This window comes from Delphinapterus leucas, chromosome 13, assembly GCF_059928025.1.
Source record: "Delphinapterus leucas isolate spDelLeu-1000000601 "Yukka" chromosome 13, BTC_Dleu_Yukka2, whole genome shotgun sequence".
Lineage (NCBI taxonomy): Eukaryota > Metazoa > Chordata > Mammalia > Artiodactyla > Monodontidae > Delphinapterus > Delphinapterus leucas.
Genome location: NC_143141.1, coordinates 12,911,280 through 13,052,660, shown reverse-complemented (window position 1 = coordinate 13,052,660; position 141,381 = coordinate 12,911,280). Strand labels below are relative to the sequence as shown.

The following is a 141,381-nucleotide window of genomic DNA, read 5'->3' as shown; positions in this document are numbered from 1 at the left end:
GCACTGTGCCCTCTGCACCCCAATTCAAGTTCAATCCCAGTAAGAAACCCAGTCATCATGGGGATGTTTGAGCCATTCAGTGCAACATCACCGAAATGTCTGACTATATAGGTTGGTTTGTCTTTCACTGAATTGCCTAAATTTTAGAAAGTTATAGGATTTTGAGAAAGCATTTGGTATCAAATCAACATATCCATAAAGCATTTTAAACTTTTCTTACACTCTCGAGAAATTAGGCATCTTGTTCAATTTCATTAAGCCGGGCTCTAAGCAACTCCATCCTGCCTAGAAAGCAGGAAGCCCCCTCGCAAGGCATGGAACCAGAGCGCCATTTAGTCAGTAATTGCTGCTACATGATGATGGTGCCCTTGTGGCCTCCAGAATTTACTGCAGCTTTCAGAAGTGCCTGGCACACAACCAGAAACCGCTACGGCTCCTCGGAGAGCCCAGCTCGATGGGAATCATTGAAAGCGATTGCCTTTAGAGGAGCCGTTATGTAACCACGGAGCCAGCCTTGATTTCAGTTCTGCACACTAGTTCACATACTGCATTTGTGACGTGCGTGATCCACGTACGGGGAGCAGGTGTGTGCTGTCTCGTGCCCTGGTGGGAGGGAGTCATGGTGAGGGGTGATGTACCCTTGCCTTTAATTGAACAAGTTCTTCTTGGAGGCCACCTTACGAGATGGTCTGCTCATGTTAGGGGAGGCCGAGTGAAATCTAAACTGAGGTCAGAACTAAGAAAATCCCCAGGTACCTGATAAAGAATTTTTTTAAAAAAATTAACCCCTATAATCTTCAAGCTGAGTGTGCACATTTATATTTGCTTGGATATGGGGCGGGGGGACGGAAATCCACCTATTCTGCTGGGGTATCGGGTGTGTCATTTTATTGAAGGAGAAAATGCCTGGGTCAGGAACTGCTGTCCTCGATTTAGTCTCTGTCTCATACGCACCTGGGACGTTTACCTCTCTGGGCTTCAGGCTCTCGGCATATAAAACAGACAGAATATTGCTCACCCGTGTCACAGGGCTGCTGGGGGCAACGGATCAGGATAACACAGGCAAAATCTATTGTCCGCTCTTTGCAAGTGTAAGAAGTGGTCATGATGTTATCCACTGCAGAGCAGCGGTTGAGAGCATGGGCCCTGGAGCCAGACCCCTGGGGTTTAAATCCTGGCTCTGCCCCCTATGAGAGTGTGGCAAGTTTCTCGACCTCTCTGTGCCTGCATTTTTGGAGGATCTGGAGAAGAATAACTTAATGAATGGAGCAAAGCAACCTGAACGGTCTCATGTGCCAACTGCCCCAGCCCTGCATCCTGTTCTCTGTGGGCCCAGACAGGGTGAGGAGACCAGGAAGGAGCCCAGGGTCCAGGCAGGGCGTGGTCCTTGGAAGGAGCTGCTCTGTTCTGTGCCTGGCCTGTGCACGACCAGCCGGCATTGAATTCCGGGGCTGCAGAAGGGAAGGTCCTGAGCCTGGGACTGGGAGAAAAACAGAAGGGCTGTGAGTCAGAGAACAAGGGCCAATTAAGCCGGCTAGGTGGAGTCGAGATTGAGCGGGAAGAGGGGACAGAGGAAGGGAGTGTTTCCTGGGGAGACTGGGCTGCGGGGTTTCTAGGTGGGCCTGCGACCCACGGCCTCTGTGCACTGACTGCTTTTTGCTCACCAGGGCCTCTACCCGCTGCCGTTGCTCAACAGCGCCCTCGACGACGGGAAGGCCACCCTGACCCCTTCCAATACACCCTTGGGGCGCAACCTCTCGACTCATCAGACCTACCCCGTGGTGGCAGGTACGATGCCCGGAATCTCCTGGGCCATGTGGCCCCAGCTGCCAGGATGGGCTGGAGGGCAGAGCTGGCGGATGGAGAGAAGGAAGGTGTTACGGCCCCGGGCCTGGAGAGGAGAGGGGGGCTGTGCTGGCTGGGCCTCCAGGTGGGTCGAGAGGGTCTCGCCTTCTATCCTCGGCCCCGGTCCTCCGCCTGCCCCCCAGCGCGAGGCACACGCAGCCGCGTCTACATTCACAGAGGCACAGCTGGGAGGTAGAGCTGCCCCTCCCCTCCTCCCGCGGCCTGAGGGGCACCGCGTAGCCCCGCCCACCTCCCCCCTCCACGCCCAGCCTCAGGGAGGAGCCCGCCCACCGGCCCCGCGCCGCCGCACCCATCCCGCACCTCATGGCTTGGTTTGTGCATGTTCCCACCCCATCATCTCACACCCCTCTCTCCTTGTTGTCTCCCTCCCTCCGGCAGATCCTCATTCACCCTTCGCCATAAAGCAGGAAACCCCCGAGGTGTCCAGTTCTAGCTCCACCCCTTCCTCTTTATCTAGCTCCGCCTTTTTGGATCTGCAGCAAGTCGGCTCCGGGGTCCCAGCAGGTGCCTCGGTCCCGCCCTTCAATGCCTTTCCCCATGCTGCCTCCGTGTACGGGCAGTTCACGGGCCAGGCCCTCCTCTCAGGTACGACAGGGAGGTCCCGGGCTGTGCAGCCGTCGTGGGGGGAGGGAGGGGGGTCCTCAGGGCCGGACGCCGGTCCCCTGCTGTGGGTCCAACCCCCTCTCTGGCCCCCAGTCCTCTCCACCATCACCCCACTTCCTGATTCCTCCAGCAACTTTTGGAGGTGCCAAGATGTGTCCCCTCCGAGCCTGCAGAGTCAGGCCGTCGGGGTGGCAGGTACTCTGGGGGTGCCCGGCAGATTTCCAGAACCTCCACCCATGGCCCCATGGAAGAGCAGGGACCCTAAGGCCAGGAGCCAGGCTCCGTAAAGCCCTGAACACTTGGTCTGGGTAAAAAACACAAAAGAAGGAAAAATGAAAACTTTGGAGGGAGAAAGGCATTGGCTTTGGGAGCCAAATTCTGGATCAAATTTCTAAAGACAGAGGGTAAGCCCCAGTTGGGTCTCCATAGTGGAACTCTCCTTGTGCCCTGCTTAAGAGTGTCACCCTTGGAGGACACTCAAGCGGAATGACTCACCAACCCAAGGGAGGTGGGGAGCAGGGACCTCCCATCAGGAACCTCATCCAACTCAAAACATTTAAAACTGGAAGCATCTTAGGGGCATTTAGAGCAAATCTCTCCTTACACTGATGGGCGACAGGCCCAGAGAGAAGGGCCTGGCCGAGACCCCTGAATAGGACCATGGTGAGGGCTCCGCCTGCATGCAGCATGTGGGGGGTCTCCCTGGCAGAAGGACATCAGCCCGTCTAGCCAGGGTCTGAGCAGTGGCTGAAAAAGTCAGAGGTGTTTGGCTTGGGCAGGGAGAAGGCCTGAGGTGGAGTGAGGGGTAGGGATGGGGGGCAGAGACCCATAACAGTCTTCAGATATCTGAAGGGCTGCCACAGAGATGAGACAGTTTCAGATGTGGGTCCAAGGCATTGAACCAGGACCCATGGGGGAAGCCAGGAGTGGGCCAGCCCCTTTTGGGCCAGTGGTTTTCAAACTTGCTGGACCTCGCAGCACTCTCATGAAATGAAACGTTTGACAGAAACCAGGTATCCAAACCAGACAAACGAAGAGCTGCTCTGTCTGAAGTAGGGGCTCTGCCTGCGGAAAGCCCTTGGTCTTGAAAACCACTGCAGCAAAAGAACCAGACCTCTGCCCGCCCAGAGGGACCGCACGGTCCTCTTATTCAAGTTCATTGACCCTTTCTTGTAACTGTCTGTATGTTTTATGTCTGTCTGGCACCTAGGATTTTTTTTTTTCCTCTGTGCATCCCTGCGTCTAATGAGGGAGGTCCTCTTAGAAGCGGTGGGCACAGAGGCAAAGGATTCATAAAGGAAGCCCAGTGTGTGGGCAGAGAGGCAATGTTTAAGGGTCTGAAGCAAGGAGGAAAGTGTTGACTCAGTGCAGAATTTCAAAAGAGGGTGAAGTCAGCGGAGATGGGTCATTTGTTTTGACCAAAGTGATTAAAGAAGCAAACTGTGAGCTGAGTGAAGTGATGTCAGCCAGAGAAAATGGGATGGGGAGGGAGGGAGGGGGGAATAGAAGAGACTCACATCCACTGTGGGGTGGACCGGCCTAGTCACCGGGCAAGACTGCCTGCCTTGTGTGCATGGTGGGCCGGGGCCAGGAGGGCTGGGATGAGGCAGGTAAGGGATGAGGGTGTGGGTGAAGCATGCGGTCACGGGGAGAAGTTCTTCACTTACTGTGGGAGCTGTGGAGAGGCTTGGCAGGACCAGCCAGAGAGGAGCGGGAAGGACAGAGGGCAGCGGGGAGCAGATATATCAGAGCACAGACCTGGGTGGTGGTGTGAAGTGTGGTTGCGACAGCTCAGTGCAAAGTCCCTGCCCCAAAGCTCCCACGCTTTCTCCCCTCCCTGCCACCCTTTTAGGGCTTCAAGCATCCCCAGCCACCATGCAATCACAGGCAGGGGCTCTGAGAAGAGCAAGCAGTGGCCAGGCTTGGGGGGGCTGGGTCCAGGAGGTTGCCGAGAGCAGGAGGCAAGTTAAGGCCTCAGTTCACAGGGCTAGGCCCGCCCTGTGGATCAGGCACAAGGCCTAGGATGGCAGTATCCACGCTGAGCCCACGTGTGGGCCTGGAGCTCCTGAAAAAGCGTCCCCCCTGCCGCCTCTGCTCAAGATTGGACCTAAATACTTCCCACGTGGCTGAGCCACAGTGAGCGGACTGGGGGGAGACGGCAGAGAGCAAGCAGCTTGGGAGGGGAATGATCTGGGAGTTCCCTGGAAGTCCAGTGGTTAGGACTTAGCTCTTTCACTGCTGTGGGCCCGAGTTCAATCCCTAGTTGGGGAACTAAGATCCCGCAAGCCATGAAGCGCAGTCAAAAAAAAAAAAAAAAATGGAGGGGAATGATTTCAAGAGTCTGGGGGCTGGAAACCTATTCAAAGGAGGAAGAGATGAGCTTGAAAACAATGGAAGGAAGTCAAGACCAAATTAATCCGAGGTAATGATGCTGCAGACAGAGGAGACAAAGGAGGACCAGGTACATTTTCATTCCATAATGAAATGTCACCTACAGGAACCCTCCCAGCTCTCTCCTCTGAGTAGCTCCTATGGACCTTGCCTGCCACCTCCCGCCAAGTCTTTGCCTGCATCCCCGGGGTCAAGTCCCCTCCCAGCCCAGCGGCTCTGCTAGTGCGATGTCTGGGGTGGTATTTTCTGGGTCTCAACTTCTCCCTAATCAGCCAAGAAAGAAGAAACCTCAGGGTTTGGAGAACAGGAAGATTTCTCCTAACTCTACTCGCAGTTCCCGTCAGATGCCCCAGTATGAGGTCCCAGCACACTGGCCGAGAGCAGTATTGAGGCTGTCCTTGTCCTGGCTGTACCAGGGCTGAGTCCCGCTCAGCTGACGAGAAAGCCCTGACTTCGGTTTTATCATCAAAGAGCCCGTTACCCGCCTCCATCCTTTTGTGCAAAATTATATTTAATCCTGCCAAAGAGAGTTCTGGATTGCCATAAATTCTCCTTGCTATCAGGGCAAGATAAGGAGTTGAAAAGAGGTCACAGAGAGGGCAGACATCAAAGGGAGCGGATGAAATGGTCTGAAATCACCTCTACCCTCAGAATTCCTGCGAGTCCTGGCTCTGATCCTGGCCTCTACCGATATTCAGAACATTTACCAGTATCTCTGAGGTGCTAGCGCTCTCTTCTAAAACCCCATTTCCCAGCCAGTCAACGTCGACTGTGTCTGTGTCAGCTTCTTAAACATAGGACTGTATTGGAAGTATATTTGAGTACAGAGGAGATGGAATTACAAACCAAACATAAACTTGTGGTGAAGAGCCTTAAAAATCAATTAAGTCCATAAAATAGGCCGTGAAAGCGTGCCTCCACCTTATGGCTTCTGTGGTTTCATTTCTAAGAAGGTTGCAAAGTTCTTGGCTTTGGGAGAAAACAACATATTTAAGGAATTGAAGCAGAGTCTTGCGAGACTGGTGGGAAAGTTGATGGTACGGAGTCCGGGCGAAGGCCGTCCTGAAGACTGTCTCAGCAGGCTTTTCAAGGGGGCCAAGCTTCAGGGGAGGAAGCCTTCAGGAGTTTGCTCCAACATCTGATTCAGAAACCTCCGTCCCACTGGGAGAAATTTAGGTGACTAAGGGGAGACGAAGATTAAAAATCTCAGAATACAGGGGAGTGAGGCTGGTGAATTCAGTTTCCCAAAGAGCAGTTCGGGAGCTAGTTCTCGTGGGACGGGACTCATGGGGGCAGCTGTGACTAAATTAAATTGTGGCTTAAGGGGAGCTTCTACCCTGGTGCTCTGCCCACTGAGCTGCAAAGCTCAAGAAGCAGCAGGACCAGGTGATGGAAAGGGACAGGATAAGAGTAGAATGAAGGGGAATGTGGGACCACAGGGCTGCAGGGCCGGAAAGAGCTCTGTAGAACACCTAGGCCAGCCCTAGCCAATAGGTGGCCTGAGAGCCAAGATATACCACCAACCCCAATCACGGCAGATACAGATGCAGCCTCAGAATCCTTCTCAACACAATGCACCAGGAAGCCCCCTACCAATCAGTCAAATGTTAATTAAGGTGAGCCCAGTTTATAATGTGTCATCTAGCCTAGCTCCTCATGAGACAGACGGGAAGATGCGGGTCAGGAAAATTAAGTACTTCGCTCCTCAGCCACAATCTGGACCTAGATGTCTGTCTGTCTGTCTGTCTCCCTCTCGGAAGTAGGGAGGGAAGAGGAAAGGGAAAAGGTATCAGGCCCGAATTAGCCACCACCCTATTCCATCACCCTCCTACTCATGTCACGTACACCATGTGTCCTCATCCTGCCCACACAGGCTTCATGTCACTCCTTGCCTCTCATGGGCTCTGGTACCTGACCAGGGGCTTCATCCAAGGGTCCAAGGGGCTGAGTCTGAGAGCTGATCGTATTGCAGTCTTTTTCGAAGAAGGATCAGATTTTCCCTTAGTATATCTTCTGCCTACTTCTTCCTCTCCTTCTAAATATACTGAAATTTCCCTTTCCTCACCTGTTTGGCCAAGCCCTCATTTGTTCAGGCCTGTGTCAAGTGAACTGAACCCATCTGTCGAATTCCAGTGGGTTCCTTTCTGTTTGGTCCAGCACCGACCACTGCTGGACATTATACTCAAACAAATTAGGAAATTAGGGGGTGTTGTTCATTCTTACCAAAACATTCACACAGTTTTAAATAATGAACCGATGGCTCCTTTCCAATAGGATTTATTCTATAAGGTTTCCCTTGACATGTAACAATTTATAGAATGTGTCCATGGCACGAATCAGTATTCACCTGTGGCATGACACCTTAGCTCTGAGTTATGCTGATAACATTCTGGTAATAGTAATAAGGTGTGTAAGGCTACTCTTATTTTTTATCCCATTTTGCATGTGAAGAAACTGAGGCTTGGGGTACGTAGGTGGCTGGTCTAGGGCACTTGGAAAATTAGTTGTAGAAGCAGAATGAGGACCAAAGTCCTCTGGTTCCTAGACCCTTCCCTTCAGGGGAAGGGCAGAAGTCCAGTAGGCCTGGTCTTGTTTGTTGACCCCCCCAGACTTGGACTTGGCTCCAATGCCCATCCCAGTCTATCCCCACCATGACTTAGCGCCTAGCCTTGCTAATTTAGCATTCTTGCTTACTGCTGTATCCCCAAGTGCTGTGAAAAGTGCCTAGGGTATCAGAGTTACTCAATCAGTATTTGTCAAATGAATGAACTGTCTTCAGGGAACCTCTAGAAATAGAGGTAAGGAGGGAGTTACTGCTGTATTGACAACTTACAGGGTTCCATGCGAGGGACCTTCCCTCCCGTTGTTACTAGGCACCCCCTGAAGGTCCCGACATATGGAGGACCTCTGGGGGATGGATGGGAGGAAAGTTGGACAAACAGTGCCATGGAGGGGGTGGACTTGGTAAGCTGGCTGACAGAGGCTCACAGCGAGCCTATGTAAGTCCTAGGAGAGAAGGTAGCCCCCAGTGTGGAAAAGGTAAAAGCATTCTGGTAATGGTGATCATCTAACACACAGGTTCTCATTCAGAGGTGATTTTGCCCCCCGGGGACATATGACAATATCTGGAGACATTTTGGGTTGTCACACTGAGTGGGAACTGCTCCTGGCGTCTAGTGCGTAGACCCAACATCCTACAATGCGCAAGACAGTCCCTCACAGAGAATTATCTCTTCCCAAGTGTCGATAGGTCTGAGGTTCAGAAACCTTGTAAACGTCACCAAGAGCTAGGACGACCCAATAATTTCATCATTCAAACTGGGGCATTTTGAGAGTGGAATGGACTTATTCCTAAATATGTTGGGACGGGGTTCATGACCTGGGCAGGACAGGATGCCTTGTCACCTGGCCAAGAGTCCTTGGATGAGGCAGAATCTCATGGGCCTGCAGGACATGGGGCAATGGAAGAAGGGACACGGGTGAAGCATTGTGGTTGTTGGCACGTGGTGTAGATGGAGAGAAACTCAGCAGGTCAGGTGGGGGTCTCCAGAATGGGAAGGTTTGGCTACCTGATGTCGAGGAGAGGCAAAGCCAGGGAAATCAGGGCTTCACAGAGCAGCCTCTGTGTCACCAAGGCCAGAGTATTACCCACAAATTATAGATAAACAAAGAGAGAGATGGTTCTTTTCAGGACTGGCATGGACAGATGTCAGTGGCTCATGGGCATGCGTAAACACTGTCAGCCCACATCTCCTTTCCGGGTCAGGAAAAGGCAATACGTTTCACGTCTCTTGCAGCCCTGATAGGTTGTATCCACCCGAAAGGCCAGGTCCAGTGGCAGGAACCTCCCTCTGGCTCAGAAAAGAGTGCAGTGATTGATGAGCGATATCTGCCACAGGTTTGAAAGAGGAGAGAGATGGGCCCGCAGGCCACGCCTTTGCCGTGCCTTCATAGGGCCTTGTTCCCGGCTCTCCTTGGAGCTGGAGATGTGAGCTTTGAGTCCAGTGGCCTCTAACGTATTTATTTAGGTCAAGCTGTGTTGGCTGCTATGCGGGTGCCATGGGGGACCACAAAGACCCAGAAGACATAGCCCTCAGCCTCCCTCCAATACCACGACATCTTTATGGATGAATAAGATTTGTGTCAATAAAATCATTGGAGAACAGGGAACAATAGAGGACTGCAGTAACCAGGACACCCTGCATGGTGGAGCCTGTGGCCTGGTCAAGGCCAGCCAAGGAGAGAGGAGCCTGGGCTCAGAGGAGGAGGGCGGGGGAGGAAGTGGGTCTGGAGAAGGACTCGGGAGAGAGCGGGAATGGCAGAGGGAAGGCTTGCTGAGCCCCAGGGGAGCAAGACAGTAAGTACAGGAGCCCACAGTGGCCCACCTGATGACACTTTGCTGTATTTTTGCAGGGCGAGAGATGGTGGGGCCCACGCTGCCTGGATACCCACCCCACATCCCCACCAGTGGACAGGGCAGCTATGCCTCTTCTGCCATCGCAGGCATGGTGGCAGGTAAGGGGAGGGGCTGGGCAGGAGGGGAAGCATTGCAAAGAGGAAGTGGTGGCCCCAGGCCGAGCAAGAGAGGACGAGAGGTGAGCTGTGCCCCTCGCATAGGCTTCCCGAAGGGCAAGGAAGCGTGGACCGAGAGGTGTATCTTCTTATAAATGCCTGGAGAAGAGACATCAGTGCAGTCCTGGCTCCATAACTCTCTCCAGCTCAGCCCCCTTCTTCCCAGATGCTCCTGTATTACCCACCATGATGAAAAGGGAGGGGCTGAGACAGCCCGGTGTTCAAATCGGAGCTCTGCCCTTTCTTCCAGTGATTGATCCAGAGATTGATGGAGAGGCCGCTGGGGGCCAGCGGAACACTGTGAGCTAAACCTAAGCCTAGCCTACAAGCAACCCGTGGTCTCCCAGTTATTTCCCTCTGGTGAATCCCATTTACCCTTCCTGTAAAATCTGAGTTTGCGTGGCGTTGGTGATGATGGCGATGAAGATGGTTGAAATACAACCTTCTTCACACCTCGCACTCACTCAACCCTGCACGGGCAGGACCCGTGGCCGGAGAGCTCCAAAGGTACCATAAAGTGCGAGACGAGCTGGGAGCACTTCTCCGTCATCACCTAACTGTCCTGGAATCCTCCCTGCCAGTCACTGGGGTCTCTTTAGCCACCAGTGTGGTCATCACCCAGCAGTGACCCGGGGTATCAAGGTTTGGGCAAGCAAAGACAATGAGAGTTTCTTTGGGCGAGTCTCACTCTTTTAGGAAACATACAGGAAGGACCCCAGGATGGATAGGGTCGAAGAGAGCCATGTGCACCGCCCAGAGAGGCCTGAGGGCCTGGAGCTTCTGGAAGGGGCTCTGAATCAATCAGGGCATCTGTGACCTTCCTGCCAGCCCTGGACCAGCCTCTCTGGCTTTGACTCCAGAGACTCAAGGCATTCACCCAGGCCTGTTTCCCTCCCCCACTGGCAGGGGTTATTCTTTACCAGCCACCCACTCGGGTGCCCTGTGCGAGGCAGGTGGGCTGGGCTCTCCCGGGCAGAGGGAGGGGAGGAGGAGGGCGGGAGGGAAGGAGGCCCTGCGCTCCCTGGGAACCCGCTGAGCGGGCCTTGTCGCTGCCCGGTTACCGTGGCGATGTGCTTAATGCAGCGTTGAAAATACAGAATACTGACTCCTCTCTCCCTCCTGGCCCCAGACTCCCTCCCTCCCTCCCTTCCTCTTCTGGAGCGTGAAATGAGATTGGTCCAGATAAAAAAGGAAAAGATTTGGTTATTTTTTTAAGAGTGTGGATAATGGGGCCTCTCAATCAAAATCCCAGGCTCCAGTCGGCTCCCCCCATTCCCCTTCCAACCTCTCCACCTTTCCCTGCCGCCTGCTTAGAAGGGGAGGAGGAGATGTAAAGCACAGGGCTTTTCTCTTAATTATGGATCATTCCCGGGGGCAGGCCCAGGGCAAGGGGTGGTTCCTGGGGCCCAGAGTCTGACCTGTGAGGTAGCTGGAAGGCTTGGGCCTCTCATCAAAGGCCCCCAGGTTGTTTCCATAAAGACCTCACCCTGAGTGGGTGTTGTGGAAAAAAAATAAATAACACAAGTACAGCCTGGACTGCAAAGTGAATTCCAAGAGGGGGCTTGCTTGGCAAGGTGGATGGGCTCCCAGTAAGTTACATGCAAATCAGTTTTCAGAAAGTACAATGTCATTTAAATGCATCCCTGGTTCCCAGTAACTCCATGGTGCAAATGAATTCTTAAGGAATTTTTTTATAGAAAAAGTATTCGTGTCCATCTCTTACCAGTGGTTACAATCTCCAAGTTGACTGAAGCGAGATTCCTTCCATTAAAATCAAACCTTCATTGAGCACCTACTGTGTGCTAGGTACAGACAAAGTGCTCAAAGCAAGGCATACCAATGACATTCTTCAATCAATTGTGGAAGGAAGGAAGAGATCATTTGTCAGGCACTTTCTGTGTGCCTGGCCATTCATAGGTATACATTTATTTCTCATTTAATCCTCACCGTAAGACTGGGAAGCTGGTATGATCTTAGTTTTATGTAGATAAGGAAACAAGCGTAGAAAAGCGAAGTAGTGCGCTCGGGCTCATAACCATACTAAGTGGCTGGGTCGTTTTTGATTTCAAATCTAGCATTCTTTCAAACCTAGCGTACTACACACCACGCTTCTTCCCACCGTACCGGAAATAATGACATGTGTTATAGGAGAGCGACGTAGGAACCAGACCAGGGCACAGATTTCTCTTACCCATTCATCTTCTCTTGTGCCTTCTAATCGTTGTTGCTGTTGTTCCTGTCTCATTGATACAGTTAATGACCCTCTAACCAGTTCTGGAGCTGTACCGAGAGCTCCGATAGATGGATCCATCCATCCATCTCTCCATCTTTCCATCCATTCATCTTTACACACAGTTTTACATACATCCGTGTATCTTGTCATCTATCCTTCCATCCTTCTATCATTCATCCTTCTATTCATCCTTCCTTCCACCCATCCATCTACCCATCCTTCTATCCATCCATCCCTTCTTCTATCCTTCCATCATCCATCCATCTATCCATCCACCTTTCCATTCATCCATCCGTCCTTCTATCCATCCTTCCATACATCTTTTCACGTATCCATTCTTTCATCTATCCATTATCCACCCTCTCAACCATCCTTGCATCCTACCATCCATTCGCCACTTTTCACTTAACAAATAGTGGTTGAGGATCTATGGTATGGGATGCTGGGGATATAGCAGTGAACAAGACAGGTCCCTCTATTTATGGAGCTTACAGCCTAATAGTGGAGAAAAGAAGTGTAGTAAAGAAGTCAGTGAATGAATAAACAAGATAATTTCAGAGAGTGATAAGCACTTGGAAGACAATAAAATGGGATGATGTAATACAGAGCCACAGGGAGAGAAGATTACTTTAGATTGGGTGATCCAGAGAGGCCTCTCTGAGAAGGTGTTCAAAGTGGTCAACCAAGTGATAAACTGGGGCAGACCGACCCCAGCCCAAAAGAACAGCAAGTGCAAAGGCCCCAAGGCAGGAACTAGTTTAGCATGATCACACAAAGAAAGAGGGTGAAATATCCAAGAACAGTGAGTGGGTGGCAAAAGCACTGCAGAGTGAGGAGATGTTGTTTGTGGATGGGTCGAATTTGTAAACTACCCAGGCCACTGGGAAAACAAATTGCAGACAGTCAAAAGAGGAAGCACAGAGACCAACTGACCAATTGAAGGACCATTGCAGTAGTTCATACAGGACATAACAGTGGTTTGGGCCATGGAGGTAGCAGGGAAGGAGGAGAACAGAGACACTGAGGATGGATTTTGGTGGTAGAGCCAACAGCACTTACTAGTGAACTGGCTGTAGGGGTTCAATGACAGGGGAAACAAGGATGAGTCCCTGGTTTGGGGCTTGGGAAACAGCATGGATGGTGGTGACAAGTATATATGTGGGAAGTTAGAGGAGGAAGAGGTAGAGTATTTGGCATGTGGAAGTCAAGAGTTCTATTGGACCGCATGAGGATTGAGACACCACCTAGATAACCGGTTTAATACATCAGTAGACACATGATGTGTGTCTGAAGTCAGGAAAGAATCCTGACTAGGGCATAAATTTCAGCCATTGTACAAAGCTGTTATTTAATGCCAAGGGATTACACAAGATCACTAGAAAGAGATTGTGAATGGAAAATCACAGGAGGCTCACAAACCCAGCCCTGGGATTCTTCAGCATTCAGAGACATAGCAGAGAAGGAACGAGCAAGTCCAGTGAGTCAGAAAGGCCCTTGGGTTAGGAGGCCAACCAGGGGAACTGGCATCGTGAAACCCAAAGGCATGGAGGGAGTGATGAACTGAATCAAAGTCGGCTAAGAGGTTGAGGGGGGGTGATGGACACGGAAGTGACCACTGGAGTGATCTGGGTAGAGGTTGCGGAGATCTGAAGAGATCAGCGTTGGCCTGATTGGAGGGGAATGAGGAGGTGAGGGCAGAGACCATGGAGCAGAGAAGGGCTGGTAGCTGGAGAGGAATGTGGGGTAAGAAGAGGATTTTTAAAAGAGAAGATGGCAGAGCATGTATGCTGGCTAAGGCAGTGATGAATTGGAAAGGGAGACGTTGATGAAGAGTAAAGAGAAGGGATAAACTGTAGGGACCAAATCCTCAGAAAGGGGAGTGAGGCAGGATGCAGAGCAAAGAGGATGGGTTGACCTTTCATGGGTGCAGGGACATTTCATCTGCTTTGGCTGCAAGGGGCTTGACAGATCTGATGGTGGGAGGATGCTGCACCCAGGGGGTGTACCACCTCCTGAGTCTCGTACCCTACTCCAACTTCTAAGTGACCGAAGCAGATAGGTACTCTGTAAGTGTGCGTTGGATAAGTGAATAAGTGAGCAAGTGAGTGAGTGAATGCATGAAGAAGTAACACAGGGAGAGGGCAAACACATTGGACTTTCCACCTCTCTTCCTGTCCTTTGGAGCCGCTGAGGTTGGCATTGGGTGAGGTGGGGTCAAAGCCCGAGGGCGTTGCTGGGCAACCAATGTAGAATCGGCTTCTTCCAGGGTGCGCTGAACCCAGCAGTAAGCAGGACAGGCTGCATTGTGAATGCAAGAGAAAGTACTGGGGGCTAGGGTCCTAGCAGGCCCTAAGGGAGCATGTGGCCTTGGGCAAATGTCCCTCTCTGGGGAGCAGTTTCTTCATTTGTGAAATGAATGGTTGGATGAGATCATTTCTTTTCCCTTTTACTATATTTAATTTAAAAAAATTCTCTTTGATGTGACCATTTTTAAAGTCTTTATTGAATTTGTTACAATATAGCTTCTGTTTTATGTTTTGGGTTTTTTGCCACGGGGCATGTGGGATGCTAGCTCCCCGACCAGGGATCAAACCCATACTCCCTGCATTGGAAGGCGAAGACTTAACCACTGGACTGCCAGGGAAATCCCTGGATGAGATCATTTCTTAGTTTCTGTCTTTCTATATTCATCCCTTTGGTTTTCTTCTCCCTCCCTTCTTATACATGTATTTCTTGGGCTCCTGACCTGTGTTAGACTTAGTCCCCGCCCCTAAGGCACTTCCTGTTACTACTGCCTATGCTGACTCCCCGGACAAGGACCCAGTAACCTTCCTCTGCTTCAGGCTCTTCCTCCTTGCTTCCATTCCTGCTGTGCAATTGCCTTCTTCTCTGGCAGGGAAGAAGCCCCTACTGACCCCAGCTCAGGCTTTAACACTGGTTGGATGACTGGTGTGAAGCTCTACTGAGCTTTATTTCAGCACCTACCTAATGGGAAAATCATAAAAGCTAGCATTTCTTGACTGCTTCTTATATTCCAAGCATGGTGCTCATAAGCATTTGACGTGTGTTATCAGATTGAATCCTCAGCAAAACCCCATGAGATAGGGACAATAATCTGCCCCATTTTACAGATGAGGAAACCAAGGCTCAGAGGGGTTCGGTGACTTGTCCAAGGTTGCACAGCTAGGAAGTGGAGCATGGAGATTTGGCTCCAGACAGGCCAGCCCCAGAGCCAGGCAGCTTCGAGCCTCTCTTCTAGACTCTGGGAAGGAGATCAGGAAGGAACCACAGAAAGCACGAGGCTCACAACAGCAGATCGGATTCTGGAAGGCAGTGTGGATTCACCGGAGCTCAGGGTTGGCGGAAACCTGGCTTTGTGGATGAAATTGTCTCCTAAGTACATAAATGGATGATCTGGAATTTCAAGTTAAGAGCCCTCAGGTCAACTTCTGCTCTGCCATCTCCTAACTGTGTGATTTGAGGCACCCTGCTCACTCGTGCTATACTCCGATTGCCTCTTCTCTAAATTGGCGCTACTGATGAGCACTTTGTCGGAAGGTTATGAGAATAAAGGGGCTTACTGTGTGGGAAAGTGTTTTGCCGACTTTGCGCTCCGTCCCGAGCCCCAGCAGTACTTGCGGTGGTCTGCTTCGTTATTTAAAGGAATTCTTAAGTAATTTTTTTGGTGAGTAATTCCTTTGGTGAAGCCAAGAATCCACTCACAGAAAGAGGGGATATGATTTGCTTTGTGTAAATCGTGCACTGAATTTGCTTGCAGTGGCAGATTTGAAATGAGGCAAACATCTCTATGGAGCCAGTCCCAGGACACAGATGCCCTCCCCTCTCCTTCCCTTCACCCTCAGCAACCCCACCACCACCAAACACACGCCCCTCCCTAACAAACCATATTTAGGGAGGCTACAAAGCTTATCCTTACTGAGTCCTTCCATGACCCCTAACTCCTCTCACTCCCATTGGCCCTTCCTGGAAAGACCTTTTTACAGAAGGTCCAGGCAGCCGCAGAAGTGGTTAGAACCTGGGCCCTGGTCACAGCACAGCTTCCAAATTCCACCAAACCCTCCATGTGTGTGAGCTTCTGCAGATCCCCAAGCCTCTGTTTCCTCATCTGGAAAATGGGCACAATACTAACATCTGCGTCCTGGGGTTCCTGTGAGGGCTGATCTTGATGGAGCAGTACCTCCAGTCCCTGATGGAAAAGGCACTGCCCCACATGATGCAGACTGAGGGGCCCCCGAAGGACTGATGGAGGAGGACTTGCTCGATGCCTGCCCTGCAGACCCTGGTCCCCCATCCCCAGCCTTCCATTGGTGCCTCCACCTCATGGGTCTCTCACATTCTCTTCCCACAGGAAGCGAATACTCTGGCAACGCCTATGGCCACACCCCCTACTCCTCCTACAGCGAGGCCTGGCGCTTCCCCAACTCCAGCTTGCTGAGTAAGTTGCCTCTGGGGCCTCCCAGGCCCTCTGCTCTGCGGGGAGGGGTGTGCAAGGCTGAGCCAAAAGTTGCCTGAGACCTGGGAGGCCCCAGTTTGATGGAGGGCCCAGGAAGACAGGTGTTTTCCGTAATCCGAGCAGATAGAGGGAAGGCAGGGTACCGGGTTGCCTGGGAGAAGAGGCAGAAGGAAGAGAGACTTGCGTGCATCACTGTCTCTCTTCTCCATCCTGAGGCCACGTCTATTAAATCTTTTGTTTTGTGTAAGATTCAGGGCTCAGGCTTTGGGAGGGCAGTGGTGGGTGGACTCCAGAAAAGTCTTGGAGGGGGACTGCCTGCCTTCAGGGACTTGGAGTCCCACAGCTGCAGACGCTGTCACAGGGGCGCCCTGCAGGAGTGCCAGCTGCCCCTCTGCTGGGGAGCACCCTGATTGCAAACAGTGCCATCCTGTTGCCCACATTAACCATCTAAGTGACTCAAAAATACTCACGATTCAGCAGCAGAGCCCTTACACAGAAATCCTCTGTTCCACCACATTCCTGCTGTTTGGCTTGAGACATGGACAGCCTTCAGGAGGAACAGAGAGTGAGCTGTAGAGCTGCTCCTCAGCCCCTGTCTCCCCCTGGGCCTGGGCTGGGTAGAAAAGCTTTTCAGGAAACCAGGCCCCTTAATGGAGAACGTGAGGGATCCCACTGGAGTCTCCGTGAGGGATGGCCTTAAGGGTCTTGGAGCAAACCTGAACCAGACAGAAGCTGCAGTGCAGTACGGCCAACCGCAAGGGAGCCGTCGCAGGCCTGGCAGGACCGTCCATTCCCAAGACGCCTCCTCTCCTCCTGTTACCTCCTGATGTTCCAGAAATGACTAGGAGGCTGGCTGAGCTGGGTTCTGTTTGCCAGATAAGTTCAAGCCACCCTTCTGTTCAATGTAGCCGGAAAGGCTGACGGCATTGAGACATGCCCTTCCCATGGAACTTTCCTGGGCTGCCCATCCTGCAGGTGTGCAGAGCTGCCTGGTGCAGGCCCTCAAATGTGCATCCCCCTCGACCAGTCAGGATCCAATCCCCCTGCTTCCCAAGAAGAAGATCCTCTGACCTCGCACCTTTTGGGCAAGGCTGGGGAAAGCCCCAGTGATCTCCCCGCGTGAACTTGGTTCTTCAGGGTTCCAAATGTAGCCGCTCTCTCTTGCCCTCTCCCTGATACAAGGGTGTTGAAGGTCAAAGGAGTCATGGCGGGAGGGGCAAGAAGCCACTGTTCTCCTTCTGGCCAGAAACTCAAAGGTGAGGCCAGAGAAGGAGGAAATAGGGCCAGAGAGGAGTTAATCTTTGATGATCAGATAGGCCTGGGGGATCAATGATTAACTTGTGCTGTCTTAAAGGTTGGCAGAGGCAGGGAGAGGCTGTGGTGCAGTTTCCCCTTCTGACCAGCAGTGTTGTTGTTCTTTTTTCGAACGTGTCCAGGTTCCCCGTATTATTACAGTTCCACAACAAGGCCAAGCGCGCCACCTACCACTGCCGCGGCCTTTGACCATCTGTAGTTGCCATGGGGACAGTGGGAGCGACTGAGCAACAGAAGGACTCGGCCTGGGACGGGCCCCAGAGAGTCACACAAAGGAATCTTTATTTATTACATGAAAAATAACCACAAATCCAGCATCACGGCTCCCTCCCTGTGTGGTTGATTTAATGAACCATGAGAGACCGGACAACGTTGGAGAAGGCCACGCTGTCCTCCAGGACTCCTTAATGAGGGGCAGGAGTCCCAGGGGGACAGAACCGTCCCGTTCCAAAGAGACAAAATTGGAAGAGAAGTGGGGAGAGAAGAGGGGACAGCCAGAGGCTTGAGAGGGATGGCACATGGGGCCCACGACGGGGTCAGGGGCACACAGAGTCACCTCTGTGGCTCCATCACCGACACGCTCTAGCAGCCGCGGGCTGTAAGCGCTTCGGTCCAGCCCACGAGCCACAGCGGGCTCTGCCGCACCGCCGCCTGGAGAGGCACCACCTTCTCTGGGCAGCTTGCTTGGCGCTTTCCACTCCTCTCCCTCTTGGCCCACAGGCTGAACACTGGGTCCAGCCAACCAGGAGCTCCGCCCGGTGGTCAAGGTGGTCATCCGCCTTCCTTTTACCTGCTGCGGTGAATGTAGGCGCTCCATCCGTGAGCGTATTGCAGCTTGAGACAGACATTCCGAAGCCCCCGGGCTCCTGGGGGTGGGGTGCAGCCCTGCCCAGGGCGGAGCCAGGCACAATGGCTGGGGACCCGCCTCCCCTCCCAACAGCCCTGCCAAGCCCACAGCTACCCGAGAGACCCTAAGACAACCCCCCAAAGCCAGCCATGGTGGTTTCCTCTCTGGCTCCCACCATTCCTGCCCTCCGCTCCCCAGGCCTGACTGTAAATACTGTAAATGAGGCTCTGCTTGAGTCCAGCTGCCCTCTTCCTCTCAGTGAACTGTCTCCCTGCCATGTCGGGCTTCTCCCCGTGACGCTTTTTTTTTTTTTTTTAAAGACAACCCACCACTGCCACAAGACTCAATAAACCATTACTCTTGGTCTCCAGCTTTGGGGTTGGCTGGGGAAGGAGGCACCCCAGGACTGGGTTTTTTCTCCAGAGAACCTCAGAGCCCAGTGGCCAGCGAACTCACTTTGGGGCCGGGCATTGAGAGGACCACGAATGCCCAAGGGAGAGAGCCCCTGACTTAGCATTCGCCCTCTGCCCCAGAGACATGTTCAGCACCGGGCAAATCACGTATCCCAAGCTTTGATTGTGCCAACTCTGAGTAAATGCGAGCGTAAAATAAGCACGTGGCCCAGTGCCCGGCCAATCACAGACTCCCCACAGGTAGTTGCTGTTGTTAATAACAGGAAGCCAGAGAACCCGCCGGGAAGGTTGGAGGCAGATCCGGGAACAGCTCTACACTGGAGCCCACATAAACAGCTCTTAGGATCCCTGAGGTGTGAGAGGAGGGAAGGGAGAAGACAGTTCTGGGCTCTGCTGGATGGGGCCTCACATAAATTAAGCCGCCATTTGCCCTATTTTACATATGGAGAAACTGAGGCTCAGAAAAAAATGAAATAACTTGCCCAAGGCAGGAAGTAGTAGATTCAATCAAATCCTCTTACCTTAAGTCCAGCACTTTCACCCAACAGCGCAGGGCTCTCATCGGGGATGCCAGGGGGGTTCTAGACCCAAGGGAGGTTCTGAGACTGCCACCGAGAGTTTAATTTTTGGGGGTTTGTTTCCTAAGTATTTGGCAAGACTGTGCAATCAAGAAGCTGAGGCCAGGAAGGGGTGAGGGAGCTACTATAAGGACTTAGGACAACCCCCTTCTGTGAAATTTTAGAGGACAAGTCACAATGGTGACTGCCAGGTCTCTGCCCCCAAGAGGGTGCCTGGCCCACCAGCGGCCGCCTGGTGTCTGCGTGGACCCTCTCCGTGAGGGACCCAGCTGGAGCCGGGGGCAGGATGCCCAGATTAATGCCGACAGCTAGGCAGATAACAGCTGAGGTTGAGTCAGGTGGAGGAGGGGCTTCCTCATCCCCCACTAGCACCGCAACCAGGGGCTCCCAGGCTGGGAGGACAGCGGCTGAGAGACAGGCCTCTGACCTCCCTGGTCCTCCCAAAGGAGAGGCGAGGAATGCTCGCTGCGGATGGCATAGACAGAGTGGGCCCCCCACAAAGACCAGTCCCCATGACTTCTGAGCGGATCTGAGATGAGGCTCAGTTTTCAACAACAGGATTTTCCTCCAGCCACGAGCAATGGCGGCAGGACTGCATCCCATTATATCTGGGTTCCTGAGAGCCCTAAGACAGTCCCCACCCAGGAATCACCTTGAGGTGGATGGTGCCCCACCAGAGCCTGCAGAGCGATCCTTCCTATTCCCAGCCAAACCCTTTCTGGGGACCCTGGTGCGCTGGCAGCCTCTCCAAGCCCTGAATGACAAAGGGACCTGGGCTGTGCTTTTGCAGGCTGACCGTGGTTCAGCGCTCCCCTTCCTTCCGGAGGTGAGCTGAGCCCCCCGGGACACTCTGCTCAGAGCAGGTGTCGGCGAGTGTGCGGCAGGTCCTGGCCAGTAGCGCTCCAGACACTCCGTCCACAGTCAAACCACGGGTCCCCCTTCGGGGCTTGGAAAATACAGCCGTCTGTGTGCTTGCGGGGAGAGATGATCTCAGGTGCCCTGACATCAGGGGTGGTGTTGGGACAAGTTGGCGAGGTACATGACGGGGTCGTGGTGAAGAAAGAGTATGAGGGGAAGGGCAGGGAGGACAGGTGTTGGGAGGCACAGATGAACAGGGAGCGGCTTTCCTGCTGGGGAGTGTGGGAAGTATCCGTGGGTAGCTGCGTGGGAAGTGGCGGAGAGGTAGTTTACTCTGTAGCAGGGTCGAGGCCCTGGGTTTTCTGAAGGTATATGGGAGCAGTGCGTGTGTCGGTGGGAGAACTGGGGACGAAGCCTGGGCCCGAGACGTTCCCAGGGCAGCGAGGGCCCTGCCTCACCGCCCGCCCCATGCCCCATCCCCATTGCCCCCTGGAACCATCCCTCTCACTGCCTGTGTGGAGAGTCTTCCTCAGCTTTCCAGGCCCTACTCCCCGGTCTGTCATCCTACCCTTCCTCCTCCAGTGGCCCTTGCCCTCCTGGCATTGGCCAGGAGAGCCCAGGGTGCCTGGAGCTCAGCGGTCTGTGTGCGCCAGGCAGCCCCTGCATGGCGGTGCGTTTCCTGCTGGGAGACAGAGCAGCTAGAACCCTACCTGGGCCCACCAGGTGGGGCAGAACACACCTTTCTAAGGTGGACTGGAGCTGCTGTGACCCTCTGGCCCCTACCCCATGGCCTGCGGCAGGGGGAGGCAGGGGCAGCTAGGAGTCCTGCCCCAAGGCCAGCCCCTCCTGTCTCTTCGCCAATATTCTTGGCATTTGTTGTTACTAAAAAACATGTACCTTCTGCCTGTCGTGTGCCAGACACACAATCAACCCTCACAACAACCTCAGGTGAGAGGAGAGCATGGCCACAGTCTACAGATGGGGAAGTAGGAGGCCAGAGAAGGTGAGGGGCTTGCGAAGGTTTCCCCTCTCCCCCTGTCCTCACCATCCTCCTGGCCCCCTCCCCAAATACTCACAACTTTTCCCACCAGAGTCTTTCTAAGGCTCGTCCTTTGGGGGTGGGCACAGGACAAGGGGGCTGGAGACCTCGGGGTCCCGAGTCAGTGCCCTGAGCTTCAGGGGGAATTGGAGCTCCCTCCCTGGCCCTCCCTGAACTCCCCCATCCTCAGAAGATAGAATAACCCTTCCCCCATAGGCTTAGTCTCTGTCTGTTTACAAAACTCATTCCCATCCACTTGTGTCTCCAGTTCTTAACATCGGCCCCGTTTTGCCCTTGGGGAAACTGAGAGCAAGAGATGACTGGATCTTTCAAGGTCATTCAGAGGAGCTGGGGCCACAGCCTGACCCCTAATCTAAGGCCAACTCTGCATCCCAATCTAGGTCCTTGAGTAGCTGGATGTGGCCAGGCTTCTGCAGAGACCTCAGGCTCCCATCACTTTGTAGGGAGGGACAGAGTTATGTGGCCGCCTCCTTGACCCTTAATGTCCCCCCAGGCCGCCCCTTCTCCAACTTTTAGGGTCATAAAGCATTTCCACCGCAGGCAGGGGTCTGATTGTTCCTCTGCCTCAGTTTGTGAGACACCCGCAGACAGGGAGTGACCCAGCCTGCTACCTGCAGCTGCCGCTGTGACTGTGATGAAAGCATCCCGGCCCACAAAGGCCGCCTCCTCTCTTTCCCTCGCACCTTTCTCTTTCCTTTTCCCGCCTCTTTTAATCTCAGCAGTCCCTCTTCTGCTGAGTCCGAAACAATTATTCCTTTGAGAGACCTTTGTGTCTGCAGTGAATGGTCGGGAGGGCTTAGAGTTTCCCCGTGTCTGCTCAGGAGAGGCTGGAAGCATTTCTCCCTCCTTCCATCCCTTCCGCTTGCTTTCTTAACCCCTCTCATTACTTTATTCTCCTCCTCTGGCTCTTGGGGGCTCTCGGGACACGGATGCTGGAGGTCCTTATCTCCTGATGGCAGATCCCGATTCCCTACTGCTCCCTGTTCGAGCGCATGCACCCACACACACCACCAGCAACCCCATCGCCACATCTCTAAGCCCCTCAAACCAAACCCGGTGCCTGGCTTCCTGGACAAAGCTGGAGGAAGCAAGCAAGGCCGGTCCCCGCCCCGGCAGCATCCTCCCCTGGACGTCCCCCTATCTCCTTCTCTCGCTGAGCTGAGCGGCAAAGGCTAAGCCCCAGCTGCTGAGAGGCTGCCCTGAGATTTGGGGCGAGGGCTGGGGGAAGTGGGGCTTTGTTTGGGGGGAGAAGGGAGGTCAGGGCCCAGCTCCTCTGCATCTGTACCCGGTGGCAGCCGGCCAGGCTGGGGAGTGAAGCGCTGCCTCCGGCTCTCCCAGGGAAATGTGATTTCCCCTTGAGTGAAGCAGACTGTGCAGTGTGGAAATTGGCTCTTTTCTGAGCGAGTGGCGTCTGTTCTGGAGTCGGGGGCGGGCTGGGGCCCACGGGAGGCCGCGCTGGCCCCCGGAGTGAGCCCGGAGCAGCCATGTGCTGAGAACTCATTAGGGATAAATCAAACTAGTACCAGCATGAAGCCAACTCCCTTCCCCCCACCGCGCCTCCCGGTCGCCCCCTCCTCTGAGACGCCCCACTTCCCCTCCCCCTCCTCTCCAGCCAAGGCATCCTCCCCCGTGTAACGGGAGCCCAAGCCCACACGTGCGTGCGCACAATCGCACACGCAGCCCTGCCTGCCGCCCCAACTCCCGGGGCCAGCCTTGAATGAGAACCGCTTTCATTTACAAATAAATCTTTTTGTTTGTTTTAGATGTGTTTGCTTTTTACAGGGAGGAGGGCGTTAGTTAGCTTCACTAACAGCCCAGGCCTGGGAACTCACATTCCCCTCCAGCCGGCCCTTCCACTGCCATCAGGCCCCGGTTTTCACGTCCTGCTCGTGCCTCCTGGGGGCCCTGAGTGGAGGCCCCCAGCTGTGGGCAACGTTGGTTCCCCCCATACACCCCCTGGGGAGAGGAGTGCACCCCCGTGGGCCGGGCCAGGAGAGCATCCCCCAGCCCACCCACACGCCTCCCCAGGGGACCTTGCTGCGGCAAAGACATTGTTCACCAATACGGGTGAGCTCGGTCCGAACGGAAACTTACTTCTCCACCAAAGGGAAGAAGTAAGAGAAAGAGAAGAGGGTAAGAAAGAAGGAAGCAGGGGCAAGGCCCCTTGGCCGCGGTGAGGACTGAGGTTTTACTTGTAGGAAGTACAGCCACGCCCTCCCCAGAGCCGCCCTCTATGCTGACGATGGCGATCAGGGAAAGGACCTGCTGGCCAGACATTCTAGGGGCTGAGGTTGTGGTGTCACTGGAGCTGTTAGTTATGGCAATCGTAACACCTCTGTTTACCCCCCTGGGGGACAACGTTGCTCCAGAGCTCAGGCCTGGGTGTGGGGCTGTGTCCCCGCCCTGGTTGCCTCCCCGGTTGGCAACCCCAGGGAAATCCTCAGCTTCGTAAAATGCGTGGCTCGGGCCAGAACGATGTCCAGCCGTCACACCGTGATTCAGTAGTCACCTGGGCAGTGAAAGGCATTACGGGACTCATCTGACTGGTTCAGGTATGAAGCCCTCTTTCTACCAAATTCCCCTGGTAATTTTCCATCAGGCAAACACCGTATTTCCATATGCGGAATCCGGTCTCTGTTGGGGGTGGGGTGGGGGGTGGTTGGCTTCTGGTGGCCCACCCACCCCAGGGCCCTGGGGTCCTGCCTCAGCTGGCTGGGCTAAAGCCAGGCTTCCAGAGGATTCCAGGCTGGGACAGAAATCAGAAACCTGAGCGAAGTGAATTAGCCACAGTTAATACAGTCTGGGGCCTGAGAAGGCCTAGTTCTCACATTCGCTGATCCATCTGTTCATTGAGAAATAGCTCATAAAGCACCTGTTCTGTACCACACCCTGTGATAGGCACCTAGAAGGAAACAAGATGAACTGGACGGGGTTATACCACCGCCATCACCCAAAATAAAAACAAGAAACTTCAGAGCTTTTATTTAAAAAATGAGACTTTTATAAAAGTCAGTATAGGGCAAGACGGGAAAGGGATAAAAGCCAAAAGAGAGGGGATATAAAGTGCTGTCCGGTTTCAGGTAAGATTTGCAAAATCCCTCACGCCCCTCCCAGGCCTTTCTTGAGCATCCATAGCGTCTCCAAGAAGCAGCCTCTAAGAACAGCGACTGCAAACCCTCAACCTCGGGCCTGAAAAAGGGCTGTCGTCCTGAGCTTCTGTGTCCCACCGAGGGCTAAGGAGGGCGCTAGGCAAGAAGACTCAACGTCGAGGAGACTCACAACGTAAGCGCCCTTTCCCAAACACCCTCTCACCCCACTGCAGCCACTGTGGGCCTGCCTGCCCCCCGCACCCCGTGACTAACTAGAACCTGATGGCCCGGGTCTTTCTCTGAGCTGCATCTTTGTTGCTACAGTGGGAGCAGGGTCGGGGTGGGGGTGGGGCGTGAGGGGATGCTCAGGGCCTCTAAAAGCTCACTTCCCTGCAGTCCTGGCTGGTCCCCCTCCTTCCCATCTCAGTAACCCCCTGCACCCTGACCACAGGTCCAAGAACTGGAGGGAAGGGAGGATGAAGAAGGTCCTGGGTAGAGAGGGTCGGGAAGAGGCCCGGGAGAGGAGGCGGGTGGATGGCACGTGGCGGGGAGACACCACCTGGCTGTGAGGTCGACATCTCCATCTCCTGGGTCCTTCCCGGCTATAAGCTCCGGCTCGGGGTGGTTACGGGGACCGGGGCCGTGGGGACACGCCTCACCTCTGTGACCCCTTCCCCCATGCACATTTGCACCAAGCTCTCCCTGGAGGATGGAGGGAGGGGCATTTGGGGGCTGAAACACAACGATGGCGAGAGGAGAGGGCGTCATCGGAAAGGGACCAGGTGCCTTCTCCCCGCAGCAAGCCGGGCGGGGGTGGGCGGAGACCCAGGCCAAGGCTCGGGGCCCATCTGAGCATGTCGCCTGCTAAAGGAGGAGCGGGGGTGGGGGAGGGGAGGAAGGGGAGGTGAATAAATAATGGGAAATAAAACTTCATGAAGCAGAAAATAAAAAGCAGATTATACAGATGTGGCAATTTGAAGGATCATTGCCTCTGTCCTCTTTCTAACTGCTGCATCTGGAGGTTCGAAGCACCTTATCCCCTCCCCTCCCTCTGCCAGGTCCCCGCCTGGCTGGAGGTCCCTCCGCGTGCCTTGGCACCTGAAACACTCAGCCGGTGGCATCTCCTAGCACCACACGCTCCTGCCCAGCCTGGGCCTGCGGGGCTGGGGCACGGGGTGAATGGGTAGAAGGGTGGGCCGGGCGTTTTGGGGTGAAGACTCGAGTGAGGGGTGACTGGGGAAAAAGGGGAGCATCTGTGAGAGCGGAGTGTGGGTGAGGACGGGGTTGGTTATGGGGAGTCTGGACGGGCAGCGGTGACGGAAAGGAGGCTGGATGGGCGGGAACAGGGGGAGGATTTGGCTGGGGCCTGAGGAAGGTTACCCCTTGCGAAAAGGGGGTTTGGATGAGGTTTGGCCTGAGGGTGAGATCCAAACTTCTGTATCTTCGTGCCGGCAGCTTCTTTCTCGTCTTCATCAAAATTCATTTGTTAAGCCTCAATTTGACACCATGCCAGGTGCTATATAAACAGACATGGTCCCTGCCCTTAAGGAATTTCCAGCCTAAGACACACACACAAGCTGACATTTTGTTTATTTTATTTTAAATATTAATGTATTCCCACCTTGTTCCAGAGAGGATTTGAGACAGCTCACAGGAAATGCATGCAATAAATTAGTGAAATACAAATAAGAAATAAAGCATCAGGAGCACAGAAAATATAGAACGGGTGGAAGAGTGGGTGCTGAGTGGCTGCACCCGAGCTGCAAATCGGCCTGGAGTCTCTTGGCGGCCAGGTGAAAGGGTTGTCACGGTCACTTACCAGGCCTCATTCGCTCAGTGAGGGAGTCAGCGCCTCTCTGTGCATGTACTTCCTCCCCACCCTGTCAGTGTCACACCAGATGGGGACAAAGAGATCCAGAAAATCAGAAGCTTCTACCTGACACCCAAGGTGAAGCAAAGGCCCATCTGGCTCAAATCTCCTCATCATCCTGGTATGTTGTCTCTCAAAGCAATGGACGACCTGTCACAGAATCATTCATAGAAAAGGGGAGTCAGCCGGGGACAGGTTTAGGGGAGATGATCCTAAGTTCACTCTCCCGTGTAATGAGTAACATCTGTACAGAAAGTTACCATTTCCAGGAGGATTGGTTGAGGGACCACGTCCTGCAGACAGAACTCCAGGTCTGAAACTCAGAGCAAAGATCAGGACTGAAACCTTAGATTTGGAGGCTCTTCCCAGAAGCTAAAGCGACAGCCCTGTAGTCAGCCAGGTGAGATCTCTGAGAATCCCCCTTGCGAAAAGGCTGAGTTCAGGCTGGGCCGCGGGGAGGTTACAAGCGGAGAAAAGACAGAAAAGAACATGCAAGAAAGTAGAAGACGAACCAGGAGAACGTGGAGTACCGGAAGCCCAGGGAGGATAAAGTTTTGAGATTTACCTTTTTCAACACCAGGAGTCAGGCCCTGGGATACGATGGAAAACAACCAGCCCTGTTCCCGCCCTTGGGAGGTTTATGTTCTACTGGGAGCAAAGAGACAGGAAAGACAGGAGGGGAGGGCAGGGGAGGGGTGTAGAAAGTTAGGCTTTGATGTGATAGGGAATAACGGGGGGAGAAAGAGTCAAGGAAGGCTTCACGGGGGAGGTGTCATGTGGACGGCAAGGGATTTTGCCTCTTCCCAGTCCTAGCACTCCGAATTTCTCAGCAGATGTTCCCCCCTCCATCCTTTGGGTGGCATGGCCTCCACACCCCACCCCCATCTCGGAAGCAGGCCTCAGATTACCTTAGGCCCCTAGTGATTGGCTCAGAGGTGGGCACGTGGCCCAATGTATGTTGCTCAAAGAGACCCTACCCTGGGGCTTCCCTGGTGGCACCGTGGTTGAGAGTCCGCCTGCCGATGCAGGCGACGTGGGTTCGTGCCCCGGTCCGGGAGGATCCCACGTGCCGTGGAGCGGCTGGGCCCGTGAGCCATGGCGCTGAGCCTGCGCGTCCGAAGCCTGTGCTCCACGACGGGAGAGGCCACGACAATGAGAGGCCCGTGTACCGCAAAAAAAAAAAAAAAAAAAAAAAAGACGAGACCCTACCCTGGACTTGAGTTTGAAATTTCCAACGAGCAGATATTCTCTGCGCGCTAGATTTGTACCAAGAAGAGGGAGTCTTGAGCTCTTGGGGCCACCTCGGTACCGTGAGGGTTGCCCCTGTCCTCCTAGGCCTGGGAGAAGAACAAGAGAGAAACAGGTTCCTGGCTCAGTGTGGAGCCCGACCTGGACACAGACTGTCCAGTTACTGGAGCTGAACAATGTCCTATTCTGCTAAAGCCCACGTGAGTTTACATCTGTCACTTGCAAAGTCCAGGCAGAGGGAGAGCTGAGTGCAGAGGCCCAGCCTCGGAGCAGGACCCCACATTTGAGGGCAGAATGTGAACCGGAGTCCAGAGGCGGGAGGGTGCCTGAGGAAGGCCAGTGAGGCCGGTACTAATAGCTAACAGGCTTTCCTTCTGTGCCAGGCATTGTTCCGAGCTGTTTACGTGCATAATTTCACTTAATCTTCACAAGGACTCTGTGAGGTAAGTAGTGCTATTATCCCCATTTTATAGAGAAGCAAATGGAAGCACAAGAAGTTAACAAACTGGCCAGATCACACTGGGCCTTGTGCGGGTTCCACAGATCAGGGGGCACATGGGGCCAAAGGTCACTGAGAGGTGAGGAAGCTTGATGACTGAGGGTCGTAAGTGGGAAGCAGTGGCTGGAGGCCAACGTGCCAGGTGTGAACGGGACCAGGGGAGGGAGGGAAAGGGCTGGCAAAGACCACACATCCGTGGATCTCGGCTACAGGCAGCAGACGGGTCAAGTGCAGGCTCTTCTTTTTCCTCACGATGGCGATACTTCAAGTTGTTTGCGAGGCAAGATAATGAAGGGGTAGAGCATAGGCCGAAAACCCAGATGGGACCCCTGAGGGCGAGGTCAGGGTAGGCAGGACATGGGGAGGGGGAGGGGTGTGGGCACGAGGGAGGGGGAGGGTCAGTTCCAGGAATGCACGGAGCATCGCTTCCTCAGAAGGCAGGGAACAGGTAGAGATGGGGGCCAGTTAGATGCAGGATAGCTGAAGGCAAAGGTGTTGGCAGAGGGGACAGTGGGAAGGGGCCCTTACGCAGAGTGTGGCATTCAGGACACCCCCTAAGTATGGGCAGCAAGCAAGTTGGGGGGTCGGCGGAAGGGAGAGGGATGTGGCCAGATGTGGATGGCCAGGTTGTCCCAAGGTTCCAGGGCATTCTCTTCCCCCCACCCCCTTTTTATTTTAGACTTACAGAAAATTTGCATGCATAGTATAAAACATCTCCAGGCCATAATCTACCCTATTCTAGGCTCACTTACTCAAGTCATTCCATCTTCTTAAAGCCAAACTCCCAGACTATCTCCCAAGCCATGAGCCCGTCACTCTTCTGCTCGAAACCCACCCTCCTGGGCTGCACACCAGGTCCTTTACGATCCAGCTTCGGCCCACCCTGACCACCGTGTGTCTCTCACTCTATCCCACCTCAACCCTCCAGCCCAGCTCCTGCCGAGCAGGACACGCCCCACTTGTTTCCATCTGACTCGGAGCCCCCAGAGGAAAGGACCGAGGCCCCGGGCCCTAGTGATCTTAACTCCTCCCTGGTGCCTGGCAAACAACAAACAAATGAATGTCTTCAGCAGAAAGCCAGATGGAGCAGAGATGCTGAGGGACCAGGAAGAGGTTACATCTGGGGTATCTCCTGGTTAGCTGAGCTCCCTAGGTGGGAAAGGAGGAACCGAGGGCAAACTTCAACCAGCCTTATGGCGTCTGAGCTGTTCACCAAGAACCTGTGCCCATCCCCTTCTCCTGCAAAGATATGGACCAACCCAGTGCTGAGTAGGAAAGAAGGGTAGGGTGGACACTACACTACTCTAGATGAGTCTAGGCCCGCGGGGTTTGATCCGTTCCAAACCCAGGACCGGGACTCGGTGCTCATTTGGTTTCCATTTTTGTAGGTTCCTTGGGACAGTTCTGTAGGGAGTTCTAGGCTGTCCCCATAAGGTTCCAGAAACTTCTTCCTCTCCATCTGCAGGAAGATGTCAAAGTCCCAACCCTTTGCTTGGATCAGACCTCCCCAGATGGTGGGAGGCCTGGCTGGGCCACTATGGGTTTGGGGAAGTGGAAGGGCCTGGTTCTGGTGAGAGGGCGGGGCAGGGGGGAAGGCCTGGGGGCGGCCTAACTTCCTGTTTTTCCAGGAGCACAGCTGTGGCTGGACAACTGGGCCACCCAGGCTTGGAAGATGCAAGCCCGCCCCCTGGTGGTCACATGTCATAACCACAGCCCAACAACCCACCTCCACTTCCCCGGGCCTCCAGGCCAACGGGGGCCAGGACAGCACTGGCCAGAGGGGGACCCGGCAGCCACGGTCACCTGGCTCTGAAGGCCTCACATGCCCGGGGGGAAAGGGAGATGCCAGTTCTACAAGAGCAAAGAAGCATGGAAATGTGACACGCATGCACACCTGCAAGCCAAGCTCTGCCTTTTATTCGGGCTTTAGAAATAAGCATACGGGTCAGTGAGGTCAAATAACCCACTCACGGCCATTCAGCCTGTAAGCATCACTCCTGGGCCAAGTCACGTCCACCTGGCGCTAGGCTCCCGCCTCAATCAAATGAGGCGACCGGACTGCACCGTGGCTGTTAACTACCACTGCACATCAGAGCTGCCCAGGGAGTCTTAAAAGTACCTGTTGGTGTCCCTGACCCAGATCTACTGTATCTGAATCCCTGGGTGTAGGATGGGAATGTCTCCAGCGTGTCTCTACACTGCCAACTGGAAACCAGAGAGCAGGACAGTCATCTCCTGGAGGCCAGGGATGCGCTTAATCCGTGTCTGAATCCCATAGTACTGGCCCATAAAAGGTAGTTAATATTACTTGTGAAATGAAAGAATGAACACATGAGTGGATAACTAAATGATTCTGAGGTCCCCTCCAGCTGTGACAGCCTACATATGTGACTCCTGCACCTGCTCAGTGTGCTACATACACGCCCACAGACATGCACACGCACACAGACATGCACGCACACATGGCAAGGGGGATGCGGCCTGCCACCCTGCGGGTGGCCCCAGCTGCCCGGAACTGGCTGACCCTCCCCTGCCCCTACACTCGAACACACCTCCTTCTTTGTTGGCATTTATTGTGCACGCTTTGGGTGTGTGGCCCAGCCCTGGGCCCTGGCCAGACACCCGTCGTGGCCCCCAAGTGCCAGCCCCACCTGGTGGAGTTCCAGGCTGCTTGCAAGCATGAAGGGGAGGACAGGGCCGGCAGGAAGGCCGGAGGCGCCGTGCGTCAGCCAGCAGGCGGGCAGTGGAGAGGCCCCTCTTGGCGGGCCGCCTGCTCACACACTTGGCTGAACAGAGACAATGGTGGCTGCCCCTGCAGCCCAGCCTCCTTCCCACAGGCAGAGCCTCAGGTCCGCGAGTGCCCGGAACCTCCCCCAGAGAACAGCCCAGCTGGGAGCCAGCCCGATGGAGCACAAGGGGACTTCCCAGGCAGAGTGGCAAAGGCCCCTGGGAGCAGGCTGGTACAGGGGAGGGGACTGGGAGGGTCCTGGAGCCCCTCGGGCATGTAGCTTTCAGGGAAGGGAGCCAGGCCTCCGCCCCCGCCCCCCAACTCTCCAGAGCCCCCAGCGGATGCAGACGTGTCACCACTTCTTACCCTCAGCCTCCCTAGGGTCTGAACCCGGAGAGAACTCCTTCCCTGCTCTGGGGAGGCAAAGGCCCCTCGTGCCAGGGCTCTCCACCGAGCTCTGGAGGCCGCCACCCCTTCCGGCCCTCACTGACCGCCATCGGCTCTGCTCTGATGATCAGCAATTGGCCGTGCAAGGCAGGGCCTCTCTCGTTTGCCCACTGCAAGTGGGTGATGTGTGGGAGAGGAGACAAAGGCAGGGGCCCCAGGGTCAGCCTCACTGAGCCCCTGAACTCGCCGCATCCCTGCCCCTACCCAGAAGGCTGTCCCCCCAGTGGGCGGGGCCTGGCTGGGGTCTCCCAGGGCCTCTCCCAGCAGGCCACCTGATTCCCAGAACAAGACCACCCTCAGGGCTGTGGCTCCCCTAGCTTGTCTGCCCAGAGGGATCTGCTGCCCCGGCCTCTGTCCCAGAGGCCGGGGGTCCCCGAGCACTGTGACTCTCAAATAAGCACCAAGCTGCCCGCAGGCCTGGGAAAGGTGTCCGCTGTGGCTTCTGAAGGGATGGAGGGTGACATGGGATGAGCTGCGGGAGCGGAGCCAAATTCCTGACCTCCTATCGCCCTCGGGAGCAGCCAGGGGCGGGGGCAGCAGTATTGGGAAAACTCCTGTGTACGAGGGACCACAGGGGAGCAAGGCTATCCTTCAGCGGGGGAGGGGCAGGGCCTCATCACCATCATGCACCCGCTGAGACAAGGCTCTTCCTCGGGGCTTCATCCCACATCCACCCCGGGCCGTGGGGGCAGAGTCGGTGAGGGGGCACCCGATTCACAGCGGATTGCGGTTCCGCTTGGGGATGATCTTCCGGTAGGTTCTGCGCTCTGAGATGTTGCGCTTGACCTTGGCCGTGGTGGGGGCCTCATCCACATGCAGGGACGGGCTGGAGTGGGACTTCTTCAGGCTGGGCTTGGACTCCTGTGGGCCTGCAGCCTCCTTCCCCAGCTGTTCCTCCCACAGGTCCAGGTCATCCGACGGGCAGTGCAGACGGGCCACCAGCAGCTGCAGGTAGGTCTCGTAACGGGTTTTCTGCAACACACGGGCCCTGCCGCCTTAGCACCACCCTGGCTCCAGGTCGGGAGGGGGCTGGGATCGTGAGGGACAGACAGCTCACATGTGAATGACGCTATGGCAATAAAGACTCCTGCAGAAAGAGCGCCGGGCCAAAGGCTAGCATCTCCTTGAGCAACCGTATCTGCAGATCCTGCCGTTCCCTGGGTGTTTTATAGTTACACCCGTAAGTCCAGCCCTGGTCTAACAGCCAACACCGTGTAGTGCTGTGACTGGCATCTCTGGAGCACGTTACATCGCTGAGACACTAAAAGATCCGTAACCCACTAGGCCCGAGATCTGTGCAGCACTGCACACAAACAGTGCACATCTGTACTCAACCCTAAGTGAGTCTGCATGGCGTTTTAACAATTGGCATCTGGAGAGTATGACGCTAACTACCCTCATCTGTTTAACACTCCTTGGGCCCCTGTAACTAGCATCCTTCAGATACAGTTCCCAGTTTACCTAGTGCTTTCCCACCCTCCAGCCCGCTGGATCCCCATCCCAGCCCTGGGAGGTCGGGTGGGAGTCACTGCTCTGCTTTGTAAAGAGGGAAGTGAGGCCTAGGGAGGGGTGGGCCTTGCTAAAGGTCCCAGCTGGTCAGAAAGCGGTAGGGAGAGGCTGGAATGCCGCGTGCAGAGCTGGGTCCTATCGGCCACACGCCGGGGCCTCTGGGAAGTGGCGTGCTCACAGCGATGGATGCAGCCAGCGCGCCAAATGGATAAACCAGAAAGAAAGGGAGAGGGCAGAGCGAGGGCCGGTGGGCACAGCCAGGAGGTGACACTGACGCTCCCTTCTCCCCTCTTTGCCCCTGGGTGGCCTCTGACCCCCTCTGTTCCCACACTGCCCCTCGCCTACCCTCCTCCTGAATTTGGGTGCAGGGTGCGTGCTGGGTGGGAAAAAATATTTCAGCATCGATCACAGAGCTAATAAAGGTCATTCCTTAGTTACGACCATACACGAGGCACGGATGTAACTGGAGTCTCTTGAAAATGTATCAGGTTTGGACAAGTCGCTTAATCTCTCTGTGCCTCAGTTTCCTCATCTGTAAAATGAGGATTACCGCCCCTACCCCCAGAGTAGTTAGATAATAAGATAATCCATGCAATGCGAGCTTCAGAAATACTGCCTATTATTATTATTAGGTAGGTATTAGGAGAAATAATTCTCTTACAATATAGATTTCCCTTCAGTGTAGGAAAAGCCAAATATACTCTTGGGAGCAAAGACATGTATGAAAGTAACATTCCCTAAGAGTGTTTCCAGACAAGCAGCTGCTATGTGCCCCCAGGACAAGAGGAGAAGCGGCCCGAGTGCACACGGACACACACAACTTGCGCACGCGTGTGCACACACTCGTGTGCAGACAGCGCACACAGCACCCCGTGTTCTCACAGGAGCACCTCCCCCTGCCCTGAGCCAAGGCTGCAGGGACAGCCACGGCCACGAGAGGGCGGCAGAGGGTCCAGGCGGAAGGTGAGGCGCGGGCACCTTACCTCGTACTCCAGGTACTCCTTCCGCAAGCGGTAGTCCTCCAGCTCTCGGCTGCGGCCCCGCCGCTCCGGTAAGTTTCTCTGCAGGTCCAGCAGGTCGTCGGAGGCAGCATCCAGGCAGCTCTCGTGGGATCGATGCTGCTCCTCCTGGGAGCGGGAGACAGTGGGGGAAGCTGCTCGGAGCCCTCCCACTCCGTTCCAGGCCCAGGTGGGCAGCCCAAGAATCTCCCCCACACCCCCGCCCCACGCCTCCGTTCCTGGGCTCAGGTGTACACCTCGATCCCGGGCCTAGGTGTCCAGCCCATCCCTCCCCTCCCCCCCCAACTTTTCCTAGGCCAGCTGCACAGCCTCTCATCTCCTTCCTAGTCCTCCGGGGTGCTCCCCCCTCCCGCGCGGCATCCCGCCCCTCCCCCGGGCCGTACCAGAGAGCTCTGGGCGGGGCCCACGGGCAGGATGGGCCGGACGAATTTGCGCTGGGAGCCCACCGCTGCGGGGAAGGGCGGCGCCGAGTGCGTGGCGGCGGCCAGGTTGATGCGTGCCATCCAGGAAGTCATCTCCTGGGCAGTGCTGCAGGGAGAGGTGGCCGTCTGTCCCCAGGACCACAGAGGCCGGTGCTATCACCTATCCCCGCCCTCAGCCTCCCGTGGTTTGCACAGCAGCCCGGCAGCTCAGGACTCAGAGCCGACAAAAGCCAGAGAAGTCCTGCCACTGGCCGAGGTGGTTGACCCCCGCTTGTGGTTTTTCTCAGCAGACAAAGAGGCAAATCTGGGAAGGCAATAGAGTTTATATCAAATGCCAAAAAATGATCGAGTGTTCGTGACTTCCTGGAATCCTCTGTTTGGAACTGAGAGGCTCAGTCGGACTTTCGGGGAAGAGGTGGTGCAGTGGCGAAGTGGGCCAAGGGCAGGGGACGGAAGCAGGAAGCCCCGGCTTCCAGCTGTAGCCGGACCCCGGCCAGCAGCCCATCTCAGGTGGACTGGTCAGGATGGCACCTCCCCCCCAGGGTGGGGCCGGTAGCCGTCAGAGGATGAGAGGGGGTCAGGGAGGAAAGCTGGGGCCTTGCCGCTTGCCTGTTCCCCCCCGAAACTCACGGTGCCTGGAAGAGGTAGAGGCGCCAGTCGGCCGTGCGCAGCTGGAAGACGTGCGGCTTCTTGGTGTAGTGGGTGGCGGGAGTGGCCAGCGAGTGGTGCACCCCTACCGGTTCGTCCACCATCTGCCCCAGCAAGCTCTCCCCCTCAAGGCCGTGGTCCTCTCCCTGCCACAGGGCACACGGGCTCAGAAAAGAGGTCTGCATCAGCTGCTCATCGTCCGTGCTGCCCATCGCGGGTGCAGACGCCCCTCCTACCTTCAGGAAGTAGAGGACCATCCCTCGCAAGACCGTGTGGAGCATCTTCCAGCCGCGCTTGCCCCACGGCGCTGCCCCAGGAGCAGAACACAAAGGTGGGTGTGGTGGCCGCCCCTCTGGACCCTCAGACACACACTGTCCCCCCGCTTCCCCTCCACCAACTCCAGTCCCTCCCCAGGGTGTAGAGCGACATGCCCGAGCACAACAAAACACAACCGATCACACAAACAGGCAGTACCGTGTCTCACACGTGGGCAATCACTCGCAGACACCAAAACAGAGCTATTTACAAACAACCACAAAAGCCGACGCTCATACAGACCATCCTGACTCCAAACGCGCCCCCGCCCCGCCCACAAGCACAGCTCTTCTCAGACATCATTCTGGTCCCATCCAGAGAGGCCCAGGGGCTCAGATGCTAGGGCAGAAGGCCGGCCTCCTCACGGTCACTTCCTGCCCTTGCTCATGTGGCTTCTCACAGCCAAATGCCAGTTCCCTGGCGGGTCACCGTACCCCAGCCCATCTGGGATCCCATTCCCGCTCTGGTCACGTGGCTGCCCGGCTCCAGAGCCGTCAACGGTCTGCAGGATGAGGCCCAATGCACCTCACGCCATCCTCTTTCACACGCCCCGTGCTCTTTTCTTGGTGGGGATCCCTCTGCCCAACTACAAAGAATCAGACCCTCTTTTCCTCCAAGGTTCAGCTCAGAGACCATTGTGTCCCAGAAGCCTTAACTATCCTGTCCCCCACGTTCCACCCCAAAACAAAACCAGAAACCTTGCCCTCCTGCACACGCCATACTCGATGGAGGCCTCCCTACACCACGCAGCTCTTTCTTCCTTTTATACCAGACACTGGTGTGCTTGTTTAATTCCCACCATAGCACAGGGGTTCGGGGGTGGGGGGTCCCTAGGTCTATCTTGTCTCTGCACCCCTCCCCCACCCCCAGCACATGACACAGACCCCGGTTCACGGTCAGCACTGAGGAAGGAACATGGGCTGCCTGTCCTCCGCCCGTGCCGTCTCTCTGTACGGTGTCCCTGAGCACAGCACTTGCACACACACCCCGTTCACGGGCAGACAGATGCCCCCGCGTGGCAGCAGGCAGACACTCACTCTTCTTGCCGTCCGCATCCTGATGCATCTTCCGAGCCAGGATGCCCTGCTTGTAGGTGGGCGCCGTGGGGTCCTGGACCAGCTGGAGGAAGGGGTTGCTCATCTTGCCAGCCATGGGAGACGGCTGGGCCTTCTCGGGCCTGGCTGCGTCTTCTTCATCCCTGGACATCAGAGAATCAGGCTGGGGATGCTGACTGGCCAGAGGCCATCAGGAGGTGCCCACCACCACCTCAGGACCCCCATCCTCTCTCTCCTGCTGGGAAGCCACACCTCAGGACCCCCCCCCCCCCGCCACCGGAGAAGTCCTCCTCCAAAGGCAACCCATCACTCCCTACCATCCCCATACCCTCGCCACCTCTGGCTCCTCAGGTGTTCTCTGGCCCACTGCCCCGCCTCTGGCTCCACCCACATAGAGGGGAGCCCTGTCCAGGGGCCCAAGTTCTCCAACTCGGGTGGGTGGGTGGAGGGAGGGCAGGGGAGAGGGAGGGGAAGCAAGGTGAGTCTCACTTACACGGCCCACTCGAGCTTCTCACTTCGGATAGACCAGTAGAGGGCCTGGAACAGAAACATACAGGTGGGCCCGGGAGCCTCGGGCCGTGGGGTGCACATTCTGTCTGGCAGAGGTAGGACAGGCATGCTGCAGCCTGCTGCCTCCACCCCGATGTAGCTGCCCTTCTGCCCCGAGCAGGAAGCAGCCCATGCATCCGCGCATCCATGCACACATGCAGCAATGTACGGGGCATGTGCCGAGCACTGTGCTGGGAGCTAGAGACACAAGGATGATCAAAGCGATCCTCGTCCTTACTTGAGCTTAGCGAGGCCTGAACCAGTTCCCTTGAAGGGGAAACGAATCACCCACATACCATCCTGCCCAGAGGGATCTGACACAATAGGAACAGCTGACGACCGGGGCAGTCAGTGTACGGCGAGTGAATGAATAAACGAGGTGCTGTGACTTTGAAATGATATGACCAAGAGTCCTCATATCAATGTGGCTGGCTGGCTTCTGTAGCCCTGGCCACGCCTAGTGGGGCACCGGGTACCTAGTAAGTGTTCAATTAATGTTCACTGACTAGACAAGAGAATAAATGCTCTAACTGCTTAGGAAGGCCAAGGAGTGAACTGAATCCAAACCCTGGAACCTCTGGCCCCCGAATCCTAGCTCTAGACTTTTACTACTTGAAGCTCTGCCCTGAGAACCAAAACCCCAGGCCTTCCCAGGCCTAAGGATCACCCAGAAGCATGACAGAACATTGTAGGGGCCCAGCCTGAGATTCTGATTCAGTAGGTCCAGGGCGGGGGGGGGGGGCCTGTGAATTCACACAAGCTAATAAGTTCCAAGGTGACGCTGATACGGCTGGCCCGGGACCCACACTTTTCGTTCCCTTCAGTAAGGAAGGCCTGTCCTCTCCAGGATGTTTCGGCAAAGCCAGGCGTGAGCTCACGTTGCCCTTGGGACAGAGAGCTAAGGCTCCGGGCCCCTGAGCAGCCCCCGTGCCGTACCTTGAGCAGTTCCTTGGGGAAGTTCCCGCCGTCCCGCAGGCCGTTCAAGTTGGTGATGAATTCCTGGCAGCTCATGCTCTTCCCAATGTTCTGTGGCCACGTGGACAGGGGCGTCGCTGGCACACATGCCCGACCCCAACAGAAAGACCCCCGGCCGGCTACTCCGAACCTTCCCCAGGTCCCCAGGGCCCTCCCTGACCCCATCCCAGGCCTCGGTTCCCCTTTTCCAGGAACCCCAGGCTCTCACCTGTCCGTGCAGGTCCGTGTTAAGCAGCATGACGGCACAGGTCAAGGTGTGCACGCAGTCTGCCCCCCAGAGAGAAAGCTCGTTGGAACCGGGACTCCTGCATTTCCTCTGCCCACCCTGGGCAGGGTGACCCCCAAATGCTTCTGGGCCCCCAGAGCCCCCCAAACACACTCCCACCAGCCACCACCCAGTGAACCCCCAAGCAGACTGGGGACACTTCCCTGCCATCCTTCTGCCCGGTCCCCCCAAAGGGCCGGCGTCTCCCTACCTACTGAGGAGAAGAGCCCAGGGTTGCAGTGATAGAAGCGCTTGGAGAACTGGTAGAGGATCCGCTCTCGTTCCTGGGTCTCCCCACTGAGCACCAGGGCGTGGAGGAAGCCCCTGGAAGGAGGGCCAGAGTCCAGGCAGAGCCCAGCAGCCCCAGAGCTCAGGGCCAATCAGATTCCAGCCCTGCCGGTGGTGCCACTGTCCCCCACCAGCCCTCCCTCCTCCCCAGAGAAGGCCCCCAGCTCTTACCGGAGCGCACGGTCCAGGCTCTGGCCTCCAAACTGGAAGAAGGACAGGTACTTCTCAGCCACCGTCCTGCTGAAGTCGTTGCTGTGGAGGGAAAGTGGGGATGAAGCCTGCTTTGGGGTTCTGGACTGGGGGCCTGCACATATCCTGGGGCCTGATGGGGACTGGGGGGGGGTGAGATCAAGGGAAAGGCACAGCCAGGCTGGACCCTAGTTCCCAAGAGGGCACTGGCACCCATCCGACGCTGAGTGGGAGGGACATGGGTTTGGGGTGGGGGAGGCAAGTCGCCGGGTCCGGCGGCTCTAAGCAGGGGTCGAGGGCGACACGAATGTGACTAAGAGGAAGAGGCAGGCATGGCAAGGGTCTGGGGGGCAAAGGGGTGAGGGGTGCAGTGGACGGGACAGGAATGAAGGCTTGAGAGGTCAGCGGTCGGGCTGGGGCCGACACGGGAGGGCAGGGAGCCCACTGGCTGCTTCCCTTCCTGACTCGACCTCGGCCTTGCTCAGGTTCAAAGCCCCTTACTTCTTCTGCAGGTAAGCGGCCACTTCGGACTTCCGGAAGCCCTCCAGGCGATAGAGGCGGGAGGCCAAGTTCCAGGCCACCTTGTCGGTCCTGACGCCATTCTCCACCTTGCCTCCAGCTGGCGGCCTTTGGCCTTCCTCTGGGGGCTGCGCGTGGGGCATGGGGCTCTCAGGAAGCCTGCGAAAGTCCATCAGTGACCTCAGACTCCCACTTGGGATGGACACAGAGGGGCTCGGGGTCAAGCATCCTTGAGGTCAGTCATAGGGGCGGGTGTGCTCAGAAGTCCACGCCCAGAGCTCAGGGCAGGAGCTGGAGCTCCAGGGCCTCGTGTGGCCGGGGAAGAGCCGGACCAGGGCCTCCCCCAGGGAAGAGGCAGGGTCACAGCCTGCCTGGCCTGACCTGGGCGCCCGGAGGGCCCAGAGAGGGCAGTATTCACACGAAGCTAGCAAGGGCTGGAGCGGAGCTCGGTACCAGCACTTCCTAAGGTAAACCACAGGGATGTCCTGAGCCGAGTTCACCTCAGGTGGCAGGTGCAGCCCTTTGAAGACCCCAGTGGTGTTTAGTCCGTCCCAAGGAGGGGTGGGAATACCTCCCCGAAGGTCAGCAGCCACTTGTGTCCCTCACCTGTCCCGTCCACCCCATCATGCCTCCTTGCCGCCCTTCCCCTCCCCCAGCTCCAGCCTCCAGCCTCCACCCCTAGATCTGGAGCCAAAGAAGGTGCAAGGATGAAGCAAGAACGGAAGGCGAGACCACCTTTAGGGACGGTGACAGCTGGGGTTGCCACAGGTGGTTTCCATCCCCTGCCTTCCTGTAACGGCAGCCCTGTGGTACAGGAGGGGGCCTTCCAGCAGGGGCTTTGGATGGTGCCCTGCAGAGGTTGCACAGGCCCCAGTAAGCCTCACGGTAGACTCGGAGAGCACTCAGAATCCCAGAAGCCACCCAGCACCATCTCTATCTGACTCCTGCGTTTTCCCTGCAACATTGCAACCAGGTATTGGGGTTTCCTCATTAGTGGACTAGCCGTCATCCAGGTTACTGCAGTTAGGGAGTCATACAGATACGAAAACGTATCACGGTATGAAAATGTTCACCGACCGACTGCCCACTTATAAAATGCAGCTGCACTTGACGGCCCTTTCCCCTTAACACAAATGTACGTCTCTGCCCCCAACTGGGTCAGCGTCTTTGCTGGTAACTTCTCACTGCTTCCTGAGGCTCATCCACATCCAACAAGGCAGGGCAAACATAATGGAAACCAACTGAAAAGTGAAATTACAAATCTTGCCAGAAAGGATTTTGTGAAGGCCGTGAAAGTGATGCTGGAAGATTCCAGGGATCACCTGGGAAGCCACTGACAAGTGAGGAACGGGAAGAGTTAGTTCAGTGAACAACCGAAGAGGAGAAAATAACAATAATGACGCACTTGTCACATCTAAAGAGAGCTACTTAGATTATCAGCTGACAAAGCCCTCAAATACTTCTACAAAAATGACCTAGTCAGGGCTTCCCTGGTGGCGCAGTGGTTGAGAATCTGCCTGCTAATGCAGGGGACACGGGTTCGAGCCCTGGTCTGGGAAGATCCCACATGCCACGGAGCAACTAAGCCCGTGCGCCACAACTACTGAGCCTGCGCATCTGGAGCCCGTGCTCCGCAACAAGAGAGGCCGCGATAGTGAGAGGCCCGCGTACCGTGATGAAGAGTGGCCCCCACTTGCCACAGCTGGAGAAAGCCCTCGCACAGAAACGAAGCCCCAACACAGCAAAAATAAATAAATTAATTAATTAACTCCTACCCCCAACATCTAAAAAAAAAAAAAAAAATGACCTAGTCAGGGAGTGTTGTTACTAAAATAATACCTAGATGGGAAGGCACTTTGAGGAAAAAAACCCCACAGGGCAAATATAAATTGGTATGGAATTGTATACTTTAAATGGATGGATTGTATAGTATGTGAATTATATCTTAATAAAGCTGATATAAAAAAATAAAATAAAATAGGACTTCCCTGGTGGTCCAGTGGTTAAGACTCCACACTTCCACTGCAGGTAGCATAGGTTCGATCCCTGGTTGGGGAAGTTCCGCATGCCACCTCAGTGCGGCCGACAATAAAACAATAAAATAAAATGATAAATTAAATAGACCCTTATGACCTCACTGTGAAAGTTAAGGATGAATGGAAGACATCTCATTGGGCCACCCAATTAGGCCAGGAGAATTAATCTCCTACAATGTATTAACTATAAGATTAAATAAATTTACTTATGTGATATTTAGTGCCATTTACCAAGAAAAGCATCAATTAAACCTTTTTGCATTATTTACTATGAAAGTATGGTTCTCATTTTCGGTGGATTTACTTTTATTTGGGGTTGAATTAACTTTAATTTTGGGTATCAGGAAGCCTCTCTTTTTAGACACCGAGAGACTCTTCTGATGAGCTGGAACTTCTTCAGGGACAGTGTAGCTTTCCAGCTGCAGAAGAGGCTTCTTTGGTTTCTTTGGTTTCTGGCACTGCCTGGGCTTCACCATCACCCGATGACTTCGAGATGGGAGTGGAGTTAATCTTCCAGTTAGTCCAACACTAGGTCCACGACCTGAACCATCACTAGTGTCCCCTGGTCTCTTTCATATGACCCCTATTTGGCCAACAAAACCCCTTCCCCACGTAGAGATCCTAGGGGCTGACAGCCTTCATGCAGCATCCTTGGGGCAGGTGGACATCTAGGATGGTTTCCAGTTGGACTATTCCTACCCCTGGTCACAGTTCTAGGGTTACTTAGTCCTGCTATGGACCCCAAGATCCACCATTCCTTTGGTCCCAGTCAAACCTCTCCTTGCTGCTCCAGCTTCCCCTGAGATCCGAGTCAGCGCCCTGGGCCTCCCAGACACATCCTCAAATTCAAAGCGGCATGTAATCCCCACATCACAAGCTCTGACATTCCCTCTCCCCAGACCTGCCTAGCATGGCCCCCATTTTTCTGGGCACATGGCCTTGGTCAGGTCAGGTTCGCTGCACACACCCCTGGTCCTCTCCCGGTGTCCAGCCGTGGACACGTCTCCCTGGCTCTGCCTCGACACATTCAAGTCCTGCCCCACGTGGATGACTGTCTGCTCTTTGGTTTCTTGTGCTACCAGACCCTCCAGTCACATAATCCTGGCTTAACAGATATTAGTATGTTAAGTCCCAATGTGCTTTTCTCACGTCACCTGACTCCAGTCAGAATGACCATCAACCAAAAGTGTACATATAGTAAATGCTGGAGAGGGTGTGGAGAAAAAGGAGCCCTCCTACACACTGTAGTGGGAATGTGAATTGGTGCAGCCACTATGGAGAACAGTATGGAGGGTCCTTAAAACACTAGAGTTACCATATGATCCAGCAATACCACTCCTGGGCATAGACCCAGAGAAAACTATAATTTGAAAAGACACGTGCGCCCCAATGTTCACTGCAGCACTATTTACAATAGCCAAGACATGAAAACAACGTAAATGTCCATCAACAGGTGAGTAGATAAAGAAGATGTGGTATGTATGTGTACACACACACACACACACACACACACACACACACACTGGAATATTACTCAGCCATAAAAAAGAATGAAATAATGCCATGTACAGCAATACGGATGGACCTAGAGATTATCGTACTAAGTGAAGTAAGCCAGACAGAGAAAGACAGATATCATATGACATCACTTATATGTGGAATCTTAAAAAAAAAAGGATACAAATGAATTTATTTACAAAACAGAAATAGACCCACAGACATAGAAAACAAACTTATGGTTACCAAAGGGGAAAGGGTTGGGGGGGCAGGGAGAGATAAATTAGGAGTTTGGGATGAACAGATACACACTACTATATATAAAATAGATAAACAAGGACCTACTGTATAGCACAGGGAACTCTACTCAATATTTTGTAAGGACCTATATGGGAAGAGAATCATACCGGGTATTCTTAAATGCCTGCATCATTAGAGGCAGAGGGTGGCTAGAACGACACTCACCCTTCTGTAGAGGTCAAGAGAACGTCGGGCTGCCTGGCTCCAGCCTCGGCAGTCCCGGCTGGGCCTTCACTCTTTACTTCCTTCCCTGGGCTTGGGGCCTCTCCTGCCTTCTCTTTCTCCAGGGAAGTTGGCTCTGCCCCATCCGTCTCCAGGAATGAAGGGCTTGAAGTATCTAGCATCCACGTGGGAAGAACGCTGCCCGGGTGGTGGCTCCAGAGCTGCGGGCTGCCTTCCTGGGAGGACAGGGGGCTGGGCCGGGGGCTGGGGCCTCTGGCCTCAGACTCAGGGCTGCTCGGCTCCGACGAAGAGGCTGGGCTCCCCCGGGGGCCAGGGGACACGGCGCAGGGAGCAGACTCCTGGGCACACTCTACATGCCTGTCACCTGAGGAAGAGTGTAGAGGGAAGCTGGCACGGGACGAGGGGTAGGCTGAGGGCCAAGGGGCAGAGCCAGGGAACAGCCTGGGCTGCCACCCCCAGCAGCTCCCCCGTCCCAGGGCTCCTCCCTGGAGCGGCACATTCTGTCCCCTGTCGGGCAGTGACACACCACACATAGGGGCAGCGGGCAGACGACTCCCAGAACTTCAGCCCCAAGGCAACCGGGGTTTCAGGGCTTGCTAAACCACTGAGACCCAGGCATCCAAACGGCTGGGACTTTTGTACATTTCTTCATTTACTCTATGAGATGAGTATTTTAAAACCCATCGTACTGATGGAGCCACAGAGGCAGAAGCAGGATTTAAGCCCAAGTCTGTCTGGCTCCAACACAAAACAAGGGGACTCCTTAATGACACCCCTGGGGAAGGCCCTCTGTCCCCACTCCAGATTCCAAAGCCTCCAACCACCCAATTTCCCAGACCCCATATTGGATCTCACCTCTGTCCTGGGGGCAAAGAGGCCCCTGGGGCCAGGAAGGAACCTCCTTGGTCTGCCAGCCCTCGTGACTTGGCAGAGCCTGTTGAGAGAGACACAGACGCATCTGTGAGCCCCGGAGGCACTGAGAGGTGAAGGGGGCAGTGAAGGCATGGGGGAGGAGAGGGAGGGAAGAGGGACCATGAGTATACAGGGCCCTCCCCCCTCCCTGCTGTCCTCCCACCCAGACCTCACACCCTGGTCTGGGCCTCAGTTCAGAAGTGGCACCCCAGATGGGACCCACATCCTAGGGGTGCTGGTGCTGGGCCCTGGAAATCACTGGCTTCATGTTCCTTCTTTACAGATGGAAAAGTTGAGGCCCAGAGAGGGGAAGTGACTTGCCCAAGGTTGCACAGGATACGTGGCAGGGCTGGCATCAGATCCCACACGTTCTGTTTCCCAGGTCAATGCTTTGTCCACACAGGATGCTGCAGACGGGGCAGGGGCAAGACTGTCTCCCAGAGGGGTCTAGGGAAGCAAAGGAGAAGAGAGAGGTTTGCCCAAGGGAAACTGCTCCCAGGGCCTTCCCGACACCCTTCCAGCCTTGGGGCCTCATCTGACTTCTAGTCTTCTCTGCTCTGTCTGCTCAGATGGCCCTGTCTCATGTAGCATCTGCCCAAGGAGGGGCTGTGCTGTAGAGAGCGGGACAGCCCCCAGGCACTGGGCTGGGCCCTGTCATCCCAGATGAGCGCAAACGGCCGGCTCCCAGGACAGGGCTCCCAGGCCTCCCTCTGAGGACTCCAGGGGCCCTAGAGCAACCAGGCCCCAGAATGCACATCACAGGACACAGGCACAGCTGCCCTGCACAGGGACCCCAGCCTGTGGGTGCAGGGGCCTGGGCAGTGTCAGCAGCTCCTCTGATCTCGGGGTCAGCTGAGAGCTGCTCTGGTTATGAGCTCTTCCCCGTTGCTCTCTGGGACCACAGATTAGAAAGTTACAGCCCTGCTCTGCCATGTTGAGTTTCCTTATCTCTTAAGCAGAGGCCTCCCTGGGAAAAATGTGCTCACATAACTTGTCCCTACAACTTGTGCCAGTTGATACCAAGACCTCTGCCATCGTCACGTGGGCCTGATCGGGTGACACTGGATGCACTGACTCACGTGAGCTAAAAGTAACAAAATGCTGAAATCTCTCCCCAGAAGAGAGGACTCTTAAAGCAGACATCTCCCCACCAGGGGCAGAGGCCACCCCAGCAGGCTGACCGCTGCCCTGTTACAGTCGGGAATGTCTTCAAGGTGGGAGGGGGAGAGCCCGAGGTTGGCCTGGAACACGTGGCAACCGGAGGAGCTGTTTGTTCTCCAAATGTGCCCACATGCAGCCCCTTGGAGCTGGCGAGATGGGAGACATCTGTGCCTTAACGTTAATTGCCATCATGTTCAGTTGACAGGATGGCGCCCGTAAAATTCCCTCTAATGCTGAAGGCCACACTGGGCCTGCCTTTCTGCGCTATTGCTCCGGGATCCCCAAAGGCCCCAGCACCTGGGAAGAGAGTTCTGGGCCTGGTGACCACAGAGGAAGGCCCTTCCTTCCGTGTCCCCATGCACAGCCTGGGGTTGGTTCCCAGGGCTCTGCTCACCTCGCTCTCCTCCTGGCCGGGAGGTGCTGCCCCCTCGGTGGTGCCCACCACAGCCCAGGAGGAGGAGTGCAGCCTGCAGGTGGGCACAGGGAATGGCGGTGTGGTGTGCCCGCTGGGATCCACTGCGCTGTCCCCCAGATCCGGCTCCCTGCCCAGCTCCCACGGCACACTGCCTCCTGGGGATGAGGGCTCCAGGGTCTGCGGGCTCTGGGGCCCAGTCCTCACATCTGCACAGGGATCAGAGAACCCCCAGGAAAAGCGCGCTTCAGACACACTGGGGGCCGAGGAAGGGCTCTCCAGGAAGAGGGGGTTGTCAAAGAATATGCTCTCCTCCTCGGGACCCCACTCCGGGGATGAGTCTGGCGCACCCTCCCTTGGCCATGCCAGCTTCCGGTTCTCCCCTTCAGGCCCGTTGCTATCTTCCCCCGAGGCCCCGTGCACGTCCACGGGTGGGCTGGGGTGGAGGCCTGAGTCCCGGGGTCCCACCGGGCTGGAGGGGAAAGCGGGGAGGTCGGGAGACGCCGTGGGGAGGCAGCATCTCAGCTCAGCTCTGATCCCTTCCGTCTTCTCTAGCTCCTCCTGAAGGTCCAGGACGCACATCTGGGCTTGCAGGATGCCTGCCCAGAACACCACCTGGGTGGACGTGCTCTGGCTCTGCCTTGGGCTCCCCAGAGGATGGCTGTCCCGGGGTGACCCGGGGGATGCTGCTTTCTGCCCTGCCCCCTCCTGGGAAGAGCCGCTCCCCGGGTGCGCGGGCTCTGGGCTGGAGCCCCTGGGATGAACATCTCGCCTCGTGGAATCAGGAGGGTCAGAGGCCCAGGTCTGCTCCCCGCAAGGTCTGAGAGGGCCAGGGAGGCCGCGTGTCTGCCTCAGGTGTGCTCCTGGGTGGAGCTGCATGTGGTCCCCCAAACAGACGTCGAGAAATTCCATGGGTTTGGGGTGTTCACAGAGTCCGTCGTCACCCATCCTCCACAGAGTACAAGCTGCACAGGAGTCCCCAGAAGCATCCGCCTTCACAAGCCCATTGTGTTGATTAGAGGGATCGCCGGCCAGGGGGGTGACTGGGACCCCACATCTACCCTGGAAGTACCCAAAGCAGAGGCAGGTTAGCGCTGGGCTCTCAGCCCCTGGAAGCACACGTCCAGTGAGTTACACGTGGTTTCGAGCGCCTGCCACATCCATAGTCCAGGCCAAGGGCCGCTGCCCTCCGCAGCCCTGCGGGGGTGAGAAGTGTGCCATACACGCTGTCTGACCCACAACTGCAACTGCTCGCACCTGCCCCAAAGACACTCGTCTGGGGGCTGAGGGTGGCCCGAGTGGCTGAGCTGAAAGAGATGAACTGGGCAAGCCAGACCCTTCTTTGGGGAACCTGGATTGGAGAATGTCAAGGCTAAGATGGTTGGTAGCAGGAGCAGAAGGTGGAAATGTCTCAAAATAGTGGGAAAGGGGGGAGGGGGAGGGGGGAGGGGAAGTAAAAATAAAAGAAAAAAAATAGCAGGAAAGTAGCAGCAAACCAAAAAAAGGACGGGGAAACCAATGTACGTGGGAGCCAAACAGACCTGGACTAGAGGTGAGGGGAATGGGACAGACACGAGGGAGAAGCAGGGAGCCAGGAATGAAGGGCCACAGCTGGTCTTGTTTCCACCTCCCACGGCTCCTGTCTTTGGGGGCCTGCATCCTTACCACGCTCACTGGCCGGTTCTCAGTTACAGCCATGCAGCCTGGCTCAGGAGGAAGCTCAGCCTGGGCGGCTGCAGGAGGATGTTTCAGCCCACGGGGCAGACCTGCCGCACAGGGAGGAGCCTGCTGCCTTCTGGGGAGCGGGAAGCTGGGGCTGCCCCACACCTGCTCAGAGCTGCCCGGTGCATCGGCCACACTGGCAGTCTGCACCGGGCCTAATCGGATGCGGCCAAGGAGTCTCATGGGGCATTTTCTAGAAGCGTGCATCTCCATCCCCTGCAGGTGGTGCCCAGGTTACAGGGCTTTCGGGGTGGCCCTGCTTCTTCAGAACAACTGGCTTGTGGACACTGTGAAACTCATAACTCGACCTGTTTTCCCTCGGTACTGGCCCTCAGGAAGTGTAGGTTAAGTCCGCAGGCCCTGTGCACGCATTTCCTGCATTAAGTGCACCCCAGACCATATCACAGCTTTTATTTTCCCTTTGCCTCACTTTCCTCACTCACGTATCTCTATTTTGAGGACTGTGTGTGCGTGTAAGCCATTCTGAAATATTTGGGGGAACCAAAGCACACACACACGTGAACACACACACACGCACACACACACCTGCTCCTGACTTGTAACCATGCGTAACTTCCTGATACTCACCCCCACCTACTTCAGGGCCCACCACGAGACACTCGATCAACGGGAACACTGGGAGACAAAGGCTGGGTGGGGTCCTCCTGTTTAAGGTCACCAAGAAAGCTCCGCCGGGCACTGTTCCTTCTTTCAGGAGGTGCCCGAGAGAAACGAGAAAGGGCCCGCATGAATTTAAGTTTCTAACTCCCCTTGAAAGCATCGTCCCAAAAGTCTCTCAAAGGGTAAGCTGGGACGAAGTGAGAGAGCGGCGTGGACATATATACACTACCAAATATAAAATCGATAGCTAGTGGGAAGCAGCCGCATAGCACAGGGAGATCAGCTCGGGGCTTTGTGACCACCTAGAGGGGTGGGATAGGGAGGGTGGGAGGGAGACGCAAGAGGGAAGAGATATGGGAACATATGTATACATATAGCTGATTCACTTTGTTATAAAGCAGAAACTAACACACCATTGTAAAGCAATTATACTCCAATAAAGATGTTAAAAAAAAAAATCTCTCAAAACCAGAATCCCTTTCTGGGCTTTTACTTCTCCCCCTGTTCCAATCCTCATGTTCTTCACTGTGAGCACAGCAAGAAACTGTAGTTGCTAAAGTGGGGCTTCAGGATTCGGAAGCTTTAGACCCCAGGAAGGGCCCATCTACCACTGAGTTCTCAGCTGGCCTCCCCAATAGACTGGGACTTCGCAAGAGGTGGGGCCGTTTCTTACTTTTAATCTTGTATTTGATGCTCTGAAGCCAATAGATTTGAACTCTGCTCCTCCTATGGGTCTCCAACTCCTTTAGCTCAGCCTCAGTCATCATTCGAGGCTCTTTCTTTCCACCCCAGGGGAGAGCCCTGCTATGGTCCTATCACCAAGAGAGAGGGAGGGAGTGCACCCAGAACCCATTGTCTATACTCGGGCAAGCCCTCTGGATCCAACCTCCCTCCCCAGCCTGCCTGGAGAATGATGAAGTGTGAGAAAGGAGGTGAGACACCCCCCCCACCGCCACCCCACCGCAGGCTTCTCAAGCAACCAGCCCTTAGGGTACAGGAAACTCTGGGAAGGCAGCTCCATTTAGGAGATGGTAGGCAGAGGTGCCGGGAAGCACCTACTTTACAGGCACCTGAACACGAGGCATCTCCACCTCCCTTCCCAGACCCCTTGCCAAGGGGTGCCAAGACCTGGTCTATTTGTGCCTAGCTGGCTCCCCTCTGGAAACACCCCACCCCGCCCTCCCTCCTCCACACATTCTATCCGATGTGTGCCCGCCTTAGGAGCACCACGGCATTCCACCCGAATGACATCAACTCCCCTCCTCTCATTAGTGAATCACTTGACAGGAAAGTTCAAATGCCAATAATGGGAATGGGAAATGGTGGGCAGCGGCTGGTGGAAAGGGTGCCCTGCAATTTTTAACAAGACAGGAGTCCCACACGTCCCTCTTTGCCAATAGGTCCTTATAAATAAATATGTATATGAAACAAAGCGGCCATACAGGTAAATGTTAATGACCATGCTAGACACAAACGACGATTGAATTGGCCTTCCCAGAAGAAATGGGGTCTTCCTCCATGGATTCAAAGGGAAAGAAAAATCAGAGAAGCTGTAGCAGCTTTCCAGAGACCAAAGGAGAAGACAACAGATGTCTGGGGCCTGAGGGGAACTGAAGGACCCAAGGGAGGTGAGGTGGGGACATGGGGGGGAAGCAGGGACAGACAGATCCAGCACGTGGTGGGGAAAGAGGTATGTCTGCACGCCATCCCTCTCTCTCTTATTTCAGAGCATTTACTCCACAGTGTAATCCCTAGTGTGTTAACCCACGTGGTTCTAGCTTGCCTTCCATTCCCAAAATGTAATCACCAAGAAGGAGGTTCTTTGTGCTTCTTGCTACTGCTGTCTCGCTGTGGAAATGGTGACCGACAATCGTTTTAGTGACCGACCAATTGTGTTATACCCACTCCAACGTCAAAGTTCTGGTGGTACATCGTTAGCCTCTAGTTCCAGCGGTTAGAAAGTTGAGGGTTAGTGTTGACTTGAGAAGCTCAGGACCACCCATGAGACACCTGGGGTTACAGAGGCTGGTGGCAGGTGTCCTGGGTCCAGGCAGGCAGACAGATGCACATGGCCTCTCAGTAGAGTTGTCACATTTAGCAAGTAAACAATAGAGGATGCTCAATCCTGGGGACGTATTTATACTGAAAACGGACTCATTATTTATCTGAAATTCAAATTCAGCTCTGCGTTCTGTCTTGTACCTGACAACCCAACCCTATGTCAAGAGTGCCCAACCTACGTCAAGGGCGCCCCGCCCCTGCAGTGTGCCACTCATCCAGCTCACGCTTTGCAGCCCCAGACTCAGTCTTGTGAGCTCAGTTCCACGAGTGAGACACGTGGTGACATCGCCTTCCTACTACTAAGGAAGCAAGGTTCAGAGAGCTTCAGAAATGTGCCCAGGTAGCTCAGCTGGTGGGTGGAGACGCTGGGATCTGAACCCAGGTCTGTAGCTCCCTTAAGCAGCACTCTCTCTTCCCACCCATAAATCAATTCTTTTGGGAATTCATGGATTGAATGAAGCATGAATTTCTTCTGATGCGGAGTCACTTTAATTCACCTGTTTCCCCCACTGTTCAGGGCAGGGCCTGCCTGACTCAGAGATGGCACTCCAGAAATGTTTGTGAAAATAAGAGGAAAGATGGAGAGATGGAGGGATGGATGGGTGGATGGATGGGTGGGTGGATGGATGGGTGGGTGGATGGATGGATGGAAGGGTGGAAGGAGGGATGGAGGGATGGAGGGATGGATGGATGGATGGATGGATGGGTGGATGGGTGGATGGATGGATGGGTGGATGGGTGGGTGGGTGGGTAGGTGGGTGGATGGATGGATGGAAGCATGGAAGGAGGGATGGATGGAAGCGTGGAAGGAGGGATGGAGGGATAGTTGGATGGATAGATGGATGGAGGGGGTGGATGAATAGATGGGTAGGTGGATGGGTGGATGGATCCTCAGAAAGCCCCCTCCTCAACAACCTTACTACAGGACTGGGGAGACTGAGGCTTGGAGAAAGAGACTTAGCCTCATTATGACATGAAGACTTCCCCCTGAGTGCCAGTCTGGCCATGAGCCAATCACACCTTCCTTCCAGGAAGCCCAGAACCCTTAGGGCAGAGCTTTTCCAGAGGTGGCTCCTGCCAGGCCAATCCAGCAGCCAACATGCTCATCTGGGTTCTGGCTCTGAGGCAGTAGCTGGACAGAGAGAAGGAGACATCAGGACCGGTTCAACCACCTTGTCCTGTGCTCTCCCTTCCTCTCTCTCTCTCTCTCTCTCTCTCTCTCTCTCTCTCTCTCTCTCTCTCTCTCACACACACACACACACACACACAGAGGAACTGGGGAGCAGAGCTTAGTTCTCATGTGTCTAGCATCTTCTTGGTTTACCTTTTTTTCACCCTTGATGCTTAGTGATACGGGTTTTGAAATCCCTCGGCCATCTTAACCAGAACAAAGGAGGGAGAAAGTGTCTGCCACAGGCTTCTTAGGTAGGCTTTGTTATCTCTGAAATGAGTAGCCCTTCATTTTTCTAAGCATCGTGATGGCTCAGGAAGAGAAAACTTTTAAGGAAAAGCTCTGGAAGAAGTGTGATGGCTCTTTGGAATCCAAAAAAATGCTCTGAGTCCAGAAGCCAGTGAGAGGAAGTATTAGGGAGGAAGCTGAGGATGGGGCGGGGCGGAGAGAGCCAACGCTGCACCAGGCAGCCCCCAGGGCTCCTGTCTTGAGCGGAGTAACCTCTGCAGGGGATGAGCCTGCATTAGCTGATGGGAGGTAAAGGACACAGAAACCCACGGCTGGGGGACCAGGGGGACATAGTCCCTCCCACCACCACCCGACACCCACCCTGGGCTTCAAGGCAAGGTCTTTTTGTTTGTTTGTTTGTTTGTTTGTTTGTTTTTTGCGAGGGCCTCTCACTGCTGTGGCCTCTCCCTTTGCGGAGCACAGGCTCCAGACGCGCAGGCTCAGCGGCCATGGCTCACGGGCCCAGCCGCTCCGCGGCATGTGGGATCTTCCCGGACCGGGGCACGAACCCGTGTCCCCCACATCGGCAGGCGGACTCCCAGCCACTGCGCCACCAGGGAAGCCCAAGACCAATGTCTTTTTGATCTTAGGGCAGGAAGGAGCCCGGATGGCACCTGGATCATCGTTTTGAGAGTGGGTTTGCTTTCCACCCCCCGCTTGGGCACAAAGCCTGTGCCCTGAGGTGCTGAAGGCCATGGGAGGCCGGGGGAGAGCCTGCCTGAGTGCGAAAGATGACAGCATGAATGTCCTGCATTCGGCCCCCCCTCACCCTACACCTGGAGGCTCACAGACTAGACTCAAATCCTAGCTACAATGGACGAGCCATGTGACTCTGGTCCAAAGCTTCACCTGGTTCCTTGCCTGTGAAAGAAGGAAATAAGATGGATAAAGCTACTTGAGAGGTTTGCTATACGATGGGAGGGGGTCTGAGTGCTAATGCTGGGCCCAGCCCTTGGGAGGTGCTCAGAAGCACTACGTCATGCTCAGATTAACTTGGCTTGCAGCCAAACAAACACAGACTCCCTGTCCTCCCTGACAGCACGGACTCAGCCCAGTGGGCTCCCTCAGTCCCCCAGGAGTCAGCCCGGGATGTCCTATCCGGAGTGTGCATCTCTCTCTCTCTCCCTTTAAGCTTCCAACTCAGAAAACTGCTTCCTTTTGCCCTGGAAATGTTTCCTTCCTACGCAAAAAGCAAAGGCTCCTGGCCCATCCAGGGATTTAGGAGGTGACCTGTCCTGTCCCTCAGCAGCCCTGGGCGGAAGCCAGGTTAAGGGTGCTGTCCCTGAGGACAGCTCCCCGAGAGTCTCCAGTTTCAAGGTGCAGGACAGACGCCCCTGCCTGAACCTGGGGCCAGAGCACCCAAGGTACTTGACTAGGGGCCATCCCACATCCTGCCCACAAGGAAGGAGGCTTCATGCAAATGTGCAGAGAGAAACACACACACACACACACACACACACACACACACGAGTTGGTGGTGAGAACCCTGAGGTGGGGTCAGCTGAGACTCAGGCAGAGACAGAGAATGGAGAGGGCAGAGAGGACGGGGTAGGGACAGAGAGGATGGGCGGAAGGGTGGGCAGAGAGGGCCAAAGGGTCTCCAGAGAAGCTACTGCCTGTGAAGGACAGCAAAGGCTCAGGGCCAGGCTGGGCCTCCCTCACCCCTTCTTGGATCTCTCCCTCCCACTACAAAGAGCCTAGAGCCTGGATTCTAATCCCTAGGCTGGTTCCTTATCTGTAGAGGAGGGAGCCCTGTGATGCCCTAAAGCCCTGGGAGACAGGCCTCCTGGCAAAGGCCCCTCAGTCCACTGGGGTACTTATTACCAGCTGATGACAGGTCACCCTTGCCAGCGTTTTAGCACAGGACTGACTCCACCCACAGGATCTCAGGCCCTAGAATAAGGGGGCAGTGGCTGAGATGAACAATTACAACTTGAAGGCCTGACGGTGTCCCAAACAGGGAAGCCTTTGAGAGTGAGCTGGTCCCTGTTGCCCAGCAGGTCGACGGGCCTAAACCAGCACTGCCCGGGCAAACCAGCAAGCTGGGCCCCTCCCCTCCACCCGTCCTCCCTGCGGGAGCCTGAAGGCCACACGGGGCTGGGAGCCCCGAGTCTGAGCTCCTACGGTGACCGCACCCAAAGCTGCCCCCCCTCCAAAGCCCCAGCCCGAATGGCTTCCTTCTCTCCAGGGTCGAGGGGTCAAGGCTCACTTGGGGCCTCTGGCCACATAAGCCCCTGCTGGGTACCAGTCACAGCAGCCACCAGGGACCTGGGGAGGCTCACGGGAGCTTTAGGAGGGAGAGTCCTTGGCCACTTCACGACTGCAGACCCCCAGGGGCTCCGGGAAGGGTGGGGTACGTGGGAGCCAGAGCAGGAATCCCAGAAAGGGCCAGATTGGGAGGGGCCGGTGGACGGAGAGGAGGAAGGGGAAGGATGGGGCTGCAGCCCAAGGTCGGGCGCACAGCAGGTGCACAAGCAGGGGCCTATGGAGCCCTTCTTCCTGCCCACCTGCCCCGGCGGTCACCGCCAGGGCCCACACGTGACTCTCCACATCCCCGCCCCCCGGTGCCCTCCGAGCCCCCCACCCGAAGCAGGCCCACCCTGCTCACCTCCAGAGGACCCAGGAAGGGGTGCGTGGGCCCGGCTCCCCGGGAGCGGTCCTGCTGCCCCGTCCGTCTGGCCTGTGAATGGGGAACGTGGCGGCTGCAGCTTCCGACTTCCGTTCCCCTCACCACACTCACCCCCCTACTGCCCCAAGGCCTCCGGGGCTCCCTAGCTGCGCTGCACCTCACACTTCCTGCCCCGAGACAAGAGCACCCGCTCCCAGGCCTGGCGCCTCTGGCCCCAGCCCCCTGCCCCGGCTCCCGGGGGTCCCCCACCCTCCACGCAGCCCCGAATCAGGGGCCCGGGAAAAGAAAGAGGAAGGCGCAGCGCCCCGGACTGTGAACACACCCCGTCCCTCCCCCCCGACGTTCTGTCACCAGGTTCTCATCTCTGCCCAGCTCTCGGGTCCTGGCAGGGCACTCGGTGGGACTCGGGAGGGCCCTGGGGCTGGTAACTTTTCTTTTTCCCTCAATCTGTGTACGGCTGTCTTGGGTAGGTAATAATGGCACCTGGTGTAACTGTCCTACAGTGACAAAGGGTTCCCCAATAGCCCCTGAGTCCCCCCTCTCACTTACATTATGAACTGTTACTATATCCATTACATGGATCCAGAGGCAGGCTCAGAGAGGTTAAGCCACTGCCCACGGTGGCACAGCTGGGAAATCACGAAGCTGTGGTTAGAACTCAGAGCATCTGACCGCATGGACCGACTGTCATCCATCTCCCACGGCTGAATTCCCAACGTATGTCTGCAGGCCACAGGCCACAGGGGTCCAGGAGTCTGAGTCCGAGGCTGGGGGAACCACGCTCACCGGACCGTTCTCTCCTCCCTCCGCACAATCTATTCTCCAGTCTCAGTGACCATCAACTTCCCTGCTGAGGGTCCAAAGACCCCGGCCCCCTCCCTGAACTCTAGTCCTCATAAATCCAACCGCCCAGAAGACTCCTCGACTTGCAAGGCCCATAATCCAAGGGCCTCAGACCCAGGCCGGTCTGGCCCACAGCGCACAGGGCGTGGCTCCAGCTCGAGCCTTGCTTCAGCTGCACCCCCCAACACACACGCACGCGCACGCACACGCGCACGCACACGCATGCACACGCACACGGCAAGGAGTCCACAGGGACGTGCCTACCAGGCCTTTCTCTGGGCACCCAGAAGTCTGAGATTCTCTGCTTCCTGGACCCGTGGAACCTGCTCTGTGCGGCCCTAGACCTGGGGCGAGGGGGAGAGGCAGCGAGGGGGTGGAGAGGGCCTGGGCCCGGGGGCGGGTCGACGCCCTCCGTGCACGTGCGGCACCAAGCCAGGGCAGGGGAAAGAAAGGGAAGGAGCTAAAGGCTTGGGGTGGCTTCTGCTGCCACATCCAGCAGGGGCTGCGAATCCTCATTCAGAGCTGGACCTCCAGGTCATCATCAAAGTGACAGGCAGGAAAAGAGGACACACTTTGTATAACAGTTCATCAGGTGCGGTGTTATAACACTGACGCATCCGAACACGTCTTGGAGTGGGGGGCCTCCACCGTTCCCTTTTCTGGGGCTCGCAAATGTTAGCGGCAGGTTTATCTCCAGATCAGCGCAACACAAACCGTGTTCGTAACCTTCCCCAAGCTGTTCCTCCTTCTGTGTGGAGGATTTTACAACACTTTGCCCAGCCAGGTTAACCAGAAACCTAAAGTCGCCTCGGCCCAAACGCAAACCCTCCCTCAGGCCTCCAGCCTCACAGGGTGTCTGGCACGTGGTCACGGCTCAGTCAGCGCCCGCCCCATGCCATCCCAATGCGAGAAGCTGCTGACCGTCAGGAATAAAGCACAGGACCCCTGTCCTCAGGAGCTTCCAATCAAGTGACAGACAGAAAATAAACAAGCGACGAAGTAATCAGTGTGTGATTATAAACTGTGATAAATGCTGGCAGGGGGATGGGACGGGGAGAAAGGAAAGTGAGCAGTGGGGAAGCTCACTGCGAAGGGAGACCGGGGGCACCTTATCCCCGTAAAGAGGAGCCAGCACGTAAAGAGTGTAGGGTGGGCATTTTCGGCAGATCAAACTGCATGTCTCATTTCTTACCCGAGACCGGAAAGGTCTCCAGGAGTGAAGGGAACAGAAAGCCAGCCAGCGTGGCCAGTGCGGCTGGCCTAGGGGAGGGTGGCCGAAGAGGATGGGGCCAGATCCCGTGGGGTCCCCAGGGCTAAGCAGGGGAGTGACAGGCGTATTTATTTTTAAGATCGCCTGCTGCTGCATGGAGAACAGACGGTGGAGGGCGCAGTGAGAGCGGGGAGACCAGGCAGGGGCTCTGTGACAGTCCAGGGGAGGTGGGACAGTGGTTTGGAGGGCAGCAGAAACGGCAGAGAAGGTGAGACAGAGGATGTGGGATCTATATCGGGGGTGCTTGGTAGAATCTGCCCCGTACGTGATGAGAGAGAAGTCCAGGTCAGCTTCTAGATTTCCGGCTTGAGCAACTTGGATGGGTAGTAATGGTATTTGCTGAAATGGGAAAGATGTGGCGAGATGAGGCTTCAGGGAGCAAACCAAGAGTTTCATTCTTTAAATGTTAGGTTTGAAATTCTGCTGATAGCAGATTTCTCAACTTAAGTGACAGAAGCCACAAGACAGTGGGATAAAATATTCAATGCGGTGATAGAAACATAACTGCCACCCCAGAATTTCATATATAATGAAAATATCTTTTAAGAACAAGGATGAGATAAAGACATTTTCTGATACACAAAATCTAAGAAAGTGCGATCTCAAACTAAAGAAAGTTCTACAGGATACACTTTAGGAGGAAAGAAAATTCTCCCAGATGGAGGGTCTGAGATGTAAGAAGAAATTATGAGCAAAGAGTGGTACAGATGCAGTAAACATTAAAACTGTATAAAGCAGTACAATAATATATTGGAAGGTTAAAATAGAAAGATATAATTTCAAAAATAGATAAATATTAGGTTTGAGATATCTGTGAGATACTCAAGCAGGAGTAGCTGGTACCTGGAGTTGACGGGAGGGGCTGGGCTGAAGAAAGGAGCTCCTATGTGACCGGCAGGAAGGTGGTTCACGCTGGGGGCTGGCGGAGCCTCCCCAGGAAAAGCCCGCAGAGGACAGCAGGGGCTGTCCAGGAGGTAAGAGAAACAGCGTGAGGGTGTGTCATCACCAAAGAAAGACAAGAGAGGAGAAAGATAACTTCAGAAGAAGGAAGTGGTCGGCTGTGTCAAACGCTACTGGAAAGTAGAGTAAGATGAGGAATAAAGTGACCATCGAACGAGGCCACACGGAGGTTACAGACAAGCTGGGGGTGGGGGCTGGAGGCACGATGCGGGCAGAAGCCAGGCGACCATGAGGCGAGGACTGATTAGAAGCCGAGGACAAGGGTCTTCCCCCTCCACTCCCAGCCCTGAACCCATCCCAGGGACTCTTGGCAGGCTGGGCTCCCCGGGGCTGAGACGCTGCCGGTCAGGCCGGGCACCAGCGATCGGCTTCCTCCGTGTACTTATGAGTCTCCTTCCTTCCCCTGACTGTAAACTTCTCAAGGGCGAGGACTGGTCCGCTCGCCTCTGTCGCTACCCAGGTTGTGCAGCAGAGGGCCTGGCTCATAACTGCTCCCCAACCTTCTGATGAACGCATGAGTCAAAGCTGCTCGTCTTCTGACCCTCAATCACATCGAGCAGCACCGTGGCAAACGGAGTCGGCCTCTCCGCTCTCCTCCCAGGCAGCGGGTCTTATACGTGACTGGTGTGTGCATTTGGGGGGATTTGGGGTGTGGCCGGGGGGGGGTTCCTGCTTACTGCAAACTCCTCGAAGAGACTCCCAGATTCCTGCAGCCGCCAGCTCTGTTCCGTCTCCTAGCACTTTCACCTCCTTCCCAAGATGCAAGGAGCAAAACTGGGTGGGTGGGGGGAGGGGCGGGCCACAGGCAAGGAGGGCCTCCAGCTCACAGGGCGTGTGGTTCAGTGTGGGCAGCCGCAGGGCAACTAGCTCCGGCGCCCAGAGCCCCTGCTGGTGGGGAGCTTCGATCTTTGGTGCCCCCTCCCACTTCTGGGGGTCCCCGCCCACTGTCCCCCTCCCCAGGGCCCAGCAGACACGCAGCCTCCGGACCCAACCACAGCCCAAGGGCAGGCAGCCTTCCTGCCTCCCTTGAGGTGAGTGACTTCCTGTTTGCCCGCAGCGGAAGCTGCTCAGCACAGGTGGGGAGGTGGCATCTCACACACTGAGCGCGGATGGCGGAGTGGAGCCCACCTTCCAGGAGAGGAGCTCTGGGGCTTTCAGCACACAGCCTGCCCTCCTGAGAGGCAGAGGGGTGAGAGGCGGGAGGCAGCAGAGGAAGGGAATGGGCACCTGGTTTCTCACTACCTTACACAGAGGGCCCCTAGGGGCTGACACTCACAAGGCCCTTTACAAGCAGCGTCTCCAAACCCTAGAGCCCGGGGTGGGGGTGGGGTGTTACGATCCCCACGCCACAGAACAGATAAGGACACCGAGGGTCAGAGCAGCCTCTCAGGCTGGACTTGAACCCAGGACTGCCAAACCAAATGCACTGTCTGCTATACCCTGTTGCCATTTACACGCTGCTGATACGAAGGAGTTGGGATTGCTTTCCAAGGGAGCAGGGCTCCTCATGGCCCAGCCTGAGCTCATTTCTACAACGCAGAGCTTATGAAAACTCCAACGGTGATGGAACTCACTACCATCGTTCCGGGGGTACCGGCTACCAGGCCCGGGGAGAGCCGGGGCCAGAAGCACCTCGACGGGCCCCCATGTCCCTGAATTTGTCACTGTAGAGGTTCTGTCCTTGAGGGAGGCCTGGGAGTAAGGCAGCCACCTGCTCCTTCCTCCAGAAAATGCCCTTTTCCCTCTTAGCTCTCAGGCCTCCACAAGCCTGGGCCCTCAGGGAGGACAGACATGAGGCCACTTGCCTTCCTAAATATTCCTCTGTCAGAGTAGATGGTGACAGTCCCACTGGCCAGCAGCTGGGAGGGAGGGCCAGGGTGAGGGCTTCTAGGGACTGAGCCCATGGCAGGGGCCACTGGTGCCCCTCCCTAACACCTGTGGTCTTAGACTGGGAGGGAGAGGTGTCCCAGAGGCAGGGCAGTGAGGAAAGGGATCACGGGACAGCGGCAGCACCATCACCAACCGCCCTACACACATGGGCACCAAGGCTGCCCTTGTTTTCCTGGGCAAGGGCCAGAAGTGATTATTACGAAAGTGAGTGACAGCTTCTATCTCTTGGACTCGGCTGCCCATTCCCGCAGTGGGTACAGTAACCTTGCGAGGCGTCCCTACCCAGCCTGTGGACAGGTGCCCAGGCCACCACTCCCTGGCCTTCTTATTCCTTGGCACCAAAGTCCGGCCCCAGCTGCTCTCTCCCAAAGCCACCCTGTATTTTCAGATTAGCATTTTCCCTGCAGCCACTTGTCACAGGTCTGTCCTTCTTAGGTAAGCAGAGAGTAGGGCTCTACAGTTATTCACATCTGTCCTTGAGCCCCCTGGGCACCCAGAAGATGCTTACAAACATCTGTTGCAATACATGTGCGCTAAGATACTTATAAAAGCAAAAATGCTCACAACCTCAACATCCACCAGGAACCAGATAAATAAATTATGATAGAACCATCGAGCGAACCTCAGCAACCTTTAACTATCTTGTTTTTGAAGGGTATTTCATGAAGTGGAAAGATTCTCACCGCATATTATTAAGTAAGAAACTTGATTGTATATTCAGTATGGTCTCAATTTTTTTTTTTAATGTGCATATTGGGCTTCCCTGGTGGCGCAGTGGGTGAGTCCGCCTGCCGGTGCAGGGGACGCGGGTTCGTGCCCCGGTCCAGGAAGATCCCACACGCTGCGGAGCGGCTGGACCCGTGAGCCATGGCCGCTGAGCCTGCGCGTCCGGAGGCTGCGCTCCGCAACGGGAAAGGCCACAGCAGTGAGAGGCCCACGTACCGCAAAAAAAAAAATGTGTGTATTTAGGCAATGAAATACCAAAACACTGGTTGATAGCGGCTATCTGGGTGTGGTAACAGTAGACATGATGTTAAGTTCTTTATGTGTTTTTGGTGTGTACCTGCTGTTTAAAAATAAACACGTATGTACAAAAAACAAATAAATAAATATGTATGATGTTTGTCATCAGCAAAAATAAATTAAATTTGTTGAATTAAATAATGATTGAATTTCCCTGCTCACTTTAAAGACTGGGAGGTTCTTTGCCAACCCCCCTACCCACCAGGTTGCCGGTGGACGGCCAGAGTGAGACGGGGGCGGGCCTAAGAGGGTCTGCATGGGTATTTGTTGTTTCTGACCCCTCACTGCTACCACCGCTCAACTGGCTGCAGGGTGACCTCTCTGACGTTGGTGTAGGGACCTACTCGGAGCCCCAGAACTGGGATGAAGTTCGAGATGAAGACATTTGAGATTTGACAGTTACAGTAAGAAGCCTTCTCAGAGCTTTCCTTATCTGACTAAAAGCAGCAAATTCTGAGAAATAAGGCAGCCATAAATTCCTTCTGCAGGGCAGATCTATTCCCAGAAGGGAGAACTCAATAAAATCTACCCCGAACCCCTTCTCTAGGAGAGATTTACGGCCCACAAGGAGACTGCAAAAACACTCACACCTGTAGAGACCAACATTATCACTACTTTGTCATTTCTCATTTGTTCTAAAAACCCATTTGTCTTTGGAAAAGAAACCTATTTGTTCTTCCCAGAAAAGGCTTTTTCTCCGAGTTCCCTCTCCCCTACTAATTTAGGTATATAAGCCTTTAACACTTTAACAAGCCAGCTACTTCTCTGACTGGCTCCCACGTGCAGGCCAACGAACCTTTTTATACTGTTAATCTTTTGCCAGTTTAATTCGCAGGTCCCAGTGACAAAATCTTAGAGGGTAGGGGAAAAGGTTTTTTTCCCCGTCTCCCACATAGCGAAGATGATCTCCTCCATGAATCCACCAATCTAAATCTGTGTTTGCCTAAGTAGGCATACGGTACACATAATAAACATTTTTAATAGTTAAGCATGTATTTGAATATGCATTAAAAAAACCCACGATTTCACAGAGAGTGTTGCTAAGGATCACGCTAAAGTAAATAATGCCTACTTCATGTTGTGTTTTTCAAATTGTGTGTATTCAAGGAAAAATATGAAATAAAATAGTATAGGTGGAACACTCTTCTGTCAAAAATCATGACAAGCTATGTAAATGGGTGGGCTGAATCCAACCTTTCAAGCACTTACTCTTTTGGAGGAAGACGTGTCGAGGGTCTTCCTTATAATGCTAATTAGCCTTCATCAGCCATTGACTGACGAACAGGAAATTCAGGTTGCACAACCAGAGGATAAAGCAAGGCTCTGGTGTTACATAAAAAAGACAACAGGTGGGCTCCCCTGGTTGCGCAGTGGTTAAGAATCCGCCTGCCAAGGCAGGGGACACGGGTTCAAGCCCTGGTCCGGGAAGATCCCACATGCTGCGGAGCAACAAAGCCCGTGCACCACAACTACTGAAGCCCACGCGCCTAGAGCTCGTGCTCCGCAACAAGAGAAGCCACCGCAATGAGAAGCCCGCGCACCGCAAGGAAGAGTAGCCCCCGCTCACCGGAACCAGAGAAAGCCCACATGCGGCAACGAAGACCCAACACAGACAAAAATAAAATAAATAAAAATTAAAAAAAGCAACTATAAAAAAAAAAAGAGAAAACAGGTATATGCTGACATCGCGAAGGAGGGAGACAAGACTCAGAGGGGGTTTTGTCTGGGCCCCCCACCCCCAAAAGGTTGGTGTTACCCTGGGGGTGCTCACACATAAGCCTGCCCAGAGCAACAAAGCCCTAGGCTGCCCGGTGCCCTCTCTGTGCCAGCTGGAACAGATCATGTCTATCAACAGTTGCCCACAGGGACAGAGCGGGCAGTCTGGCTTGGCAGCTTCCAGCAGGAACGGCCCTGGGGCCCCGAGCTCCTCCCCAGGGAGACAGCCCGCACACCTGTGCTTCCGGAGGCCTTTTCTCTCCTGTATGCCTCAGCCCTTCCACTCATCCTCCAAGGGCATACTGAGAGATGCCAGGAAGGCAGGGACCCCTCGTTGGCCGTCCTCGTTTACAAGGACCCCCGCCCCACCCCTGCCCAGGTTCCCAGGCCGAGAGGATGCTTTCCTGAGATTGCGGAGCCAGCAAAGGGCAGAGTTTGAAAGTGCATCCGTGCCTCCTTGCTGGTCCAGCCTGTCCATCCACTTCTCAAGCCCGTTCATCCACAACCCGGGGCTTTGTTCCAGTGGGGCCTATTTTGCACTTAATGCTCTCCCGTAGTGACCTCACCCACTCCCACACGTTCATCTCCTACCCACTCGCTGAAGGTTCATGAACCCTCCCCAGCCCGGAGTCCTAAATGCCAACGGAAATCCTTTAGCCAGGTGAGCAGGACTTCAGAATCGATAGGTGCCCGATCACCTGTCCACGCGCCCGTGAGTATGCCTCCCCGCACCCCCCGCCCCGTGCCCAGCCCTGCACTCCAGGTCCTGTCTGCAGCATCGCATGTGCCCCGTTTCCCAAGTAAGCAGGCACCCTTCATGCCTCCAGTGTCCAGTCCTGCTGGTTCTCCGTCCCCGGCAGCCCCTCTGCTCGTCAACTATCCGGAGAACCCCAGGGACCTCCTCCCTCTCAGGTGCACATCCACAGTCCGTCTCAATTCTCCTCCAGGAGATCACTCCTGCCCTTGAAAATCCTTCCTGGCTGACCCCCACCCCACTACCTCTCCTCATTGCCTTTAGGGAGAACCAAACACGGGCATTTGAGACCCCCAGCCTCTCCTAGGACCACACACTCCCACCCTGAACCACACCCCCAGTCTATGGGGCTCCCCGGAATAGTTCCTGGAAATTTCACACGTTGGCATGTCCTCATGCTGTGCTCCTGGTCAGCTCTGTTCCCTTCCCCATCCTCCTTTCTACCTATCCAACCCTCTTCAGCCTCCAGGGCTCACCCCCATCATGCCATTTCTCCAAACAAGCTTTCTAGACCAAGCCGGTAAGAATCAACCATTACGATAATTCCATAATTCCAACCACGGAAAGCAGTGCAGCGGTCAGAAGCAACAAACCGAGTGTCCAGGGAGCAGCTAGATAAATCTTCTCAAAAAACAGCACCAGCTTTAAAAGTAAGATCATGATTTGTAGCACAATACAACGTACCTAAGTTTAAAATACATGCATATATAAATCAACATCATATATTTCTCTAAAATAGTCCAGATCCCAGGATAAACATATCATAAATATATCAGAATAGCTGCTGTGCACAAAGGTAGGGAAGATGGTGAAGGGCAGTCAGTGGGACTGGAGTTGAGGGATGAAGAGAAAATCATCATAAGAACCCTTATAATTCAATAATAACAACAAGACAAAACTCCAAGTTAAGTCACAGGCCAAGGACATGAACAGTCCACAGAAAGACAAAGGGCTTAAAACATACAGGAGACTCACAACGCCGCTCACTATAAATACCTATTAAAACGACCACGTGATGCCGTTTTTTTGGTTCTGCCAAACTGGCAAGAACAGTTTATAACACCAAGCCGGCATCAACTGAAATCTAAAATACACAGAGCCTTTCAATCAGTAATTACACATTTATGGACTTCGCCTGCTGAAACAGTCACAGAAGTGAGCAAAGATGTAGGTACAAGTATCCCTAATGCATAGTTGTCTATCACAGCAAACAAACAAATGAAAATGGGGAAAACAATTTAGAAAACCATAAAGGAATGGCTAGATAAATATGTTAAATCCATTCAGTGAGATATTACACATTTATTTTAAAAGGATGAAGCACATCTATATGTCCTGAATTTGAATAAGTATATTAAGTTAAAAAAGAAGGGGGGCGCAGTACAAGGTACAGACATGAGTATTCTTTTTTTTTTTTTTTTGGCCACCTGCACGGCACGCGGAACTTCCCCGACCAGGGATCGAACCCCCGTCCCCTGCCATGGAAGCGTGCAGTCTTAACCACTGGACCATCAGGGAAGTCCCAGACCTGAGTATTCGTATTCTTATTATTTGTGTAAAGAAAAAAGAAAGAAAAGAAAAAGTATAATATGTATATGTTCATTTACAAATAGAACATAGGTCTGCAAGTATTCTCAATTGCCTCTAAAGAAGATCGGGAATCACAGGACAGGAGAAGGGAGGAGATTTCTCACTGTGTTCCTTAAGGGCTGTTTGAACCAACACTTGTAAAAAGATTTTTAACACAGGCAAGTAGTACCTTTCAAAATATTTTTAAAAGAACTTTTAACCCATGCAAATATTATCTTAAAAAGCAGAAAAGAAGTGGAACGCACCCATAAGTCCTGCTGTCTTCTCTCTAACCAGCCCCTGCTGTGAGGCACCCTGGAGACCCTTTCTACTGCAGACAAACATCCCTTCAGCCAAAACCTCTCTCTCTCTCAGAGCACTTGGCTCTAAAACTGCACCACTTGATTATAAATCCTGATTCTTCACTTACTAGCTGTGTAAAAGTGGGCAACTTTCTTATTCTCGCTGGGCCTCAGTTTTCTCATCTGTGAAACGGGGTGGTCCATACATCACAGACGTGCTGTGAGAATGATCTGTGTTTGCACACGAAGTGCTCAAGAGAGCCTGGCATATAGTACATGCCCGATATCCTCTCCTGTTTTCCTTTTAAGTCTACTAATGAGATCGTTCTTTTGAAAAACAGAAGATTATTGGAATTTTCCTAGAAGGCAACAGTTGTTCTCCCCAAATCAAGACTTTACTGATTTGGAAAACTTGGTGTGTACCTCCCACTTTAGCCCATGTTGTTGGATGGATGCTGCATATAAGGAAAGCAAGTGATACCTCTCCTGCCAAGAGACACGCTCTCCATCTCTGGTGATCACCTGTTCCCCTGCTAGTGTAAAACTCCAGGCCTGACCCTGAGTTTTCTTGGCAGCATGTAAATCTTCCTGCCGCGGCAGTTGAGAGCATCACCTGCTTTCCTGCATGCCTCCAGTCAGCAGGCTGAGCCCCGCCCCTGCCTCCTCTAATGAGAGCCTCAGAGATGCCTGCTCACCTCTCAGAGCCACCATGGCCTCCTTCCTGTTCAGCAATGCCCAGCATGCTCCAGCCTCCTTCATGTCTCAGGGCCTTTGCACTTGCCGTTCCCTCTACCTGGAATGTTCTTCTCCCAGCTAGTCACATGCCTGTGTCTTGTCTACATCCAGCTCCTCAGCACAGCCTGTCCTGACCACCCTATTGAACCCAGGAGGTCCCCTCACCTTCTAACCCCTTAAGCTGCTTTGCTTTTGTTCACAGCATTTATCTGACATGACATTAAAATTGCTGTTATTGTTACCGTCCATTTCTCTCCACCAGAAAATAAGCTCTAGGGAGGAAAGACTGTCTTGTTCAGTGATGTATCCTTAACACCCAGAATAGTGCCTAACATATGGGCTCTCAGTATCTGTTGAATGAATGAACAAATAATCGAGTCAACAGGATATGTCTTCTGGGGAAGCTTAAATCTCCACCTCAGATTTAAGCCTCCCAACAAGGACACTCTCAGGACTCCACAGGGGGGCTACTCACCTCTCATCCTTTATACACTGATCCCTTGTAGGCAGCTCATAAGTCCCTGTTCATGGTCACAGAGGACATCCTATCCTGTGCCCCCAGAATTTGAGGGCCTGAAGATGGTACCATTTTCCTACCTTATTTAGAAAGCCTGCTTGCTACCTTTTCTAGCTCAGGGCCGAGTTCTCTGATCTGTTTCACGGTCATGCCCATCATCGTCCTGTTTTGTTTTGTTTTACGGCATTTAATCTCTCTCTGAACTAATGTGATTCATCTCCTTACTTATTTTCTCTCTCCCGCAATTCATGTAAACAAGAGCAGCTGTATTCCCACTGCCTTCATACCTGATGAGTGGTTGGCACTCAGTAAATATATGTTGAATGAATGAATGGATGAATGAATGAATGACCCTTCTTCAGAACCCTCACATAAAGGAAGAAAGAAATGAATCACTGGGTACTACCTGCTGTCTAAACCTGACCTTGACTTTTCTTAGGTAGAGGGGCTCAGAGACATCCAATTAGTTGCTAATTACATCCAATCAGCTCTGGGCCAGGGGAAGGACTGGGTTAATGAGGTCAGGGGCAGGTGGAGCCCCCAGCTGCCCTGGCCTTCACGTTGATGTTGCCCACCTGACCTAGACATGCAGGCCATGGACACAAGGGCCTGGGTCAGCACACTTAGCAAAGTGGGAAAAAAACACCTGCAAGGAACTCACAGCCCTGGCTCCACTGTTTTACTGAAAGAAGCTAAACTCAATCCTAGAGCCAGAAAGAACCCTAGAGGGGAAAGTGAGTTTGTCTGCTGAGCAGACACTGTTTACCTTCTTAGGAACCTCTGGTGTTTTCTGACCAGACACACCCAGAAGGGCCAAGGAGAAGGGCCAAGGAGAGCGGCCAGCATCCAAGGGAGTGGGGAAGAGCTGGGCTCTCCTCCATCCCAGTGCGCTCCTGGCGGGGGCAGCCTGCCAGACTGGCCAGGCTCCCAGCAAGCAGGGAGCAGGGAGGAGGGCCCCGCCGGGTCACCGGCCTAGGGGCCACTGAGGCCAACGGGAGATAAGGAGTTAGGCCCTCCGTGTCGCCCAGGTCTGATGCTGGATGGTTTTAAGGGCTCCTCCTGCAACCAGGTGCACCCCGCCCGGCTGGATGAGCCTATGGAGCTACCGCACCCCAGGCCGGGCAGTTTGACTCTCCCAGGGAGCGTCCCCCTGCTGTCGGTGGCCCCGCCCCCTGATGAGGTTGAACGCTGAGGACCCCACCAGCCCCACTCGCTCTCGCCCCACGGAGCCTCTTCCCGCTCTCCCCGGCTGCGCAGATGCTCCCTCGCTCGGCGGCGTCCCCAGTGCGCGGCACACTCTCCGCAGCGAGGCCGGCGCGTGGGCCCCACCTGCCCTTACCAGTGTCCCGCTGGGCTCCTGCTCCGGCCGCCCGCCCGCCCGCCCGGGCGCCCCATGGCCCGGAGCCCAGGCGCGGGCCGGGGACGGCGGGGAACGCGGGGCGGCGGCTGCGCGGGGGACCAGGCCGGTCCAGCTCCGGCGCGCGGCTCGCGCGAGGCACTGGGTTTCCGGCGGGGAGACGGAGGGCGGTGGCCGGGCCGGCGGCGCGGGGCGGGGCGGGCGAAGCCGTCCGACTGGTCTGACGGCGGCGGGCGGGCGCCTCCTGCGCGACCTGCGCTGTCCCCGTTGGGCCGCCGGCGCCCCGAGCCCTCTGTCCGGCGTCTTCCTCCAGCTCAGAAACCAGCCGGAAGCCCAGACCAGCCCCAGACGGGTGCACGCCCCGAGCCGGGTCAAAATCCGAGTCCCTCCAAACCCATTCTGTGCCAGTTCTTTCGTGGGCGCCAGAAAAAACTGCATCATTTCAGCTCAGAATTTCAGCTGTCTGTAACTGTTGACTTACAGACAACTGGTGAACTTTCGCTAGCTGGTTTGGGGATCGGTGGCTTGGAGGCAAATAGTTGTGTCTTGAAACTTCAATTTGTTTTAGCAAACATGTCCTCAGACGTAGTGATATTGGCAAGAAGCTCTTGTTTTTTAATGTCCCACTTGATGCCACTCTCTGGTTTCCATTTCTGTAACTATATAAGACACCATATGTGAAAACAGAAGTTGATTCAATTTTTCCAGGATAGCCAGTGATATTTCAGCTTCCATAGAGATTGACAACGTGGAGAAGTCCGTCTCTATGGGATGCTGAAGGTCCTCAAGCAACAACAGCAGCTAATACTTAACTTACGAGTGTTATTGATGTGTCAGGCACTAGCTCTCTACCTGTCTTAATACTTAATCCTCACAGCCACCGTACAAGGTAGGCAGCTTTCCATACAATGAGGAAACTGAGGCACAGAGAGGGGAAACAACCTGACCAAGGCCACAGAGACCGTCATCACTGTAGGATCAGCGATCCTACAACTTATTAGTAATTCACCTGTTAACGCTACAGACATTTATTGTGCACCTATTGTATGTATGTCAGACACTGACTAGGCACTATGGGATAGAAAGCTGAACCAAATACTCCAAAAGTTTGCAGCCTAGCAGGAGAGATAAGCAGTGATGTGATGTAGACTGGGGCTGGGAGGTGAGGGGCCGCTCCCTGAGGAGAAGAATCCTGGAGAGGAGGGAACCACAAAGGGGAGAGTTCCAACATCTGCCTGCAAACTTCCCTCAAATCCGTGGCTGACTCCTGAATGAACACGCATGAGGCAAGAATCCACATGACCCAAAGGAAAAGTATAGCTGAGCAGAGACTTGAGCAATTAGCTGCCTGCTGCTGGGGAATTTGGAGTCAAGTCCTGCTACCTTAGAGGGGCTTGGCAAGCACTTTGGACTGTCCATTGACACCTAAGAATGACCACACTTAAGGAGTAAAGACTGCATTCCAGGATTAAGGGATCTACCCCAGGATTAGGGACAAGCCAAGAGAAATCTAAAACCAAGCCCCCGCAAAACCAAGGTGCATTTCCAATGATTTAACTTCCTGCTAGAACAAAATTTGACACTCTTCAGAGGAAAATAAAAGAATCCAGGGCATCTACAATGCATCATTCACAATGTCTACCATACAATAACAACAACAACAAAATAGTAGACATTGTGAACAGAAAATGTGAACTGTGGTCAAAAGGGGGGAAAAATCCAGTCAATTAAAATATACCCACTAAAGGAAAACTGTTTTCCTCTATACTCTCAGTACTTCTGACATCAAATATGTGGGTTTTCCCCTCACATTAATCAGTTCTCCAACTCTTCAGACCAACAGAGTGTCCTACAATTTAATTACGACACTACCCAGAGTTAGTGCAGACCCCACAGGTTAAAGCCTCAGTCTCACAAGATTGCCCCCCATTGCAAGTCCCAGGTTGTCACCTGTACTTCTGACCGACTGGCTATAAATTGAGGACTCCCAGGATCCCCTCCTCAGGTTTGTTAATTGCTAGAATGGCCCACAGAACTCAGGAATCACATTACTTACTGTTACCAGCTTATTATAAAGGATATAACTCAGGAGCAACCAAATGCAATGAATACATAGGACAAAAAAAGAGTGCAGAGTTTCTATACCATCTCCAGCCACACCACCCTCCTGGCACATGGACGCATTCACCAACCCAGAAACTCTTCAAAACCAGTTGTTTAGGGTTTTTATGGAGGTTCCATTACGTAGGCATATGATTGATTAAATCATTGACCACTGGTGACTGAATTCAGTCTCTAGCACTTCTCCACTCCCTGGAGGTCAAGGGGTAGGACTGAAAGTTCCAAACGCCTAATCACATGACTGGTTCCCCTGGCAACCAGTCCCCATCTGTAGGACCTTTCCAAAAGTCACCTCATTAGCATAAACTCAGGTGTTGTTGAAAGCTGCCTGTTATGAATAACAAAAAACTCTCACCTTTGTCACTGCAGAGCTATTTCAAAAACTGGGTACAAAACAAACAGACAAACAAACCAAAAAAACCCAAGTATTACAACAAAAGATGCTCCTATCACCTTCTCACTCAGGAAATTACAAGAGGTTTTAGGAGTTCTGTGTCAGAGACCAAATATGTATTTCTTATTATATCACAATATCACACGTACAGACAAATAAGATGTTGGGATCAAAAATTAAAAATAAAAATTAGATAATAATAAAAATAAAGAATTAAAAATAAAAATGATGATAAAAATGTTAGAGAACCTACAGCAAAAGGTAGATATAAAGGGTGAAGAGAGAGGGAATTTCAGCAGAAATACGATCCCCATTACTTTTAAAATAAACAACCAAAAAGAATATAAATATATCTCCTCCAGGGAGGGAAACATCTCTATCTGTATTAACCTGGAATGAAGAGATACCTCAATCTTTCCCTGCCAGAGGGGAGATAGGCAAGTTTGTCACTTTCTGCATAAGATGAGAGCCTCCCAACATTGGGCTTCCTCTGCTATAGCATGGCCCACTGTCTGTGCAGGCAACATCTGGACCTCATCGTATCTCCCTGTGGGAATTGGGGTAGGGAGACCTAAGCAACAATGTTCCTCTCCTATTGCTATGAGTCATAAATTATCTCTTATCTTCTGCCAGTGTCTATGAAAACTGTGACGTGCTAACTTGCTGGCTTACAAACAGAGTAAAATCAAATCTTGGATTTTTTCACAGTTCCTGACTTAACAGAGATAAAGAGAAAAACCGTATAAGGAACCAGGGGAGAAAATACACATTGCATATGGTGACCCAATGAGAGGACTAACAGCTAACTCCTCATCAGAAACAATGTAGGCCAAAAGACAATGGGACATTGATTTTAAGGGCTGAAAGAAAAAAAATCTATTAACTTATAGCTCTGTATCTAGTTAAAAACATGGTTTTTTTTTTACATCTTTATTGGAGTACAATTGCTTTACAATGGTGTGTTAGTTTCTGCTTTATAACAAAGTGAATCAGTTATACATATACATATGTTTCCATATCTCTTCCCTCTTGCATCTCCCTCCCTCCCACCCTCCCTATCCCACCCTTCTAGCTGGTCACAAAGCACCGAGCTGATCTCCCTGTGCTATGCGGCTGCTTCCCGCTAGCTATCTATTTTACGTTTGGTAGTGTATATATGTCCATGCCACTCTCTCACTTTGTCACAGCTTATCCTTCCCCCTCCCCATATCCTCAAGTCCATTCTCTAGTAGGTCTGTGTCTTTTTTCCTGTCTTACCCCTAGGTTCTTCACGATATTTTTTTTCTTAAATTCCTTATATATGTGTTAGCATACGGTATTTGTCTTTCTCTTTCTGACTTACTTCACTCTGTATGACAGACTCTAGGTCCATCCACCTCATTACAAATAGCTCAATTTCGTTTCTTTTTATGGCTGAGTAATATTCCATTGTATATATGTGCCACATCTTCTTTATCCATTCATCCGATGATGGACACTTAGGTTGTTTCCATCTCCTGGCTATTGTAAATAGAGCTGCAATGAACATTTTGGTACATGACTCTTTTTGAATTATGGTTTTCTCAGGGTATGTGCCCAGTAGTGGGATTGCTGGGTCATATGGTAGTTCTATTTGTAGTAGTTAAAAACATGTTCTAAATAGAAAGCCAAATAAAGGTATTGTCAACTAAATAAAACCTGAGAGTTTTTGCCACTAGCAGATTCACACTACAAAAAAAAAGTGAAGAAATTCTTCAGGAAGATAGGAATGATATAAGATAAAAATTAGAATCTACAGAAAGGAACAAAGAGAACTGGAAATGATAAATTTACGTGTAAATATAAAAGACAATTTTCTTTCTTGTATTAAATGATTTAAAAGTCAACTGACAATTTAGATAAAAAACAATAATATTGGGGGATTTATAACACATGTAGAGTAAGGTATATGACAAGAAAAGCACAAAGCATACAAGGGAAGGTAAATAAAACCATATTGTTGTAAGGTTCCTATATGTGAAGCTTTATAATGTTAATTCAGAGTAATATCAGTATAGGATATAAAAATAACTACTGAAAAAAAGAAGTCAGGAAAGTAAGGAAAAAATAAAAAAGAGGGGACACATAAAACAAATAACAAGATTGAAAATTTATCATTAACTACATTAAACACTTCAGTTAAAAGGCAGAACTTGTCAAAATGGCTAAGAAAATACCCAACCCTATGTTTAGAAAAGATACACTTTAAGTATAAAAGATATACTCTAAGATATAGACAGGTTGAAAGTAAATGAATGGATAAAATATACTTTTAAACATTAAACCTGAGAGAGCTTGGTGTGGTTATAGTAAGTTTGGACAAAGCAGACTTCAATACAAAGAGTATTCCCAGAAATAAAAAGTGTCATTTTATAAAGATAAAAGGATCAATTCTTCAAGAAAACATAACAATCCTAAATATGTATGAATCTAACAACACAACTTCCAAATATATCAAGCAGAAATTAACAGAGCCAAAGAGAGAAATATAAAATTCACAATCATAGTTGAATATTTTAACACCTCTCTCAGTAATAAATAAAACAAGTACAGACAAAGTCAATAGTGGTACAGAAGATGTAAACTTTATCATTCATCATTACCAAATCAACATTATAGAATATTACATCAGCAGCAGGATACATATTCTTTTCAAGTGCACATAGAACATTAACCAAGACCAACTATATAGACTATAAAACAATCTCTAAATTTCAGTGGGTTGAAATTGTATAGATCATGTCTTCTTGATCACAATGAAATTAAACCAGAAATCAACAACAGCACTTTATCTAGAAAATGCCCCAAAATTTGGAAATCAAGCAATATGCCTCTAAATAACCCGTGGGTCAAAGAAGAAATCCCAGGGAAAATTAGGAAATACTTCAAACTGAAATGGCATAAAGATAGATAAACAGATCAATGTAATGGAAGTAGAGTGTCCTAATACAGGTTCACACATGTATGGTCAATTGGCATCTTTTGGCAAAGGTATGAAGGTAATTCAATGGAAAAAGGAAAGTCTTTCTACAAATGGTTCTGGAACACCTAGAAACCTGTATGGTAAGAAAATGAACTTTGGGACTTGTATCTAGAATATATAAAGAAAACTTTCACTTCAATAAAAAATGGGCAAAGGATCTGAATAGACATTTCCCTAAATAAGATACACAAATGACCAATAAACATATGAAAAGATGCTCAGCATCATTAGCCATCAGAGAAATACAAATCAAAATGACAGTGAGATACTACGTCACATCCAGTAGGCTGGATATAATAAAAGATAATAATAAGTGTTTGTGAGGATATAGAGAAATTGGAATCCTCATATGTTGCTGGTGGGCTTATAAAATGATCTAGCAGCTTTGGAAAACAGTTTAGCAGGTCCTCAAGGTTAAACATAGAAGTACCATATGACCTAAATCCCATTTTCTGCTATATCCCCAAGAGAAATAAAAATACACGTCCACATAAAAATTTGTACTTGAATGTTCATAGCAGCATTATTCATGATAGCCCAAATTGGAAACAACCCAAATGTCCATCAACTGATGAATGAATTAAAACAATGTAATGGGACTTCACTGGTGGTGCAGTGGTTAAGACTCCATGCTCTCAGTGCAGGGGCCCCAGGTTCGATCCCTGGTCAGGGAACTAGATCCCACATGCATGCAGCAACTAAGAGTTTGCATGCCACAACTAAGGAGCCCTCAAGCTGCAACTAAGACCCGGCATGACCAAATAAATAACTAAAAAAAATTTAAAAAATAAAATAAATGTCTCACCTTTTTTAAAAAAATGTAATATATTCATACAATGGAATATTATTCAGCCATACTGGCCCATGATACTACAATATGGATTAACTTCAAAACTTTATGCTAAGTTAAAGAACTCAGGCACAAAAGATCACATATTGCATGACTCCATTTATATAAAAGGTCTGGAATAGGCAAATCTATAGAGACAGAAAGTAGATTAATTGTTGCCTAGGACTGGGGGAAAGGGGGAGTGGGGAGTGATTGCTAAAAGATATGAGATTTCTTTTTAGGGTGATAAAAATGATGAAATTGTGGTGGTGGTTGTATAACTCTACAGAAACACTTGTATTAGCCAGGGTTCTCCAGAGAAATCGAACTATTTCTATTCTAGAGAAATAGAAAGAGGGTTTATTTATTTACTTATTCATTCATTCATTCATTATAGGAATTCTCTCCTGATCTGGCATCTGCAAGCTGGAGGACCAGGAACCCACTGGTATAAGTCCCAGTCTGAGTCCAAAGGCCTGAGAACCAGGGGAGCCCATGTCCAAGGGCAGGAGATGATGGATCTCTTAACTCAAGAAAAGAGAGCAAATTTGTCCTTCCTATGCCTTTTTGTTCTATTCAGACCCTTAGTAAATTGGATGATATCCACTGGCAATAGTGAGGGCCATCTCCTTTACTCAGTCTACCCATTCTAATGCTAATCTCTTCCAGAAACCCCTCACAGTCATGCCCCAAAATAATGTTTTACAGCTGTCTGGGTTTACAGTATCCGTTAGCTCAGTCTAGTTGACACATCAAATTAACCATCACAATACTAAAAACCACTGGAATGTACACTTTAAATTGCACGACATATGAATGATGATATCTCAGTTAAACTTTTTTTTTTTTCGGCCTTGCCGCATGGCTTGTGGGAATCTTAGTTCCCCGACCAGGGGTTGAACCCAGGTCCGCGACAGTGAGAGCACCGAGTCCTAACCACTGGACCACCAGGGAATTCCCTCAATTAAACTGTTAGAAAAGAAAAAAAATCCAAAACAATCTTGTCCCTTACCTCACAACACACATAAAAATTAACTCAAGATAGATTATAGACCTAAATATAAAAAACAAAATATCCGGAAGAAAACAGGAGAAAACCTTTGCAACTTTGTGGGTGGCAAAGATTTCTTACAAATGGATAAAAAGACCTGATAAACAGAACTTTATAAAAAAAATTTTAAATTCTGTTAATCAAAATAACCTGTTAGGAAAATGAATAGACAAACCCCAGGTTGGGAGAAAATATTTACAAAAAACATATCTGACCAAAGAGTCATATTCAGATTATATTCAACTTCTACAATTAATAAAAAAAAAAAACCTCAATTAAAATAATGGCCAACATGAAAAGATCCTCACATCGCTAATTATTAGAGAAATGCAAATCAAAACTACAACGAGGTATCTCCTCACACTGGTCAGAATGGCCATCATCAAAAAGTCTACTAATAACAAATGCTGGAGAGGGCGTGGAGAAAAAGGAACCCTCCTACACTGTTGGTGGGAATGTAAATTGGGGCAGCCACTATCAAGAACGCATGGATGTATATACATTACCATGTGTAGATAGCCAGTGGGAAGACGCTGTATACACAGGGAGCTCGGTGCTCTGTGATGACCGAGAGGGGCGGGATGGGGGTGGGCGTGGGAGGGAGGCTCAAGTGGGAGGGGGTATATGTATACATATAGCTGATTCACTTTGTTGTACAGCAGACACTAACACAAAATTGTAAAGCAATTATACTCCATTAAAAAAAAAAAAAGGAACAGCATGGAGTGTTCCCATTAAAAACTAAAAATAGAACTACCATATAATCCATCAATCCCACTCCTGGGCATATGTCCGGAAAAGATGAAAACTCTAATTTGAAAAGATATATACATGCACCCCAATGTTCATTGCAGACTCTGAACACGAGACCAAGGGCCCCATCTCTGCACACAGCTTCCTGTGTTTCTTCTCTAAACTGGGATCAGACTTTACTATGCCTACAAAATGTTGCTTCTTCTTGGGAATGTGTGTATTATTGAGACGAATGACGACAGGTCAGATTTTCCACTGGGGACCTAAGCGCAGCATCGAGTGCTATTTGGGGACACAAGTGCTACACTGGTGGCACAAAAGCTGAGAAAAGAGATGTTCTTTTCCTTTCTTGGAACCCTCTTGGACACCTGGAGAACTGGAGACTCTGGACTTATCTGGAGAGATTGCCTTTGGCACAGACATGGACGGATAAGGAGAGGAGGGAAGTGGAGGGAGATTGGGGATGAAGGTTGTGACAGACATGAGTGAGGGTCCCCCATTGGGTCATCCAGAAATACTGGGTGGAGAGAGGCTTCCTATCAGAGGATGGTGAGGGGCTTAAGGGGGAGCTGGATCAGGACCACGACACGCAGGTGGTGTGATCTGCTTTGCTTCCACAGGCTGGAGACATCTGGAGACACTTGGGTTATAACATTATTAAAACGGTTTTTATAGAGAGCTTTTATACAGAGTACTTTCACATATGTTATTTAATCGTCCAAACGACTCCGAGAAGTATAATGATTTTGGTTTTTTAAATGAATAAAATAAACCTCAGGAAGCTTAAGTAGCCCTACCGAGATTTTTGTGGTTCTCACAACAGGGACACAGAGACACCCAATTTGTCCCCGCAGACCCCCATATCTACCCCAGGAGAAGGAACCGTTATTTTCCCAATTCACCCCACAACACACAAGAAAGAAGACAAAAACTGGAAATACCAATTAACTATGGGAAAATAATACCAATTACGCGTGGGTATTTGAACTGGTTTCCACTCCTGGCTAAGCTCGCTAGGGGGCGCTCTGTGTGTCATCTCCAGCACCTGGAACTGACGCGGAGTCCTTGCTCCATGAAGGTTGTTGAACTAATAATCAGGCACTGATGTGGGGAAACGTCCTTGCCCTAATGGAGCTTGAGATGTAGTAGGGGAATAGACAAATAAGCAAACAAGCAAATATATAACATGTCAGAAAGTAATCATTGCTAGGAAGAAAAATAAACAGGCCACAGAGAGAGCGAATGAAAGAGTCACAGGTGGCTTTGGGTGAAAGAATGCTATTTTAGGCAGGATAGTCAAAAAAGACCTCTCGGATAAGGTGCCATTTGTGCAGATGTCTCAGTGAAGAAAATGAAAAGGGAAGAGTAAAAGGGAAATGCACGTGAAATTAATATACTTCAGAAGGTATTTGCAATAAGTTTTACAGGTATCCCCCGCTTTTCGAAAGTTTGCATTACACCGCTTCTCTTTTACAAAAGACTTACTTAGTACCCGTTTTCACCAATGGAATCCGAAGAGGATTTTCGCTTTTACCAAAAAAGGAGAAAAGCAAAAATAGCATCAGCGTTTGTTTTGCAGCCAACCGTTACAGAGGCAGCACACACTCCAGAAGCAGGAGTAGCACCTAAGCACCCCTGAGCTCCTTCCCTGGGAGCTATACTCAGCACCTCAGCATCAAGGCACCATAGCTTTGAACTGTGTCTGTGAGCATCTGTGCTTTATCTCGATTTATTTTGTGCATCTGTTAGCAAGATGTGTCCTAAGCTAATTTCTTCTTCACTTTATGCCATTCAGGCTTATGAAAGGTTTCACAGGAACACTCTACTTCCGGACAGGGGAGAAACCTAAAATCAGTTTCAGGTAAGTGGCTAGGTGTTCTGGGGGGTTGCAAGATGCAAAACACTTAGTCCCTACCTTAGGTTATTCAGGGGACAGCTAAAACATGCCCACCTGGAAAGACCTCATCAGTATTATGCAAATCAGCGTTCTGGACCACAGGTCCTAGTGGAAGTTTCAAGAAAGTGGGCTTAATGTGGGCTGGCATGGAGGGTGCTCAATGCCTTCATGGAAAAAGTGGCCCAAGAGCCTGGATTTGAAAGTTGAGTAGAAACTAGTTGGTGCAGAGAAAGAGAGTGGACACTCCGAATTAGGGCACAAGGTGATGGAGGGGTAAGGGATTCAGAGTTTCCAAAGCCTGTTCCTGCCTTAGGACAGACTATAATGCTAGCCATCACTAGCCAAGCCCAGCAGGATCTAGGCCCTGCCTACCTCTCCCCCGTCCTTGTGTTCCGGCCACACGGCCTGTGACACAGGAAAGAAAACATCCATGACTCATAAGGAATGCTGCCAAGGAGAGAGAAGAAAGTGGCAGAGTGGCTCCATCACGGCCCATGGAAGGGGGTGCCTGACTCCAGGACATAGAACTCCACTCCCTTCGCAGGGAGACCCGCAGAGTGGAGGTGGAGTAACAAGAGAAGCTGTCTGAGTTCACTGACCACCAAGATCATTCCTCCACTCTGACTTCAAGTCAAATTTTCCGAGTCATCTGACCCTGTGTGGACTTTCCCTGGGGAGAGGATGCAGGCACCGCTGTTCACTCTATGGATCCAGTCCTCATGGTAATGAGGGTCTTGGCTTTTCTGTTTATCTGTTACGGAGAGCTCCAGCCACCACCCTCCAACATGAAAAAGTGCACGTCTCCCTTGCAGACATGCCGCAGGGGTTCCTGTGTTGAGTTCCGGCAAGGTGGGTGTGTGTTCTTTCCTGGGTGGAGGTGCGGGTGGGGGTGGGGGGTGGGGTTAATTCCACATGTCAATCAATCATCCAGGTAAGCGGTCCTTAGCTGGAAACAGGACTACAGTATGTTGGCTTTCAAGCAGGTGTAAGAAGACCCTTAGAATCTCTCAGGTCACACCCTTTGGAGAATAGACATGGATAAAAGACAACATTTGCTGGGTGCTTGTCAGGGGTCAGACTCCTATGTGTAAATAGCCCAAATCAGGACTAAACTACAGCTCAGCTGACAGGTGAATGAGAATAAACTTTCCCTGGAGTGAAAAACCAGGTTTTTCTTAGGGAATCTTTGAAAGACTAAATCTTCACCCCTGAGAGCATAAACTGAAATAGTTATTTGTCTTCCCAAGATTTTTCCCAAAACAAGAGAATAATCGGACTATCTTCAAGAAAATGCTGACCCCTGGTGGACATTTCTTGAACTGCGTTTTTAAACCCCCCCACCCCCAGTCCAGGTAACAGCAGTAGACCCAGAGGCAAAATTTTCTTTTGAAAGTTGAACATCTCTCTAAGTTTTCTCAGGCTAAGAACCCCAACAGAAATAGGGTATTTCACTATCTCTCCAAACTTTTCTGAGAGCTGGGTTTAATATCAAGCATGTTGAGATCTGCCATTATGCCTTAGGGATTTCATCGTTATGTGAAAAGACAAAATTGTTTGGTTTGCCCAAGATCTGCAAGGATTTTGCCCCGATTTAACACCTTCAGTTATAGCACAATCTATGTGCCCCCCCCAAATTAAGCTCAAAGTGTCTTAACAAGACTAAGAAAGTAGAAAACCTTCTTCTACTGAAACCAAATCCCCCTAAAACTGAGTTCCTCTGCCGAGTTTATGATTAACCTCTCTGTCCAAAACTGTATTATTCCCTTTCTTGTCCCATACCTCTCCCACATCAAGATTGAGGAGTGTCAAATAAAGAGGGATTGTAACCAAGCAGGAGCCCATGGGGCCTTCCCAGAACAGACCCACCCTGGCCCCCCGCATGTCCTCTGCTGACCTTTGGAGCTCTCTGACCCAGAGATTCCTGCTGTGCTACTGAGTGACATCGCCTACACACAGGAGCTCCCCTCCCCCAAGTCCCCTTGCCCTCCTCTCCTTCTAGGCAGGGACCTGCTACTGTGTAGCCTCTGGACGGACCCTTGCTGTGATGTACCTCCCCGAAAACATCATCCAGTAAAGTTTGTGTGTGCTGCTGTCACCTGGTGGTCAGATCTTTTTCCTCCATCAGCCATCTCAAGCCTCCTAGATTCTGAGGCCTTTCCCTTTCTCTAGGTTTCTTTTAAAACTTCCCCGGTCCGAGTCCTCTCTCTCCTTAAATTTTCTGACCAATGAAATACGTTAATCCCTACTGAGAGGTCAGTGGCCAATTTATTTATTCACCAAATATTTATGGAGCACCCAGTATCTTCCAAGCTGGGTACTTGGGATACACCATGGAACAAAACCGATGAAAGCTCTGCGTGTGTGGAGCTGATGTTCTAGCAACATGAGGGCGGCTTAAAGCTTTTCCTTCTCTTAAAGAACATTTCAAGCCAAAGTGAGGAGATGGTAAGAGGGGAGTTTTTGGTACCATCAGGGAGCTACTGGGAGGGATAGCAAGGATGTTTGGGTTTGTAATTACAAGAGTCAGTTTAACAAAAATCCCAAAATAAAACCCAAAATAACAAAAAAAAAACCCAAAACACCCATGAGGGCTTCCCTGGTGGCGCAGTGGTTGAGAGTCCACCTGCCGATGCAGGGGACACGTGTTTGTGCCCCGGTCCGGGAAGATCCCACATGCCGCGGAGCAGCTGGGCCCGTGAGCCATGGCCGCTGAGCCTGCGCGTCCGGAGCCTGTGCTCTGCAACAGGAGAGGCCACAACAGTGAGAGGCCTGCGTACCACAAAAAAAAAAAAAAAAAAAAAAAGCCAGAGCTTGTACGTGGTATGAGTGCTTCCCTTCAAAGCAGAGCTGCCCTGACTTTAAGATGCATCCAATCACCTGGAGATCTGGTTGAGAGGAAGACCCTAAGTCAGCAAGTCTGGCGTGAGGCCTGGGATTCTGCATTTTAACTCCCAGGTGAGGCTGCTGCTGTGCCATGGACCACCTCTTGAGCAGCAGGGCTTTAAAACAGATTCCTTTGAGCACTGATTCCTGCAGGACTAATACTAGTAATCAGAACATTCCTACCGACCACAGAAAGTTGTTGCAAAGATTAAATAACTCAGCCCTTTGCATCGGCTGATCTCTGCATCAGAGGTAGGAAAACTGAGACTCCAACACTTTAACTAACTCACCCATGGGCACAGTTGCAAACAGGAGAGCCAGGAAGTGGCTCCAGAGTTCCAGGGCTCACATACGTGCGTGGCTATGTGACTGCCTCGCCTGTTGCTAACCTACAGTTGGCTGCTTAACCAAATCGCATGGTGTCTGAGCCCTGCGCTTCACCTCCTGTTTCATGAGGGGAGGATGTCTACGGAGCCTCACAAATGTTAGCTGCTATTGTCACCATGAAGCCTGGAAGGGTTTTCTGCCTTGAACGTCCTCCTTTTACCAAGATTGAAAATATATCAGCCACACTCACACTCTTATCACACACAGCGTTTCACTCATATCGTCTCACTTCACCGTGTATTGTCCCCGTGGAGCAAGTGGTTCCTTCCGTTTTACACACGAGGAAGAGAAAGCTGAGTGGTGGGGCGACCTCATTGTCGTCTTAGGATCTGGGATCTAGGCGAGATCTTAAAGATTTTCTCCAGTCGGTTGCCCTTTTTTTTTTTTGGCCGTGCCATATGGCTTATGGGATTTTAGTCCCTTGACCAGGGATCGAACCTGGGCCCTCGGCAGTGAGAGCACGGAGTCCTAACCACTGGACTGCCAGGGAATTCCCAGTCAGTTGCCTTTTAACCTGCTCAGTTTTGTTTGTTTGTAGCAAGGACACCTCTTCAGATAAAGCCCTGCAGGGAAGTCCAGTTTGGGAAGCAAAGGGCTGGGTGGGAGCTGAGTTCTAGAGATGGAGCCTGGCCTCTCCATTCCCCTTTTATGGGCTTTGTTTCCAGGGACCTCAGAGAGGCATCCAGGGAGCTCTGTTTGGAAAACCCCAATCTAAGTCAACACTCATCCTGGGAGAAGGAGAGACCTGGCTTAGGAAAGGGAGGTGACTTGGCCAAAATCACACAGCAGGCTGTGGGCCCAGCGGGGCCTGACTCTAGGACTCCTGGGACCCAGCCTAGAAGTCGGCAGAATCCCAGGAAGGGACAGCGCCCCTTGCTGGCCTGACTTTATTTAGCCGAGGGGTGTTTGATAAACAGTCATTCTTACAGTCCTGCATTCCCATCTCATGGGGCCACATTCAACATTCCACCTGTTAATTTCACCATTTCCCAGGTGCCCCCTTCCCTCACATCCCAGGATGGGGGGAGGGGGCAAGGCTTTTTATTTTTAGACATTTCAAAACTGTGACTATAACATACATACAGAAAATCGCCTAACCACGCCCATGCCAAGAAACAGAATGCTGCCTGGCCCCTCGGGCCACCGCCCCGCTTTCAGGCAGGGCGCATCCTTGCTGTTCTCTGTGTCTCTGCATCCCTCCCCACGACTGTTCCATTTGCCTGTTTTAAACTGTATGTAACTGGAATCGTGCTCTACGCATGCTTTGGGGATTCTTGAAGCCCACAAGATGTTTGTAAGATTCATCTGTCTTGTGGCTGCAGCCAGCTGTGGTTTATCCATTCTCTTTGCTGTCGAGCGTTACCTTGTATGTATGAACATACACGGTTTACGTGTTCATTCTTCTGGGCTGGGGGTTTGGGTTGTTTCCAGTTGGAGGCTATTGTGCACGATGGTGCTGCACACCTTCCTGGCAGAGAGATTTGCTCTCCTGTTATTCGAGGAGAGCGAGGCCCAAGGAGGAAAGGACTCAGAGGAGAGACACCCAGGCCCGGCCCCAGGGTTTGAAAGGCCTGTCGCTTGACACTCCACCCCGCCCCCGTTTTCCAGTTCTCTTTGCCCCAAGCCCAGCAAGGCCATGGACACAGCCAGCAAAGTAGATGAGTTTTCAAGTTTTCAAGGTTTTATTGTAAAACAAAGCTCAGGTCACAGGGAGTAGGAAACTTTCCACTCAACACATACAACACACGTTCACTGAGGGCACCTACTGAGGGCCAGGCCATGTGCTTGGCCCTGCAGAGACCTAAGACATGGCGGGGGCGGGTCAAGGTCCCTGCTCTCAGGGGCTCACAGGATGGTGGGGAGACAGACAGAGGCACAACATCTTCCAAACAAGTCTCAGGGTGTCGGAAGTGCTAAAATGGTCAAGGAGCGATTCATTCCTCCTGGGAGGTCTGGAGAAGCCACATTTGTGCTGTGTCTTGGGAGCTGGGGGATTCTGACGGGAGGGCAGGGAAGGGGACAGCACTGCAGGCAGCTGCAGGAGGTCTGCAGTGGACAGGGCGCTCAGGGCCTGGGCCGGGGAGCGGTCTAGACTTATAGGAATGTTCCAGAAAGAAAAACACTAGGGGACCAACCTAGTCCACTAACTTTTCATTTTTACAGGTCAGGGCATCACAAAAACAAGAAAGACAAAGAGGAAAAGCTATCACCTCCTTTCACCATCAATTCCTAAACAAGGGGATATTTAATCTTCTACCCCCTTCCAGAAAGAACATCATCTCCAAATAAAGGACTCTCTCTCAAAGCTGGCTTAATGAAAAAAAAAAAAAAAAAACCAGGAAACACTTGTTTTCCATTTTGCCACAGAGCCTAAAACTCTTGCCCCTGGAAAAGCACCAGTTTGCAAATAGCAGGATGGGAGCCCCTTGAGGGGAGGTCAGCGAGTGGCCTGCGGGCTCTGGGGCCTGGAAGGGAAGTGAGGGAGGGGCTGGGGCTGGCCAGGGTGCCTGGACTTTACCCTGAAGGTACAGGCGACCCTGAGGGCTTTGATCGGGGCCGTGATCCCATGTGCACTTTAGAAAGACCTGGCGGAGGCCTCGTGGAGGCTGGGTAAGTAGAGGAGGCTGTTCTCAGGGCTCTTGTACCTCCTTCCGAGGGCTGCCCCCACCCCCGGCCAAGGCTGCCCCGCTGAGCGCTCACTGCAACCATGGCGAACCCCCGGATGGGAGGGAGAGGCATCTCTGGAGTCATAGATGTGCTGGGAGTGGGAGGCAAGGGATGCTGAACAGCACCGCTACTGGTCCTGCTGGAAGTAGAACTTGGTGACCTGGACAGCATCTTGAGGAGTATTGGTGAGGCCCACGGGCTGGTCGGTCTCCAGCGCGGTACAGAGGAACCAGCCGGGGCAGGCGGCCGACTCGAAGCTGGTGGTGGGCCCGCTGTCGGAGCGGATGAAGGCGAAGCGCTTGTCCTCCTCCTTGCTGCTGTTCAGGTCAGTGATGTTTACCGGCTGGGGGCCAAGGAAAGAGCAGAGAGGTCCTTGCACCCCAGCCCCCAGGACCTGGCCCCGTGACTGCCCACGGAGAAATGCTGGCCCAAAGACCATGGCAGGACACCCAGTGTCCCGGGTCTTGTGACACAAGGAGGCTGTCCCACGGTTACACCTTGATTTGGGGAAATCTGGTCACTCCAGCCCTCGGCCAATATGTTTGGGAAACACATGGCACCATCAGCAGAGGCCAAGGCCTGGGGAGGCTGGTGGTCCGTTGTGTCTGCACCTCCAAGAGAGGGGGCAGTGGACAAGGTGGGCAGGGTATTGCAGTCCATGCGAGACGTTACCACATTATCGTGGTCACTCCAACGCCACACAGAGCAGTCAGCCCCGCTCCAATAAAGTGCCTATCCACTAGTGGACAGAAGGGACAGTGCCATAGTTATGGCCACTCACAATCTGAGTTAAGATTTTGTCCAACAATCCCCTGATACAAAGCCCTCTTTTCCCAGGGCTGGTAGCCCATTGATATTGCACAGGGGATTTCCCTGGTGCCCTAATGGTTAGGATTCCAGGCTTTCACTGCCATGGCTCAGGTTCAATCCCAGGTCCGGGAACTGAGATCCTGCAAGCTACACGGCATGCTTCACCCCCCACCCCACCGCAAAAATAAGAAATATTGCACGGGAGTACAAGGTCTTGGATGGGATGCCAGCTCATGGGTTTGAGTAGATAAGGGTTGGAAGAGAATGGTCCCAAATGTTGGCTTTACCGAAAGAGGGCAAGTCCAAGTGGGTTGGGGACCCTTGGGCAAGAGAGCAGCATACAGAGGTTGAGGTCCCTAAAGGAGCCATGCCTCCTGGTGTCCACCCCCTGGTAGTCCCCTCCCTCGTTGAGGCTAGGCTTAGCCACCTGACTGTCTTTGGTTAATGGGACATTAGCGGTATGATATAAGCAAAAGTTTAATAAGCGTTTGCACACTGAGGCTTGTCTTTTTGGAGTAATCCCTCTTGGAAGCCAGCACTCATGTCATAAGGAAGTTCAAGAGGGCAGCTGAACTCAGAGAGACCCCGTGGGAAGAGAGCCTGGAGGACGGACCCCAGCTATACCACGTGGCACAGAGCTGCCCAGCTGATCCTCGTCAACCCACAGAATCATGAGAAAGAACCCATTGTGCTTGTTTTAAGCCACCGAGTTTGAGGTGCTCGTTAATCTGAGACGGTCCTTACCTCCAACCCGAGCTTGATCTCATCACCAGACTTGACACAGGCCAGGCACAGCTTCCCCCCATGGATCCCCAGGAACATAGCATGGGGCTCGATGGGCACCACATCTATCTTCTCTGGGGAAGAACAAAGGGGAAGTTCAGGTTGTAGAGAAGAGGAGGCACAGATGACGAAGACACAGCAGGCTGGACTCTCCCTGGGGATTCTTCCAGCCCCTTAAGTAAAACCCCAAAATCAGAAGGACAGCAAGGGCCCCCCTTCCTGGTCTGCATCCAAACAGAAGATCAAACCAAGCACACTAGCTAGCTACTCCTCAAGGTCCAAGGCACCTAGAATCTACTCCAGGTGATTTCTATCCTTCCCTCCCTTCCCCAGGACCCCTGCGCTCTAGGTCAACAGATGTGCTGCCCATGGGCAGGGAAAACAGCACACGAGGTCATGAGTGGGGCGCCGGGGCTTGGTCCACAGAAGCCTGGGTGACTTTGAACCCGCCTCTTCCCCTCGGTGGTCTCCATGCCCTCGTGAGGGAGTGAACATCTTAGCCTCTCTGTGTTTAGAGTCCTCATTAGGAGAATTACCAAAAGGACAGGAAAGGTGGGTCTCACACCCTTTAAGAGTGAGACGGGGACAGAGAACAAGGGGATGGGGATAATGCCATCCTACGACCCCAAGCCAGCCAATGGGGACGTGAAAACATCCCAGAGGGCTAGTGCTGAAACAATCCCACGTCCCATCATCCAACTGCTCCTCTTTTACTAACGGGAAAACTGAGGAACAGAGTGGGTGAAACTTGTTCAAGTCTATCCAGTTTGACATGGATCTGGAACATGACTAAATGTGGTGTCCTCGATTAAGGGACATAACCCAGCCTTGTTGGTATTACTTTTGGGTGGGAGTGGGAGTTTGATCACACAGGAACACGGGGGCTTTCTAGGCACCAGAGGAAGGAAAGGGCTGAGCTTGCCTCCTGGGCCATACCTCCCCCCAGGTGTGGCCCTGGGACCACGGTGCCTGTAGGTGGTGGCTCCCAACCTAGACTCCGCCCATCTCTGCCTTCTTGAGGCTGTCCCTGTCCGTGTCCTTCAGTGGCCAGGCCTCTCCAGCTTCAAACTCGGCCACAAAGAGCCAGCAGCATTTAGGACATCACACCTAAAGTTCCCAAGGTTGGGCCACAAGGCTGCAGACCCCAGGCAATGTGACCAGTGCCCACATCACATCGGCCTTCCTTGCAACCACTCACCTTCCAATTTAGTATTTGGTCCTTGCAAGTATCCAGCAACTAGCTGGTTATTTCGCAGGTAGAAGGTCTTCTGGTTGACATCCCAGATTCTGAAAAGCAGAAGAACCTAGCTGTAGTGGAGAGTTTCTATGTGCCCAGCCCCCTCCCGTGTTCCCCAGACTTTGCGGAATCTGCGTCCAACTTTCTGCCTGGGGTGTAGAATTTAGCACACCCATATCATGGATGTGGAGACTGAGCCCAACGCTGGTTAAAAGAGTGGATACAGGGCTTCCCTGGTGGCGCAGTGGTTGAGGGTCCGCCTGCCAATGCAGGGGACACGGGTTCGTGCCCCGGTCCGGGAAGATCCCCCATGCCGCGGGGCGGCTGGGCCCGTGAGCCATGGCCGCTGAGCCTGCGCGTCCGGAGCCTGTGCTCCGCAGCGGAAGAGGCCACAACAGTGAGAGGCCCGCGTACCGCAAAAAAAAAAAAAAAAAAAAAAAAAGAGTGGATATATGTATATGTATAACTGATCACTCTGCTGTACACCTGAAACTAACACAACATTGTAAACCAACTATACTCCAATAAAAATTTAAAAAGTAAAATAAAATAGTCAACAAAAAATAAAATAAGTAACAACTTAAAAATATTTTAAATAAGAAATATATTTTGAATATGAAAAAGACTGAAAGAGGCCCAACCCCCACAGCTGGTGAGCTGTGCGCCTGCGTTCTACCCCTCTCGCTTTTTTTTTTTTTGCCGTATGCGGGCCTCTCACTGTTGTGGCCTCTCCCGTTGCAGAGCACAGGCTCCGGACGCGCAGGCTCAGCGGCCACGGCCCATGGGCCCAGCCGCTCCGCGGTATGCGGGATCTTCCCGGACCGGGGCACGAACCCGTGTCCCCTTCATCGGCAGGCGGACTCCCAACCACTGCGCCACCAGGGAAGCTCCTATCTCTCTCTTTGCCTTGCTCCTTATGCTCAAGTTCTCAGGGCAGCCACCTTCTACTTCAGCAAAGCAGGCTCTAGGGTAACGCCATCAACAGAACTTCGTGGGTGCAGAAATGTTCTATGTCTGCACCATCCAATATGGCAGCCACCAGCCACACGCAGCTACTGAGCTCTTGAAACGTAGTGCGACCAAGGGTCTGGATTTTTTATTTTCTTCTCTTTTTATGAATTTAAATGTAAATTTTAAGATTCATCCAAGACTAGTGGCCCACACGGCACAGGGTTAGAAGTTTCGAGGGTCAGAGCCCCTTGCAGCTAACTCCCTCCAAGCCTTAGACCGTGGAGGTCTGTCCCCAGAGCCTGTCCTCTATTGGCCAGTGGCCTGTTCTGGGTCTGGCAGGGGCCGCTGTCCCCAGGGACAAGTCAGCTTCCCCTCCAGCTCACCCCATGGCCTGTTTCTGGCTTCCAGTTTTTTCTTCTTGGTGAAGGACCCCTCCGGCTGAGAGCAGGGCTTGCAGCGGTGAGATGCAGTAAACAGAGCCCCAGCCGCGACGCGGACCCTCTACTGCCTGCCGCCCACCAGCATGACCTTGGACCTGCGCTTCATCTCCTCACCTGTGAAAGGGGGCCAGCAACACCCACCTCAGCAGGTGGCTGTGACGAGCCCCTGAGCCCAATGAGAGGGGGTCAGGCAAACTGTAAAATTCCTGGCACGAGTGAGCATTTGACCTTTTATGATTATTCTTAGTTCCTGGATGAGCTGAATCCCATCTGAAGGGATTAAACATCCCTGGAGCATCTCCTAGAGCTCCCAGCCTATGGGAGGAGACAGAGGCAGACCCCTGGGGGAGGGACTTCTCTGGAACACACACAGGCACGCAGAGTCCCAGCCTGTAGCCTCAGGCAAGAGAAACTCAGAGTTGGAGGGTGAGATCACCCCGACATGTCCTGGGACATCATGGCCCAGAGGCCGCACTCGGACAGTGTTCTGTTTTTATCAGCATCACAGCCTGCTATATTTACAGCCAGGGATGATGACATCTCACAAAGTCCCTGACCTAATTTTTAATAATCGTAATCTTTGCCAGGCACTTTACTGCTCACAAAACATCGTCACGCTGTTATCCGTGCATTTGACCTTCACATCAACCCTGTAATGCAGGCAGGGTTAGCATTAACCCCATGTCACAGATGGGGAAACTGAGGTCCCAGGGGAGCGGGACCCTCTGATATATCAACACAGACAGGCACTGTTAACAGTTAGTCTGGAACTCTGGGCTGTGCCCTGCCCACAGTGCCCCTCTCTGCCTCTTTGCCTAGCATGCTCTACCAGGCCCAAACCCCGGCATGGCTCCTGGGCACGTGTCTGTCACCAAGTTGCCAGGGTCTCTGGGAGAGTCCGCCAGGCCCCCAGCCAAGCTTCGCACATTTGGGATATTTTGAAATACAAGTCCCGAAGACCACGGATGTGGCAGCCTCTTACTTGAATAACGAGCATCCCTTTCCAGCCCAAACCTCATGGAACCTGGCAACCACAGACGGCTCTCTGTTCTTTCTCCATTTTCTACCCGTCCAGCCCCACCTCCTCTGGGTCGGCCTTACCTGAAGGCTTGCATCTCGCAGGGTCTCTTTCCCAGGGGGTAGCAGGCTGTCTCTGAATGGAACAGGAAAAGGAGGAGAGAGATTAGGTAACCGTGGTGACACCTGCAGACTTCCATCCTGTGACCACAAGGCAATGGGAGACTGCCATTTCAGACCCAGAGGAGCTGCTTATAAAGAAGATCGTCCCTCACCAAGACCAGGCTGCGGCCACCCTGTCCCACTGTGAGAAACGGAAACGCCCTCACATTTTCAAAACGAGAAACCTTGCTGTTGTCACTTTCAACCCTGCTGAGTGTCGCAATGGGATGTTGTAACCCATTCCCTCCCCTTTTCCTCTGTGCAATTTCCCCAAAGTTGAGATTTTTATTTCCCCTTCACGGAGTTCCTGGGAATAAGAGCGCACTGAAAACCAAAGCCCTTCATCTGCCCGACAGGTATCCTGAGACTTTGCAAAAACAGGTTTGAGTAGAAATATCCCCCTTTCCTAAGAAGTCGAGTGGCAGGGCTCCCAGCACCTGTGACAGACTCAGGTCACCTTGTGTTCTTTGAAGGCGGGACAGCCTTGCTGGACTCTGGACCAGGTGCTGGCAAACATTCTGTTAAGGACCAAATAGCAAATATTTTAGAATTTGCGGGGCCGTACGTCATTATTACCCAACTCGGCTGTCGTAGCTGAAAAGCAGCCTTGGATGATCTGTAAACCAACAAGCTAATTTAATTGTGCTCCAATACAACTTTATTTACAAAAAACAGGTGGTGGCTGGATTTGGCCTGAAGTTTGCTGCCTCCTGCTTTAGAGTAAACTTCCTGAGAGGGACTTTGAAACCAACCCTATTCCTGTTATCGACGTCTTTGAAGTTATGGTCTCGGGAAAATGGGGTGAACTCAGCGTGGGACGGAAATGAATCCAAAAATCTACCTCTAGCACTTGCCGTTTGCCACCTGTGTGACCTGGAACAAGTCACTTATCTGGGTCTCTGCTTCTCTCTCCTCACGCTCAGAATGAGGTTGATTATGTCATTCTCATAGGTACGAGGACGGAAGGACGGAAGGAAGGGAGGAAGGAAGGTTGGTTGGAAGGCAAAAGTTCTGGCTCATAATGGGCACTAAGAAACATTCACTTCCTTTCTTACTACATTCTAGACAGTCAGGAAAAAAGAAAGTATATTCCTATTAATGGACAGAAAATAGGTGAAGCGGGTCCTACATGATCTAAATGGTAGGAGAATGCAACGCTAGTGCAGAAGCGCAGACTGTAGCCTTTGAGGACTGGATGGGCACTCAGCATCATTCTACCTCACCCCAGCACGCTTTCTGAGGAAGGCCCAGAGAGGGGAGGGCACCTGCCCAAGGTCACACAGCTTTTCCATGGCAAAGGTGTAGCCAGAAATCCAGGTCTCCTGACTCCCACCCAGGGGTCTCCTATTACAGCAGCAGATCTTGAGGAGTCTGACTTTATTTTCAACCAACCAATCAGAGGCTGTGTCCAAATGAGGGTAAAATCTGTCAGAGAGGTAGGGTACACTGCATATTTGAAAGTTACTAAGAGAGTGGATCTTAAAAGTTCTCATCACAAGCAAAAAATAGAATTGTATAACTATGTTGTACATCTGAAACTCACGTAATGTAATATGTCAATTATACCTCGATAAAAATTTTTTTTAAAGAGGAAGTTTGCGAATGAATTTCTCAGATCGTTAATGAGCTCCTCTTCCAGAGCAAGTGAAACATTTCTGCAAAAATTGTCACCTCCCTGAGTAGGACAAAACGGCACGTAGGCACATCTCCTGCTCTGTTCTCACAAGCTGTGCGACCTTGAGGGCTCCTACTCACCTTTGAAACACATGTAAGAAATAATGTCTACCTTTGAGGGCTGTGTTGGGGGGTTGATTGTTTTTGTTTGTTTTGGGGGGGCCGGCTAAAGGAGGCGATGTGTATGAACCTGCTTGGTTATTTGTCACTTCCAGTATTTGCTGAATTGGAGTTTATAATTTCTGGAACACTTATGAATCATCGGGTGCATACCTTGGTCATCACACCTGCTGTAAGGGAACAAGGCAGCTTGCCACCTCCCAGGATAAGTTCTCTCCAACTTGTCTTTCTTAGGCTACTTATGAAGTACTCCTCGACTGTTAAATCAGCATCACTCAAAAATTGTCCTTAAAGGGAATTCCTTGTCAGTCCAGTGGTTAGGGCTCTGTGCTTCCACTCCAGGGAGCACGGGTTCGATCCCTGGTCAGGAAACTAAGATCCCGTATGCCATGCGGCACGGCAAAAAAAAAAAAAAAAAAAAATGATCCTTACATACTGAAGAAAAGCAGTGACTTGCCACGGTGAGACCAAGGGGTCAAGGTCCTGCCCACACTGCAGTGCCTGGGTAAATGTTCCTCCGTTCCCAGCCCAAATTCTAAGAGACAGGTTTCTCCCTGAGAGTAGAGGCCCTGGGTTCCCCCCGCCCCCACAACCCCATCTCCTAGATCTGTATCTTTTTCCTTCTGTGGCCTGACAAGTCTTTCTGGACATGGGGGCGGGAGTCCCTGGGGCCAGGCCGACTTCGGACTGCATTCTCCTGTGTCAGTTACGAGCTGGGCCACCCAGACAACATGCCAGAACTCTCCAAGTCTCAGTTTCGTTATCCATTAGATGGGGCTAATAATAGAAGGAAGCCTTGTCACGGGTTGCTTTGAGGATGGAAACATTTTGCACATGATGTATTTAGCCCCGTCCTTGGCACGTAGGGACTACTTAAACAATAGGGAGGTATGACGTCTGATTCATCACCCCAGGTAGAGTGGGAGGGGACAGTCACAATGCCCTGATCCCCGTCAACATGCCCAACAAGGCTGCTTGACTCCAGAGGAGAGGGATTCACTCCTGTGGCGGGGTGGGGGGGAAACGGGAGTGGGCAGGGGAGGAAGTAAGTGGGGAGGAGAATCTCCTCCCTTTCCTCACGCATCTGGCCACAATTCCACTATTGGCTCTGTTGCATCAAATCAGTCGGTGTCCCTGTGATGTCTGCCCACCCACGGGACATCTCTCACTAAAGGTATTCTCCCTTCTAGTACTCACTCGTCACTCTGCTTCCCGAATTAAGCTTAATGACCACGCCATGGAGTGAACTCTGCTTCCCAATCAGCACCCTGTGTTTTCCCCGGGCACCAGGCATCACAGCTATACTGGTACCTGCTACGTGCCGAGCCCTGCCCTGCTAGACACCGGTGACAGCAGAAATGACTAAGGCCCACTTGAAGGGAAACAGGACAGCCAGGCTAAGTCCGGGTCCTAGGAGTGACACGAGACAGGCTCCATGGAGACCATGTGGGTGAACCTTCATTGTTGATGCCAGTAAAGTGTTCAGTGCAGTCTGCCCACATAGGAAGTGTTCAATACATGCGAGCTCTTTCTCAATTTCAGTTAATGGCATCTTTCAGTTCTAGGATTTCCATTTGCTTCCTTTTTTGTAGAGTTTCTAGTTCTCTGCCAAAAGTTGCAATCTTGTCCTTTACACCCTTGATCCTATTATTCATTCAGGGTTCTTACAAAGGCTGCCCCTGTTGACTCCATTATTTGAATCCCCACTGGGTCTCCTTCTACTGTCTGGTTTTCTCTGGTACACACGTTGTCTTGCGTATGCCTGATTACTTGTTATTAACCGCTGGACACTGTGTAGCAAAAACTGTAGGGATGATCTGAGGCCCTGGATGGTGTTGTATGTACCCAGAGACAATTCACTTTTGCTTTCTCTGGGCACTGAGGCCAGGAGCACGGCAGCCCCAGGTGACTTCACCCAAACAGGGCTTGAGATGAGTCAGAACTGGGCTTCGGGAAATCCATTTCTGTTCACTTCTCATGCTCCAGAGTCCATTTCTGTTCACTTCTTCATTTCCATTCACTTTTCACGCTCCAGGGTCCCAGCCCAAACCAGGGTTGTCGGCGGGGGGGGCAGGGGGTGCCTTCCTACTCAGTGGGAGATAAAATATAAACTGCATCTTCCCCCGCCCCCGAGTCCCATGAGTCTGCCCAAAGACGTGATTGACAAGTTGAGCAGGAACCAGGGAAGGAGGGGCCTTTAGTTCCACTTCAAGGAGCAGGGAATTTATCTAAAAGAAAATTGAATCAGAGGGTGACACTGTCACATTTGTTTTATTAAGACCATCCTGGGAACAGCGGCCAGATGGATTAGACTTGGAAGAAGTTTTGGGGTGATTGAACCTGAAAGCAGGGCAGTGGTGTAACCCTGACCTTGGCAGTGGATATTGACAGCAGGATCTCCAAAAGGAGTTCTGACTTGTAGCATTTGCCAATTTCTCTGGTGTAGATACGCCCACCACGGATGATTTCAAGCCACCCACATCACTGAGTGTGAAGTTGGGAAGAGACGGGCTCTTCCTGGCTCCAGCACCCTGAGGGGACAGGGAGATTTGAGCGCTCTTTCGTCTTTCTAGACAGAAATTGTCCCCACTTTTCCCAACTCCAAATTTCCTCCTCCTCAGCCCAAACGGCTCACCCCACAGGTCCCATCCCCCTCCCGAGAAACAATCCCTACCAATAAATCCCATTTATCAGGAAACATCAATGAATCTTGGTGCATTTCCAGCTGTGCCTCCTGGAGCTGCATTTGTCGTCATCCAAGTGTCCTTGGCAAACACTTAAGCAACAGGCTTGGGTGGACGGGTGTGTACCTTACGTTGTAATGGCTAAATCCCAGATTCAGAATCTTCAGCCAATTCTTGAATGCCTGAGCGTTACAGCACATGCCACACAATACAGGCAGTGCTATTGTCCAAACGTTGTAAATTTTTACTAAGATAATGGCACAAAGGCTCCCGTTACTCTCTCCAAGAGATGAGTAAATATATTAATACAAAGAGGAGGAAAAAGGGTGATAAATACAAGCCCCCACAGTATAATCTGCTGTCTTCTCTTTGTCAAACTCCAGCTACCCTGCCCTGCCAGGCAGCCAAGTCAATTTTAACCAAATCTGTTAGGTTATTAGAAGCTCCCTATAGCAGCAGGTCAGGCTTGGAGACAGGTGTCCTCCTGGGCATCTCTGCCCACCAAGCTGCAGCCATCGGAATGACCGAGTTGCCTGTCCTGGCTGGTAGACGTCAGGAGACTGTGTATAAAGCCAGCTGTGATTGATTGCTGCTTTACAAGACGCTTGCTCTCCTCCCAGATACAAATGGTAAACTCACTGTGAATCCTTTCTGAGGTTCAGAGTTTTCCAAGATGATCTTTGTTCCAGCAGTTTCTGGGTTTGATAGGGATCTGCACGGAAAGCCATTGTTTACCTACTTATCTTATGTTTTTCCAAGGTACACGTTTACTCTTGCCTTCTGGGCTTTGATGACTGATTAGCTTTGTAAGGTGGCTTCTCCGCAGGCAGGAGGAGAAGGGGAAGGACAGGAACTTGGGGGAGGGGACTACCCTGTTTCTTGCCTGCAGTGTTTCGGCCTCTGTGTCGTATGCTTTCATACAGATCTTATTCAGTCCTCATGTAGCTGTGCAAGGCAGGTATATGTACCCCCAGTCTCAGGACGGGGATATACTTATACTCACTTTGTAGAATAAGAAATCGAGGCTCAGAAAGATTAAATCACTTGCCCCAGATCCTGGCTGAGCCAGGATTTGAACCCAGTTCTTCCTACACGGCAGTCCTGCCAGAGAGGCAAGTGACATTGTTTCTTCTCTGCTTGATTGCACAGGAACAAGAATTGTATTTGTTCTTATGCTGTTCCTTTTGGTTTGAACTCACATCTTATAGAGCAATGAGTTATTCTATAACTGTTTGGAAATCTTAGGAGGTATTTTGCTAGTAAAGAAAAGATGATTCTAAGACCTTACATAGGTTAAAAAGAAACCTCTTTACCTTGTTATGGACTAGGGTGGCCAATTGCCCTAGTTTTTCCAGGATTTTCTTGGTTTTAATACTGAAAGCCCTGCATCACAGGAAACCCCTCAGTCCCCGGAAAACAGATGATTGCCTTATCATACAAACCCTTAGAAGGTACTGGCACCATCTCATGGCTAGTGCTGCAAATTGCAGGCACAATTAACTATCAATCATTGTACCTTGCCAACTAGCCCAGTAGCAGAGATGTTGTCCATTTTATTAGATGAATAGACATATAGGCAAAGCACACCAGAGGACCCCAAAGCCTTAGTAAGTCTTCCACTCAAGGACAGAGACTATAGCAGATATAATATTGATCAATCACTCTCATTCTAATCAAGTTAATTTTTGATTAAGTCATTCATATTTCATTTCCCCCAACTATGTAATCAAGATATGGTCAACATTCAGTAGCTTAAAACTGTTTTCAAACTTAGATCGTGGGCTTCCCTGGTGGCGCAGTGGTTGAGAGTCCACCTGCCGATGCAGGGGACACGGGTTCGTGCCCCAGTCTGGGAGGATCCCACATGCCACGGAGCGGCTGGGCCCGTGAGCCATGGCCACTGAGCCTGCGCGTCCGGAGCCTGTGCTCCGCAATGGAAGAGGCCACAACAGTGAGAGGCCCACGTACCACAAAAAAAAAAAACTTAGGTGATAGAAAGGATTTACCTTTTCATTGTCACTTCTTCACCTCCTCCCCCTCCTTCACACACATTAGCAATAAAGTCAGCAGTGTAGAGAGGAAACAGAGGTCCAGTGAGGTAAATGGCTTGTCCAGGGTAATGCAGAATACACACAGGGTGGTTCCGTCTTCATCCTGTCTCTGTCCTCACTTTCCCGGCTCTTCTGTCAAACCATGAATCTCACTGAGTTCTCTCTTCTCAGATCCCCGTTCTCTGGTTGGCCTCAGTGGTACCACCCACGTTCCTGACGTTAGATGGAGAATGTGGTTCCTCCTCACAGGAGACATGGTGTCTTCACTGGACTTACATGCAATTGTCTCCTGAATTCAATCCAGTTCAAGTTATACACTTTATTTAGCACCTACTATGTGCCAGCTTAAAATATTTTGGAATGAACCTTTTATAAGTATAGTGATTCCTTCACAGCATATCACTGTCTGGTTCTGAGAGTTACATCTTCCCTTACACGTTTGAAAACTACAGAAGACCATGGGTTAACAGTTTAATGCACCCCACTGGAGACTGTTACACCCACTGGGGGAAGGGGGAAGGTTTGCTGCTCCTGGAATCACTGCTGTGGTTTACAATGCACTTCTCGCTTCCTGATCTCATTTGGTCTCCATACCCCTAGAGCATATCCAGTGGTTTGGAGACAGACTGTCTGTTGTCAAGCCCAGCTCCTCTGCTTATACTGGCTGTCTGGCCTTTGGCAAATTATTTAACCTTCTATGCCCCAGTTTCCTCTTCTGAAAATGTGAACCATAATAGTCCTTCCTCTTATGGTTATTGTGAGAATTAAATGAAGTAAACCACGTAAATAGTTCAGCAGAATGCCCAGCTTGTAGTAAGCACTGTGGAAGTATTAGTTATTACTGTGTCCTTGAAACCCCGAGTTTGCCAGCCTCCTCTTGACATTGAGGAAAGTGAGACCCAGGTGGGAGTAATAATTTACCCATTAGAGGCCAACTTAGAATTAAAAACTGGACCTTCAGACCACCAACCTTAAGATCTTTTCTCTGCCCCTCATGTATCTTACTTAACCAGAGGTTGCAAGCCAGTAGCTCATAGATTAAATATTTTATTTTCTCACTTCATTGTTTTATTTAATCAGAATGCTACACATCACGAAATCAGAATATCTGATTCTTTTTGAAAAATGAGAAGTTTTGGGACTTCCCTTGTGGTCCAGTGGTTAAGACTCTGCACTTCCACTGCAGGGGGCGCAGGTCCCATCTCTGGTTGGGGAACTAAGATCCCACATGCCGCATGGTGCGGGAAAAAAAAAGAAGAAAAATGAGAAATTCTGGTAACTTGGGCCTGCATTCTCATGGAAAAACCCACCTGTGGAACTGACTAGTGACAGCCCCTAATTCTCCACAGTCCCTACCCTTCCCTATTACCCCTCAGATCTATGGTTGAGGACCAGGTTCTATTAGTATTTCTCATTTAGCTCACACTGTTCTTTCTCTCTTTTTACAGAAACAGTTCTCCAATTTTCCACATCTCTATCAACAGTGGGAAATGACCAAGTGACTCCAAGGGCTTCCAGATTTTTTGCACAGCAGGCATGCTTCCTCAGTTCACCTGCTCACCCAGCACGCACGGGGCTCTCAGCCCCTGCCTCAGAGCATCTGCATGGTCTCTCCATGGAGGCTGTTGTCTGTACAGTGGCCAGGTCTCCCAGACAAGCCTGGAGCTCCACACCCTTGACATTCCCCTTGAAGCTCACTCTTCAGAGTCTGAGAGCATTTTGCAAATACTTTTCAGTCCCATGTTTCAGATGGAAAAATAGGAGTGGAAGGAGCTTACCATGGGTTTCCATGGGGAGGGCCTGGTAGAAGACGAGGTGTTCCAAGGTCTTCCAGCCTCTGGCTCCAGATTGAGCGCTGGCACAGGAAGGAAGAGCAGCCAGGCACCACCTGTGCCACCAACGCCTCCCAGGGCAGAGCTGCTCCCTCCTTCTTGATTCCCTGAAGAGGATGAGAGGAGAAGCCCCAGCCTGCCTTCCCATATACCCACGCAGGGCTGGCCACCGCAAGGAGGTGGGCAAGCCCAGCTTCCGGAAAGGTGACTCAGGCGAACAGAAGTCAAACTGGTTCTTACCTGCATAAAACTGGAGGTCACGTGGGAGGGGCTGAGCAGGCTCAGTGGGGCTGGACCTTTGTGCCCACCCAAACCCAACAACCGTCAGCTGGCACCTGCGTACACGCCTTCAGCCAGACAACGTGGGTGGACTTAACCCTGCGTGCCAGGTTCTTTTCTGGGCCTCGGGGGAAAGCCACAGAAGGTCCCTGATGTTCTAATGGGGAAGGCAGACAAGAAACAAACGAACTAACTTCATATGGCAGGAAGTGCTAGAGGGGAAAGAAGAAACGTGAGGTTTTCAAGGGACATGGGGTGGGTGCGATTTTAGGGAAAGTGGCCAGGGGAAGTCTCTTTGAGGTGATATTTGAGCTGAGACCTGAATGATTAAGAAAGGGGAGGAGTGTTCCAGGTGGAAGAACAGCAAGCACAAAGGCCCTTGGGTGGGATCATCATGGTTGGATTGTGGCCCATGTGGTTGGGGCTTGGCTTAGGGAGCAGAGGGTATGCGTCCCCTCCTCCAGTTACCCTCAGGCCCCATGCCCAACCCTGGCATGATGCTGTCTTCGAGGTCAGATACTCTCTCCCCACCTTCTCTGAAAGATTCTGTGTTCTCAACCCTCTCTTCCTCTTTGCCATTCAGAACTGACCTTCTTGTTAGCTTCATGCCCTGGACCCTGCCGGCAGGGAGCAGACAACTCAGGTATGTTTAAAACCACCCAGGTCGATGCATGGGAACAGTGGCAGGGTCTTCCCGCCAGGCTCCAAGTCCCGGGTCTCATCCCCAGGTCTGCAGCTGCATGACTCTGGATGCGTCCCTTTCATTCTCCAGGCCCTCATTCTGATAACTGCAGAGGGAGCAGTCACTTCCTGCCCTGCCATAGCGGAGGGGCTGGCTGGAAGAAGGAATGATGGGCAAACTCTAGAATGCTTTATAAGTTGTGCGCATTGAAGCAGGGCCTTGCTGTAGGCAATGCCGCAGGGCGCAGGTGAAGGGGAGGCCAGCCTAGTGGCTGCCTCCACCCTGATACTGCCACCTCCGAGCCTCTGTCAGGGAAGAACAGGCCAGTCGCTTGACGAAGTGTCCATCATTCAGGACCCTCTCCAGAGGGGTCTAGGAGGAGCAGTTCACTGTCCCCTCACACAGTCTCTGCAGCCCACCCAGGCTCATTCCTTGACTCAGCCCATGGGGTCTGAAGCCAGGTCAGGAGGTGCAGGGTGCTGGAGTGGGGCAGGCCCCATCCTGGTGCCCTAACCGCAGGGACTTCCCAGGAAGGGCCTCACTTCCTGCTCTCTGCAGCCCGGCCTCACCACCTAGAATGCCAGGGCCTCTGAGCTGGGGCTGGGAATTTTTGAAGCAGCTTTTGTAGAGAAATGTTTTCTTGCTAAAGAATCAGGAACTCAATTTTGTAAACCTGGAAAGTTGGGCCTTGGGGCAGCCTGGAGTGGTGCGCGTCTGTTATTACATCAGGAGGGCCGCTCTGGGAGACGGGCTCTGGTGCCTGGAGGTTCAGATCCCTGGCCTCATGAGCTATATCTGTGGGATTCTGGGAACATCTGGAAAATGAGGGTAAGACTGTGGCCCCCCTTGTAGAGGGGTTGGGAGGACTGAGCTAATAAACGTGCTCAGGACACAGGAAGCATCATTTAAGTATGAGCTATAGCCTCACAGGCTATGGGTCTGATGTCTCCCCTGGGGAACCAGGGGCCTGGCGGGGCCCGGGGTCATTAAGGAGATGGTAAACTGGGCTACCGATCAGGGCCTGGGGGTGGCATGTGGATCAGAGCAGAGGCTGGGGTATCCCTGACACGGAGCACATCCAGGGTGGGAGGACCACTTGTGAGCACCTCTAACCCCCCAGGGCCTGGCCCAACTGCAGAGCTCTCCTCTCCTGCCGACACTCCTGCAAATCTGCAAAGCTCTGAGGGATCAGAGCCTTGGCCTTGAGCACCCAGAGCCCCTTGGAAGCCTGGAGCCGAATGTCCCAGAGGTGGAAGACTGGCAGCTGCGGGGAGAGCTGGCATTTGGGAATTTGGGGATTCCTGGTGGCTGGCGCCCCTTGGCCATGGAGGTCGGGGTGCTTCTGAAGAACCCCAGTGGCAGTGACTGACCTGCCTTGGGCCAGTCCCCTGCACAAGGAAGAAGGGCAGCGGGGTGGGATGGGGGGAATGAGATATTGAGGCTGGATGTCATTAGAACCCCTATCTTGGATTCAGACGGTCGCAGGTGTGGTCTCCTGGCAGGAGAGACCCCAAGGTCCTAAAGGGAAGTCATACTATGGAAACAGAAGTCTGGGCCACTAGCTGGGCCCAAGGCAGGGCGCCTGGTGCCGTGGGAAGACTAAGAAGTGGGGGGGGGGGGGAATTCCCTCCACTGCAGCCAGGAGAGCAACACCCAGGGGGCGACCTGGTTCCTGCCGTTCTAGGGACATGAGGCCACGACACTGAACTTGAGTTGTGAAAAGAGATGGCATCGGTTTTACAATTCTGAAGATTGTAAACCCTCAAGGAGTTTCCCATGGTCTTAGACAAACCCTAAAGCCCTTACAGCGTCCCTAAGAGTCTGCGCCACCAGGTCTGGGCTGAGCTTGCCAAACAACCCCCTTGTCCTCTGAACTGCAGCCACACAGGCCTGCTTTTGATTCCTCAAATTCCCCGACCTCAGGACCTTGGCATTGCTTCTGCCCTGCACGGAACTGCCTCCCCTCCCCTGCTCTGCTGACTAGCCTACCAGCCTCTCCCTGAAGACCTCAGCTCAGACACTCATTTGTGTGATACTCCGTGCAACACCCACCTCCCTGGCAGGTCGCCGCAAGGACAGTGTCTGCTTTGGTCTCCGCTGTGTCCCTGACCCATAGCACAGGACCTGCCACGTGGAGAAAGGAAACAAAGAATAGATAGGAAGCCACCACGCGTGGACACGGTGCCTCTCTCTCTCTGACACACACACACGTACATCGCTACAGATAAATGAAGACTCCCGAGCATAACATTCATAAGTGATCACACACTGAAACACACAAGTTCACATCCGTCAGGGTCAAGGCGTGCCAACTCTGCTTAACCCACGATCCCCTCTTCTGGGAACTACCCCCATCACCTGCATCCCAACACACAGGGCCAGTCACGTTCAACGTCCCGACTCTGTCCCCAGGCCATAGCTGATTGGACCTGTGAGGCCAACTGCTTCAAACTAACCCACTGCCAGGAATAAGGAAGTAAAAAGCAGAGAGGCCAGGCCACGTGTAGCTGCTCTCAAACCCAAGACTTCGAAATCCATCAGCTCTAGAAGGGGCCACTCTCGGCAGATGTACAGAGAGAGAAGCAGATTCTATGGGAGAGAAGAACGGAGCAGACAGACAGAGAGACGCAGAGGTGAGGAGGCAGTGGCCTTCAGCTGATAGATCATGATGCCTCCATGTCTCATAACCTTAGCGTTCCCATTCAGGATCTCTCATGAGATCCTGTACTTCCTGCTGCTGTCTCACAAATTCCCCATCACAGCTGAAGCTAGCTCAAGTGTGTCCTGTCCCCTGCAGCCGAAGCCTTCAATTAAATAATCCCATAAAAGCCAACGAACAGCACATAAGGAAACTGAGCAGTCAATCAACATGAAATTCCAGAAGGGACAGTCCAGTAAGGCACGGGTTGACGATGGGAAGAATCATTTCCTGCAACCGTACGATGCATCCGGTTTGTCTGCCGGCCGCGCTGCCTCGTGTTGGCGAGCTGCTCCGCCTTTTCTCACTCCAGCCGTCTCACCCCGTCTTCGGCCGCACTGCATCGGGCACAGGACAGGAGTCAGAGCCAGCTGCATCCTCCTGGTGGTGTCCAAGCTGTGTCTGAAAGAAGAGGAGTAGTTCCTGGTGCTTTCCCAGGAGCTAAGGGGTAGAGCTGCCAGCTAGTTCAAGGTGGGCTGGTCCCTGCAACACCAACCAACAATCAAAACCTAAAGCACACTTGCTCCAAGAAGATTCACTCACCACCCACCCCCACCAGGTGCTACGTTGGACCCTGAGGGCACAGAGGTGAGTAAGGTGGGCGTGTCCTCATCCTCGAAGGACATCACGGGATGATGTGTGCATGGATAGAGGAAGCACAGGGTTTGGTGGCTCCCTCCAAACAGGGGCACCCCAATCAGGCTTGGGGATGGGGTCGCAGGAGGGAGATGGGACAGGTAAGGGGGGAGGATGGGACAGAGGCCCCAAGGGGAGAGAAAGCACTGCTGGGGGCTTCAGGGAATTAATTATAAGTCATCAGAGCCAAAATGTAGAGTTCAAGGGGAAAAGCAATGGGAGGAGGGTGATGGGGGCCCTGGCATCCAGACCCTTGTCCATCTACCCCATCAAGGGCTCTGGACTTTGGCCGAACTGGGGGCTACAGAACTTCCAACAGGGGAGACTCGGGGTAGCAATCAGGTTGGAAGTGGGGGCAAGGCTAGCAATCTTTAATTTGCATTTTCCCTCTTACATTGTAGGCTTATCTGGAGGGGGAAGAGTTGGGGAGCTGGTGGTAGTTATCTTACCCCGCCTCACCCTCCCAGAGAAAAACAACATGAGCTAAAGGGTATCTCTGTTGTTTGTTTCATGTCTCAGGGTGGCTGGACCCTGGGAAGCCCTGACCCACACGTTAGTCACCTGAGAATGCTTCCTTTTCTGAGACCAGGGGCTTTCATGGGGAAAGTAGAAGCATTGCAACCACAGAGTCTTGCAGTACATCAGAATTCCTGGAGAGACTGAGCTACAAGCCACTCCTTGGTGGGTAACAGGAAGGTGCAATTGACCTGTGGTCTGTTACAAAGTATTGCATCATTGGGGAAAGAAGCCTATGCCCAAGAACAGAACGGCCCAGAGTCTGGGCTCGTCCCAGACCTAGAGGCTCTACCCCGGCTGACTGGATCCCAGTGCTGGGGGCCAGGGTCATGGACTTGGATGTCAGGAGGCCCTGCCTGTCTTGGTCTGTTGCAGGAACACAGGGTGCACACCTAAGCCAGACCAGCCTCTCTGCTACTCCAGAAAGGTTCCATTGCAAATGCACACTCCTCTTTGTGGTTCATGCCTGACTGACAGACGGTGGTCTTTATATGTGTGTACAGAATCTAGCAGGCAATGGAGATTAGCATGCAGGCATTTACTTGGGAGTTAACTCAGAATCCACACCTGTATGGTGTGAGGAAAGAAGGAACTAAGCCGAAAGAAAAGCTGAACTGCAGTGCAGTCACACAGGCCTCCACCCATCCCGTAGAAAATCTGGAGCTAGGGTGGCCCTGGGGAGGGAGTCAAGCCTTTATGTCCCCACATTTACTGGTCATTTCCCTTGGAAGGGAGAGGTGACCTCTATGGCTGTGGCCCATTCTCAATGGGGCTGGTGAGGGTGGTGATCTGGGTAGCACCCCCCAGCATCTACTACAGTGGCAGTGACTAATGACAGCTGTCATGCTATCATATGAATCCTGTCATTGAATTTTCACAACAGTCTTTAGAATGTATAACTATTCTCTTTATTTTACAGATGAGGAAACTGAGGGATGGAGCTGTTTGACTCGGAGGCTGTTTAACAACCCAAACACCTCCTTCACGAATCAAGCACTAGATGTGCTTGCTCAGCACATCTAGTCAGGAAACCTCAGTTCCAAAAACCTTAACTTCTCATTCACCCACGGACTGTTCCCAGACAAGCCTTTATTCCTTTCTAGGATTCGATTTTCCCAGCTCTAAAATGGGGATCATAACACTCGTCCTACTTTTTACTTCCCTCATTGCATTGTTGCCAAGACCAATTAAAAACAAGACTGGATCTGTGGGTGTGCTTTGGGAACTGCTAAGTCCTATACAAATAGAAGATGGCATTCTTACTACACATGCAGGATACAGGGTCTAAGGGATCAGCCTCCTGCCCGGTGAGGAACTTGCTCCAAAGTCACGGGAGTCATTGTGGAGGGGATGCTGGGAGCTTCACAGGTTGGCCAGCACCTGAACCTGTTTCTACCCAAAAGCTCAAATGGTGGAAGGGAGTGAAAGCCTTTATCTCTTGCAGCAAGATCTGTTTCTTTAATTTGGGGATTGGTCTGAGGCCCTTTCTGGGGTTCATGAGCTAGGGGACCTGATACGGTTGATCAGAGAAAGTTGCAGGCTGTGGAAGGCAGGATTTCAAGCCCTCAGCACAGAAAGAAACCCCAGAATAAGGAAAAAGGGGCACAGAAAAGAGGCCTTCCTGTAGCCCAGAATGACAGCAGTTTCCTCAAAGAGCTCCAGAGTGGGACCTGGGATCTGAGGGTTGGCACCACTGCTAGTCCAAGAGAAGGCCGTGTGTGTGTGTACAGCGGTTGACCTGGGGTCAGATGTACCACGGGGCCTCTTGATTCATTTCAAACCAGAGTCCATCCAGATCTGTTTTGAGAGTGACTTCGGTCCTTGGGTAAAAGCACGGCATACTAATCCTAATTGATGATGAAAAAAAGTTCGCCAGGTGAGGTGAGGGCTCAATGAGGAGGGAGCGGAGCCCAGGAGATGCCAAGGCATGGCTGAGGTATAACCTCTTCCTATATGGGGACAGTTTCCCCATCTGTGAAATGGGAATGATGATAGCACTTTAATAATACTAGCAAAGCTTTAGTAGAGCAATGCAGACGTAGTATGTACCTGTCAGCTGACGGCTGTGGCTCTTTCAAAATGTTATGTATGGCAAGGTTATTTATCTGTTTGTTTGTTTGTTTATTTTGCAGTCATACAAGTTCAGAAGTGTCATATATTTGTGGTGAATTAAATACTTGGTCACTAGGTTGTGGCCCTCCCCTTCCTGTTCGTGCTTTCTCAATGAAGTTCTGCTCTGATATTCAGAGTGGCCCCAGCTCTCTTCCTGTCCGTGCTTGGCTGTGTTTTTTCATCCTTTCCCTTTTAACTTTTCTGTTTAATATTTGCCATGTCTCTTGTAAATAGCATTAAGCCAGTTTAGAATCCAATCTGACAATCTTTCAACTAGGAAGTTTGGTTCGTGTTCATTTAGTTGTCATCTTTAATATATTTGGACTTGCTTTACTACCTTAATTTTTTAAATTTCTATTTTAGCCCTTTTTCAATGCTTCTTATGTCTCCTCTTTTGCCGTTTTTTGGTGGGGAGTTATTGTTGTTTTTATTCGAGTTCCCCCTCCCCTATTGGTTTAGAAGTCACATACTCTGTCTCTGCTCTTTCAGTAGTTACCATTGAAATTTAACCATGAATATTTTACTTTCCAGAGTCCAGAGGTAATAAATATCTAAACTTCCTTCCCCCAAAATACGTGGATTTATGAGCACTTTTAAGTTCAGCTATCTCCCCCTCAGCCTATTGCAGAATGGCATTTTAGTTCTGTCCTTTCTCTAACCCACATTTATTGTATTTATTTATTTTTGTCTGTGTTGGATCTTGGTTGCTGCGCGCGGGCTTTCTCTAGTCATGGCGAGCAGGGGCTACTCTTTGTTGCGGTGTGTGGGCTTCTCATTGCGGTGGCTTCTCTTGTTGCGGAGCACGGGCTGTAGGTGCGTGGGCTTCAGTAGTTGTGACACGTGAGCTCAGTAGTTGTGTCTCGCAGGCTCTAGAGCACAGGCTCAGTGCTTGTGGCTCACGGGCCTAGTTGCTCCGCGACATGTGGGATCTTCCCAGACCAGGGCTCGAACCCGTGTCCCATGCATTGGCAGGCGGATCCTTAAACACTGTGCCACCAGGGAAGCCCTCTAACCCACATTTAGTTTAGTTTTGTTTTTTTTACAGACATGACAAGGTTTGTTTAGATTTTCCTACCTGTTTACTGGTTTCTTAGCTCACAATTCTTACTTATATCCCAGATGTCCTGTGATAGGCAGAATAATGCCCCCTGCCCCAAAGATATCTCCATCCTGGAACCTATGAATCTGTTATGTTACAAGGGGAAATGAAGGTTGATAATAAGCTGACCTTAGAATAGGGAGATTATCCTGAATTATCTGGGTGGGCCCAATGTAATCACAAGGGTGTTTAAAAGTGGAAGAGGAGTAGGTGATATGATAGAAGAAGGACCCGACCCCTGTTGCTGGCTGTGCAGATGGAGGAAGGGGCCACAAGCCAAGCAATGCGGGCAGCCTTTAGAAGATGGAGAAAACAAGGATGCAGATTGTCTCCTAGAGCCGCCAGCGGCCCTGCTGACACCTGGAATTTTTCAGAATCCTGACGTAGAAAAATGGAAGACAATAATTTTGTGTTGCTCTAAGCCGCTAAGTTTATGGTAATTTGTTATTGCAGCTATTAAAAAACTAGTTACACCTTTCTTTCTGGGATCAGTTTCCCTTTTTTCAAAACACTCTTTAGCTATTTATTTTTAAAATAACTTTATTTTATTTATTTATTTTTGGCTGCGTTGGGTCTTCATTGCTGTGCATGGGCTTTCTTTAGTTGTGGCGAGCGGGGGCTACTCTTCATTGTGGCACGCGGGCTTTTCATTGTGGTGGCTTCTCTTGTTGCAGAGCATGGACTCTAGGTGTGCAGGCTTCAGTAATTGTGGCACATGGGCTCAGTAGTTGTGCCTTGAGGGCTCTAGAGTGCAGGCTCAGTAGTTGTGGCGCACGGGCTTAGTTGCTCCGCGGCATGTGGGATCTTCCCGGATCAGGGCTCGAATCTGTGTCCCCTGCATTGGCAGGCGGATTCTTAGCCACTGTGCCACCAGGGAAGTCCCTAGCTATTCTTTTAATGAGGGCTAATTGGTGGTAAACTCGTTTATCATTTATCTGGAAATATCTTTATTTGTCCTTTTTCTTGAGAGATAGTTTCAGTAGGTACACAATTCTATATTAATAGTTAATTTTCTCTCAGCACTTTGAAGATGGCATTCAACTGTCTTCCTGCTTCCATAGATATGGAGAAGTCAGCTGTCAGTCTACTGGAAAAATAATCTCTAATTTTGGTGTTTTACAGATTCATTGCAATGTATCTATGTGTGTATCTTTATTTACATGTCTTTTTATGAGCTTTGTTTCCCGGATCTGTGGATTCACTTATTTATCAGTTCTGGAATATTCTAAGATATTAACGTTTTGAGTATTGTTTTTCTCCCTGCTCTCTATTTCCACCTTAAGGGGCTGTAATTAGATGTATGTTACACTTTCTCATGCTATGCTTACAGTGTCTTAACATGTCTGTCATACATTGAATTGCCCTGTTTCCTTGTTTTGCATTCTGTGTGATTTTTTTTTTTTTGGACTGGAGTTTTCAGTGCAATAATTCTTCTTTAATTAGTCATTCATTCTGCTGTTTAAACCCACTCACTGAGTTTTTATTTTAAAAACTATATTTACTATTTCTAAAAGCTCAATTTATTTCCCCAAACTGCCAGATCATTTGTTATATTTGTCTCTTGCTCACTTTTTGATTCAATTTTTTTTTTTTTTTTGCGGTACGTGGGCCTCTCACCGCTGGGGCCTCTCCCGTTGCGGAGCACAGGCTCCGGACGCGCAGGCTCAGCGGCCATGGCTCACGGGCCCAGCCACTCCGCGGCATGTGGGATCTTCCCAGACTGGGGCACGAACCCGTGTCCCCTGCATCGGCAGGCGGACTCTCAACCACTGCGCCACAAGGGAAGCCCCTTGATTCAATTTTTATGTTAAATATTTTACAAGTAGTTATTTAAAATTCCGAATCTGATAAATCTGAAGTCTTTGGGGGGTCTCAATCTGTTATCTTTGTTTCAGACTCTGAGGTTCCCACATCACTGGGACCATCTTATACCCAAAGTTGGAGGTCTGAATGGTGAGGTCAAATTCCCATCTGGGATTTGAAGTCCACCCAGCAATAACCTCAAAACTCTCTTAAAAATAAAAAAAAAAGGAAAAAGGAAAAGAAATAAAGACCACATTGAGTTTTATTTATAACATTAACCTTCTAACACAAAACATAACAATTTAGCTCTTTAAGATAGCTAAAAATAGCAATAATTAAATGAACATTTTAGTTAAAGCAGTTATTACAAAACAAAGGATCCCAACCTAAGAGGGGTCTATGTATAGGCCTGAGGGCCATAAACTCATTTAACTTTTATGCAATAGGTCAGGTTCATCTTGGGGATAAGGACTCATACCTCAAAAGGATGTATAATCTCAAAAAAGGTTAAGAATCACTACTCTGGGGAAACCTCAGAAATGAAAATAAACCCTCAGGTATTATTTTGTATCTTTCTTCCCTATCCCCTTACTGTATCCCCCTATCCCCTTACTGTTTCCTAATCCATTCCTTCATTTCTGTGGCTTCTAAGAGAGACCTTAGCTTATTTTCTCATGTGAGATTTTGGAGTCATACAAATTTGAAAGCAAAATATTAAAATTCCAGTAGACAAATGAGCAAAGGAAATTTTACAAAATGTTGAAATCAGATGCAAAACAGAAATATAGTAAATGCTTAGCTTCCACCATTAACAAGGAAATCATAGATAAAATAAAGTATTTACGCCTGACAAATTAGCAAAAATTAGGAAAACACACCTCCCAACATGGGTGATGGTGCAGTGAAATCTGATGATGGCGACAAGCTATTGTTCAAACTTTTTCAGAAGGTGATTGTGTGACATGTATCAAAACAAAATCATGACTCTTTGATCCTTTAATCCCATTTCAGGGACTCTTTCAACAGAAAATAATCTGAAGGATAAAAACCACATGATTATTTCGGCATAGATGAAAACAGCAAAACGTTAGAAGAGACCTCAATGTGCAAAAAAGGAAAATTAATTAATAATGTTATACCATACGACCCAGCAATCCCACTACTGGGCATATACCCTGAGAAAACCATAATTCAAAAAGAGCCACGTACCACAATGTTCACTGAAGCACTATTTACAATAGCCAGGACATGGAAGCAACCTAAGTGTCCATTGACAGATGAATGGATAAAGAAGATGTGGCACATATATACAATGGAATATTACTCAGCCATAAAAAGAAATGAAATTGAGTTATTTGTGGTGAGGTGGATAGACCTAGAGCTTGTCATACAGAGTGAAGTAAGTCAGAAGAGAAAAACAAATATGGTATGCTAACACATATATACGGAATCTAAAATAGAAAAATGGTTCTGAAGAACCTAGGGGCAGGACAGGAATAAAGACCCAGATGTAGAGAATGGACTTGAAGACACAGGGAGGGGGAAGGGTAAGCTGGGACGAAGTGAGAGAGTGGCACGGACATATATACACTACCAAATGTACAATAGATAGTTAGTGGGGAGCAGCTGCATAGCTCAGGGAGATCAGCTCGGTGCTTTGTGACCACCTAGAGGGGTGGGATAGGGAGGGTGAGAGGGAGACGCAAGAGGGAGGGGATATGGGGATATATGTATACGTATAGCTGATTCACTTTGTTATACAGCAGAAACTAACACACCATTGTAAAGTAATTATACTCCAAAAATAATAATAATGTTACATTTATGGAAAATTATGCAACAATTTAAAATGTTTAATTTTAAATACTGAGCAGCAAACATGATAAATGGTTATAACACACTCTTATGTCATCTTAGAGGCTCTGAAAACACAAGGAGATTTCTGAGGTGCACAGTTCTCAGAAGATATGGAACTAGGATGCAGATTTCCCTCTATGTTAAAAAAGTTCTGAGCAGATAGCTGTGCCTCATGATTGGATGACCATATCGTATGAGTAACAAACTGAGAAGCCTATGACTCCGTGTATAGAGTTTACAGTTCTCAGCAAACAAATCTCACCAAAAATGTTACTCTGGCATATACCAGATGAGCAACATAGTGATTCCTGAACAGAATAATAAGTCTACCCAAATGTTCACCTACTCTGTTCTCATGAGGGACGATGTATAACCAGCAAGGCTTTAGGACTCGGTTGGAAGGGGTTTTCTTTTCACAAGCTCTCCAGCCATCATACATGTCAACAGTAGCCCCTGATGCCATAGGCTCTTGACTCATCATTGTGGTCACCAACCTACTCACTCTTGCCAAACACTTCCACCATCTTCATGTCTGTGTAATACTCCTTCTACCCAGAATGCCCTTCTTCTGTCCAGAAACTCATTTACCCCTGAGCTCAAAGGCCACCTCCTCTGAGAAGTGTTCCCGATGCATTCCCCATCAGTGTTGGAGCTTCTTTCCAGGACTTCCCTGCCCTTCTTTTTATTTCCACACTGCTCTACTGTGTTATAGTAAATTGCAATTCCATCTGTTTCCTCACTGAGACTGAGAGTTTCTCCAAATCAGAATCATGTTGAATTCACAGCAAAATGGATCAAATATGGGATCTGGAGTTGGATAAACCTGATTTTAGATTTTGGCCACACACACAGACTCTACGACCTTGGACAAGTTGCTGAGCTTCTCTGAACTTCTGTTTCTTCGTCAGTACGATAGAGGTCAAAGAAAAACTGTTCATTGGGCTCTTAACACACGCTAAATGCCCAACAAATGTTAGCTGTGCACTCAGACAGTGAACACATGGTGTAGACCAAGACCAAAGTCTTTTGACTCCCACCTTAGTGTGGCACCTTCCGGGCCAGGGGAGGTGTATGGTGTGCAGAACACCCAGCTCCTTGAGCCAACAAGAGTCCAGCTCTGAAAATCCCTTGGAGCCCTCAGACATTGGGGAAATCCCTTCACACATCTCCTGCCCCCACAGTGAGGAGACCCAGGAATAGATCACTGTAGGGGTAGGAGTCAGAACCCTGAGCCACTGTCCAGGCTTCTGCCCTCTCCGTGTCCTGGGCCAACAGACAGTGAGTCACTATCAACATCATCCATGACACCCACTGATCTTGGAGCCTATGACCTCATGACATGAAGAAACTTTCCTTCTGACAAGCATCACTTCCAGGTAACCAAAGATTTGTCTCTGTTTCTACTACTGTTGCTCTGAACTTACCTCTAAGTGACTCCTTAACCCTGAAATTACTTGTTGGGGACCTCATCTTCTGTGTTACTGAGAAGAATTAAGACATTTGTCAGGAACTCCCTTGACTTCCTTCTTCCGAACTGCTGCAGAACCATAGCAACGCATAATGAATGATAAAAATCACACAATCTGGAATCAGATTGGACCCAGAGGTGAGGCTGGTTTCTGTCTGCTATTAGCTGAGTAATTTTTAGCATATTTTCTAACCTCTGGACACTTATCTGGGCTGCTAACCTGTGAAAATCAAGTTTAAAAAAAATAAACCTCCAAGATGCCATGAGGATTACATACCATAACTTAGTGAAAGAACCAGAAACCTTGTAGGTAGTCAACAAATATTGATTATCCACTTGTCTTCCTTTCAAAATATTGTTGTTCCTTACTTTCCATCCCTGAAGTTCCAGCTGTTGGAGGGACATGTTCCCAATAAAATGTACCCTACATATGACATCCACAGTGCCCAAAACAGAATCTGTCAGCTTCCCGCTCCACCCTTCAGACTACTCTGTTTATGTTGATGACACACCCTTCTTGTATTCATTTCCTATTACTACTGTATGTAACAAATGACCAAAACTTAATGGCTTGAAACTCAAAAAAAGGGCGAATTTTACACCCTCCTCCCACATAAAATATGTTCTCAGAAGAAAGGACAGCCCTTCTCAAAAAACAGAGTTGTCAGCAGTACCCCCAACACATTTAAACATCAGGTACAGGGCTCTCACTTTTCTCATTTTATTTGGTACTAGTCTAAGAACAAATATGTAGAAACGACTGTTCTGAAAGATTTGGCAATAGTATAGAAGGCAGATTGGAGCCGGGGAGGGATTACAAACAGAGGAAGGATTTCAGTTCAAAAGGGGCTATTGCAATACTTGGGACAAGCAGTTCTAATAATACAGTATATTGGACAAGCAGTTCTCATTGGGGGAGGAGAGGGGTGTAAAAAGGGCCTTTCTTTTATGAAGTAATGGTGATAATAGGTGGAACCTGTTATTTTTATTAAGGTCTTTGTCAGAATTAAAAGGGGATTTCCCCAATTAAAAAAAATTATTGCCATGAGTTATTCAATAGTCTGTGAAGAGTTGTTTTAAATCATAGCTCTGATCACAGTAAGCCTCCTGCCCCCAATCCACTCTCAGTCTAAAAACGTTAATGCCTCCCTCTGCCTGCAAAAGGAGACCGTCTTGCTTCTTCTGCCAACCCAGGTCTTCACAGCAGGTTCCCCATCTGCTCAGACCCCTCCACACGTTCCCACACAGGTCACATGGACCCTTCACTGTCTCTAAATTAATTAATAAATTTAATTTTTTATTTTTTTTGGCCGCACTACGTGGCTTGTGGGATCTTAGCTCCCCAACCAGGGATCGAACCCAGTCCCTCAGCAGTGAAAGCGTGGAGTCCTAACCACTGGACTGCCAGGGAATTCTCTTTACTGTCTCTGGAAGTCTCCCCGCTCCCCATTCCTTTGGTTTGCTTTGCTCCCTCAAACTGCCACGTCCTCCTTCTTGCCTATATTCACATGTTGAAATCCTGGTGGACCCTCAAAGCCCACACAGAATGCTGCTTCCTCCTTGAAACCTTCCTGATGCCCCAGCCATTGGTCATCACTTCCTCCTCACAGGCTGTTTGGACCTTCCTGGCAGCACTAAAACTTGGCTTTTTTGAGCTTGTTAGGCACCCTGTGCTCAGAGGGAGGAGTGCGTAGTGATGATGACAAATACGGGCTTTTGGTCAGGAAGGTCTGAACTGGAACCTAGTCTACAAAACTTACTAACCGAGGCAAGTGACCTAACTTCTCTGAGCCTCTGTTTCTTCGTTTGTATGATGGTGTTGGGCTGCACCTCACAGGCCTACAAGTCCTGTGCTTGCCCAGCTTCAAGACGGAAGAAAGAGCCCGGAGTCAGCAACAGAGACATCAATGGTTTAATGGATGGGAGGAATCTTACACGTCTGAAGCAAGGTCCTGGAGCTACACCCCACCATATGTGGCAGACAGCAGGCAGGACACTGTGGCAGTCTTTGCTCCCACGGGGATGGGGAGATGGCCAGTTATAGGGGAATTGACATCAGGTTAGCTCATTACTTACCAGGGAAACCAGTAGAGGGGCACGCCCCTCACCACCCCTTTGATAAACTGTCACTAGCTGGGGCCTGGTGTAAGCACACAGGTACACAGGTGAGCGTGAAACAGGCACTGGTCGGGCAGGGGATGTTCAGAGAGCAAGAGAACAGCCATCTTGAATGGACTGAAAACACAGATGGGTTCTGAAAGTGCTGATGAGAGGTGCCCCAAGGTAATGTGCTCGACACAGCACCTTCAAGGTCAGCCATTAGGCCAACTTCATCGATATTAAGACCAGGGCCCACTTCCGTCTTCCACCGTATCCAGCCCTTGGCTTGACGGGCTTCTGTCCTGGTACTACATCTTGGCATTTGCTGCTTCTCCTGAAACAGGACTCAACTAGCCCCTGCTGGTGTGAATATGGATGCGTCTAACCACAGAATACCTCCAGCTTTAAAGAAAGAGCAGAATGCTGCATGAGAATGCTCCCTCCTCTGTGAGTGGCGTTTCTCTCTATCCTTTCTTGACTCTTTTTTTCCTCAATTTGTCCCATCCCACCCCCATGCCTGCAGAAGAAAAGCCTCCCTTGATTTCTGCTCGTTTTCTAAGCCCGTTCTCCAACCTTCCTGTCACTTCTGGAAACTACCTGATAATTTTTTCAATACATTACTTTTCTATTTCCGCTAGTCTGAGTCCCTTTCCATTACTTTTCCCATAGATCCCGGCTGATAAAGACGGACCTGTCAACAATGATTGGCTTCTCACACTATTATTGTCAACACTCCACCTGCCATGCAGACATTTGGGGTCACTAAATGCATGACAGCTCTCACTGGCCGTGCATGAGACAATTTCAGATCTCAGAATTTATATATATATATGTATATATGTGTATATATATACATATATATGTGTATATATATACACATATATTGTATATATATATAAATTTTTAAATCTCAACTTTTTTAATATTTATTTGGCTGGGACGGGTCTTAGTTGCGGCACTCGAGATCTTTTGCTGTGGCACGTGGGATCTTCCGTTGTGACGCGCCAGCTGTAGAGCGCGCGGGCTTAGTTGCCCCGCGGCTTGAGGGATCTTAGCTCCCTGACCAGGGATCAAACCCGTGTCCCCTGCATTGGAAGGTGGGTGGGGTTTTTTTGTTTTTAGGAAGAACTTTCTTTTCTTTTTTTCTTATTAGTTATCTATTATATACATATTGGTGTATACATGTCAATCCCAATCTCCCAATTCATCCCACCACCACCACTCCCCCAGCCTCTTTCACCCCTTGGTGTCCATACGTTTGTTCTCTACATCTGTGTCTCTATTTCTGCCCTGAAAACAGGTTCATCTGTACCATTTTTCTAGGTTAGAAGGTGGATTCTTAACCACTGGGCCACCAGGGAAGTCCCTCTCAGAATATATTTTTATATATCAATAGTATAATTATGTGTTTATTCTCAGATGTAATAGAAACAAATACAGCTTTCACATTTAACTTGTGATTTTAAGGATATCAGTGGAGGAGGAGGGTAAAATAGATAATTCCTATTTTAAAAATGCATCTGTAGTATAGCTACTTTTTTGTTTTCTATCCACCAACTAAACATGCTTCCCACTGGGGATAAATCCCCCACCAATCTTGTCTGGGTAGGAAGTGTCTGGGTTTTGCTTTCCATTTCAGAATTTGAAAGAACCAAATACTCCTTTCCTCTTCCCAGGACAGTGAGGGGATGGGCACATGACTAAATAGGGGACTGCTGGGTGTTCCGACTGAGAACTTTGAATTTGAGGGAGTGACGCAAAGACACGGAAAGCATTGTTACTTCGCTCAGTGTAAGTATCATATAATATCGTTTATACGTGGAATCTAAAAAATGGTACAAATGAACTTATTTACAAAACATAAATAGAGTCACAGTTGTAAAAAACAAACTTATGGTTACCAGGGGGCAAAGGTGGAAGGGAGTGATAAATTGGGAGATTGGGATGGACATATACACACAACTGTATATAAAATAGATAACTAATAAGGACCTGCTGTACAGCACAGGGAGCTCTACTCAATACCCTGTAATGACCTATATGGGAAGAGAATCTAAAAAAGAGTGGATCTAACTGATTCACTTTGCTGTACAGCAGAAACTAACATAACGTTGTAAATCTATTACACTTCAATAAAATTTTTTTTTAAAAAGAGAGCATTGTTATCCATGGCAGTGGTAGCAGCACCTTTATGGGTGAGCATCTTGATGAAATGAAGCACTGAATGAGATCTGGAAAGTCAAAGTAATTTGCCCCCAGTCACAGAGCTTTTGCAGAGAAGAGTTCACGGTGGGGCAAGACTTCTGCCCACCCCTTTCCACTCTGCTGACCGCACCCCCAATAAGAGGATATCAGACTTGTCACTGTGAGCCTGCCACCACACGAGCACAAGCCCCACACATGCTGATGCTAAACGGGGCTCCAAGCTACAAGGTGGAGACCCAGGAAGGAGCATGGGTTTCAATGGAGAAGAACACGAGAGCTTTGATTCAGCTTTCTACTGTGGGCATAAGGCCCTGCAAAGCCTGCACAGTCGGAGCAGGGGAAGGGAGTGGGAGGCCACTGCCCTGCGTAGACCTTTGCCTTCTCTCCAAGCTCATGTGTGGACCACATCTGGTTACTATGAGTCTGTAGGCATGGGAAGGGGCCGTGCACATGGTAGCCTGGCTCTTGGGCCTCATCTTTTAGCCTCCTTCCAGCTTGTCCTTGCAGGGCCTGGAAAGCTGAAAACACATCTCTCAGACTCCCTGTGATGTCAAGTCTGCCAGACACCTCCACGGGAGACCCAAATTTAGAATGCATTATTTGGGGCGAGTCATCCATTCTCTCACTGCAGATTTCAGCAAGCCAGGCATGCTTCCGTGGGTGGCTTTCTGGTCTCCAGGTCACGGGTGAGCCCCTGTGTTTCTGGAGCCGACAGCCATGGCAACTGCCTCCTGACCCCTGCACTGGGCTCAAGTGGTATGAGTTGGAGCCAGGAGTTGTGATAGCATCTTCTTGATTGTGGCAGAGATGCTGGTGCCCCCAGCAAGCCAGTTGTGGAATGTTCCCCCAGGGATGATTCCTGGATGCCTCATGCAAAGGTCATTCCTTTAGTCCTCCAGCTGATTCTGTAAGTCCCCAGTTCTTCATATGAAAACATTTCCTGATCGAATCAGCTGCAGTATTTTGTTACCTGCAGCTGAACCCCGCCAAATAAATCAACAGTCTGCCACCTTCCTCGCCTCTTTGCCTTAGCATGTGTTCTTGGCTCTGTCTAACATTCTTCTTGCCCTAACTCTGCCTAGATAAATTCTACTTTTACTTCAACACTTGGCTCAAACATCACCTCTTCCTTGAAACCTTCACTTCCTATTCCCAGTATGGTTTAGTTCCTGCTCCTCCTTGCCATCCTTTTCTGTCTTTCTAGCTTTCTTGCTTTCTTATTTATTTATTTATTTTTAAGATGTTGGGGGTAGGAGTTTATTAATTTATTTATTTATATTTGCTGTGTTGGGTCTTCGTTTCTGCGCAAGGGCTTTCTCTAGTTGTGGCAAGCGGGGTCCACTCTTCATCGCGGTGCGCAGGCCTCTCACTGTTGCGGCCTCTCTTGTTGCGGAGCACAGGCTCCAGACGCGCAGGCTCAGTAGTTGTGGCTCACGGGCCTAGTTGCTCCGTGGCATGTGGCATCCTCCCGGACCAGGGCTCGAACCCATGTCCCCTGCATTAGCAGGCAGATTCTCAACCACTGCACCACCAGGGAAGCCCCCTTATTTATTTATTTATTTATTTATTTATTTGGTTGCACCAGGTGGGCTCCTTAGTTGCAGCTCACCGGCTCCTTAGTTGCAGCATGAGAACTCTTAGTTGTGGCATGCATGTGGGATCTAGTTCCCTGACCAGGGTTTGAGCCTGGGGCCCCTGCATTGGGAGCTTGGGAGCGTGAAGTCTTAACCACTGCGCCACTAGGGAAGTCCCTCTTTCTTTTTTCTTTCTTTTTTCTTTCTTTCTTTCTTTCATCCTTCCTTTGTTCCTTCTTTCTTTTGTTCATTCTTTTGTTTGTTCTTCTTTCCTCTCTCTCTTCCTTTCATTCATTCTTTCTCTTCTTTCATTTCCTCATTTATCACCCATTTATGAAGCACTTACTACAAGACAGTCACTGAAGATTCAAAAACTCATAGGGCACAGCTCCTGCCCTTAGGTTGCTTACAGATTCACTGAAGAGGCTCACAATTAAAAAGTAGTTTGGCAAGTGCTATGATGGGGGTGATCCAGGGTCTCATTGGACCAAAGAAAAGGGATGTTTAATCTGGCCATAGGGCTATACATTGTTTCCCTGAAGGGTTGAGTCCTTAGCTGAGTCCCAAAGTATGAGTAATATTAGCCAAGGAAGTGGAAGAGGAATGATTTTCTAAACAGAAGGAGCAGCCTGTGCAGAGACATCTTGTGAGCGAGAATAGTGTCCTGGAGGACCCGTGAGAGGCTCACAAGGGCCATAACCTGTTGCGTGTGCAGAGAGCTGGGAGGGCAGCTGAGAGATGAGCTGGGGGATTTGTAGGGCCCAGAACATGAGGGATCTTGTCTGTGCTAAAAGCATATGGGAGCCACTGAAGAAAAGGTACCATACCATCCAGATGTAGCAGTGTGGACCAAGGTGTAGAACAAGGCCAGCTGTGGTCAGGAGGCTGGTAGGGAAGTTGCCTCAGGTAACTCAAAGATGCTGAGACAAGGGTCGGAATTATGATGATGACCATCAAGATGGACAGAAGGCCCTGGAAATATTTAGGAGGTAAATTCACTAGGACTTAGTGACTACTGAATGAAGGACATGACTCTTGAATTTGGAAGGACAATAGAGATCAAGGATATCTTATTTGGGGGCTTAGATAACAGGGGGACACTAGAACCTTTTATTGAGAAAGAAGATGCAAGAAGAAGGAGGAACAGATTGTTTCTGAGGGTAGTGGAGAGGGATGGTTAATTCAACTTAAGTTGTGTAGTGTTTGCATGTGGATGAGACACCAAATGGAGGTGTCCAGTTGGCAGCTGGACTTACACACCTGGAATTTAGAAGACTGAACTAGAGAAAAAGATCTATAAGTGATGGTTGAAGTCCAAGAGATGCCTGAAAGAGAAAGTGTAGCATAAAGAGCATACCAGCATTTCATCACTTATTATTATTTTTTTAATTTATTTTATTGAAGTACAGTTGATTTACAATGTTGTGTTAGTTTCTACTGTACAGCAAGGTGATTCAGTTACACATATACATATATGTTCCTTTTCATGTTCTTTTCCATTATGATTTACCACAGGATATTGAATATAGTTCCCTGTAGCACTTATTATTTTGTAATGTCATCTAAAAAATGATCTGTTCTCTCTGTTGGATTATGAACTCTAACATTTTTGTCTTCAATTCTCTTTTCTACAATAGTACCTTAAAAGAGTAAGAGCTCAAAAAGTTGGAATAAATAAATCAATAATGAGTTAATTTAGTCATTTTAAAAAGGAAGGGCTTTAACTAACCAGAAAAATATACCTTCCCTGTGATCTCAAGGAGAGGCACAGGTGAAGAGGGAATCAGGAAATATAAAACAGTAAGATTCACGAAAAAGGAAAATCAGGCAAGGATGGGGGCACCGATCTGAGCCTGAGTGACATTTCCAATGCCCTGGCAAATCAGGGCACCAGAGAGGATCACAGGAGCCCAGGGCGGATGCTCTTGGGTCACCTGGATGGAGGGCACCCTCCCCAAAGTCCCCAGTTCCCATTACCAATAAGTTATAGCTCTATCCCCTAGGTATTGTTCCTGGTCTTCCTTTGACCTTATTTAGAGATTGATCCAGAAAGTAAATCTCCTATATTTACCAACGCCTAGTAAAGTAAAACTTCCTTTTCTTTGCCCTAAAACTGTCTCCTCTAAGCCTCAATGAGTGCCATGTCTGAAATGTTAGTCACTACCCTTTGCTCCATCGCTTCCTGAGCTGCGTGCAAACTGAGACTGCCCTAGAGGCTGCCTCCAAGCCCCACAGTTTGGTGACCCATGGGAGCCATGGACAGGGATTGCAAGTGTCTGTCATTGGCCTTGAGGTCAAGCAGGGAGGAGAGGTCATGCACTGGTCAGAAGGTCTCCAGGAGGCCACATGGGAAATAATTTCTGTGAAAACCCTGACAGTTATTTTGCAAAATCTCATATCCCACAGTGATGGTTTGCACACCCTACCGTGCTTTCCTCCATCTGCTATTCAGCAAAGCTACTTATTCTAGCAAGCATTAATCCAATAAAATGGATCTGGGTTTAGCATTGACACAACTCCCACTAAACCCTCCATTCCCTTTAGAGACACACAGTTTGGGACAAATAAATCCCCACTTCCTCTGCACACCTTTTACTCTCCATCTAATAGCCCTATTTTTTTTTTCTTTACAGCTTGTATCACTAACTAAAATTATATTCAGTATGTATTTGCTTTGTGTTTCTTCTCCATTTCTTGCCACTGGAATGTAAATTCCTTAATACATTCTAACACCTCAAACAGGATCATATGCAAAGCTGGTGCTCAACAGTTACTTTTTAAATGAATGACTCTATCTCTTCTTTCTCTTTCTAAATATTCCCCCAATTCTTGCCTTCGCTGAAACCTGGCTGTCCTCTGAAGACCATGCTTTCCCTGAAGCTTTCTCAAGGAGAAAGAACTCATGCCTCTACACACAGATATTTCCCAGCCAGGAAGTTGGGGCCAACATCGGGTCACCTCTCCACCGACATCACAATATGACATCAGCAACATTGTAAAATGAACAACCCACCCAAACAGACAAAAACCCCAGTCCTTTGATGTTTATACCATCCTATACCTCTCTTTGTAGCTTTCAGCTACTGACCTGGTCAGCCCCCTCCACTTATTACACATTTGGCACCTGGAACCAAGCCCTCCTCTTTGTCCTAAACCTCTTTGACCTTGACGCCCATTTGGATGACCAACACCATGGCCTCTCAACCCCTTGACTTTTTCACCCAGTCCCTTCCGCCTCTACTTTCTTTTCCATCCACCCCCAGAGTCACACCCTGTGCCTTATCATCACTCTTAACCTCTTCATCTCTAAAATGTTCAAACATCTTGTTCTCTGACCACAACAGACCATTTTTATGGCCTGTTTCTGCCTCCCTCCTCTCCTTCTCCCTCTGTTCCTCACTCTCTCCAGCTTCCCCACTGTTTGCATATTTCAGCCACCAGAGATCGCTAATCCTTTGACCGACTCAACTTGGCTCCATCGTTTCCTCCTGTCTTCACTTCCTTCCAGCCCCTCACTTGACAGTCTTCTGTCGCTATTCCCCGCTGCCTGGCCCCTCTGCCCTCTCACTGCACTGCCTGACAAAGTTCTGGATCTTTCCAATATCTGCCCTCTCAGATCCTGCACCAAAGTCAGTGAGCACCTCAGGAGAACATGGATCCCATTGCACGTTGATGACCAAAACCAACTGACCTTTATGGTTGCTTTAGCAACCCTTCAGTGTCTCTGTGATTTGATGGCTGTCCCCTCTCCACAGGAAATCATCCCCACTTTCAGCAGTATTCTACCCTACCTCCTCAACTCTCACTTACAGCAAAGTAACAGAAGCAAAATGACAGAAGACTTTCTCAACTGCCCATCAGCCCACTTTAAAACCTGTTGAATCTTTCTTTATTCTTTTCTTCTCTCCTCTCATCCAACAGAAGCAGGAGTCCCACTCTTATCCAAGGCCAGTCCCTATACTTTTGCTTTGGGTACCATCCCATTTAGCCTCCTCAAGGTCCTCACCTCATCAGTAATTCTCCATCATTTAGTGACACCCTATGTGCCTGGCCCCATGCTAATGGCTTGTGGCATTAGCTTACCCAATCCGCTTCCAAAAGGCTATGATGTGGTGGACACTATTGGTATACAGCCCCTTAACTAGTCCAAGTTTACCCACGGTGGGAGAAAAACACTTTATGCTCCTTATTCCACCAACACTAAATAAAATTCCATGGGAGAGAGAATTGTTCTGTGTCATAAACTAATTCAAAGAATCCATGTTGAGAAACATTAAATTGAGAACAGCCACAAGACTATCACTTTTTTTTTCTGTGCATTATGAGCTGTATGACTATTCATTACTATCTCCAACTTTTCTGTTCTTAGTTAAAATAAACATGCCCTTGCAAGTAGTATTTGAACAAAAGGGTCTTATACAACACTGAAGCCTTCAGAAGTTGTTATGTCCCAAAAAAGTAAGCCAGAAAAAGACGTCTTTGCCTCTTCCTGTTTCTTTGTGTTATTTTAATTGGTAATGTGTTGCTGTTGTTTTGAAACATGCCAACATATTCCTTGGGATTTTTCTCATTAAGAGGTAGAGTCTAATTTTCCTTCCTTTGAATGTGGGCTGACATCAGTGATTCACTTCTAATCAATAGAATGTGGTAGAAGTGATGCTGAATGACTCCCAAAGCCAGTCATCAAAAGTTATACAGCCTCTGCCTGACTCTTCCCCAAGATAGTCACTCTTGGAACCCAGTCACCATGTTGTGAGGAAGCCCAACCAGCATGGAGAGGACATGTAAAGGTGTTTTGGGCAACAGCCCCACTGAGGTCCCAGCATGATGGAGATGCTCCCAACCTCTGAGCTCCCTCAGCTGATACTGGGTGGATAAGAAACAAGAGTTTCCCCCCTGAGCCCTGCTCAGTTGCAGACTCACTGCAGAATAAACATTGTCTCCTTTTTTTTCTCCTTTAAGCCACTAAGTTTCAGGATGGCTTATTTCACAATAAGAGATAAATGAAACAGTTGCCTCAGAAATAATGCTGAAAAAGCATTTCCAGATCCTTAAATGGTATAAAGATCTAAAAGATTTCTTGTTAAGACTGAAGAAGGTCATTGGCACTTTTGTTTTAGATGCATTATGGAAAGATAAAAGCGTATGACTCTGAGACATTTATAATTTTAAAAGGAACTTGAGTATGTCTATTTCATTCAATTTACTCAGATGAGAAAGAGCAGAGTAGAAATTTAAAGTCAGATGGATTTTCTCCAGAGCCCATGCACATACCCAGGAACCCATACTGCATACCCACCCTGTTTTTTTCAGCCTGTCCTTCTTCATTAACTCCTTCCTATCAGCTTTTACACTTGTTTAAACCTGTCACATCTTGAAAATTTCTTCCATTAGACCCATGTCTCCCTCTAGCTACACCCATATCTCTCTCTCCTTCTTCACAACCAAATTTATTGAAAAAATTATCTCTACCCACTGCCTCCTCTTTCTCACCTTCCACTCACTCTTGAAGACCCTTCATTTTCACTTTTGCACAGCCCTCTTCCTGAAAGCTCTCCAGGGTGTCTTAGCTCCTAGACCCAATGGACACTTTTCAAACTTGACCAGACTTGATGTGCTGTTAGTTTGATGCCGTTGATTCTCACCTTGAACCCTCTTTTCTCTAGACATCCATACTCCATGTCTCATGGTCTTCCTTCTACCTCTGAAGGCCTCTCCTAAGCCTCCAGAAGCCTCTGAATCTTCTGCCTGATTCTCACATATCTTTGTGTCCTGACCATCTTCTCTTCTAAACTAATCTCTCTCCCCATTTCATTCACCCCCTCAGTACCATTATCTTCTTTATGCCAAAAACTCTGAAATTTATATCTCCATTCCAAATTCCTCTCCCAAACTCTAGATCTGCCCACTTCACACATCTATCTGGATGTTTATAGGCACCTCAAAATTCAACATAGTCAAAAGCAGATCTTATTCTCTTTCTCCCCAGACTGCCACCTTCTCTTCCATTCTCCCTTTTGTCGGTAAATGGAATCACCATCCATCAATAGAATCACCACCCATCAGTAGAAACGTTCATTAATAGACACCGAAACTAGAAATCTGGTGGTCAATCTCATTCTGCATACAATAAATCACCCAAATCTATTGACCCTACCTTCTTCCTTTTCCTTAAATCCATTGACTTCTCTCAAATCCCCTGCAACAATCATTCGACACGCATCTCTCAACTGGATTGGAGGAGAGCAATGCTGGAGCAAGGAAAAACCACTTGAGAGGCTGTGCCAACATCCATTCCCCAGCCAGCAGCCAGAAGCACTAATTTTAGGAGGCAAATCTGATCATGTCATTACCCTGCTTGAGGTCATCTGCAGGGACCTCCTGTTGGAAACCAGGCTTTTAGCATGCCACAATGAAGTTCATGATCTGGACCCTATTTTCCTCTAAGCCACATCTTTGCCTCTTCCTCTTTCTTTGTACCCTTTGCTCCAGCTATTTGTGGCTCCTTGGAGTGAATTAGCAGAAGGTTTCCTTTCCTGATTTTATTCTCATCAGCTGGAAAGTCATTAGAAATATATACATTTTTTTGGTACAAGGCAGTTTATTGCCAACTGCCATAACGTTGCCATAATAAATATTAAAGACTATGATATCGAAATGTGGGTGATGTGCCCTAGAGCCGAGGGGTAAAAGCTACATAACTGTATGAGGTGACTCTAGCATCTTTGTACTCATTTATGAGCATATGGAAATGAAAGTGTCAAAGTCTTTGTCCCTTAGGAGCTCACAGTCTGGTGCCATATAATAAGAATGTTGACAAAGGGACAAGCATTCACCTGCTGCCTGCAGAGTATTGGGGGTGAGTAAGAATGGGCTCTGCCACACCCATATTCCCTTGTCAGGATATCTTCAGGGTGGGAGTTACCATCCCTTTGGTTAAGCAGTTGGCCAGGCCTAGGAAGTGCCACCTACAAGGTACAGCAAAAGTGTACCCAAGGACAACACAGTAAGGAGAGACACCCAACCTCCAGAACAGGAAAGGATGTAACATCAGCCTTGAACCGTCACCCAAAAACTATGCCCCTTCCCGGGCAAAGCACCTCCTGCCCCAGGGGAGTCTATTCTAGTGAATTCTCCTAACCAAGCTTGCCTGAATTTCCATGCTGATCACCCCCTTCCCTTCTCTCACAGGGCATATGGGGAAGTAATGAACGATGAGCAGCCTCTCATAATGAGGATGATTTTCCATCTTCCATGACTAATGAGCCTGAGCATAAAATGACATATTGGGTCACATGTGAGGCACATATTTTTGTACAGGAGATTTATGTTTTGATTCTCAACTTCCTGTTTTAGTTATTCCTTTTTGGTCATGGAAACATACACATACAGAGTGTCGTGTACTCTGACTGGGATCGAATATCTGTGGAGTTGATGCTGAAGGAAGTTCGGTATACGTTGGGGATCCTTAGAGTCTTCCTAAGAATCAACTAGAGGCTTCCTAGAAATTCAGAAATACCTCAACCGCTTAGTTTTGTATCAGCCAGTTGGAGGTGGGCACCCGGGAATCATTTTTCACTAGCTGACCCTGATGTAAGTGGTCAAGAGCATTTGAGAACCTCTGGTGCTCTGAGGGCAAGTTTTAATTTAACATAGTAAACAAATCCAAATTGTCTACAATGTGAACGGCATCCTCAGAGTTGTACGATGTGAAGGGGACATAGTCTTGGATAAGGGTCAGACTACTCTTGAGGATATCGGTGAAAATGTTCTTTGCATCTGCAGTTTGCTTAGAATCATTCAAAGCCATTGATTAAGCGCTCACTGTGTGCTCGACACTGAATTCAAGGCTTTGGAGAGCAAGAAGGAAGTAAGAATTTGAGAAGGCTCGTGTTGGGGAGGAAGAAATTTTCCTCTACCCTTCTAGGTTCTTCTGGCTGGTCTAAGAATTAAATTGACATGAGACAGATTAAGAGGAGAAAATCAAACAAAAGTTTAACAACATGTAGACATGGGAGAGACCCAGGAAACCTGTGTAACTCACCAAAATAGCCAAAACCCTCACCTTAAATACCATCTTCAGCTAAAGACAAAAGAGGATGTTGAGGGGGTGGAGAGCGGTTTGGGGCTTCAAAGGCGAGAAAGGCAATTAACATGGAAATGGAAAAGCAAATGTTTGGTAAATGTTTGCCGGCCCTGCAGAGACAATGGGAAACAGAGAGGAATTTTAACAAACAAAGTTTGCTAGGTTCCTCCCTGTCTATACACCTAGTTCATACTATAGTTATCTATGATGACAGCTCCCTTCTTGGAACAGGTCCTTTACCTACATTCTTTTAGGCAGTTAGGGGGAAGGTCAAAGTTTCTTCTAGAATCTTTTTGGCCTTGATTGTTTTCAGCTCAAAATAATCCACATGGCAAAAAGACATTTGGGAGGGGTAAATTTTGTTCTCCTACACTAGGAAGTCAAACCTTACATGTATCTCCTCACACACAGTGTAAAGTAGGATTCAGTAAATACACATGGAAGGAAGGGAAGGAGGGGGAAAAAAAGAAGGAAACATCAGAAGAATAGCATAAGTACCTTTATCATAATAAATATTGCTGGGGGAAACACACAGAATCATGAAAAATAATAAATTGTTGTTTTAAGTTGGTAAGTTTGGAATTGGTTGTTACACAGCAAGAGCTAACTGAGACACCATGCAAAGGGCTTCAGACATTGTCTGGGTGTCCTGAGGCCCCATCCACCCCCACCAGCTCTCCTTCTGGAAACTAGACCCTTCTCCACTACTCCCTCCCACTGCCACAGTCCTTCCTGACAAATCTTGTCAGGCTTCCTGACAAGCCTGACCTCCAAATCAGACCATTTGGGGACTATTATTGGAGTTTTCTGGGACTGCCCCCCATGGTGACCTGACTAACCAATAGTTCCCCAACTTACTTGCGCATTTATTCCCATATCTGTTCAGCAAACGTTGGTGAGTGTCTTGACGCATGTCATAAAAACTTCTAAGTGCTCCTAAAATATAAATGAACAAAATGGGCAAAAACCTCCGTCCTGTGGAACTTGCATTCTAGTGGAAGGAGAAGGGAAGAAGTACTGATGAAATGAAATTCATATTTTATGGCAAGACAAGAAAACTTTTAACATAACATTTTCCTCTGCCCATTTAGGCCTCCTCCCTCCCCTTTAGTGTGCATTGTGCATCTGCATTAACCAGACCTCCTTAGGAGATAACATTCCTTCTCAATCTCGTAAGGGGTCATGATGACCCACTAGTTGCTTGGTACGTGCAGATCTGGATTGTGTAAGCTGTCAGTGACGTGTAACCCTTTATCTCAAAAATGTGTGTCACTGTCCTGTGATCTCTGATGGTTGGAACATTCCTCAGAGCTTTTCTGAAAGACTGTCTGTTGGGTTATAACCCTCAGGTTGGCTCAAGTAAAATTTTCCATTTCTCTTTTAGATTGACTACTGATTAATTTTTTGTCAACAGAATAATAAATAAATAATAAATCATAGTTGTGTTCGAATGTGATAGTACAATAGGGGACTCAGGAGAGCTGAGATTCAGAGAGGGGTCCATGTTGCAGTTATAAATGAAGTGATCAGAGGAAGCTTCATTGAGGAAGTGAGACTTCCAGACAGAAGGCTAGTGCAAAGGCCCTGGGGTGGTATCAGGCCTGGAGCATTTGTCTCTGGAAAACAGCGAGGAGTTTGATGTGGCTGAAGCAGAGTAAACAGGGAGAAGCATATAGGAGAATAGATCAGAGATAACCGTATTAGGGCTCTCCAGATATATATATATATATATATATACACACACATATACATATATATGTGTGTATATATATATGTGTGTGTGTGTGTGTGTGTGTGTGTGTGTATATATATATATATATATCCTCACACAGTTATGGAAGCCAAGAAGCCCCACAGTCAATCTGCTGGAGGACCAGGAAAGCTTGTGGTATAATTTAATTTGAGTCCAAAGGCCTGAGAACCAAGGGGGCTGTGGTGGCAGGGGGCACTGCTGGTACACATCATGGACTCCAAAGGCCCTAGAATCAGGAGTTCCAATGTTCAAGGGCAGGGAAAGATGAACATCCCAGCTCAAGAAAAGAGAGAGCAAATTCACCCTTCCTTGGCATTTTTGTTCCATCCTTAGCCTCAGTGGATTGGATGATGCCCACCCACATTGGTGAGAGCCATCTCCTTTACTCATTCTACTGATTCAAAAGTTAATCTCTTCTAGAAACGCTCTTACAGACACACCCAGAAATAATGTTTAACCAACTCTCTAGGCATCCCTTAATTCAGCCGAGCTGACACATAAATTAACTGTCACAATAATCCATTTTCCCCATAAACCCATGAACATTCATTGGAATAGTGTTCCCTGGAACCAGTCTGGAAAATACTTATCTTGGAGGTACCCAAGTCTGCAGTCTTCTGAGCAGACAGACTCACTGACTGTGCTATTTTGCACGTCTCGGGTTCTATGAGTGATGGGCCCTCAGAAAACGTCTGCAGGCAACAGTCCAGTATAAAAGAGCCTGTGCTGAAACTCCAGACTGCCAGCCTCCTCTGTCACTCTAATTCTATGACCAGAGTCTGGCAAGGGTGTCCCAAGGGAGTCAGAGGGGATGAGTGTAGGAGAGGATGAGTCACTGCAGCGTCTCTGTCACAGGGAGAGGGACTGACACACAGTGGATGCCAAATACCGGAGGGATTAATTTAATTGCTCACACGGCACCAGACCCAAAAGGCAGTGCAGGGAAATTGATCTTTGTCGCCACCCGCAGCCCAGAGGCCCCACTGCAGGCTCCCAGCCTCAGAAATGGGCCCATGGGATGTACATCCTGGATTGCTCAGAGTCTGTGCCTATTGAGGGGGCCAAGATTGGAATTTACTTTGGGCATAGATAGACTTTTTGTTTTGGTTGAGTCACTAGCAAACACTTTTAATTACACAAATGTAAAATCCAACCGGAAATGTAGTCAAATAACTCAAATGCTAGTGCTTCTAAGACATTAACTTTTCTGTCTATGCTCGTCATGTTCACTTCTGTCATGATCATTTATGAAATGGTTGCAAATTGTAGTAGAATGGTGTAACTGAGCAGGACACTGTGGGGACTTCCCTGGACAGACCCCCCCCCCGCCGTGTCCTCTGCTTGCCTCTTGTTTGTTAGGAATACTTTAGCTTCCTAGGTCTTCCTCAAGTTCCAAAGAATGAATTTAATCAGAGAAGTGAGAAAATGCAGAAACAGAGGAAAACAGTCGAGCAAGACAAAATAATAATAGTTTAGCCATTAAATGAAGTTAAGGACATTTAGTTTCTCCTCAAGGGCTATAGATAATATTCTGAGTCATGTCCTTTGAGCTGTTTTGCAGATACTGAAACCCCCACCAGGTGGAAGAAGTTAACTGTCTGCTGTCCACAATCACGCAGACCCCAGACTGGTTGGAACCAAAAGGTTAATGATGCTGACTCCCAATTACCTCACCATCAACCAGTCGGAAGAATGTCCACGAGCTGATCACGTACCCTGCAACACTCTCCCTCACCCTGTCTTTAAAAACCTTTCCCTGAAAGCCATTGGGAGTTCAGGCCTTCTGAGCATAGCCACCTGTACTCCTTGCTTGGTGCCCTGCAATAAATGCTGCACTTTCCTTGACCACAACCTGGTGCCAATAAATTGATTTTATTGCACACAGGTGAGTGGGCCCAATGGTACCCAGGAAATTTTGGTTTCCATTAGAGTGTTCTTCTTTACTTTTACTATTTCCCTCCCTGAATCTGGGTTTAGACTTCCCCAGAACTTCCATGTGTTGTGTAGCCTGTGTAGTTCTGTGTGTGATGTTTGTTGTTGTGTTTTTTAAAATTTTTATTGGAGTATAGTTGATTTACAACGCTGTGTTAGTTTCAGGCGTACAGCAAAGTGAATCAGTTATACATATGCCTTTATCCACTCTTTTTTTTTTTTTTTTAGATTCTTTTCCCATATAGGCATTACAGAGTATTGAGTAGCATTCCCTGTGCTATACAGCAGTTTCTTGTTAGTTATCTATTTTATATATAGTAGTGTGTATGTCAGTCCCAACCTCCCAATTTATCCCTCCCTCCCCCTTATCCCCTGGTAACCATAAGTTTGTTTTCTACATCCGTGACTCTACTTCTGCTTTGTAAGTAAGTTCATTTGTACCCTTTATTTTTTAAGATTCCACACATAAGCGATATCATATAATATGTGACATGTGTCTGACTCACTTCACTCACTATGACAATCTCTAGGTCCATCCATGGTGCTGCAAATGGCATTATTTTTTTCTTTTTTATGGCTGAGTGATAGTCCACTGTATCTATGTACCACATCTTCTTTATCCATTCCTCTGTTGATGGACATTTAGGTTGCTTCCTGTGTGTGATGTTTTTAGCACTTGTTTGTGGAGACTATAGTAATACAGGGGCTATAGTGTGGGCTTGGGATCACAAGATGAAAATCTGGATCACAAAGGAAGTGTGATAGATTTTCAATCCATGTGACTTAGGACACACAGGTTTCAGGAGACCCTGAACACATCACCCTTTTGTATAAAGTTGCTTCAGATCTTCTCAGAATAAACACAAGTTCCTCTATGCATTAGTCACTAGCTATATCTGGAGCTTTTTGTCAACACACATACACACACATGCAGACACAGGTTCATGCATGCATACATGCACACCATACACACATGTGCACACACATATGTGCACGTGCGTACACACACACACTAACCACACTAACACACACAGCTACACTCAGGACTTCCTTCAAGCCTGTATATGGTTGTCTCCTTTGCCTGCCCCACACCTCCCCCTGCCCCTCACCTGGCTGGCCCCCATGCCTACACCACCTCCTCTACATCCTTTCCTGACCCCCTGGGATGGGACCACTCAGTAGTCTAGCTCCCTGGTGCTGCCTGAAGGAGAGGTTACCACACTGTGTTCTACTCACTTGTTTACTGGTTTCTGGCTCAGGACCTGCCAGTTCAGCTCACTCTGAGATGTAAATAGTGGACGTGACCTAAAGTGTGCCTCTCCCAGGAATTTACATAATAACAGCTCTGATGGGCTGGTTGTGGAAAGAAGCCTTTGGCATGGTCACAAGGAAGGAGGAAGAATTTCAGGGATAAGACTTGGGAGGGGTGTCTATCAGAAGCTGATATCATTATTATTATTAATGATAATTATAATAGCAGCATCCCGTCATTATTTCTACCTGAGCCCTGCAGAATTTCAACCCAAGGCTCCCTGAGTAATGTTTGGAGTGTTTACTAGTCATTCCATAGGAAGCAGTCAATAGATGTTGGCTTTTGTTCATAATGTCTGGTGTCCCCACCCACACCATATGTCTTTAAAGGGTAGGGACCGTGTCTTCTAAATCTCTTGTATCCTCTTCCTCTCCGAAGCATTCATATAGAATTGACATATATTAAAGCTCCAAATGTGTTTCTACTTAAATAGAGAACATGTTCAACTCATCTTTGCTGGCCCTTCTCTTGTGAAATGTGCCTGCCACCCACCCAGGCATACCCGGGTCTCCTCCCACTCCTGGCCCTGCTCCAAGCGGGGTCAAGTTGAGTTACCACCGGTGAAGGAGGTAGATAAGCTGATGTGGAAAGATGAAGCAGGGGTCAGGCCAACCATGGAACCACAACATCAAAGCTGATCCCAGGGCAGAGACTAACAGAAGGCAGGTGGGGCGAGAGGTAGGGCAAAGAGAAAGCTGAGATGAGCAGAAGCCCTAGAAGCAGGTGGATTGGTCCAGTGCTGACCTCAGGGGCCCAGGCTTAAAATCTGGGTCCTCCTTGAAATACTTGGATGATTCCTCCAGGCTTCCTCCTTCACTCCTTCACCAGGCATCTACAGTCAGGCCCCACATACCTTCCCATCTTAATTTTTGGCAACTCCTCAGCCACAAGCCTCAGGTCCCTGCACGTGGATGACTCATCACGCCCCAAGTGTGCTGGGAGCTCTCCTCCATCACACCTCCCTTAGTTGCTCCCTCTGCTTAGAAACGCCCATCCACACATTTTCTGCCCTGAAACTACTTTTGCTTTGAGGCCCAGATTCAATGCCCTTTCCTTTGTGAAGACCCGTCCAGCCCTCTCCACCAGCTGCACCTCCATGCTACAGTGGCGTCCGTTTGCCTTGCTGCCATAGATGTCCTCGCACTGTATCCTGAATGTCTAACGAGAACCAAGTGATCATCCATTAATTTGTTCAAGAATTTGCACTTACTCATCACCTTCAATGTACCAGCAGCTGTCCTGGGCACTGGTGACCCAAAATTGAACTGCACCCCCTCAAAAAGCACAGGGTAGCCCCGGCACATAAATACATAGTTAGGATGTCATCGCCAGGTGATAAAATAATGGGGCACATGAAGGCCATGGAGAGGCAGGGAAAGAATCTAAATTTATCAGAGCCATAAAGCTCAGTATGCCTCTCCTCTGCTTAAAATCTTCCCCTTGCATCCATTTTCACTTAAAAATAAATAGAAACCTTTATTTGCCTTCAAGACGCCCCCCATGATCCAGCACCTGTTTCTCTTGCCCACCTCCTAACCCTCTCCAGGGTCCAGCCCCCCAGCCTTCCACTGTTATTCAGACACAATTAGCCCCTTCTGTCTCAGGGCTGTGCATTTGCTATTTCTCTCCTGCATCACTTTCTAGTCCCACTGCCTCCTGCCCTTCAGCCTCAGCTCAAATGTCGCCTCCTCCAAAAAGTCAGGGTCACCTCCCCTGACCACCCTCTCTAACGTTACCGTTCGATACCTACCGCCCTCACCCTCTCTCATGTAAATTGCCCTTGTTTGTTTTCTTGTTTGTGAATTTGCTTGTTTAACGTTTCTTCCACTCAATTATCAGCTCCAAGGAAGCTAAGTTTTGTTGCTCCTAGAATAAGAGTGGAATAAAAATTTGTGGAACGATGTTGGCGTCAAATGGACCAGATGTACATGTACAGCCTATGTGACCTTCAGTGAGTTAAGTATGTCACTTCTTTTAGTCTAGTCTCTTTACCTGTCAGATGCAGGTAAGAATACTTGCCTTGCAGGGTCGCTGTGAGGGTGAAGATACACTGTTCTTAAATGTCCTGGCCCACAGTACGTGTTGGACAGAGGCTGAGTGGTTGCACAAGAGGAAGAGAACCAGCAGTCCAGCCCTCTGAGCCCGGATACCACGGGCTCTCTGCTCTAGCTTGTTTGACTATGGATCCTCTACGAAATGGGGAGGGATTTGGGGCTCTGAGGATGCGTGTCAGTTTTAACTACAAACTCTCAGTGGAGGTCCAGCCCTATATTCCCAGCTGTAAACAGTCAACTCAACTCAACAGTTCCACAGTAAACTTAAACAGTACGTCCAGTCCAAGCTCACTGCCTTTCCATCCCTGCTCCTGCTTGGTCCTCACACATCAACACTAGCAGGCAACTAATGGCACTGGTCAGTGGGCTGGATGACTGATTCGTTGAGAAGTATCTGACAGAAAAATCGTGACCTGAACTAAAACTGAAATTGTAAGCAGCCCAAGACATTGTCCATGGACAGAGGAGGAGAGCTGGGTTCTGCCTGGAGTTTCTCGGTTGTTTCTAGAAGCTCTAGAGCAGAGGGGCCAAAGGAGAAGCCATGGCCAGGCTTCCAAGAAGGACTCACCAAGTTATCCAGTCCCTTTGCATTGAATAGTGCACACAGAGGCCCACTCACTCCCCGTGTCAGTTTCCTACAGCTGCTGTAACAAGCTACCACAAATGCAATGGCTTAGAACAACATAAATTTATTATTTTACAGTTCTGGAGGTCAGAAGTCTGAAATGGTTTTCACTGGGCTCAAGTCAAGTTGTTGGCATGGCTGTGCTTCTTCTGGAGGCTCTACGGGAGAACCCATTCCCTGCCCTTCTCCAGCTTCTAGGGACCACCTGCATTCCTTGGCTCACAGCCCCTTCCTCCATCTGCAAAGTAAGCGGTATAGCATCTTCCAGTCTCCCTCTGACTCTCAGCCTCCCGCCTCCCTCATAGGAGGACCCTGGTGTTTGATTACCTGGGGCCCACTGGGATACTACAGGATAGAGCAGCCTTAATCACATTTGTGAAGCCCCTTCTGCCGTGTAAGGTAACATATTCACAGGTTCTGCGACCAGGATGTGGACATCTTTGGGGGGCGTCATTATTCTGCCTCCCACAGACCCCGAGCAGAATGAGCTTGGTTTGGGGGCGCCAGGCCAGAACCCAGCTTCCTGCCTCTCTACCGACTCTGTTCAAAGTAGAGCTCAGTGCAGGCTGAGGGCTCACTCTCCTTGGTGAGTCGTACAGGCTCTTGGGGCTCAGCCGAGCCACAGAGAAACCAGTCAGGTCAGGAAGCAGCCTCCAGCCTGAAGGCGGCTGTTGGATAAGATTGCTGATTGCGTGTCAGCCCTCGAGGCTTCTGGGGCTTGGCCAACAAGGGACCTGAGAGGGTGGCTCTTTCCCCAGGGGATTGCCCTCTGAAGGTTCTGGAGGCAAGGGTCTGGGTGCTGGGTGCAGGGAAAGATGGTGGAAACCTCAACAGGAGGGATGTGTGCACCTGGCCAGAATCCACAGATGAGCACAGAGATGCCAGAGCACCCTGGAGGCCAGGCCGGGTCTGCAGGGGCCCCCAGAACAGGGTGCGGTCTCTCACCTCCAGCTGCAGGGAAGGCCCCTCCCCTGTCTCCACACATGCCAGGCAACGACTGCCTCCCTGGATCCCCAGGAAGACGGGGAAACTGGTGTGGCCCAGGCCTCTGTTGGGGAGTATGAAGATCATCTCTGGGGTGGGGCGGGGGGAGGAGAAAAGAGAGCCAGGAGATGAGGGGACCCCAGATCACAAGCTCTTCAACAAGCTAAGGCTCGAACAGGAAGGAGCTGGGCCAGGGCACAGCTGGCCGCACCCCTGCATGCACGCTGCAGGGTGAGCTGGGACTCCTACAGGGGTCCTGACCCTTCAGTAGGAAAGGGAGTGCTTGGGGTAGACGGAGCTTGGGTGAGTCCCAGGGCGTCGAGGCCCCAGAGGCTCCTGCACGGCAGTTGTCTGTGGCGGGATCCCCCACCAGGAGGTGGCGGTCTCTCGTGCACAGAGCCTTCTGATCTGCATCCTTAATTCTGAAACAGGAGGCAGTGCTGGTGGTCCGCCCCCTTCAGGCACCCCTGAGCCCCACGGCCCTCCCACCCCACACTCTGAAGGACAGCATGGAGAACTAGGGCCTCTTCTCCTTCTTCAGGTGAGAAGTAGGGGTGCTACTCCACCCAAGAGCATGTCCAGACCAGGTCAGGGGCTTCCCTGGTGGTGCAGTGGTTGAGAGTCCGCCTGCCGATGCAGGGGACACGGGTTCGTGCCCCGGTCCGGGAAGATCCCACATGCCGCGGAGCGGCTGGGCCCATGAGCCATGGCCGCTGAGCCTGCGCGTCCGGAGCCTGTGCTCCGCAACGGGAGAGGCCACAGCAGTGAGAGGCCCGCGTACCGCAAAAAAACAAAACAAAACAAAGACCAGGTCAGCCTTAGGCGAAGGAAGTCCTCCCAGGGCTCGTGACATTTTCAGAGACCGCACCTCTGTCTCTAACAAGCTTGGCCGCTGTCAGGTCCTCAGGGTGGTGACGGGAGCCTGCGTCTTCCCACTGAAGGGTAGAGAGTTTTCCTGACGCTCCAGGCCTTTTCTGTGCCTCCCCTGAGAAATTTCCTAACGAGGTTCCAATGTCTCTGGGATATGGTGAGCCTTCTCCCAGATTTTCTGGGCCCACCCAATTTTTCATACGTTTATTCTCTTCAGTAAAGGGATTAATTGAGTATATAATAACATGTGGTTTGTTTTTCAGATATTTTAAAGGCTCTTTATAGAAGAAAATCCACAAATGAGGGGGGAAAAGAGTCCGATGTGATGGTAAGCATGCCAGCCTGGCCACCCTGCTCCGGTGAGTGTGTAAGGGGTGGGCTGGGCGGAGCTGGGCTATGGATGCCAAACACAGGTGGTCAGCAGGGAGCTGGCACTGGGATTGCCTGTGGTTCTGACGATCAGCCTGGGAGGGTAAACGCATGCCAGGGAGGCTGAGAAGGAACCGTGGTGAGTCTGTGCAGCATCAAAGCCACGCCCATGCTATTAGCCCATGGCTGGTTGGTTTCAGACATGGTCATCAGCTGTTCTCAGGCCTGGGGAGCCCTCCTTATATTCAAGAGCAGAACCTCCTGGCCAACACCATACTTCCAGGAGATTCTTCTCTCTCAGTAACAGCTAATTATAATACCCTTAGCCAATGACTGTATGTGTTTAAAGCAGGTTCCCCTGTACAATAAAAACGAAGATCTGAAAAGAGCCTGGGTTTGCCAGCTGGCCTTCTCCCTCCAACCTGGACAACCAAGAACTGTGGATAACTTAGCTGCCAGCAATATTCTGTTCAGAGACCAGAACCCAGGCTAGATACCCCAGAGAGTTGACATCTGTTTTGTCATCTGCGTGGTCCATGCACTTGTGTCTTGTCTTCCCAGCTACGTTGTACCTTCCCAGAGGCCCTGACCGGCCCCCCATGTCTAGGATAGGATGGGCCCATGGAGGAGCTGAGGAAATGCATCCCAGGTGTCAATCTTATTTTATTTTTATCATGCCTTAACTCATTCCTCGAAGAGCTTGAGATAATTTACAACAAAAATCACAGACAATAAAGCGGTAAACTAAAAGTAAAGACTCAAATGTCCAGTGAGATAAAATGCAGGTAAGAGTTGGAAGCCCAGACCGGGAATAGAGGCCACAGAGGCTAACATACAAAGATGCTGTCACTGAGATTCAAAATTATCACTGAGCTTTTAGAGAATGGAGGCCGGAGCAGCACAGAGAACCTGGAGTCTGAGTCCTGGCGCTGTGTGACATTAGGTACTTTATAACCTCTTTGGGCCTCAGTTTCCAAATCTATAAAATGGGCTTAGTAATGCCCCCTTTGTAGATTTCTCAGGCTGGCGGCAGGGCAGTAGAATGGCTGGCATCTTGCGGAAGTCCCGGAAAGAAAGCTTTTGTGATTATGATGGTGATTAAGCTTAATTATGGGGCACTTGAGACTTCTGGGGTGAGAAGGAGACTGATTCAGCCCTCTTTCCTCTTCCTCTGTCATCTCCAGACCCCCTGATTAGGAAAAGGAAGGCTCCAGGAAGACGTACATGTAGTATATTGCCATGGGGAGGGAGCACATTCCTGCAATCAGGGGTGACTGGTCCTTGCTGAGAGGGAAGGAAAAAAAAGGGCTGTCAGAGGATGAATGGATAAAGAAGATGTGGCATATATACACGATGGAATATTACTCGGCCATAAAAAATAATGAAAGAATGCCATTTGCAGCAACATGGATGGACCCAGAGATTATACTAAGTGAAATAAGCCAGACGGAGAAAGACAAATATCGTATAATATCGCTTATATGTGGAATATTTAAAAAATGTTAAAAGTGAACTTATTTACAAAACAGAAATAGACTCACAAACATGGAAAACAAACTTATGGTTACCAAAGGGGAAAGGAGGGGCATAAATTAGGAGTTTGGGATTAAGATATACACACTAATATATATAAAACAGATGGATAACCAACAAGGACCTACTGTATAGGACAGGGAACTATACTCAATATTCTGTAATAACCTGTAACGGAAAAGAATCTAAAAAAGAATCACTTTGTTGTACGCCTGAAACTAACACAACATTGTAAGTCAACTATATTTCAATGAAATTTTTTTAAAAGAAGAATGGCTGTAATTTAAAAAAAAGGGGGGCTGTCAGAGAAAGAAAGGGGTGGAGCTAGGGAGCAGACATCCCAAGGAGCCAAATTACCCAATCACAGGGTGGAAAGTTCTCACTAGGTGCTTATCTATAAGAGCCCTACCAGAATCCACCAAGGGCTCCTCAGCCCAGCAAGCTCCAGGCAGCTCTGAGTCTCCCTCGTTTGGGGCCACCCGAGTCGAGCTTGACTGTGCACTGGTGCCACCGGTTCTGGGAAACAGGATGACAGGTTTCCCAAAGAGTTCAGCCAGGAGTCCTTCCTGGGGCTCAGACTGGGGTGGGGTGTGCTCTAGCCTCACAGTTTAAGGAAGAACCTGACTGACGTCCTGTCCCACTCCCAGCCTGGCCTTAGAGTCACCACCTCCCCCTGCCTCCTCTGGGCAGTGCTACTAGGAGGAACCTCCCGCCTGCAGCCAGGACGGGGTCTCTCTGCAGTTAGAGAGTGTCGTTCTGGGGACTGGATCGCTTTGCCAAGACTGTGATCTGTGAGAGACCATGCACACTCCCCTGTTCTGTTCCAGATGGAAAACAGCACGGGCTTGAGATACACAGACTTGCGTTTTTGAGGAGGAATGATCTAAAAACTGAAGCCAGTGTTCCTGTACAGACCCTAAACCACAGAGCTTCACATGGCTCCACTCATTCCGGTTGGATCATCCGTCCCTAGAGCGTTTCCCTGAAATGACCACCTTCAGAAAGGCCATTCCAGAATCCAGCATGGAAAGAAACCCAGAGCCAATCAGGGCATGAGGGTGGTAGGACTTGGAGAATAGCCCAGAAAAGTAAAAGCAAGGATGGCTAGGGCTGATTCTCTCAACAAGGAAGAAAGGAAAGAGAAGAGAAAGGATAAGAAAGCAGAAAAGAAGAGGAAATAGGAGAAAGGTAGGAATGAGGAAGCAGGGCTCAGAGCAGGAGAGAGTGACACTGAGGGACATTTTGGGAAGCAGGTAAGGAGAAGCAGATTGATGCTGATGGCAGGACTTCCGGCCATCTCAGCATCCCTGAGCAACATGGCCTGGATCTTAGAAGAAGGACTTAGCCAAGATGGCTTTTAGTACTGGATCTGCCACTTGATCACCTTGGACAAGTCATTTCCTAATCCTTGGCTTTGCAGTGAGAGTTTAAGGGTTGGTGAGAGCAAAGGATCACAGGAGTACAAATTCTGGATGAATGTTGGTGATGTGAATCAGAGTCTTAAAGCATTCGATGTACTTTCATTGTAATTTCATCTGTTGCCCTTATTCTATGGGAAAATAAGGAATTGCCCAAATGTTTAATAATAAAGATGTTCACGGCATCATTTTTTATAAAGCTGAAAATAATCTACCTGCACAATAATAGGTGACTGGTTAAAAATTTATGGTAAATAAGAAAGCATGTGTACATTAAAGATGATGTAGAAAAACATTTTATGATATAAAAATGGTCAAAATACATTAAGTGAAAAGCACAGGTTATAAATAGTGTGTGCATTATGATTCCATTTAAATCTGCCCACATACATAGAAACAAAGATGTTCGACATTTTACAGCACTTATCTGTGGCTGACAAGATTATGGGTGATTTTTATTTATTTACTTTATCATTTCAACATTTTTCCTTATATGAAAATAAATTTCCTTTGTAGTATATGGTAAGTTTTAATTTTTTTTTTAATGAAGCGTTCGATTACAGTCATTGGCTTTCCAAAATGTGCCTGCCCATCGAATCACCTGGGGGACTCTTGAGAAGTACTATTCCCTGGGCTGAAGGTTCTTGAATGACTCAGTGATCAACTGGTCTTGGGAACTTATACACTAGCTCAGTTCTTCTCACTCTCTAATAAACGTGTAAATCACCTGCAGCTCTTGTTAAAATACAGATTCTGATTCCCTAGGTCTGGGGTGGGACCTAAGACTGCGTTTCAAACATGCAACCAAATGACATTAATGCTGCTGGTCCCTGGACCACACTTTCAGTAACAAAAGACCAGATGATCCCCCAGCCCTGATAGGTCGACAGCAGCATGGCATCCATGCAAGCCCATGTGAGTGAGATGCTGTGCTCTCCCTTGGCCAAGCTTCTTTGGTTGGAGCAGCAGAAATATGGCCAGCCTAGCAGCCGTGCCAAGGGCTGGCTGGAGCAGACAAAGTGGAGGGTCCCTGTGTAAAGCTGGATAGGCAAGCTGATGACTCCCACTCTTGGTCCGTGTCAGCTCAAAGAGCTGGCAGAAATTCAGGACTGATCAAGTCCAGCTGGATCGCTGGGGTCCTCTTGTCCTGGTCCAGCCCCAAATTCCAGTGTCTCTCCTACAGACTCCCATATCAGGAACCCCTGCCTGGGGTCCTGGTATAGATTGCGATGAAGTGAGGATTGTGTAGGAGTGAGAAACTGACTTCTAGTCCATCAGAGAGCCTGGGCTCCTGGTTTTGAGTGTTTGCCACGATCCCTCCCAGTGTACCACAAACTCCATTCCCCAAGCTTTCCCTTCCCTATTGTCCCCAAGTGACCTTTCACTGGACTTTGGTCTATACCCCTCTCTGGACCCCATCCTTGGCTGTCTCAGACCTCATCAATTCACCTATCCTGGATCAAATACCACCACCAAATAGCCCTGGGCTTCCCCATGCTCTTTTGCACATCACACCTGTTCCAGCCTCTCCTTCATCCTCCTACACACTATCTCCATGGAATCTGTTCTCTCCAAGACAGATATTAACTTCTGTGGAGCCAAATCCAAAGATTGTTTTCTTTTTTGATTCCTCTGATCTTTGGCCATTGTCCCCCTGGGACCCCTTGATATTGATTCACACCTCTCCATTCTCTCTTTCTCAGATGCATTGTAGATTCTCCCTTTGTTTGGGGGTCACCCCTAAACCTGGAAGTCACCGGCCAAGGTCCTAAGCTCTTCTCTTTCATATCACATGAAGCTGCAATCCATCCATTTCCTCAGCTGCAAGATCATCTTTCTCTAATGCCTTCCAAGTCCAGACTGAACATCCTCCTTTATCTCCAACAGCCTACAGGACACCACCCTTTGGATATCCTGCCATCATACCCAGCCAAATTCATCTAAGGTCAAATTCACCTTCTCCTCCCAGCTCATTCATCCCTCCTCGTTTCATTTCTCTCACTGCCATAATCTTCCTCTAGACAGGTAGATTCAAATCCTGAGAACTGTTGACAATTTCTCCCACTTTTCCTGACCCTATGTCAGATTTATCAAGTCCCAATAAATAACTTCTTTAAATATAACTTTGTTTTCTTCATAACCATTGAAACTGCACCTGTATTCCTGGTTTCTCTGCCTTCAATCCAGCCCAACCTATGTGAGGTTTCTGGACTTGTATTCTAAGTGCTGCTTTCATCACACCCCCGTCCAGCTCTAGAATCTACATTGGCTTCCCATTGTATGATATACTTATCCTAAGTGTATCTCACTTCTCCGTGGACACTAAACCACTTCCCAGGCAATGAGACTTCTTTCTTATCTTCTCGGTAGGCATACTCAAAGTTATCTTTCGGGCTTCCCTGGTGGCGCAGTGGTTGAGAGTCCGCCTGCCGATGCAGGGGACACGGGTTCGTGCCCCGGTCCGGGAAGATCCCACATGCCGCGGAGCGGCTGGGCCTGTGAGTCGTGGCCGCTGAGCCTGAGCATCCGGAGCCTGTGCTCCGCAACGGGAGAGGCCACGACAGTGAAAGGTATCTTTCATTTCCCTACCTCATCATTGTCCATTCAAATCTTTGACATTAAGGTCACTGGACATGGCATTATTATCTATAGGTTGAGTATCTAGTTCTGCCAAGTTAATTATCAGCTCAGAGAAATAGCTCAGACATACAAGTTCATGTCACTTACCCTCCAATCTTCAGTTTTCAGCATCTATAAAATCATGGAGTTAGAGGATGTGGTTATTAAGATTCTTTCAAGATCAAACAATCAATGATTCCATGACTCAGAGTTTAAAGACTCTTTACTTTACCATTGCAAACTTACTCTGAAGTCCCATTCAATTTCAGTGTGTTATTTATTGTTGTATGTATAGACACTTTTTCCCTTATAAAAAGTTAACAAGCTCTTGAAGCCACAGAGCATAGCTTGTAGCTCTCTCCATCTGCCCCAACTGAGACACACTGGTGCTCATGAGCAGGACATAGGAACACTCACCGCAGATTCGGATGGCAAGGTTGGTTCCGGACCTAACTCTGCTACCAATTTATTTTGTCACCTTGGAAAATTCCTTTATTCCCTAGGCCTCCAAATTCTTATCATTGGAATGAGGGGTTGGGCAAGGTCAATATTTTTCAAAACGATTTTAGGTTTCACAAGGAAATTTTACACAGACACTGATGAAAGTTAAATGGATAAAAGACACCTGGAACAATGATGGCACCAGGACCCAGCTAGCTTTGACTACTGAAGCAGGCACCGGGTGTGCACGCCAATCCCGATCTCCCAATTTATCCCTCCCCCCATTCGCCCTTGGTATCTGAACACTCTACTATATATAAAGTAGATAATCAATAAGGACCTGCTGTAGAGCACAGGGACCCCTACTCAATACTCTGTAATGACCTATACGGGAACAGAATCTAAAAAAGAGTGGATGTATACATCTAAAAAAGATGTATGACTCACTTTGCCGTACAGCAGAAACTAACACAACGTAAATCAACTATATTCCAATAAAAATTACTTTAAAAATTTTTTTGAACTTTTAAAAAATAAAATTAAAATAATGTACACTGCAAAAAAAAACCCCAAAAAGGCACTGGGGCATCCCTAAGGAACCTCAAGCTTCATAAAACATTGTTGAATACCACTGGCCTAGATGAGTTCTTTTGAAATTACTTTCTAAAACCGGTGGTCCTAAATATTTAAAAATCTTGACTTAACCTATACCTTCTCCCCAGATTCCTTCTATGTGACCCTAGACTTATTTAGCATCCCATGGTGATCTATGTAGGGGATACCTTGCTAACCAGAGAGCTTGCCAAGAGGAGTTAAAAAGAGGTGGCATATCAGAGCTATTGACAGAGGGAGAAGAAAACAGAGAAAGATAGAATACTGCCTGTCCACCACTGACCTGCAGATCCCAGGTGCCTGGAACCTCCAACTGATTTCTCCAGGGCATGTGCACTGAGTTTATATTGCCTGGTCAGGGTGGGTGAGCCTGTAGCAATCTTTATAATTGTCTGCAGGATGGGGAAGAAGGGCCTAGGGATTTCACAATGTCTTCAGCACAGTATGGATAATAAGGAGGTGGGGAACAATAATGAGTGTTTGTTGAAAGGGGAGAGAGACACCCATAAAGCCTTGGCAAAAGCCAGACACTGAGACTCTGCCCACAGCTATTGTTCTTGGTGGTTTTGGCAGCCAGATAAATGATGCTGGGGTCAGACGACTTTATATCACCTTCCCTTTGGTGCCCCATGGGGCTCCATCCTAGCCATAGGGAGGTGGAAGAAGCAAGAGCGAGTGTTTCTGAAGGGCCTAAGGACAGACTTTTTTCTGTAGCCAGGCTGTGGCCAGTGAGGCAATGTGAGAACAGGGACTGATGGCATTGTGAGTATGACCCTGTTTGGAATTATGAGAGGAACGTCTCTGTTTTTCAACAGGTTCTATTAGTTGGTACCAGTTGATGAGATGTAATGTCTAAGGAAACCCACTACAGACAGAAGACGTTGACCTTAGATTCACCCTGGAACTGAGCAGGTGCCCTTTGCCCTGGACTATGAGAGCAGCTGGCTCAGTGTGATCAGGGTTAGGGGTGAAAAACACTCAGGCCTCTGATTGATATTACTTAATTCAGTCCATCCATCCACCCATCAGTCCATTGACCCATCCATCCAACCATCCATCCATCCATCCATCCCTCCATCAGTCCATTAATCCATCCATCCATCCATCCGTCAGTACATCTACCCACCCACACATCCATCCTTCTATCCATCCATCCATTCATCCATCCATCCATTCATCCACCTACTCACAAGGGGCAGAGACACTTGGGCATAGTGCCCAACATAGA

General features: G+C 50.4%; 4 protein-coding genes and 2 long non-coding RNA genes across 15 annotated transcripts in view; 2 read left to right on the top strand and 4 right to left on the bottom strand.

Moving 5' to 3' along the window:
• PAX8 (paired box 8) overlaps positions 1-18,670 on the top strand; it is a 27,268-nt gene extending 8,598 nt beyond the window's left edge. The window contains exons 7-11 of the mRNA XM_089894203.1: positions 1,668-1,788; positions 2,245-2,451; positions 9,274-9,375; positions 16,035-16,121; positions 17,576-18,670. Coding sequence (XP_089750329.1) covers positions 1,668-1,788; positions 2,245-2,451; positions 9,274-9,375; positions 16,035-16,121; positions 17,576-17,652 — 594 coding nt within the window. The 3' untranslated portion in view covers positions 17,653-18,670. The remainder of the gene's footprint in view (positions 1-1,667; positions 1,789-2,244; positions 2,452-9,273; positions 9,376-16,034; positions 16,122-17,575) is intronic.
• An 11,140-nt stretch (positions 18,671-29,810) lies between these two features.
• PSD4 (pleckstrin and Sec7 domain containing 4) lies at positions 29,811-70,312 on the bottom strand. Of its 5 annotated transcripts, none has more exons than XM_022599038.3 (17): positions 66,755-70,312; positions 45,327-46,406; positions 44,093-44,218; positions 43,715-43,793; positions 42,842-43,223; positions 38,826-39,002; positions 38,307-38,387; positions 38,059-38,171; positions 37,791-37,849; positions 37,544-37,633; positions 36,552-36,595; positions 36,041-36,201; positions 34,925-34,995; positions 34,671-34,834; positions 34,002-34,146; positions 33,583-33,726; positions 29,811-32,062 (listed from the first exon to the last, which is right to left on the bottom strand). In XM_022599038.3, the coding sequence occupies exons 1-17, from the start codon at positions 67,211-67,213 to the stop codon at positions 31,805-31,807; spliced, it is 3,633 nt and encodes a 1,210-aa protein (XP_022454746.2). In that variant the 5' UTR covers positions 67,214-70,312; the 3' UTR covers positions 29,811-31,804. The 5 variants fall into 5 exon arrangements, with proteins under 5 accessions (XP_022454746.2, XP_022454744.2, XP_022454745.2 ...); XM_022599036.3 differs by lacking the exon at positions 66,755-70,312 and adding an exon at positions 53,816-53,887; XM_022599037.3 differs by lacking the exon at positions 66,755-70,312 and adding an exon at positions 47,655-48,849.
• An 11,435-nt stretch (positions 70,313-81,747) lies between these two features.
• IL1RN (interleukin 1 receptor antagonist) lies at positions 81,748-96,662 on the bottom strand. 5 transcript variants are annotated; one of them, XM_089922816.1, is made up of 6 exons: positions 96,463-96,662; positions 94,640-94,973; positions 88,078-88,129; positions 85,547-85,635; positions 84,310-84,422; positions 81,748-83,098 (listed from the first exon to the last, which is right to left on the bottom strand). In XM_089922816.1, exons 3-6 carry the CDS (start codon positions 88,089-88,091, stop codon positions 82,883-82,885), a joined length of 432 nt encoding a protein of 143 aa, XP_089778942.1. In that variant the 5' UTR covers positions 88,092-88,129; positions 94,640-94,973; positions 96,463-96,662; the 3' UTR covers positions 81,748-82,882. The 5 variants fall into 5 exon arrangements, with proteins under 5 accessions (XP_089778942.1, XP_089778943.1, XP_030618708.1 ...); XM_089922817.1 differs by lacking the exon at positions 94,640-94,973 and adding an exon at positions 93,273-93,345; XM_030762848.2 differs by lacking the exon at positions 94,640-94,973 and adding an exon at positions 88,613-88,673.
• LOC149747686 (uncharacterized) lies at positions 96,623-110,386 on the top strand. The gene is made up of 3 exons (XR_016395357.1): positions 96,623-96,720; positions 97,379-100,763; positions 102,247-110,386. It is a non-coding gene; the product is annotated as an uncharacterized LOC149747686 (long non-coding RNA).
• A 20,969-nt stretch (positions 110,387-131,355) lies between these two features.
• Positions 131,356-132,477, bottom strand: IL38 (interleukin 38). The gene is given in 1 exon segment (XM_089922822.1): positions 131,356-132,477. A coding segment is annotated over 1 exon segment (540 nt). The 5' UTR covers positions 132,379-132,477; the 3' UTR covers positions 131,356-131,838.
• A 1,698-nt stretch (positions 132,478-134,175) lies between these two features.
• The window catches only part of LOC149747685 (uncharacterized), a 7,791-nt gene continuing 585 nt past the window's right edge, over positions 134,176-141,381 (bottom strand). Inside the window, exons 1-3 of one of the 2 annotated variants that reach the window (XR_016395354.1) lie at positions 140,437-141,381; positions 139,209-139,232; positions 134,176-134,814 (exon numbers count right to left, since the gene is read on the bottom strand). The exon at positions 140,437-141,381 is cut by the window's right edge and continues 553 nt beyond it. This is a non-coding gene — a long non-coding RNA (uncharacterized LOC149747685). The remainder of the gene's footprint in view (positions 134,815-139,208; positions 139,233-140,436) is intronic. The other variant, XR_016395353.1, reaches the window with a different exon arrangement.

Coding starts and splice junctions, on each gene's coding strand:
- IL1RN (XM_030762848.2), bottom strand. Junction 88,130..88,612: donor CCGCCTTCAAAGAACACAAG/GTGACCTGAGTC, acceptor TGTTCCATTCAG/AGACAGCCTGCTACCCCCTG. Junction 85,636..88,077: donor TGCGAGATGCAAGCCTTCAG/GTAAGGCCGACC, acceptor TCTGCTTTTCAG/AATCTGGGATGTCAACCAGA.
- PSD4 (XM_022599038.3), bottom strand. CDS start 67,213: ATGATGCAGTTTTTTCTGGCGCCCACGAAAGAACTGGCACAGAATGGG. Junction 37,850..38,058: donor TGGGCTCTTCTCCTCAGTAG/GTAGGGAGACGC, acceptor TCTGGGGGGCAG/ACTGCGTGCACACCTTGACC. Junction 34,996..36,040: donor GGATGCGGACGGCAAGAAGA/GTGAGTGTCTGC, acceptor CTCCTGGGGCAG/CGCCGTGGGGCAAGCGCGGC.